Source organism: Dendronephthya gigantea, unplaced genomic scaffold, assembly GCF_004324835.1.
Source record: "Dendronephthya gigantea isolate DGI-Jeju-01 unplaced genomic scaffold, DenGig_1.0 000001F, whole genome shotgun sequence".
Lineage (NCBI taxonomy): Eukaryota > Metazoa > Cnidaria > Anthozoa > Malacalcyonacea > Nephtheidae > Dendronephthya > Dendronephthya gigantea.
Genome location: NW_021163011.1, coordinates 3,050,802 through 3,171,356, shown reverse-complemented (window position 1 = coordinate 3,171,356; position 120,555 = coordinate 3,050,802). Strand labels below are relative to the sequence as shown.

Genomic DNA, 120,555 nt, shown 5'->3' with positions numbered 1-120,555 from the left:
CTATTGTCCCATTGACGTAAGAAATTAATAGTGTAAAGATTGAAAGCAGGTTGACTTCACCAAAGGAACATAACGAACATTCTAGAAACGCTTCGAGGAATTTCGTCCGATAATGCACACGCATGATGCAGTTATTGTATGCAATTTGATTATCACTATCATGAGTGATACGGCCGGTAAAAATTGTCTGTTTTTTATAAGGAGTTAGAAAATTTGTTTTCATTACTCTTGTAACGTTATTAATTAAAAATGTTAATCGTTACAAATTTGTAACAATCAGATAAGACGAAGCGGTAACTTCACGAGAACATTCTATTTTATCACGTATGACTCGTATTCAGTGGTTAATACTGTAAATTATACATAATAAGATACATAGATAGTGTAGTATTGCTGGGTTTCAAATTCATACGTCGATTACGTCTTAACAAGGCAAGGAGCTTTCAGTGACGTAATTATCGGAAGGGAAACTGATTCTGATATATCTGTTTTATAATCTGTTTAATTAATCGCCGGAACTTTTTTAAAAATCCAGCCTAGGTGATTTGACAAAAAGACCGTCATTTGACCACGATTAGATTAATTTAATATTCTCCTATAAATAGTTTCAACGCATTAAAGCTGTGGCTTAGTAGTCTGCCGGCTTCAACGCAAACTTGCGTCCTCTGAAAACAGTCCAGATTTACAAGGAGAGAGGTGTTAGTACAATCTGAATAAACCACTTATTCTAACGGTACGTTTATGTGCTTGAATCTTAAGGACACGGACGTAGGTGAACATCAAGTAACGCTCTGGGATTGACATTCGGTATGAATTGATGAAAGCTGCAGCATTGCTGAGATTTTTCTTGTGTGTTTGTACTCCGAAACGTCTGTTTGAAGTTGTAAAACAAATATCTAACGACGAAATACGTTGCTTATATAGTTTGCTTGAACATGCAGGTGATATTGAAACACAACACTGTTAAAATTGAACTCTATTTGGTTTGCGGTCTTTGAACATGGGTATTATACGTTTCATAGCTGGAGGCATTCTAGGCTGACGTCAATTTTGCGGCAGCGTCAGAGTTATCTGCCGGAGAATAGGTATCATTAAGAATAGTTTCAATCGTAAATGCCTTTCTTTTGATTAGAATGGAGAACTAAGCTAATTTATCTCTCAATGGGTAAGCAATTTATGCACCTCAGGTCGCAGCAACTCTGCAGAAACGATTAACATTTTAAACCCCACACTTAAGCCGCCTAGACACGTTGACGTCACTCAATGACGTCAATGAAGCTTGTTTTAATATAACTTCAACGATCGAGCAAAATGTTTAAATATTTATTGCGCATATTTATTGCATATTGTTAGTGAGGTTTGTACAGGCTGTTTGATGCCGTGACCACTTGCGTTTAGTTTCAATTTGTGGCAAGTAGGCGGCCTGTTACGGAACACGATCTAGTAAATGACAGTGTTACGCCGTCGGTCTTGTACGTCAAAACGAAAAAACTTCACCGTGTTTGAATCAAAAGCGAAAATATCGGGAATAAGGAATCAGTCCTCGAGATATTGACAACCGTACATCTTCTGAAGTGCTCTAAGCAGCCACATGCGAATTTGTCAGGTAACAGACAAATATGTCAAGATGTCAAATGCATGAGGTTCCTTAAACGAACTGCCTGATTGAGCCTGATGCGTGCATACCACGCTGCATGCGGAGTAATGACGACGGACTGGAGACAGAAAATTGCATGACATTACTGTTGTCATAGGGAAACTCATGCCTGTTTTCAATAGCATTATTGTGGAGGGCCATTGCGAAAGGAATGTTTACTTATAAGTGCAAATGGCGGATGTAGAATCTTCCCTTTCTTCCTAAACGTAGCTCAGTTAGGAACACTTCTGTTATGTTATATTTTCAATCTGTGGTACACACGTCAATATAAAAACACTCGACGTTCGCTACTGCATAAAACATGATTGATATGTAGCGTCTTGACGTCAAGCTTATGCAACCGCGTAATAACGAGGGATTGGGAATAAGGTTGATCCGTACCACTGTTTCGAAGGCCATTCGATTTTGTATTTTAATTCAAAACGTCTTTTGTGTTTGCTCTTATTTTGTTTGTTTCAGATTGTTATAAGGAAGAGAGTACTACGGACAATTTGCTTTGATTCATTTTCGTCCAATCAGCTATTAAAGGATTTAATGGTGATTACTTATTCATCAGCTTTATGATCAGGTCTTGTTATTTTGTGCCATTTCGAACGATAATGACAAGCCTTGAATATTTGAGACCGTTTGTTGCTCACATTAATTATTAGGTGATGATGCCTGGAAATCACATTTAACTTTAAACTGGGTAACGGCAAAGCTTGGTTGGCCATGTCGAGTACAAAGAATGACAGTGAGAATGAATATTCTGCAGAGGAAGTAGAGAAATGGCTGGATGATCATCCTGAATTTGTGCATTCGTACTTCTCACGTAAAGCTAGTAGAAGTTTGTTTTCTCGTACGAGACCTAGGACACAATCTAGGGATGCTAGTACTCCGCCAACATCAGGAACATCTACTCCAGTACGGAAGATTTCTGCCTCTGATTTAGATACGAGCATGAGAGGCGTGCTAAAACCAATTCTTAATGTTGTGGATGGCCAAACTAGCTTCCTTAGTCCAGATCGTGAATATTATACGAAGTTAAAGAGGGCATCGTATAGAAAATCTAGAGAGGAACTAAGTCGTTTAGATGAGACCGAATTGATGATGGAATTAGTAAAAGACATTGCAGAGGATTTAGAATTACGAAGTCTGTGTCATAAAATATTACAGAATGTTAGCATTTTAGTGAATGGCGATCGTTGTTCAATGTTCCTAGTCCAAGGCTCGGTGGATGGTCCTAGATGCCTTGTGTCGACGGTATTTGATGTAAATGCCGAGTCTAAAGTTGAAGACTTAGATGATTTAGAAGAAATACGAGTGCCAATAGGCACAGGTGTTGTAGGGTACGTGGCTGAGAAAGGAGAAACAGTAAACATTGCTAATGCATATGAGGTATGTTTATAAATTAAAATAGTTTATCTACTCTGTTCTTGTTGACATTTTTCATCGCAATGTCCCACAGAGATACGTTATTACTTTAACCTTTCCAAAGCGACAACACATAATTCCTACTTTGGAATATATTGTTAGCTATATGCAATTTACGGGTTTTGTAACTGATGAATTGCAGAAATTCTATTTTCTTATCTAAGGACGTTGCTATTCTGAATTGTCTTCGGTTGCCGGCTGCCCCCGGCTTTTGTGAAGTTTGCCCTCTGCAATTACGCAAAATCATCCAGTGCAAACGCAGGCAAATCGTTCAAAAAAAATTTGTCAACATGACACATAAACACCCGCTTTTGGAACGACGTTACATTGTTTTATTTCCGGTAAATAAATCTTCCCATTTGGCAGCGGAAAACAGACATGGTATTTCTGAGAAATTTTTTGCCCACTAAAATGTTATAACATTCTACAAAAATCTGTTGAAAAGTTTGAATTTACAATCTTTTTTCTTTTCATGTGTTCATTTCCCCAGCTGCTTGTCATAATAATCAATACAAGCAATGAATTAATTTGCCTTTAATGAGGCCTTAGGCAAAGTAGAAAATGTTGAGATTTGGGAACATTGAGATTTGGGGTGTTTTGGACATATTTCATGCTTCCCAAGTGTGATTACTATTGCAGAAACAGTGTTCCCTTTTATTTTTTCGTATTGTACCCTGTTGTTTCCAGTTTTTGATTTTTAGTTCAAATAAGATAAGCACTTGCCTAAATGGTTCAAATAAGAAAAGGTTCCCAGACTGAAAGCATTCATGAATACAAAAATAGTTTAATGTGTCAATGTGTCTTATTGATGTTTACTTGTGTTTGTTTGTTTTGGAAAACATGACAAAACATTAGCAGGAAACAATGTTATATAGTTTTTCCAAAGCTTCAATCTCCCTGAGGGTTTAGTACTGTGATGACACTCTAGAATAACCCAAAAACTGCTATATGTACCACTGCACTTATAATAGTACTTACACAATGCAAGTATACTAGCGTCCTATTGTAATATTTTTCACTACCATGAATATTTCGCTACTATGGGTGTTGTGGCTTGTCTGCTTCAGTGATTGCATTGATACAAAGTATTGGGTAGGGTTTGTCCACTAGCTGATAATACAATTTTCCACTCTGGAAGGAAATTTCCAGATCAAAATATCCTTGCATGACCAAAGCTTTTGACTCAAGTTAACACTTGTATAAAGGATTTTTTACTATTTCAGTATAGAATTGATGTGCAAATAGATGCATAGTTTCAACTGTGTGGCATAGACATGATCGGCAACATAATATGTTTTAAAGCTGCATTATAGATACTTAATGATATGCATCATTTAGCAGCTAGCTTTTGGCAGAAATAACAAAATCTGCTTTTGCAAAATTAGAACCTCTATCTTAAACTATATTTAAAGTTAGGCTCTTGGCAATGTGTAAGAGAACAGTTGGTTGTTTAATGTGGCATAATCTGTCAGAACTGATTGATATGTACTTTATCAACTGCATAAATAAACAGGAAGGGTTCTTTACAAGAAAACTTTTTGAATGATTTTTTTTATGTAAAGAACGTCCAGGTAATGCATGATTGTTTGCTGTATTTTCTTTTCAGGATGAAAGATTCAATCAGGAAATTGATAAGAAAACTGGTTATAAAACAAGAAGCATCTTATGTATGCCAGTAAGGAATAGTTTTGGAGAGGTATGTGCAAAACGTATTCTGTTCTCGTTTTTCGTAATGACAAAATGTTGGTAGCGTTACTCCTCTAGCTTCGGTAGATTTTATGGAAGCTGATGGCAGACATTTCTTTACTTCTTCGATTTTTACCGCTCCCTAAACAATGAACTCTCCACATTAGCTACTATAACGGTAAGATGAATTTTTAGTTCTAAGATGAACAATCTTGCCTTCCACAGGTTATCGCAGTATCACAAGTTATAAATAAACATGGGATTGGAAAAATTAACCATACCTTCACTGCGGAAGACGAAAAGGTATTGGGATGAAATCTCGAAACAAAGCATACTTGCATACTTGTAAAATTTTCAACCTAACGTGTTGTTGGTATTCTTAAAGATTTTCAGCCGCTTTCTCACGTTTTGTGGTATTGCTATTCACAATGCAGAACTCTATGAAACCTCGCAAAAAGAAATAAAACGAAATCAGGTATTTTTTATCTCGATACTACGAGTATGTTACTTGATGTAATCGGTGGTCCCCAAAGGAATATCGGACAGAACAAACTGAACAAGCACAACGGGATCGTCTTTTCTTGTTCCGCATCAGGTTTTACTGGATCTTGCAAAAACGATCTTTGAAGAGCAATGTTCGCTAGAAAATATAGTTCACAAGATCATGATGATTACACAGTCGTTGCTGCAGTGTGAACGTTGCTCCGTTCTTTTAGTGGATCAGAATTCCAAGGTAAGGCGTCTAATTGAATTTTAGTATACGTCATGTTATTGATCATAATGACTTACACACGGGTATCTTTAAAATGTTGTAGAATTTATTTTCCCGAGCTTTTGACCTGGAAGCGAAGGACGTTATGTTTAATGAAGACAACAGTACGGCTGTAAGGACGAGAAAAAGGTGGAAAGCTACTTCTAGAACTTAATTTGCTTTTTTAAATCCTTAAAATAACTTGAGTTGCGTTCATTTACAGCAGTAGGGCTGAAGTACGGTTTCCAGTCAACATTGGTATCACTGGCCACGTGGCAACTACAGGACAGGTGATGATTTTACTTTAATGCTAGCTAGATTGAGGTCATTGACTTGAAACGGTGAACGGTGCCATGACTATTGGAAGAAAATAATGTGGACAAAATGAAGAACATAAAAGCCAGGAAATGTTCACCAAAATCCGTGCGTCATATGTAGTACGTTTTAGTACGAAACCATCTTTAACTTGCAACTTGCACATGAAATCTTAGGAGATTCTTCAGTAGAAGGAACAGCCCAATCTCTCCCCATGTTTTTAGGTGAAGAGCCTGGTAATAAGGACAGATACTGTGCGATCTATGTTAGACGTATCACAAATCGCTTGTGTTTAAAACATATGAGCTAATGTAGGGATGTCCTTTTTCGACTGTTTTGATAACAGCGAGTTTCTCCTTCATATATAGAGCCTATGAATTTCCTTATGAATTGAATTGGCTGGTGCCCGTTTTCAATTCTATCAGATCCTCGCTAACCACATTTTTCCAAATTGTCAAGTGGTTATTTTGAAAATTCATGGCAACTTATTAAAAACTGACATTGATTCTAACATGAATGATTCCATAACTAACATTACTCGAAATTCTAATCCAATTGTTTAAGTCTGAATTTGATTTATTAACTCATTTTTTAATCACGAGTTTTATTGCTTTGAACCTTTGAACAATGTTTGATTGGAATTCATCAATCACTATCATAAAACGCAACCGTTAGCTGTTCATAGAAATTTATCAAAATATACACTCCTTTTCGGCATAAACAAGGCAAATTCGGTGGGACCATCACATCAAAGATCCCGACACCGAGTGTGATTTCTGGTTCTAGTCTATTCTGTCAAAGCACGGTCAAAGTTTAGATTTAGATTGCCAAATAGTTGGACGCTAACAGATGTTGACGTTGTTTCTTGTTCATACCTACTTAGCGATCATTGTTGTCTCACACGAATTTAAGCCTACTTTGGGAAAGGTTTTGTGTTCTGTCATTGTTCCACCTTATAGTCAATAGAACTGCAGTATACACAGGAGTCCGTTTTAATTAGTTACGTCCAAATATGGCACAACACAAAACGTTGCCCTAAGTAGGCATACCTTCATGTGGGACAACATATCCCGCTAAATGAATATGCGTATAAGACAAGTATTGAGACATCACAGGTGTAAAACTACTTTCTTTTGTCTCTTCCATGCGGGAAAGACACAAGATGTGTGCTAATATTATTTATCTTCACTCCCAAGAACATAATGAGACTATATAAATCATTAATTGCGACATAATTGTATTATCACTTTCCTTAACAAATTGTCCATTTTTAGACCTTGAACATTCCGGATGCGTATGCAGACCCACGCTTTGATCCAATCGTAAGTGTATGTTGTTAGTGTTGGTAATTTTGTAAACAACGAAAATTGGCTGTTTTGCATTTTGTAACCCGCCTTTTTATCGTCATATGGAGTCCCAATTTTCAATCACTAAATGGGCACGTTGATTAACGTCGTGTCGTGATGTCAATGACATTAATATTGAATGTCGGCATGCCGCTTGTATATGTATAATTGTGGTTAACAACAGCGAGATACGAAAATATATACAATAAACAATGAGTCTTAAGAAGGTCTCAAATTTAAGATTTTCAACGTGAAATATTAGTAACGATGGCGGTTACATTCCACACAAATGTCTGTTTTTACATATTTACTCTAATTCATTTCTAAGCACTAGAATGTAAAAAATATTTTTCAACAAGTTTTTTTATTTAAACGTTATGAATTTATAATGGCACTCTATCTCTCTAGACTTGCCTGTTCCACAGTAATAATCGTAATTTCTGTTTTGTTTTCAAATATTTTCGCAAACAGAGAAGAGTTGTTTAACTGTAATGGAATGATTGTTTTTATCCTAATGCGTTACATCTAGTCTGCGAGCAGGCTACGTTACATCCTATGCATTCAGAAACTGAATACCAATTGCCTGTTATCAATCATCGCATTAGCTCGATGGTCGAAATTAGCCGTGTGCGCGTCAATAAATGCTTCGTAAGATGTTTCGTCACATTAGTCAATATGACTCGAGTAGACATTGCACTGCTTGGCCAGTAAAGTTTATCCGTGTTTTATCGAAAAGCATAGTGCGAAATTTTATAAGAATTTTACTTTATTTTACCCAAAGCGCGAAGATTTCAGTTCCTTAGAAATTTTAAAGAGCTTCTAATTGACGTTTTTTGCATAAGAGCATGTTAAATTGCTAGTGTCGTAACATTCATACGGCAAATGCATTTTCAAATGCACTACCGAGTCTTTACATATGCACTACAGTGCTTGACATCCAGTTATGCTCGTTAAATATAATTAGTAAGTGTTTAAAAATTCCGGGAAACTAAATTATTCAGTGCTTTCAAAACAATGTGAGTTACTTAGGAAAATACGAAGTTGCGTTGTTTACACGCTGTTAATAAAGGGATATTCGTTCCTATAAGTTCTTGAGCATAATTTTTTTAGAATCATTAAGCCGAGCATAATTTATTTCAGAGTTCATTAAGCCAAGCATAATTTATTTCACAGTTCATTAACCCAATGGAAATCTTGCTTTTCTGTCCAGGTTGACGAAACCTCAGGATTTAAAACGAAGACCATACTTTGTATGCCTATTCATAACAGCAGTGGGGAGATATTGGGAGTTGTTCAGCTATTAAATAAAGTCGACAACACGCCGTTTAACGCCAATGATGAAAACCTGTTTGAGGTGAATACAAAATGGACCGTTGGTGCATGTTTATAGCTGGAATTCTTTTGAAAAATATTTGACGTATGATGATTGTCAGGAGCCTATATATTGTATTGCTTTCTTAAGGTCTGTTCACACGAACCAATTTGGTCGGATCTAATTCACTCCTGATAGGTGTTTAATAGTCTGTTGACTTGCAATGGATATGGGCAGCAAATACACTGAAGCCAATTCAGTATTGCTTTATCGATAATACACTATATACGTCAGAAGTGAATTGGATCCAACAAAATTGGATCGTGTGAACAGACCTGTAAGTCGAAAGGGCCGTTTGACATAGTTTGGACTGTAATTCGTGTTTCACATGACGTCATGATCTTTTTAATACAGCGCCCATCTTGGTCGATTTCAACCTCGCAGGCCAGGCTCTTCTACCTCCTGGCCTGCGAGGTTGGTCGATTTTAGAAACTTTGCTTTCATGCGTTTTGAAGGTTTTTTACTGTTTACTTTACCTGTAATTATTTGTAAACATTTTTCATAAGGCGTTTGCTATATTTTGTGGAATGGCGATACATAACACTTCTATTTATGAAGACGTCCAGAAGGCAATGGCGAAGCAAAGAGTTGCCTTTGAGGTAAGGGTTACAATTTATTCAATTTTAAACATCTTAATCCTAAATTGTTTCCAGTACTATTTATTTCCATGTTACGTGAAACTGCATGGTTTGACATGCTTGTTATTTGAACCCAGATTTTTTGTTCAGCGCAAGCTCGGCATATATCCTTATTAATCCACAATTTATATTTTCTTTGAGTTCTATGGAGTTGGTATTGTATTTTTAGATATTGTCTTACCATGCAACAGCGTCGCCAGAAGAAGTGACGAAACTAAAGGTGAATGATATAGAACAGTAACTTGTTTACTGCATGAAAGCACCTATTATATATACCCAATAAAAAGAATATCGATCGGCGTTGGGCAGAGTGAATGGCCTATTTTCAGTGCATTGTCGACGTTTCTGCATTTTATGTCGTATGATTTACCTCGAGAGAACTCCGTCGTCTTTGCCACTTGGCAAGATGGCGTCTTGGCAAGATTGGTATACCGAGTTCAAATGAAGGATAACAGAAGGGGTTACATTATAAATATATATATATCACTTTTTCCTTGTAGAAAATGGAAGATTCTCCAGCAATCTCAAGAAGTTTGTTAGATTTTGGTTTTGACGACGATACCCTCGATGAAATGAACACGTGTTACGCAACCCTAAATATGTTTTATGAACTCGGCCTACATTTACGTTTTGGTATCGAAAAAGATGTGAGTTCTTTCAATGAAATGAAAACCTACAATTATAAGCAGACGTTTTTCAAATAAATGGCTTTGAGTTTCGGTACTCGAGTGTTATATGACACTCTCAGGCAGGATTCTCATTAGCTAATTTGGTCTGACGCCAACGGTGGTGAAAAGTTAATGCAACTGGCTTCTTATGTAGAGTGAAATTTGTTTTGCGGTGAAAGCTGTAACGATTTTCTATTCACTGTTCATAGGTACTTTGTCGTTGGATAATGTCCGTAAAGAAAAACTATCGTCACGTTACATACCATAACTGGCGTCATGCTTTTAATGTAGGACAAACGATGTTTGCTATCATAAAGGTAAGCAAGTCAGAATTCGCATATTTTATTCAAGATAATTCTAGGGGTTTAAAGGTTCTTAATTTCGAGTGGAATTATGCACACTTCAAATTCAAGCCAGGAACATACAGTTGATGGAAAAATGAGTCAACAACTATGGGTCCTCCGGCAGGAATCGAACCTACGCTTTTGCGATGCAATGCTCTTGTCACTGAGCTACAGAGGTAGCTGACAAGAGCAAGCGTGGTTAATGTGTATATGATGGTAATGCCAGAAATACGTGAGGGTAAATCAATTGTGATTTTTGGCACTTCACTCGATGCATGTAAATTCTAGGGGCTTAAAGAGTGCATAATTTATTCAAGATAGTTAAAAATATGGCCTGGCTATAGTGCTGCAATTGAAAAATTTGTATTAGAATCAAAACAAATTAATTGGTACCAACTCGTAGAAAAAGAAAATGACTGCCATGTTGCCATCTTGATGTGGTCCTTTTTTTCCTTACAGAGCAGCACTGTTTGTAATTATCTTTCCGAAATTGAAAGATTGGCGCTGTTAGTCGCTTGTCTTTGCCACGATTTGGACCATCGTGGAACTAATAATTCATTTCAAGTCAAGTAAGTGTGCATATAAAGTTCAGTATATAATATAGAGATAAATCAATCCCATGACCTTACAAGTAGAACTCGAAGGCCTGTGCTATCTTCTAAATTTGGGCGTTGATGAGCAAATTTAGAGGTCAAATAACAATAACGACACAGGTTATTTCGCTTTGCGGTACAACAGCGCTCAATATTCAGTCCTTAGAAACACGCTGTTTTAACTAATGTGATCTATGCGCTACTTGTGTCCCACCCATCCCCACACGGGAGAAGCGTAACAAAAGAATCACGTGACCAGCCTTGACCAGGGTCTTTGCCGCAGCGTGGGCCGTGGAGCGTAGGTAAAAGAGCCTGGCTTGCGAGGTTGAGTGTGCCATTGAGTGTGCCATAAGTCCGACAGTCATTCTGGGTTTGATGATAAAGTTATTAGTGCCTGGTATTTTTTTTGTTATTATCATATTAATTTTAGATTTTTCGAATCGTTTTAATTTTCTCCTGACCTCTCTTGTTGTTAGAATTGATTCACCTTTAGCCCGTCTCTACAGTACATCAACAATGGAACATCATCATTTTGATCATTGCATCATGATATTGCATAGCCAGGTATCGGGTCGTTATAATTGTTTGTTGTAGTTTCTCCATGCTACATGCATTAATATTGCAGAGGAAATAGAAATGAGTTCTAAATGTAAATTAACTTTCTTGATTTGTTGTGATTCATAACAGGGCAATGAGATTTTTGGCGGATTAACTACGGATGAATACGAAGCCGCGTTTAGGATGCTAGAACTTTGTATATTAGCCACAGACTTAGCTTTATATTTTAAGTAAGTTTCTTGAAATGTTATATAAATGCATGGTATATATCTAGTCTATGCAAAATAATAGTTCAGCTGTCAACATGGGGTTTAGACTGCCAGCAAATTGATTTAGCATTTGTATATCTTTTACAGAAATAGGAATAAATTTTTTGAATTGACACAAAACAGTACGACGGATTGGCATGACATGGATAATAAACAGTTACTAAGGTAACAGGTTGTGCATATACTTTGTTTCAACCCGAGGGAATTGCCTACAGGACTGTTGTTTTAAGATGTTTTCCATCAAATGCAGCATCAGAAGCCAATGAAAGTAAAACTGGATTGAATGGTATTTCATTTTCTATTTAGTGCGATGATGATGACCGCCTGTGATGTGTCAGCCATCACTAAGCCATGGGCAGTCCAAAGAAGGGTAAGACATCAATTATAGAATATTCGTGTTTGAAACACCGTATTGGCCCGCGATATGAAAAAAATGATGTTGCACAAGTAAAATGTATCATCCCCTTCGGCAGAATGCAACATCACAACAGCGACTGTATGGCTGTGAATTATTCTGGATTCTGTTTGATCTAATTCCTTGCATGGGTGGTACCCGTGCCCAATTTTTTTAGTGCTCAGGCTACCAAAACAAAGGCCAGGCACGAATGAAATAGGCCCGTGTACCCATTTTAGCCGTGCCGTGCCAAAAAAACGAGTGTAGTGTAAACGTGACTTACGTTAACTTTACAACTTGTTCAGGTTGCGAAATTAGTCTCCGAGGAATTTTTCTTACAAGGGGACTTAGAAATGGAAGAGCTTAAAGAACAACCAGCGGTAGGAGAGTTTGACGAGATGATCATGAACTTAGTCATGCTTCTTTTGCTTATATAAATCTTCTGTTTCTCTAAAGAATACATATCTGTAGATTGCTATACAGCCCAATGCAGCCATGCAGTGATTTATGTTTGCAAGTAAAGTCGAAATATCACGACTGTCTTGTGAAAATGTCGGGTTTGCAAGATGGTGTGTTATTATTTTATTTAGGCTATGATGGATAGAGGGAAAAAAGATAAATTACCAGAAATGCAAATTGGATTCATAGATGGAATTTGTTTGCCAGTTTATAAGGTTTGAGTAACCACCTATATATTATAGGTATTATTTGGACACAACCTCAATGAGGTATACTAAAATTTGTGTGCACTCTTTAATGCATGCTAATTGCTTCAGCTAAAAACAACAGCAATGGTTCATCTTATAGTCTTTAACATGGAGGAATTTATCATATATACAGTAGAGTGTATTGGCGTTTTTAGGGAGCAAACGTATTTATAACGAATGATATATTTATTTATATAATACCCCATTAAATTTAGAGCGTTTAATTGGTTGATGACGATCACGTGATATTGAATAGAAAGTCCCATTTCCCAAGAGTGCAATGGAAAGCGTTCCATTGCACTCTCCATAGTGCAGTTGTACTATACATTTTGTTCCATTGCACTCTTCAGTGCTTTCAGTAAATACCATCCATCAAAATGCTTCTCGCACATATGGTTGTTGATCCATACAGTATGTTTTTTAATAAATTATATTTTTGAAACGAGACAGTCTATTTTGGTATTATATAAAACAAATAATGAATGTTTTCATTCGTGCAATGGTAAAAATATTTTCACTTGGTGAAAGATGGAATGTTCCATTCAACTCGGCTATCGCCTCGTTGAATGGAACATTCCATCTTTCACCTCGTGAAAATATTTTTACCATTGCACTCATAAACATTCATTATTTGTATAATGGCAGCTGGCAAACTGGAAACAAATAAATTTCAATTTTGCGTTAACATTTTGAATTTCATCATAATATGCATGATATTACTTGAAATTTTAGGCATTCGCATTGTTGTGTCCAAGCTTGCAACCAATGCTTGACGGAGTTCTTGATAATAGAAGACATTGGCAAGAGTTAGCCGACACTCAAAAGAGGAAAATGCAAGGTATTCATCAGACTGTTTTTTTTTTGTAGATTATATTGTTGCTATGTATGTTGTTGAAATTGTTTACGATATGTTAGCATTCAGTCGTGAAGAATAATCAAGTTGAGAATCATTTTGAGCCTCTCTATAATGTTGTCTATCTATTTGCACCTTTTTGTTATGTTCTGTTTGGCACCTTGCTTCATGGGGATTTTATAGCCCCTCCCGACCTCCCTGCCAATGGTTTTCATTCTCATTTTTTTGTAGAAAATCATCGACCGTAATAGTGTCAGATATAATTCACGGAAGTTCGCTGCGGATAACAAGAAATCTTGCTTTCTTTGCAACTGTATAAAGCTTGTAAGAATAATTATGTTTGGACATGTCCAACCATGTCCACAGTGCAATCTTCCCCAGACCGATTGGTGCAAACTGGTATTGTTTTTAACAACAGAAATCCGTAAATTATTGCTGATAAGTGACTCGTAAAGCTCTGGCAGATCATCCAGGTGAATTTCTGGAGCGTACTATGCACGCATGGTCTGGAGTCGAGCGGAAAGTTTTACACGTTGTGAAACAAGTGACGGTATAAAGAAGTAAGAAAGGTTTTATGCATGCCTAATGGTATATTGCTCTGCCACTACAGGCAGTTAACCATCTTCGGTTTGAAGGAAGTCATCTTATGTAATCGTTGCCCATATATTGAGAAACTCAAGACCAGGAGGAGTTAATACGTAGTGTTGTAAATTTTGTAAATACAAATTTGAGGATGCATAGAACAATGCTCTTGGTTAGCCATGTATAGTATAATGTAGTTATATAAAAAGAAATATATATACATATATATTGTGCTTTCTGAAAGTTAGAATAGGTGCACCTGTCTTCAAAAATAATATAATCACTTCTTTTTACGATAATTTTGCGATTTTTTCAAGAAAAGGACGCGTACAGATAGCTATAATATAGTCATATGGAATGACATAAAATACTGTAATATGCAACATATAAGCTTGCTCTTTGTCTGGCTCAAATTATAATTTGTTGGGATGGTCATTCAATAAACAGAATCTAAATTTAACATGAGAAATTTTCCAGGACAGAATTTAGCTTGAAATCGGCGTGCAGGCGATGAGGGAACGGGCGAGCGAGCAGCTAGGGCATGTCAAGGCATGAATGTAAACCAAATTTCGTCACCGCAGCTCCATGCAGTGGCATGCAGCAAGACAATATTGGCCAGGACCGCCTCGTGCAGTAATTATATCTCAAAGCCTTTAAATATAGTTAACACTGCATGAGAGCTATTGTAACTGGTGTAACAAAGCGTTGAATCAACATGTTTACAACCAAGAACGTTTTCTTGTTTAATTTATCGGAAACGCGTGCATCATTTGTGCCCGGGAAAGGTCATGCAAATTGCGAATAGCAAATACATAGCTATCCGGTCTAGCACTCTATTATAGCTAATGTCTACACAACAGCGGCTATATCATGTCCAACTATCTTCTCCATTCTTGTCCACACTCTTTTTAATTGAGTATATGCAATCCGCCGCCATGCATAAGAGATGTTTATGGAGGATAATCTAGTGGTTTCATTTCACGTTCTAACAGCTTTCTCGAATCCTCAGGTCTGAGTTTTTGGCTCTGGTAATACCAGAGTGCATCACCTCCACGCTGATCTGAGAACAAATAAGTTATATATTATAGGAATATAGTGGCAATTATATACTCAGTTAAGAAAACACAAGCGTAAATGATAGCGATTATACGTATTTATTTGAAGCGATATTCTAAAGCTTCATTAATACACTATACGCACAATTTTTGGTAAGGTACCGAAAAAAGGCACGGATGAAATTTTAAATTGCTAAATAGTTGGTCAATTTTACCCGTACAAATTTTATCCGTTCACACTATGTTCAATTTTAGTTTTGGTACGAATAAAAGTGGTAATGGTGAAATTTGGACCGCCTAAATAATGGTACAAATTTCATTCGTACCAAACCTAAAATTGCGTGTAGTGTAAACCTGTAAATAAGGCTTAATATTCGTGCAAACAAACTAATTCCCTGTTTAACAGGACAACGGCCTAATTTGCGCAGATCTCCGATCACTTGTAAAATGTAACTATCAAAAGTCATTAATTCCACGTGTTCCAATCATTGTGAGTCATGAGGCTTTTAGTTGGCAAAAGATGTCTAGAAAGATTTAATGGTAAATTTTCACTTTACCGCGTATTGTTTGTGTCAAAGCTTCGTAGTTGAATATCATGTTTTTTTTCTTGATAATAAAACCAACTGTTAATTCCAGATTAAACTGAAGACTTTATTTTCAAAAGAAACCGAATACAATAGCTTTAATACGAAGGCTTAAGAACAGACGCTAATTTAGAATTTTAGATTATAGTTGGCCATCATAATAACGGCGTCCTTTGCAGCGTTTTTTCTTGAAATGGTAATCAAGGATTTCAATACCGCCGATAATTAAAGTTGAATGCTTGTTATGCAACTGTGAAATAAAGCAATAAAATTTGGGTTATACAAATCAAGTCTGTCGGTATAAATTAAACTCGTGTATACGATTGTTGTAAGATCCTTATCTTCTGTATAGATAGCTACATTTCACTACCATAATATACGCTAAAACTGTTTAAATTTTACACATTCATTTGCACAGGTCATTCAAGCGCCAAAATTCTTGGTAATTAATTTTGATAAATCAACGTAAATCACCCATTATTTTTGCCTTGCAAATTGCTTCAAGTGTTCTACTAATCGATACTATTTCAAAGTATGGTGGATCCACAGTAGCTATCTTAAGTTTTTTTTTCTGCCCTATATACTTACAGTTTGAACCTCGGATTTCCCAGACATGATCTTTGTATCTCTCCAATGCGGCTGCCTTGATTGAAGAGCAATGTAGATAAACACTCTTCAAAGGTTCTGCCTTCAGAGCAATTCTATCGTCATAGTTCTTAATTTGCAATAGGAACGATCCACGTACACCGAACGTTTCTTTGATAATGGTGCTTATTTCATCTGCTGAGGCCTCGTAAGGAATGTTGATGTCGGCATCGTGATCTCCACAAAATATTGTCATTGTAAAACAATCATCTTCACTATCACTTTTCTCGCTTGTGGTCGCCATGCATGAATTTTCACACTATGCTGAAGTGTGAAACGCGTGGAACAGCAAAACAAATAATGTAGGCGTCATGATGTTGCCAAGGTAACCTCGGTGAAATAGCCAGAGGATGGGTAACACGCAGTGGTTACTGGGGACGTATCGGTTGTACGGGCGACAACAAATAAAACATTGCACGGCAATTACTCCCGTGTTGGTCGTGATGACAAGTACCAATGTTGATGGGTACCAATGTTGATACCTACCAGATTATAAATTTTTGAAAGCTTCGAAGAATTACCAACAAATGAACCCTGATGTTACAAATAATGTGTCCTCGGGGATCGATCTTGGATCAGATGATCAAACTGAGGTTATGTTCCTCAGACCTTTTAGTTGAAGACGAACATTCAGAGCAAGTTGAGGGTAGAACGACTAGCGCCCGTTGATTAAGGTGTTATCCATTCATGCAGGGTACAAACCTTCCGTTAAGTACAAACCAATCCCGCCCCAGATAAGATACAAAAAACATTGATTTTGGCTGTTTTAAAAGTGTAATATATATGCCTCAATAATACAACGATTTTGTTGTGCAATGTGTACATTACAATGTCTAATATTTTATTCATTGCTTTCCTAACATTTTTAAACATCTTGTGTATCAACTGGCGATTGAATGTTTCTTAAATTTTTTGTGCACTTTGCAATTAGTGTCCTACACAAGTCGTGCGTTTGATTAGGACCAGAAATATTCATTCACAGGTCCCATGTACAGACAACTGTCGCGAAGTACGCGTGCCTGATGACGTAAATCATCACGGTTGACGCCGTGTTGACGCTCTGGAATCATATCAATATACCGTTGTGGATGACCATTTTGATTCAATGTTCCCATCCGACCCATATTCTTAATGTAATATTCGCGTGCTTGAGAGTTAGCTTCATCTTGTTCGAGCGTTCTTCTTCGTTGTTGGCGCAATGTCTCTTCATTCAATCTCTCAATTTCAGTCTAAAAAATTTGCCGGACTCAGTAACGTCTAACTCAGGGAAGCTAGGTAGTTACCCTAAGATGAAAAGGGACCAATCCCTACTTACTGTGTTCGAGCAAAAAATGAAATTGAGAAGACAAGACCGTGACAAAACAGTAATGAAGACTATTAAAGTCGACTATGTCATACGACAGTCGTGCAGTTAAACGCTTATCTAAAATGATACCACCGGGCAATATCGTTTGGAAGTATTCAAACACCAAGTCTGGGAATAATTGAAAGAAAATGAACATCGATGAAAATTTAACTGAACAAAATAACGCCGTCACCGGTCAAGATATTATTCTAACTTCAGATTCGCATTTATAAATTTGTATAACATGAAGTTACGCATCGATATGTGCCCAACTCTTTGGAAACTTTGAGACTTCACTCGAGATATTTTCCAACGAAATATTGCCACAGGCAGAGAGAAATAATAGCCTAATGCCTTTCAGGAACCCAAAGAAGCTAACTATCAATTTGTCAGGTGTGCAAAGTGGTTGAAAATTTGAAAGGCAAAGGTAGAGATGGCAGTGATTTCAAGCATTGCTTTACGATGACACGATCGCAATTCAAAATAAAAAAATTTGTCTGAAAATTGTAGGTCCATGAACTAAGTTAAAAGGGCACGATGACACAACTTGTCTTCTGGCCTTTGATGGTCTGTGAGGGTTGGTGTCAGACGACTAAAGTCCCACAAACTATTCAGTTATCATGACATAACATATTCGTGTAAAGATTGACCAAGATTATCAACTTATGGGTGTTCGTGCAAGTGAAGAATAAAACCGTGTAACTTTAATGTAAGTTTATGAGCGATATCATTATCGCAGCAAAAGCTTCCGGTTCAGGCCTTTAGCTTTTAACCATATAAGTGATATAACTGTACCCACATTAAGATTGATCCATTATTATCTTTAAGGAGTGCAAACACCCTCCCTCTATTATTATAAAATCGGCAATATTTTCCAAAATTGTTTTTTTAATGCTGTTTAGTTGTATAATTGTATTTATTGTTCTCAAATGCACCTATGTGATAAAAGTTAGTTTTGCCTATTAATTTATAATTTCTAAATGCATTTATGTGTTCCGTAAACACGACAAAGTTTTATGCCATTCATGAACAAATGGTTATCTTTGAATAACAATAGCGTCACGGTCAAAACGTTGCCGGAACTGTAAACATTGAATGGGTCATGAAGGTTTTAGAACTGTTTCATGGAATTGTTATTGAAGTCGCTAAATCGAATGATGATACTTCTATTTTACCTGTCGAAGTGAAATTCTGTCCAGAGCGTCATTTTTTCTGTCAAGTAGACGCTGTTTCCTCAGCGCCTCCATGTGAAATGCGAACGCCATGTTTGTTTAAAGGTCTCGGAGCGTCATGTTGCTAGGCAACAACTATGTAGTGCTATAACCCCAACTATTTATTATGCACTGACTTCAAGCCGCAGGTATTACACCAGAATTATCAAATCAATTTATCGCCCTTTATGCAAAAGTATTTATCACTTTATTATCTTATAAATCAGCACAACTTCGTGTTGATTTTCGATGCAGAAATCGACATAATTAGAGTTGTGATGAATCGCTCTAACTCTGTTAATTCTTCTTGGTAATGCAATTATGCAAAATCAGATCTCTTCGACTTTAAATTTCTTATAAGTAAATCTGCTAGTAACAGTTTATTGCCGGGGAGCGTGCCAGGGTATGTGGTTGGCTCACGATAAACATTACAAAACGCGTGGAAGTGCATATTATGATCAGTGTATTACAAATTGCAACATTGCTATTAGAAAGAGTACAATAATTCTCAACCAAACAGTTCTTTAGTTTATCATAGAACCCAATTCCACCATGCAGTTCCACTTTTATTTTCATCCACATTCATTTTTGCCTCAAAAATTTGAGATTGAATTGGCAATTTTGATAAGCATGCTTTGTTGAAGTTCCATAACACTGGTTGCCTTGGTAATGGTTGTACAAAGAAGTATAAACTCAGGCTTTATAATATGAATGGCTTAACATTGATATCATTTATATCGTATCAGTTATCGAGCAACTGATATTTCAGAGTTCGGAGATATTTGTCATGGTTAGTAACGATAAAACCAATTACCGACATAGAAAAAGACACCAACAGTCTACAGACTGCGCTATTTAGCGGATGTCTAGGGTGGGACAGTCCGACAACGTCGAGTGGTCGAAATTGTAAAACAAAGAGTAGTTTTTACTGACCTTTTCTCTTGCCATCCGTTCTAAGGCTGCGTGTTTCTTATCCAGTACGTTCTGTCTTCTCTGGGCCTCCATATGATATGCAATATGACCAGAGCTCATGTTTGAACCTTGTTTCAAATTTTCCTTGCTTTTGTCTCTTCGTCGCTGCACGTCGTGGCACTGACTCGTTTTGTTCTGTTCTCTGACGCTGTACGTGCGGTTTACCACTCAGGGTCTATGCCGAATTTGTCTTGTCTGTGTCCCCGTTTAGACTTCTTTCTTTCAAGAGTTTGCGCGAAACTAACAACAAGGAGTTAGGCAATTATCACCGGCTGCTTGTTGTCCTAACAAATGCTTGTCATTAAACAAGATAATATTGTAATTAATATACGCAATCATTCGATATTCAATGTCACAACGACTCAATCCCTATACTGTGACAATGATGACAAACCAAGCGTGCTGCGCTATATCGCCACTTGAATAAACACCTGCAGGCACTCCTCTTCAGAGGGCGATATGAAACCCGATTATGAGTCACTCAATTTTACATCACTGTTTTTTTTTGTAATCGGAAGAATGAAAAGGGCAAGTCAATGAAATTATGCCTAGTAGACTATTATAAGATGAAAGTCGAACTTAGTAGTAAGAATTAAAACATAGTTCCTTATTCGACTCAAATGCATGCCCTTGATAGTGAATTTTATTTATTCATTTGTATGCTACATTATACACATGGCAAACGAATGTATTATCCAGTAATTATCGTATACTTTAGCAGTTCAGTTTTCCCAGTCCCTATGGTAATAAGGTGATTGACAACGAAGAGGTCAACTCTATCGCAAGGTTCGTTGTTGCTGACGTTATCCCTGACCCTTGTCATGTAGTCTTAAGTTCTAACCGCTTACGGAAAAAATAACGGGAAAATGATAAAATTTGCATGAAGCGTGGACGAAACGTGATGACAATACGTGATCAAAAGTCTACCTGACCGTGAATATAACTTCAGATTCATGGGCGACTCGTGATCTGTATTAGGAATTTTTGGGTCCACACAGGGTAATCTACATGTATAGAAACTATTCAAATTCAAGAAATTAAAAAACACTGAGTTTGGTTAAGCAGACCAATCAAGGTAAATTAGGTAATGCGTAGTGGTGAACTCTCGTAAGTCATTGTCGCATGAATCTTGAAAAATGGGAAAATAGTGAGTCAATTGATCAACCGATATATCTATAATTCATCGGCGAATATCTTTTGTACTTTTATGTGATTCATAATTGTTACGAGCTTAGTGTGAACGTCAAAGGTTTTCATGATTTTACGTGACACGTGAATGACTGAATGGGCCGTTAAAGGGGGTGTTAGAGGGTGCATTCACTCATTAGTCTTGACGTCAGTGATGCTGCAAATCTGTCCGTGCACGTGCACCAGTACATACATCCTTTGCTTTGGGGGAAAGGGCCCAAAGGGGTTACAGCAAAGTGCATGAAATATTAAAAAAAACATCGAGTATGAGGTGCATCTACAAAGTTTGCCACAAAAACATTCGAAGACTAGTGACTTTATTGGTGTAACTAGTGTACTATTTAAAATAGAGGCAAGAGAAATTTCAAAATTGGGTCGAAGGTCAACTTGATACACCGCACGCGTGTCACCTGAGGACTCTGTTGGATCGATTAACGTTTTTGGAATACCTGAATTTTGCGCATTCCAAAGCATTTTTTCGTTCTTATTCCTTTATAGTTTGTCGATTTCCAGCTATTGCAAATGAAAAATATCTTACTATTGGCAATGACGTAATTTAGTAAATTTACGAATTTGAGTCGACAAGCGGGTCTATCAAAAAACAGATCGACTAAATAGAGTGATAGAGACTATGTCAAAAATTACGGAAACCACTGAGCATTTTACTAGAATATAGAAAAATGGAAACTCCGTAAAAGAATTTTGAAAAATCCCCATGTTTGGACTAAACTACAGCAATCATCAGGAGAAGTATAATGCTGGTGATGACTATGGTTTAATTTTTTTTAAAATGTTTACTTTTAAGTTGTTTCTATTGTTTTACATATAGAAACACTACCAGACTGAGTAGAGAAAGAATATGGCTTGATGATCATCATTATTGTGTAGTTTTTAATAGGGAGAAACGCGTCTTGAAGTTATGTGAATCGAATGCGAATCGTTTGAAAAAGTCAAAAAGATTGCAAACAAAGAATTTCCCCAAAGGTTAATACCAACTGAAAATAACGATCCTCGACCTCGTCCATCATTTGCAAGGTAAGTGTGAATTCCTACTATAATCCACATGACTGCATCTTAAGTTACATGAAAAAAAATGCCCTTAATAATCTTATGAACTGCTACGCATTTAGGGCATAATGTTCCTCAATAGACAGACACTTCCCAAATTTGCTTGAATGCACACAAAACAATAGCTTGGAAACGAGGCAGACAATGTAATTTATTGTTAGTGGGATGGTTTTCATTGCCCCAATAACAAATTTGGGAAGTGTTTATTATTTTTTAAATGTACAATGTTTATTATTTTTTAAATGTACAATGTTTATTATTTTTTAAATGTACAAGAGTCTTCAACGAGCATTCACTGTCACAAAGTGTTTGCATGCACAATAGGACCCAGTACCACTGGAAGTGTCATGATTGAAAGTTGAAATTTTCTGTGAATGTCCTTCAAAGTTGTGTTGATTGCCATAAAGCAAATATTAACGATCTGAAACATAAATTACACATGTTATAATTAATGTTGGCAATGACACCCTCACAATCTATTTCTACAGCTAGCATAAAACATGTTCATAAGCACAAGGTACACAACATGGTAGCAATTGACTTACATCCTCTTCCCCCTCCTCTTCCTCGACCTCTTCCCCCACCTCCTCTACCACGAAAACCACCTCTACCCCCTCCTCCACGAGCTCCACGGCCACCTAGTAAAAAAAAAATGATTTCATACGCACATTACAAAACTTGTCAGTAAATTTTGCCTAAATTTACCACATTGTTTACCTCTTCCTCCACGTCCCCTGCCACCTCTTCCTCCTCTCACTCCCCCACGGGGACCTGACATGGAGAATATTTTTAAATATTAAAATCAGCAAAGGAAGAAATAATTAACCACAGTGCTTGTTAATCATTATGTTGGATGTTGTGTTTCTTGTCTTTTTTAAACTATATTTTTATCATTTTGGATTGCATGATGTTATTCTTAGTATTATGTTATGTTCTTTTTGGTAGGAGGTATGCTAGTCAGAACTCATATGAAAAGGCCATCAATTGCCAGTGCATTTTTTAGGTAGAAGCTTTAGAATCAAAAATACCTTTTTGTCCTGCCGGCTTGGGCAGGAATCTTGCTAGAGGTAGAAGCTTTTCAGGATCAATGAAAAACTAAAAAATATTTTAATTTTTCGTAAAATAGTTTTAATACATGTATACTGGTGCCATCATATCTAAAATTTTGCTACTTGGTTACCACTGTACCAGTACTGCTTTACCTTTTGTTTATTATTAAAACTGGTTGAATTCATTCCAGGTCCAAGTTTGACAGAAAAGAACTTCAAATCTTATTAAGGTATAAATCAATGCAAGAAATGAAAAAATATGTAAAACAAAGGGTACATTAAGAATTTAACATTAAAGTGAAAGGATACAAAGTCATTAATTGGCCCAAAAATATCATCAACTTTTCCAATCTGTGACTTGTCTTCAAGGTAAACGGGAGCATTGAAATATGGAATTTTTTCATTTAAACATTTGCAGACCAGATCTTCCTCGCATGGATGTAAATATTCTCCAAGTTCTAAAAGTAAATAACCCAGTAAACCTATGTTTATGTAATACAAAATGTTTGGGACTTGTAGAGATTGTCATTTTCCTGAGATCATTCCACAAGTGTTCAATATAAAATTCTCTACAGGTCACTACTGTATATATGCATCATATGTATCATATATGTTATATATGCATCATATATATGTTGGAATCCATTGACATCATTATGAAAAACGTCTATTGGTCATTGGTGACCTATGCATATACACATGTTGAAGATTGTTGACCAACATTCTGATCAACTATTAAAAAATTATATACATATATATGTTTAGCTTCTAGCCATAAAACCCCAGTGTCTGACTGGCATCATTGATCGTATTCTGGCCGGTTCAGAATCCCTAAAAATGGAGGTTTTCTGATTCTATAAACACATTTCCTACAAATATTTATAAACAAATCATTATAATTTATGCACTCACCAACAACGTGGTCAGGAGGACCATAATCCTGAAAACGATTACCCCCGCCTCTGCCACCCCTGCCACCACGACCTCCGCGAAAACCACCACGACCCCCACCTCGACTACCACCACGACTACCACCCCGACCACGGAAAGACATACTTCGAGGAATAAACCTGAAAGTTTATTGATAAGAACACAAAGTTTGTCTTCGATGGCCCTAGTTTCAAAAGACACATGCCAAGCTTCGTCCCCAGGCTTCACAATATGTTGCGCGACTCGTGGAAACTCGTGGACCAAGATAATTTCCTTCGCCCACGCACTTTTTTCACGCAACGGTGTAGCAGCATTTCCTGAAGAAAGACGAACTTGTCCGGAAGGAGTTGAAATTAGTTACCACGGCTACGTCAACATAGGATAGGACATATTCAGTACCGTGCTGGAATAGTACCGTCTTCCGTCTTTCACGTGTCAGTAATAGGCCCGAACCTAAATCCGTTCTTAGTTGCATTTAACCACCGTGGATATGACGGGATGAGACGGCGCTAGGATTTGTCCGTTCCCCTGTTGTTTCCTTAAATTGCCTTGGCACAGATGAGCTATATATCTCATCTGTGGACTTGGTTTTCCACTCTTCCCTACCTGACCTTGCTCAACTATCATGAGTTCGAAAGCGGCTGTTGACGTGATCAAATTGGCAGTTACGTGACGTATCTGCTTCTACGTGATCGTTGATTAAATGCAGCGAGTGTTCTTTATTTTGGTTTATTTTAAAAATTGAAATTTCACATAAGGGTAGAAGAAAGTAAAAGTATAAATAGTGAGTGATACAACTTTTTTTTCTTTTTTATCTACAGTTGATTTCTCAGTATTTTAATCGTACTTTATCACAACAAATAATGCTTCCAAGCGATCAGACAATGCACACCACATCGACTTCCAGGAGATGAAATTGCACATAATAGCTTTGTTTACGGGTTTGGCAGTTACCTGAATGTTCAGTTTGTACAATTTAAAGAAGAGGGGTAGCCTGTAGGTTGCTGTACACAATGGTGTCTTGCTCACTTATACGCATGTCTCAATTCTGTCTTAGATCCTAGTATGGACAGAAATGCTACCGCACCTCTCGCACCAGATGTGAAGAGTTGTGAAATATGGATGCAAAGAATGAACCAACTTCGTCAACAATTTGATGAGATTCCATGGCGACCCGCAGTCCAGAGCTTCTCGGTAAAAGACAGTTACAGATTGACTGGGGTTTATGAGATCAGAAACGAAAGCGAAGTAATCTACATAGGTGGAAATCCATTTTGCAGTAATGTTCGAGACTGTTTAAATGCACATTTTAGTGGTAACGATGGTCTTGCAATAGGAGCTTATCTTACCGGCTGCGCCTCTAAAAACTGGGGTAAAATATTTGTCCGATGGATGTCTGCAAGAAATCCTCCTGAAGTCGTATATTATCTCTTGCAAGAACATAGGATGCGTTATGGCTGTTACCCAAGATTTAATCAAGTACCACCTAGACAAACATGATGTATTATGTGTAAATTGTGCAAATAATTATTTATAATAAATTTTTTATAATAAAAGGCCAATGGGCGTACAAAAATATGTGCATGCTAGATGGATAATTCAAGGCCATTAAATTCCAATAAATTCGTTCATCATTTTTGTATCAAAGTGAAACTTTTGCTCATTTAAAATGAAGTTATCTCGAGTTTGCGATGGCAAAAACTAGCATCTGAGAACAGTACAAAAATGGTCTCAGCAATATAGTGTGGACAGAGGTTTGTGGCACTGTGCATAGATTAGTAGATGAAATCTGCGAACACAATTGAATTGTCATTGAAATATGTATCCAAGTTAACCCAACCACATTGATTATTGCAAATGCCAGATATAAAATGATTTCCTGCGTCCCAGGTTACTATCGAGTTGCTATCCTGTCACTATTACAACTTACATCACATTTACATCAAGTACGTAGCAGTGATAAGACCTGGTTACAAAGCAGCCATAATGGCAGTCTTCCATTTCCAGTCTTGTAGAAGACAAATAATCAAAAATGGATAAGGATAACATGGTTTTCCCTTAAGGATATCATTATTTTTTCTTCACTATGCACTCGAACACGTTAAATAGTTCCAGTACATTTAAAAAAACAACCGTTATCCTAGATCGAAAACCGCTATTCTTGTCCTATTCCAAAGTATCAATTGACCTCGAGGGTGGTCAGAAGACGAAAGGCAATTCAAGATCGAGTGCAAATGGCTTGTTGATTTATAAAACAGTATGGACATGTATGGTCGAAGCGTCTGTTGAGTACTGTAGAGTTGTCTATGACCTTTTTCCTGCCCAGAATTTGGTAAGATATTATTTCATTTCAAAAGTATAGTGGTAATGTATAACATGTCATTCTCTTCAGCCTAAACCATGAAGGGAGAGTCAATAATAATTCTAAAAATTATGCATACTGCTGTGTAAAAAACCTTGCATTGAATGCATGTGTCCCCACAAGTTTTATTGTAAAAATCTTGCATTAAATGCATGTGTCCCCACAAGTTTTAAAGAAAAAGTCTCCCATTTTTGTTCTCAAACACAGGTGCATGTAAATATTCAAATTCTCATGCTTTCATGTACGTATGCAGATCTGACCAGTTACTTATTTTTTCAAGTGACATCAGTGTTCTAGAACACAATAATATCTCAAATATAATTCTCTAATTTCCAGGTCAGGTTGATTGTTTCAGATACAACAAGTCATTCCATTAATTCTTGGGCAGAAAAAGATCAATGTGTATCCCAGGTAAGCTGCTTGAGTTGACTGAATCTCAGAGACAATTTACATAACAAGGATTACTTGATGATTAGGTATGATGACTGTATGTAATACTTGCATATTTGATTTTACTTTATGTACAGGTTTTGAAGCCTCTTGCAGCTCTAAGATCTAACAACTTTCCAGATTTGGAAGATGAATTGTCAGTAACCCATGGGTTGATTGAGGCCCTTCGATCTTTTGTGGATAATACTGGGCAGAAGAAACGAGTTATCAATGATACTGATAATAAAGGAAGAATTATATGTCTAACTTCCTTTGCGAGGTATGATAAAATGCCAGGCATGATAAAATACAGGTATCTAGAAACTTTTTATGATTGAAAAGTGGAGAGATGTCCCATTCCCATGTGGAAGACATAAATGTAATATTACAAAGGCAATATTAAGGCAATATATTAATTTATAGTGATAAGGAGTTGAACGAAGTTGTTGGTGTTTTGTGCAAGACATTCAAATCTCTCTCAGAATCTGCGAAGTCAAGCAGGTATCTGTACAGTACAATGCTTACCTCCACCTCTATTGTATGAGGAATTTTGTAATAAGGCTAATTAGGTAACTATGCAGAAATGGTGCATTGCAATACAGGTTGAACAAATTATGGTACAGTTATAAAAACCATGCCTTCAAGCTGTCAAAGGAAGTTTGTCTCTAAACCTTCTTTACCTTTTTCAGTTCACCGCCATTACACTATGTTGATGTTGTGTTTATTCATATTCCTCAAAGTGGTGAAGGTGGGAAACTCAGTGAAAAGACATTCAAGGTGATACAGTTAAGGCACTTTTACACCATCATATTTTCTTTCACAAACTTCTTCACTTATTGCATACAAACAGAAACATGAGTTTCAAATGCGCTTGATACAGTAAGTCAGTAACTGCATAAGCAACTTTAATGTGCTAGCTATTGTTGAATATTCTCAATCCCATTGCAGCATATTTATTCCTGGAAATCTTACCAAACCTAGTTTTTATTATTTTCATTATTTTCATAGCCAATGTCAAATATAACAGTATCAGTCCAGATTATGAAATCTTCACAACTCGTCTCAAAAATGACTTCATTAGTACAGAGGCATTTTAATTTGAAATCAACTATTGTGACTGGTATTCCAATGAAGGTAATTCTGATATACAATTTATGGAAATGCTGTGTCATTGTTGCTCCTGTAAAATTCTAGTGATATTTTGACAAATTTCAATTAAAGTTGTGCATTACAAGATGATTTTATTTGTTTTGCTTTAAAGCAACCCTTATCCCTATGAAAACGTATGTTCATATAAATTGAAAAGCACTTGTGGAAATTTGTCTACCTTGCCTCTCATGCAACCTCATCTAGTGTCTATATGCTCTTCACCCTTGGGACCAGGTTGCCATTTGACTTGACAACAAACCAAAATTATGTTAACTAAAATGTTTTTTTACAATTTTTGCTGTGTTTTACTTGCATTAATACAGCTGCAGTGGAATGGTGTTCCTTTTTCTTTTTTTTTAAATCAACTATTTACCAGGAGGAGCAACATGCTGGAGGTCCAATAAATTATGATGTAGAGTTATATCACAGTGCTGATGTTCATTATGAATTGGACATGTTTAGTAAGTAAAATAACTTCATTTTAGAAGTTCTTGGTTTTTACAATATTGTTCAAAAGATCTGAATTTTTTTGCTTGATACACTTTTACTGCAATGTGCATTTTAATTCTAAAAACAGAATGGGTATACAATTTTATTATAACAAGCGATTATCCAGACTCACTGTATTCACTATTCAATCTTATTTAAGATGAAGTGCAACCTATTACTCTTTGGAGGCCAGTTTTAGGGGTGCCAAAAAAGCGATTGTCTTTTAGCAGTTACCTCAAAATGACAAGTTTCACCCATATATATGTAGTATCGTCCCCTTGAATCTCTTTCTCTAGACACAATTCTGTGATCTTACAAAGTGCCATTGTGTTCATTTCCTACATGTAGATATTTACTGTACGGATATATCAGGACCATGTGAACTTTCTCAACGACATGAAATCTTAAAAGACACTGTCACATTAAAATGGTGCACAACTCCAAAAACAAGTAATAATATGGGTAAGCTATTGTACAGTAACTAGAGTTTAGCAGTTGTTGTGTTTAGCAGCAATGTTGTGAAGCATTCATGCTGAATCATGTATGTGTAAACAAGACTCTATAAAAGTACGAAACTTTTATTATAAGCATGTACTGTATGTATTGGTTTGTTTCTACATAATATAGATTACAAACCAACTGAAAATATTGTTTTTCAGATTTACAACATTGTATTGGAGCTTATAGATTTACAGTTGCTGAGGTATGGAATCACAGAATATTTTATTTGTAGCATAAATTGTACAGTAGCTATATTTCAAAGCGATAAGTTAAAAGCAATAGCTAATTTGGTAATTCCAGCTATTGTATTTTTTCTCTGATTACACTCATTATTGTCTCAATTTTTCTCCCTGATTTATCAATTGTGATAGATTTTGTTCAGTGAATAATCGCATTCCGTTTGTGGCTTCAGCGAAAAGCATGCCAACTTTATTTCTCCCTGAAATTGAATAAAAAAAATAAATGTTGTATTATAATTACGATGGTGATACGTTTTCTGTGTATTTTAGGTTAATAGCCGTCCTGCAGCCTGCCTTGTTACTTTTCTCCTACAAGGTTTGTCGCACGTCTTTATAATTACCAAACTTTGGGTTCCCACCATAGATATGAATAAACCTGTATCGTATATCGAGTGGGAGTCACAATGACAACTGTATTCATTTTCTTTTACCTATAATTTCACCGGACTATTTATCGATCAATGACATATACCTAGCAAATGAGAGCACTGTCTAAATCATCTGAGCAACTGAAGGGGTAAAGGCCCATTTACACTATGCCATTTGTCGTATACGATTCGTATCCTGGCGTATGTGAACGTATGATCGCACGCTCAAACGTGGCACTTTAAATTTCAACCTGAACAAAATTGAATGAAGATTGCGCATAGGCCCTCTTCTGCATTCGTCAGAATGATAATTGCCTACAACTTATCGTGTAGGCTAAGTAGGCCTTGAAGTAGCCTGTGTCACAGTCTACTCCCCGTAGTGACTACGGGGAGTGGACTGTGACGCAGGCTAGCCTTGGTGCTCCATTTAGTAATACCGAGTTTAATACAGATCAGTGGTTTAATATGCAAATCTAGTGTTTTAATTTGACTGTACCGGTGAACAGGACAATTATCGCTATGATCAAACTATCAGTTTGCTATTAGCCTTAATTAAGTTTTAGTACCGGTAATGTTAAGTGTATTCATTTATTTCAGGAAGGAATGTATTTCTAGAACAGCCTAAGAAGTCTGGGAATAAAGTTATTTCACATGTATTGACCAGTCATGCTGGTACGTATAGCCTGGTCGAGTTTACTATACAAACTATTCTATTATCATTCTTGTTGTATTATATACGTCACACCTTCCTTGAGTACATACCTGCATGCTGTAGAAGGGAATGTCGACAGTTCATTAATAAACTTATCCTTAGCAAGAACGTCTCGATTATGTTAGAGTTTGTTGAGAGTACAATTGTCGTCGTACAGTTTTATTTATCATGCCGTGTTTAAAGCCGGCTATAGCAATTTACACTGTCTATAATATTGTCTTTATTGTTTTTCAGGTGACCTTTACATTCATTGTCTTGGTAATAACAGATGTCCTTTAGAAGAACCCCCTTCCATTAGTGAGGGATGTGGAGGACGAGTTACAGATTATAGGATAAATGTAAGATTGATATTTTAACAGCAGTTTTCATCTGATATGTACATCTAACTTTTGGCGCCCTTTTTTGTGTTTTTTAAATGTTTTACAACCTTTTAATGCCTTCGTCCTTTAGTGATATTGTAATTGACGAACTCTTGTTTCGATAGGACTTTGGAGAGTTCATGAAAAATAACAGACTCGCACCTCTAACTGGGACAAAACCAAAAGGAATAATACCATTGGAAAAAGGTAGCGGAATTCGACAACATCTTCAATATCTTCAAAATATTTTCTGAAATTTCACAAATTGCTGATGGTAATATTTTTTATAATTCGACATGGTGAAATTAAAGAAAATAATGTTACGGCAGGCTCTACATACTGCTGTAGTATATACAGTATTGCGTAACTATATTAGCAGGTGTGTTGCAAGTGAGGTGACTTTATCCAGTTCGCCGTTGCAAACAGATTATGCATGAAGGACGTCTTTAACGCACGCTCTTGGGATTTTAATTATGTGGTTTTTACAGTACCTGCCTACAATGAATGGCATTATTAATCAGCCATCCACGTTTCCTCCTAAATCTGAGGTTCTCTAATATGACGTTGTGATTTTTTTTGTAGCCACATCTCGACTGGAACGTTGTACCAGAATGTGGCCAATGGTCATCAGCGATACTCTCCTTTTCAATTTAACAACGGTAATTTATTTTTGCAATATACTCGTGTGCATGCACTGGTCTATGATATTCGTAACACCATGTATATACATAAAAAGAAGAAAAGCTCGTTAATTGTAAGGTGCATGACTGGAGGACCAGGTATATATATCGTTTGAAGTTTGGTTACTTTAATTATTGCGACTTCAAAAGACACAGAAAGAATGGTCAAACTAAATCTTGCTGTCTTTTAGTATACCGACAAAATACATCATTTGTAAAGTCACCGGATTAAAAATAAGAGTAGAACCCATCGTTTTTTTATGATGAAATTAATGATTGTTGGGTTTTTATTTCTATCTAGCATTTAGAACCACTAATAACGATCATATTCAAAGAACATTTAACGGAAGAAGATGTCAATGATTGCACGAGGGTAGATATTGCATTATAATCGCTCTTCATTTACAACATATACAACGTCAGTCCTATTTGTATTTTCACAGTATGTCATTGAGCAAATGCGTTTATTTTATAATGATACAGTGCTACTATTATACTAAATTTTCTTGAAGGTGATTAATCGACTACAAGCTATGGAGAGTCGAAATGAGCCACTTCCTGTTAGCTCTGTGGGATTCACTCGAGGCAAAGGGCCGAAACGGTTAAAATTTTTTCATAAATAATAATAGATCAAAAAACAAAGACCGTTATAATATTGCCAGCATTTCGTTATGAAATATTAAGAGTGGAACTTTGGTTACCATCACTAAAGCGAATATCGAGGCATTTTTGTGGCCAATGCATTTCATGTTTAATCTCGACCTAACATGCAACGTATGCAACCCTTCATAGAACAACTCTTATCGGGAAGGCCACGTCCTACATCCTTATAAGATGGAAAGAAGCGTTTTTGGGAACTTATTTATTTATGTTCTCTAGTGCTGAACAATATCAACAATTGTGGGCGGAAATGGACACGTTTCTTAAGATTACAAGCACAACATCTAAAATGCATGCGAGAGTTTATAATTATATTCTTGGTGGTGATCCGGAGAATGACGAAGAAAATTCCAATGATTCAATGTCGATTCAGAACGAAAGTGAGTGTTGTATAATGTATGTATAATATATTTGTATAACTGGGATACATTGAAGATCCGATTCCCAAAACATGTATGAGATGGACCGGTGGCAGTTTTCTTTTTTGTCAAACACGATATTGTTTTTGTTTGAATATTTATTGAAATGGTACTGATGCAGCAAACTGTAAGATTCCAATTTTTTTAGACGATGAAGTGTCCAGAATTAGTCAGGCATGGAAGGAATTGGACAGGTGATGCTTATACAGTATATTATAGGTTCCGTTTTCACTGTCTGGTACTGGATTTGCTAGTCATGAGATCAGAAGTTTCTATTTGAAAATATTTGTAAAATATACATTCAATTTGTTATTTAGTTATCGTAACATGTCGGAACGAGAGAGATCCGACTTTTTGAGTGGAGATAAAAACAACGATCATTTTTACAAACGAGCCCAGACAACACCACCTGTAGATAGTACACCTGCAAAGAAATCAACTGGATCTCTTCCTCAGTTGTCATATAAAACAGGTAAGATAAATGTCTAAGATAGGCTAGGATATATTGTTCTACTCTTTATCCTTCAAAATTGTAGTTTTAGATCTGAAACTACCTCGTAACAAAGACATGCATGTTGGATGGTTCTGCTGGTCTTATGGTTTTGACTTTTATTCACATCAATTGACACGTTTGCTCCAACTTTAGGAGGATCTAAGGCGTCCTTACTAAGTATGTGGTGCAGTAGAATGGACGCCATTGCCGCCTCGAGACACGAAGAATTTGAAGGACGTTCAGCGGCATCAGGAAATCAAGCGGAACTTTACACTGAACTTGCAACAACAGAGACAAACAGGTGAGGAGAACACTCAGGTATATCAAACAATAGTCTTAAACATGAGAATGGTTGGACAAAATTGCCAACCCAAACCAAGCATTTTACAAGGGCTTCTTCTGCTATTACATATTTTTACAATGTGGACGAAGGATGCGCGATTAAAAGGGTATTTGTGAAATTTTTCAGTGCTCGAAGTACGCCTGTTGGCGCCGAATGGAACATGTCGTGATTTTTCACACGAACGTTGCCAAGCACAGAATCTTGACTAACTACTTCTAATACCTATATGCAATGGGATTGCACATATTTAAATTTGGATTAATATGAATTTCATATTGTAAAATACTTTTTAAAACCTAAATGGCAGTATAGGAACTAAATTTCCACAGTTCTATACATAACACTCCTGATGAAACATTACATGAAATTCAATCTGCCAATACGCGCACGATGGAAAAATGAAAGAAATAAAACAGGGCACAAAACATTCCATTTTAATAAACACAACAAAACAACTATTTTTTGAAAAACGTAAAAACTGTAAATCGCGAACTCGTGGTTTAGTATGACAATCGATATCAGCTGTAAAAGTTTTTTTCTCATTCTACTTTCACTCTTCTATTAAACTTTAAACTTATTTTTTGTTCTTAATTTTTATTATGAACATAATTTAATATATATAAACAGAAATGTTTTCTGTGTACTACAGTCAATATATTCATATTTCTAATCAATACCCAGCAGTATATTTTTGTTGAACATCAACTAAACGGGACACGACTTGAAAAGTACCATGTACTAAAGTGTATTAATGGTAGCTGTGACATCATTCTAGTATACTTTTATTACCACGATCCTGCAATGTGCCACTAATATATGTACTTCGCCGATATATGTTAATTTTTCATCTTCAATTTTCTTTCAAATGACTCCGGCGTTTTATTGCTGTTGGCATTCGTTTTTTGCCGCGTCTTTCCTTACATGAATGACACGACGAGGTTTCACTGTTCTTACATTCTATAAAAGAATATCCATGAAATTTCAGTGTTTTGTAGTGAGTTCATAGATGCATGGATACGCAAGGAAAAACAGAAGAGAATACTATACGGAGATGTACCTTTCTGCCCAAAACATTGCAAAAATGAGCTTACTTGATTATTTTGTCTTGACGTTGATTCGTTCTCTGTCTCTGAGTTTTCACGGGGTCCTGGAGTACCTTGAATTTCTCTGTTAACATCATTAGCTGGTGTCGACACTGCGTCAGCTGTAGGTGTTTGTTGTGTTTTGTCTTGCTTACGACCCGGAACCCTGGGTGAGACCATGCCAACTGGCTTTGATTTCTTTGTCGATAGAATTTGCTGGGATTTACATGCAATGATTTGTGGTGATTTCATTTGGGTTGGGTTCTTCGCAAGTGTTGGAGGTTTTGTAACGGCGGTTGTATTCGACGGTCGTAATGTTTTATCGTTAGCATTCGTATTTGTCTTTACATTTTCTGCTTTCGCAAATAAACTCGCATCTTTCCAAAGCGAGGGTTTGGAATTTTCATTTTTCTTCGATCCCTCCACCTGTGAATCTACTATATTTCCAGCTGGGGAATGAAAAAAACCAGAAGCTAAAAACGGTCGGCTATGACGTGTCTAGTTTGATAACTGCGGACACTAGAGTGCTGACTGTGAACTAAGCCAAGTGGCGTTAATGTAATGAAACTTTTTGTCGGAAGAAATAATTCATGTTCTATATATATATTGAGTTCACCCATGCAATATTTAATTTCTTTTCAAATATATTATTCCTCCAAAAATAGAATGACAGTACTGACAGTGAGAATTAATGATTAGCTCAATTGGATTGAATTGGTATGTGACTTTTCACTCCTAAAGGTCATTTGGCCTGGTAATCTGGCTATAGGCTTCTTCCATACTTACCTTGTTGAAATTTCAATTTCAGTTCGTCCATTTTGATCTGCAATCGCACACGTTCCAATTTGAGTTTTTCTTTGTCAACCTCAGAAGCATGAAGCTGTGATTCCACTTGCCGTCTTTTGTCTGTTTCGCCGGTCAGTTTCATCATCGCAACTGCATTCTTGGATTTCAAATTCTCAATCGCCACGCTGCAAAATACAATGAAGAGAAAACGCTAAACATTGTGCGTGCAATTCCAAATGTAGTAACTGCGTGAAAAGCGCTCGCTAAGAGGACCGCTACAAAGTGCTTTCTTTAAGGTGCCTAAGGTGCATAACTCACTTCCAGCCACCCAGCCAGCAGAGTGATTATAGTAAAAGTTTAAAGTAAGCAAACATACTTAAGGTTTTTAATTTCGTCCTGAAGGTACACAACGTAGTCTTTCTTATCTTTGAAGTCGGTAAACACATCATGGAATCTTTCCAGTCTTGAGTTCATTCCTTGTCCATCCTGAATAATATATATGAAAATGTGAATCTTGATCTGACATAGCTAAAACAAAGCCACTTTCATCCTCTCTTAGGACCAGACAGTAAAAAATACCAAAAAAGTTGCGGTCGAATTTGCGTGCATGGCAATGAACAAATTGAACTTCACTCCACTGCAAGAAAGTTATGTTCTACTCTACATGCAACTTCTGTTTTTCCTTGCACCTAGCTATGATCACCATACCTTTTCCTTTTCCAACTCCTCAATCTTAACATACAAATTTTGAATTTCACTTTTACTCTGAATAAGAGCAGCTTCAAGTCTTCTCATCTTCAAACTGTCAGCCTGATTGCCTGCCATCGTGAGCATGGGCAAAATTCGAGTCTTTGGCAGAAAAATTTAGTTGACAACATACATAAATACTAATATTTCTATGTAACAAAACAACACAAATTACAGTTCACTTTACCTTTAGTTCAATAAGTTGCTTCTTCATAATATGATGTGTGGTTGACAGAGATTCATATTTCGCACTAAGTGCTGTGTGCTGTTGTTCAAGTTCCAATCTTCTATCTTCCACCTTTAGAAACAGTTATATGTAAACCAATATTACATATGTTTGAGGTCTTCTCAGTGTGAAAGTAAGAGTAATATAGTTAAAGTGCCCCCATCTACCTATGTATAACTTGGTGTAAGCTAAAAATGCACAATGAAAAATATCCCAGTTCATTACACCACTACAAAACTAAAATATCAAGTTGCATAGTTAATCACTGTGTAACTCAGTGCTGTTTGTTAAGCTGACTTACCTCACCAAATAAAGAATTGCCTTTGTCTTTATGTGATCTATTTAAAGCTTCAGCTTTTAAAGCTGAATTCTCTAGTTGAAGTTCGGACAGTTCTTGACGAGAGTTCTGTGAAACGAAAAACAAGAAACAATACTGCTCAACTAAAAATTGTTGATGATACCACAATTGAAAAAAAATACATGCTGATGATCTGCTGTTTGAAAAGGGAATCTGGCCTGCAAATAATTTCTTTACCTGCAAGGCATCAAACCATGTCTTGCCTTGACCTGACGTTTCCTCCAGATTTTCCTTTAATATCTCATTTTTCTGCATTAAATTTTGCCTATCAAACAGCAGTTGTTCTTTCTCTGCATTCACATCATCTAAAATAATCTTCATTTCTTCTTTCTTCAATCTCATCAATGCACACTCCTCCTTCATATCTTCCAGTTGTGTTTCCAAAGCACCCATTCCTTGCAGCTGTTTTGAATACCTGTGTGCCTCAGCCAACATTTCCTCTTGTTTAGAAACCTTTGTATGTAATTGTTCATTGATGAGAGAAATTTTCTCAAGTTCCAAATGAATAGACTCAATCTCAGCCTGAAGTTCATTAATTTTCTTTTCATGGATGTTTTCTTGACGAGCAAGCTCTTGTTGTGTATTTCTCTCTAGTTTTTCTTTCACTAATTCCATCTCATTTGAAAAATTTTTTTGTGCTAGTTTTTCTTGGTCAATCTTCATACGAAGGCAATAGTTCTCTTGACGCAACTCCTACCATATAGAGGGAAAACAGATATCTACAAGTGCCCTGGTTGCATGTGTAAAATTAGATTCCTAGATTCCAAAACCTAGATTCAAATTATTTGTGTACATGGGCTGTCTTGACGACTTGACCTAGTAGCTCAGTTGGAAAAAGATAAGACTAGTACACAAAAGGTCAGTGGTTCAATTCCTAGTGTGGTCAACATTATATTAATTGAAGTCGATTAGAAATTCTTTAATTAAAATTATCCATCCAGCACAAGTTACTATACCTCCATCTGTTGCAGGTGCGATTCTTGTATCTCTTCAAGATGACGATTTAGCTCGTTATTACTTTGCAAAAGCTCATTCCCTAGCTTCCCTGATAGTGCCATTTGACTTTCTTTATCTTCAAGCTCCAGCTTCAGATCATGAATTTGGGCTTTTAATTGCCTGTTTTCCATATCTAACTCAACAGGAGAAGCCATTAGAGGAAGTGGTCGATTTTAAAAGCGATTAATGTAATAATAACCAGACTCGATTGTTCAGAAAAGAACGACGAATATTTGAACTGTTTTTGTCTATTTTGATTTTTGAAAATCAAAATATGGCGGCGTTTACAAAAGATTGGAGAATTGACCAATGACATACCAGTGCTAGTCTCTTTCATGGTTTCTCCGCGCTGATTTTCATGATTTTAATGACAAAATGGCGTCTGAAAAACGTGAAAATTAAACATTTATTTCCCTATAATTCTGCTCTTGTCACAACAAAGACCTTGGAAACATGGGTTAAGTGAAGGATATAGTCTTAACGTATGTAAAAATCAAAGATGAGAAGTCCTATTCGTCGGCTTGGCAGGCTAATGACCCCGGCGTTCAGCGAAGGAGTGCGGTCATTAAAGTACTTTGGGGTCTGTGGTATTTGCGCATCTTGGTCATTTGAAACAGGGTATATTGCAGTTCTCTGTTTGTAGTTTTACAGACTTTGTATTATTGTACAGACGTTTACAAACTTTGTATTATTATATGTTTTTCATTAAATTGTTTCTAATTCAAGGAGGAAAGTTGGCTTTTGTCCCAGTTTTCCTGGATTAAATTTTAGTATAAATAAATCAAGTTTGACATCTTCTGATGATGGAGAGGTACTGTACGCTTTTGGTACTGTGAGGCTGGAATGACCTGTTCCATCAGGCATCAGCTTTGATTAATTAAAATATTTGATAAGATATCTTCAACTGTATATATTGTTGTGATAAGTTATCATCAGAATTTATGATACAATTAATAGTTCTTTTGCTTTAATTGTATTTCCAGGACATTTCAATGGCTAATTACCCTAATGAAATGATAAGAAATTTTTGCATCATAGCACATATTGACCATGGCAAAAGCACTTTAGCGGATAGGCTTTTGGAGTTTACAGGTGTTATATTGTTATTAATTATTTGCAAATAACTCCATGTAATGGTAATGAACGCTTCCTATGGCAAACAGTTTACGCTATTAAATATTCCTCTATAACTAGAGACCAGATGCATACATAGCAAAGCCAATGTACTTTCAGGACTGAGCTCAAATGTCAAATCCTTTAACAAATTAGGTGTAAGAAGGTGTGATTTAGCTGTGGTTCCCAAAATCTCATTGAATTTTTTTTATGATTTGGGGGAGAGGGGTCTGGCACACCCCAAACCCCACAATGGCAATGCCCCAACGCATCAGTATTGTTCATCACTATTTAGGAACAATTTCAAAGAATGTTAAAAATAAGCAAGTTTTGGATAAGCTTCAAGTTGAAAGAGAGCGAGGAATAACAGTGAAGGCTCAGGTCTGTTACTTTAATTAAATGGTTTAGAAAATATTTTTTAGTGGTGCAAGATACACACTTACAGTATATGAATAGCCAAGAGACCTAGCTTCATGTTATTAATTAAGTGTTTCTGCAAAAACATTTTAGACTGCATCACTATTTTATGAATTCAAGAACCAAAAGTATCTCCTAAATCTTGTCGATACACCTGTAGGTGGTATCTTTTCTATTCTATTTAAATGAAATGTAATATCATTGGAAGTAAAAATGTTGAAAAACTATTTTCAAATAGGGTCATGTAGACTTCAGTTATGAAGTGTCAAGATCATTGGCTGCATGTCAAGGTGTTGTACTCTTAGTTGATGCTGTACAGGTAATAGTATAAAAACTGCTATAATGCTGGTAAATTGGTATTCTTTTATTTTATTAGCAAGGCTCAGATTTTTATAACTTCCACCACTGTAGCTTCTTGCATATATATATTACGTTCGTAATTGGTTAAACATCTAATAGAATTATCGCATTTGTTTAATTTATATTCCTGGTCACTAGTGGAAGTCAAAACTGAACCTTTTTATTAGCTCTATAACAACATGGTATTCCTCTTTTCCATTTTATTTAGGGTGTTCAAGCCCAGACAGTTGCAAATTTTTTCCAAGCCTTTGACGCAAATCTGATGATAATTCCTGTTATCAACAAGGTATATACCGTATACAATGATTATGAATGATAGGCTGTTTAGCAGAATGAATACAGCACTCCTTATGTTGAAATAAGCCATGATTGATTCCTAAGATGTAATTTTTCACGTTTTTATATCTCTTCCAGATCGACGTTTCTTCAGCAAAACCTGATCAAGTTTCGCAGCAAATGGAAAGTGTTTTTGACGTAAAAAACGATGAAATTATTCAGGTACGAAAGTTGAGACTACTGAACGCTGCATAATTTAAACATCGTTGATTTAGTTGCTTCCATAATCACTAAATATTGACATTCATATCCTCCGAACTCATTTATTAGTTTTTTATTAAGAAAATGTGAAGGGGGAAGGATTCCCCAGTATTTACTGCATGTAATAATTTATTTTACGGAATTTTAAATATTTATATAGAACATGAAGGAAAGAGTTTTTTACCTCTCCAAATACTTCTATTTTACAATAATCTTGCATGAGATTAGGAGCGGGCGTCCACCTTTCGCCCCACCCGCCCCTTTTTCCACTTTAGGTGCGAAAAAGCTAAACATCGTAGCTTGGAAATTTTAGGTTTCAGCAAAAGAAGGATGGGGAGTTGAAGAGCTGCTGGAGGCAGTTATCAAACGAATTCCTTGGTATGTTCATGGCACTTGATGATCAACCGGTTCGACATAACATTAACCATAGTATTAAAGCATTCTTGCCGAATTGTATTTTTATTTTAGTCCAACGAAAAATTCAAAATCTCCATTGAAGTGTTTAGTTTTTGATTCCTGGTACGACCGCTATAGGGGCATAATTTGCCTCGTTGCCGTTATACAGGGAAAGATCAAGAAAGGTTGGTACTTGTCTTATAATTTTTCGCCAACACATATTTCAACACAAGCTGGATAAAATCAGCTGAAATCAGATGAAAAAACTTTCAGGAGATAAAATCATGACTTGCAATACAAACCAAAAGTACGACGTTCTCGACCTTGGAATTCTTCATCCGGATGAAACTTCTACAGGAGAATTGTATGTATATATTATTTTATTTTAGTATATATTATTTTATTTTAGCATCACAATCGGCTACAAATTGCTCAGTAAAAAAACTAAGTTGAGTTGAAAGGGCCTTAGTGGAAAGGTACACTGTACTTTGTAATTTTAACTGCATGAACATGATCGGCAACGGCAAGCCTGGAATACGTCAAGCTGATTGTTTTAGTGCTTGTCATATAGCGCTTGTTTCGCATAATGATCTTTCTTCCCGTATGCATTTGTCGATGCTCGAGTTTTTTGCATATCCTCTAAATTCTGAAATGTTCCCGATCCACCGTCTCTTACTCTCTCGAACTGACAATTTTTTGAGTTGGTGGGAAAATAATAATCTTGACAACCGCGTCCTATGTCGGGTTATGCGCTACTGCAACATTTGGTACATTGATTTAGGTATGTCGGACAAATAGGATATATCGTGACTGGAATGAAAAACTCAGACGATGCTCAAATTGGTGAAACCTTTTGTCATGTTGATCATCCTGCATCACCTTTGAAAGGATTCAAAGCAGCGAAGCCCATGGTATAATTATAAAGCATGTGCATGATTATTTGATTTATTTCGTGATATTTCACTGTCTACATGATAGCTGAAACCTTTTATTTAACATGCGTGAATTGGAAATATCCACCCCGCTATTAACCTAAACGCGAAACATATTGTTGCGACCTTAAAAAACTTTAGCAACTAGCAAAATTGAATTGCAATCATGCATATATTTTAAAACTATATTATGTCAATGATAAGTTCAGTCAGGAACTATCACACGCATTTTCTAGGTCAAATAACAACAATATCTGTCAAATAATGTCTAAGAACTGACAAACCTTGAGTCATGATAAACTTGTAAATAAATCGGTTAGTTATCGTAAGACTTTGAGGTAGTTTTCGGGCTGAATAGCGGTACCGTGATTGCACCTAACTGGACTTAAAATGTTATGGAGAATTTGATGTTTTTTAGTTCTTAGTCTAGTAAGTTACTACGGAGGGCTTGTTTGAAATGTCTTAGTTCTCTCCTACAATCAAGTTCATTTTATCACACTACGATATATTAAATCGCAAATGAGAACGGTTGGTAAATGATGACAGATGCGCGCGCATCCTCTGCGTCCCACATTCATTACACTTGGTTTCGTCCAATATATGCAAGACAGATTTTCTTAAACGTCACACCGGTTACTCCGGTTTCCTCCTGTAGTAACACTAAAATCAATTTTTGTTGGTCCCCAAAGCTATCCGGGGACTTTGATGATAGATAATAAAAATTTATAAAAAAAACCCCATGAAAAAGTCAAGCATAAAACGAAAAGCGGCACTGTTGTTTCAAGATGATTCCGGATTCCCTTTGCAATATTTGTTTTGTATCCGATGATCGCTTCAGTAATTTTATTGTCCTAAACAAAAGCAGTCACCTTGATAGAAGTATTCAAAACTAAGTCATTTTTAACCTTCCATGAGATTCAAATTTGCGGGATCCGCTCCTTTTGATTTAGACACATGTAAACCCAGGCATTAGGAAATAACTAAGATAAGTTTAAGGGCAAACAATGTGTCGAGGTTGACAGTGTTGTTCCTCTACCACGTTTTGTTAACGTTTTAGTACATTTTCTTCGAATTTCTTGTCACAAATGTTACTCAATATAGAAGATTAGGGGCTTGAAGTATGTTAATAAGTTTTTTTTATTAGGTTTTCGCTGGATTTTATCCCGTAAACCAATCTGACTTTCTCAATTTACGTAATGCTGTCGAGAAGCTGACATTGAATGATGCAAGCGTTAGTGTCCATCGTGACAGTAGGTGAGTAACACAAATATGTTTAAAACTTATTGGGGGGTTTTAACACAAATCTGTTTAAAATTAAAGCTTTGTTCACCAATTTGTCGTACTTTTTGTGAACAAGTCAATTTCACCGATGTGAAATAGTCCAAACGGTACTCAAATCGGTCGTTTTTAACCGCACACACGTGGTGTATCAGGGCGAAATGAGGCCAGAACGACCAAAAGGTGAGACGTTTTACCCCACATTACCCTAGAATGCCCACGTTTTTTTTTTCAGTGCTGCGCTGGGCCAGGGAATGAGGCTTGGATTTCTTGGAATTTTGCACATGGAAGTGTTTCGGGAGAGATTGGAACAGGTCAGGTCAAATTGTTTTCACCGTGAATTAAAATTTTCTATATTCCCGGTCGTTAATTAAAAGTAGGATATACTTGGCATGGGGTAGTGGAATATATTGGTTGTTTTTGGTCACGTGGCAATAAATAAAAATTTCCACTTTACTGACCGTGCAAATAATTTTTCAAATGCTCGGTTGCTTTCACTAGATTCAATCATTCACAATATTAATCGTACCGTGATAGGATTATCAATGATAAACACAAATGAGACAATATGTTTACTTAACAAAAGAATAATTCGTTAGGTTTGTCTATTTTTGGGTTACATAAAACAAAAATTATGCAACGGAGAGACTATTTTTATTCTTACCATTGCACTCATAAACATTTATTTCTGGTATACTATTGGGTTTTTTAGGAGTACCAAGCATCAGTTGTGGTAACGAGCCCAAGTGTTCCTTTCAAAGGTGAAAAAATATTGATTTTGATTCAAACACTAACTTTCGTATTTGCACGACCTTCCTGAAGAATTGTTGTGGGACGATTTTGGCCTGTGCCAAAATGGTATCCTTCTTTCGTCGTTTTGCCCTCCCACCTTAGCCCTGGGACTGGGACATATTGTCCCTTTTACCCTTCTTACAGACCTCTGTGTAAACAATGCGTAATCGTGACCGCATACAACGTCACAAAAGATAAAAAACGATGATAGGACAACTCCTCCATGTCGTCGATCGAAAAAAAAATTGAATTATTCAAGCATTTAATTTCTGATTTCTTCACTTTCAGCTACCTTACGGAATCAGAATAAACGCGAAATTTTAATAATGAATGCATCAGAGGTATGAATATAGTTTAATGACTCGTTCTACAATCTTCATTGCAGCTAGACCATTTCAAAATGGTGTTTGTTATGGGCCAACCCTTATGAATCAGGTCTGTCTCAATGCATTGTAAGCAATGTTTACGTGTCACGCTGCTTCTAGAATAGAGGAATGGGGCTTACCTAAATATTTGGTCGAGTCGCTCGTCATACAGTTCTGCATTTTCCCTGTAAATTACGTCAATATGAAAGCGAATAGAAATATAACTATTAGTGTAATGTTATGTCCAATAGTGTATGCTTGTCTGCATGTACTCAGACTGTTGATGCTAATAAGGTTGGTTAAAGTTTCCAGAGTCGTCAAAAGTAGAAGAATATCTGGAACCGTTTGTTCTTGGAACTATTATCATGCCTCAGGATTATCTTGGAAAAGTTATGACACTTTGTCAGGTATGATAAATGTTGGCTGTATGACTGCCGTCATTATGTTCGTTGCAATTTTGCGCTGTGTATAATTTTGAACTGTTTTGTTTATTAGAAAACCCGTGGGGAACAACATGAAATCGTTTATATTGATGATACTAGACTGATGATGAAGTATTTCTTTCCTTTGAGTGAAATAATTTTGGACTTTTATGACCAATTGAAGAGCGTTACATCTGGATATGCTAGGTGAATCCATCTTTTTTTGGGCGAATTAATTCATCAACACTCCTGTTATCAATTTGGAACTCATATAGAGGGAATATTTCCTTTTCTTTAGTTTTGATTACGAAGACGCAGGTTACCGACAGGCAAATTTAGTCAAGGTAAGTTAAAATACGTATAGCAGTACGCAGATTTCCTTATAATAAAAATGAGCTTAGCTTGTAAAGCCCACAGAATAGAAAATATCATTCCTGCTCCTGCAGTTGGCAGGTTACGTGTAGGCTACGTGTACATTTCACATTAGGATGCTGAACCCTGTAGTAGGTATATTGTTGAGGATTTAGGTAAAAAAATTCTAATGCTAAAGTTCCATGCGTGTTGCTATTCAGTTAGATTTTTATTTAAATGGTAATCTGGTGGATGCACTGAGTACTGTAGTGAATGCAGACAAGTCACAAGAGATGGGGAAGTCCTTGTGTTTGAAGTTGCAAAAGTTGATGTCAAGGTAGCTAGAAGGCTAAATTAAAAAAAAAATGAAAAAATTGAAGACTTTGTTTGATACGTAGACTTTCAGGGAAACATGGTTTTCATGCATGGTTTTCTTGTTTATATATAGACAATTATTTGAGGTGGCCATTCAAGCAAAAGTTGGTGGGAAAATTATAGCTAGACAAAGGTTGGTTTTAGGTTTTAACATTCAACTTGTCAGCTATAATGGTTATCGTTCTGTGTGTTTGCATAAAAATAATATAGATAAAAAATGAATTACTTAATTTCTGATAGTTTAAAAGCTCTGCGAAAAGACGTGACGGCCAAACTGGTTAGTATAATGCAGCTTCTCCTTTTAGCTTTTCCCCAGAAAAACTCGACGCATCTTCATTAATTGGTCAACCACATGCTTTTCACAACTTCGAAAAATATATATTTGACTGGATGGAATTTAATGAATATATCCAGTTGTTTATTATAGTTTTCTTTGAATAGTACGGTGGAGATATGACGAGACGAAGAAAACTATTGGATCAACAGAAGGAAGGGAAAAAGAAAATGCGACGGATCGGGAATATCGATGTACCTCATGAAGTATTCCTCTCTTTGTTGAAGAAATAATTGGAAATTTCATGGGATGAGTGAAATGGAGGCAGATGAAACGATATACGAAGCGATAATAGATCCTGTAGTGAAACCTTAATTTCATCTAAAAAATTATTTGTCAACAGCCATATAATTTCCTATTTCTGCACAATAGAAATAAATAAAGTATTTTAAAAATAATAACAATTAATAGGTGGCTGTCATTGTATGATTGTTGGGCTGCTGTTTGTTTGTTATTGCGTTTAGCAGAAATCGCTCAGTTGAAATCGATATTACAAAGTATTGCAATAAGAAAGAAGCCACGAACGTCCGTCCCAGAGCAAAGTTCACTGCCGAAAATATATCTGTATATTTTTGTAGCCAAACCCTAACCCCAGCCAAAAAAATTGATATTGTTATATCGTTAAATTAATATTGTTGTATTGTTAAATTAATTTTATCTTATAAAAGGTGTGTTCGCTCCCTTTGTGGTCATTAGTTGCTTGGCACGCAAGGTGTAACAAGCCTAACAAAAAGTTTAAATAGCCACCGTCCCACCCTGTTCCAGAAAGCCGGTAACCAGCCTTATTTACCACCAATTACATTGGTGTGATGGGTGCAAGCTATCCGAGTGTGGTTTGATGATCAAGATACCATTGGCATGGATCTTTCCTTATTCCAAGTTCTACTTCTGAAGCCATCTGCGACCTTGCCTCGTTCCCGGGCCCCGTCGGACTACAGCTTGCACATAACCTTGCTAATTGGTGAGTAAGCGGCGTGGTCTGGGGTTAACCTAGATATTAATATTTAAAAATGTAATAATATATTATGTTGCTAAAATGAGTATGGGCAATAGATGATTCACAGACTACCCTTACCATTTTGAAAAAAAACGCCTTTTTCAATGTTCCAAAAACCAACCACATATGCTCAAAAACCAAAGAGATTAGTCTTAAGAAACATATGAAGCAATTTTTAGCATGTTAACACATTTTTAGAAAATTTTCAAAAGATATCAACATACGATCCGGTGGCACAGTGATTAAGGCTACCGCCCTACCAGGTTGTAAGCGTAGGTATAGCGTACGTCAGACAACGTCAGCACCAATGATGGTGTGACGTGAGGAGTAACGGACGTGTAAATTTCTGCTCCTTGTATTGCTATGGATTCTTCAACTATTAAAAGTGTTTTATTCGATTATTTTAACATTAAGAAAGACAAAATGATATGGACTGGCTAACTGGAGAACTTGAAGGCGTTGATTCTAACAGAAATTGATGAAGAAACAGCTCAAACACTACCTGGCGGCTGGCGCTCGCCGAGTGGGGGCAAATGGTCCTTCGAAAGCAAGCTATTATCGATTACATGGAATTCGAAGAGTGAATATATATATATATATATATTGGCGGAGAAAGAAGCAGTGATTTATCAGAAAGAATACAGTGCTTTATCAGAAAGAATACAGTGCTTTTCAGAACATCGTAAGAATGCCTCTGACAACGACATTAACGGCGAAAATGAGTTATCAAATTCGCTGGAAACATTACTAACAGTGGATGCAGATGATACTGAGAATATTCTTCACGAAACGCCTATTAGAACTGTTAACAAACCTGAGATTGCAAAAATATCGATGAAAGAGCTTGAAAACGAAGGAGACGCCCTGAATAAAGAAAGTCCAAAGGTTATAGCCAAAGAATTGACTATTGAGTCAACATGTACAAGTACAGATAATTTGCATAAAGAATCTCTAAATTTGAATACCCAAAAAATCCTCAATACAAAAAGTACAAAGAAACACAATCCCCCTGAAAACTCAAGACCTAATTATGAAATTGATCTATTAAAATTAAAACTGGGTAGATTCACTGAACACGTGACAAGTAAACTGAATGACCTTGCCCACGAGGTAGACTACATTAAAGAAAATAAACCTTATTCGACCGTGGTTTTAGAAGATACAATAAACGAGTGGAAGAAAGAAAAGTTAGAGCTACGCAGATGAAACGATGAATATCAGAAACAAATTGTAAATATGTCCTGTACCATCCGGACTTGCAATCAACAAATAAAACTTTATTTATAAAAAGTTTATTAACAGTTATAAGACTAATACAAAGTTGTACAAAGCGATCATCGTCAAGCGAGTACTAGGACAAATGAAACGGAGAGCGCTGCCACAGCTACCTGGAATGTCTCAAAGCCAATACAAACACTGAGCAAAATAACTGTGAACTAACTCAGCAACACAAGGTTACAGAGTCAAAGCAACAAGATGTAGTTCCCAACACGCAAATTTATGACACCCGACCACAGACATGCACCAGTGCAATCTCACTCGGAGCCGATCGTGCACCAAGACAAGAAAACTCACCTAATTATAGCCAGCCTTCAACGTCCAGAGCTAGAATTACTAGAACTGGTGATCGTATGCAACAAACTCCTAACACAACAGTCTTAATTGGGGACTCTATTCTCAAAAATATCCAGAGACCGAAACTTGGCAAAGAAGTGGGAGCTCGGGTAGTTGTAAAATCCTTTCCTGGAGCTACAACAAACGACATGAAAGATTACCTAAAGCCTACCATAGGCAAATCACCCAGCCATGTCATTCTCCATTGCGGGACCAACGATCTTAACTGAAGAAGATCAATCCAGATAAAGTTGCGGAAAATATTGCAAACCTTGCTAAAGAAATAGAAAGAAGCTCCGAGTCGAAAGTCATTATTTCACAGCTTTTATTCTGGTGGGGGATATGAACGAACAAGTTAAAACAGTCAATCAATATCTTCAAGAACATTGCCAAATTAATGCATGGCTCAGTGGACACTTATCAAACATGACAATATTACCCTCGCGGACCTGAATCGAGGAGGACTTCATTTGAATCATGAAGGTAATGCAAAACTTTTTCAAAACTTTGTAGACTTAATAGCAACTAGTCCGCATGCTTGAAACTAAATTTCCGTGAATGCCAAGCCTAGTGAAAATTTCTCAAATAACTCATTTCGTTCGAATTCGCAACAATCTGAAAACTGTAACATTTCACTTGCAGACAACGATTTTTCCTGCTAAAGGTGCTTTTAAACTAGCTTCATTGAATATAGCTAGTCTGACGAAACAAATAAATGCATGAACTTAGAATTCTGCTTACCGATTGTCCAGTAGACATTCTCTCAATTAATGAAACTAAACTCGACAACTCAATTTAAGATTGTGAGGTTTACATACCTGGTTATGAAATAGTTCGCAGAGATAGAAACAGAAATGGCGGAGGTGTCTGTTTTTATATCAGAGATTCAATTAACTTTATAACACGCAGTGACCTCAAGATGGAAAATTTTGAAAACTTGTGCATTGAAATTCGCAAACCTCAATCAAAACCATTTGTTGTTGTTAACTGGTATAGGCCACCAAATTCTCCTGTAGAATTATTTACTTCTAACGAAAATCTCTCGGGCAAATTGATACCGAAAATGTCGAATATTACGTAATGGGCGAGTTCAATTGTGATTTGGTCGATAGTCGGCCTGATACTCAGTATGGCAATAACAATGTTCGAATTCTCTCCAATATTACCGATACGTATGAGACAGTCCTCGGCCTTTGCGAAAGACTGTAAATTGAAAAAAAATTGAAATAAAAAAACTGAAAAAAAACTTATCGAGTTAAAAAGTACCTGATCATGAAAATTGAAAAAAAAGCACAAGTAAAAAAAGTTTTAAAAACATGTGTCTTCTAAAAAGACTGAAAATTAAGAAAGTCTGTCTAACTTTCTTAATTTTCAGTCTTTTTAGAAGACACATGTTTTTAAAACTTTTTTTGCTTTGCTTTACTTGCTTTTTTTTCAATTTTCAGGTACTTTTGAACGCGAGAATTTTTTTCAGTTATTTTTTTTCAATTTTTTTTTCTCAATTTTCAGTCTTTCGCAAAGGTTGAGCAGTCTTTTAACTGTTTTAAAGCTCCCAAATCACACCAAAATTTTTCAGGCTAATTTTGTTGCATTGCCAGGAGTTGAAACGTTTGTTTTCGGATTGAGAGACGAACGTCTTATAACCACTAGACCACCGCATTATTTTGTCGAAAGCTATTGTTCTTTATTTGACCTAATCCTTTTCGCAGAATTTTAAATTAAACAGCAATTTTGATGGGAAAAATCGAACCTTTCCCATGCAGGATTCGAACCTACGCTTACAACCTGGTAGGCCGTAGTCTTAATCACTAGTTAAGCAAGCTCTACGAGTGCTGCATGTAATTAATATTAACCTAATTCAGGGCCTGTTTACGAGTTATCCCGGCTAGACGAGGTGACAACTGCATATTATAGAAAGACTAATCAGTTAATTAAGCCTTTGATGTGATGCGCTTCCAACCTCGCCTAGCCGGGATAACTCGCTCAATGTAAACAGGCCCTCAGTTTCAAACAAATTCCCAACCTCGGGTCGGGGATAACGTACACTAGGCAAATGCATAACCCTGGGGACGGGCGTAGTCGCCAAATGCCCAACACATGCCCCACGGGGGTGGTAACGCTTGGAATTGATCGAAACATAAAGCATTCGACCAAAATGCGACGTATAACTTGGGCCTAACCGCTAGGCCTTAGAACTAGTATGGCTACAACCAGGGCATTATAAACCTTGCGAACCAGAGTTAAAAATAAAGAATTTAATTATGCAAGGCCAGGTGAACATTTAATTTGTGATAAATCAATAAAAAATAAATTTGCTAAAGTTTAGCTGGAAAGTCGTGATAGCCAATTCCATTTCGAGCTGAGATTGTCATCGCTTCTCCAACTTTTTCTTCATCGTTCAGAAGTTTGATAAACCCTTCAGCGACGGTCTCACTACTGTAAAAAATATTAAATCCATCGAATTAAATGTATTTAGTAGGTTGTAAAATGGTAACTAAGGTGTCTGGGAGTTGAAAGAATATTTTTAATACGAGTTCTGATGAAACATTTCTATATTGAATATTTGGTATATAGGAATATATTGTGCATGATAGTTGTTTCAATTCATACTGATTTGGGGTTTCAAATTGTTGATCTTCGGATTATAATTGACCGACATGAAATTGTTAGACTATTTTAATAGTAAGAATGTTAGAAATCGTTACTTATTGGAGAAACAAACCTGACGTAACCCAATTTCTCTACAGCCGTTTTCATTGCGGGATCATTGGTCATACCAAACCTCATCATGTCGGTATCAACAAAAGAGGGGCAAATGCAATTCAAACGAACGCCAGACATGATAGCATTCTATGCATGAATAAGTTTAAATACCCAATATTAATGAATGATGATTTATCGAACATATTTGTCAAATCTGGGATATACGCGATGATACACTTTACATTAAATATTTGTTTATCTCCGAGAAGACGAATTGAATAAAGAGAAAAAAAACACATACTTTTGCAAAAGCCCTTGTATAGCCAACTACGCCATGTTTGGATGCTCCATAGGCGCCAGTTGGACCTGGCCAGTAATATATTCCTTCAAAATAAAATATACAATTAAGTCATTAAACAATACAGTCATGGACGAACTACAAATTATGGTATGATAGAGATCTTTGGTATATCACGCAATTAAACATTTTGTTAGGGCTTGAATACACTGATAAACATTCTGGGAAGTTTATTTACAGATTCCAACAATTTAATTTATCCTAAATTAGATTTTTTGCATTTTGTAGCAATAATCTAACCACCAGTGATCTTTCTATCAGAACAACTTTTGCAAAAACTCAAAATCCGCATGGGAGAGGGGAATGAAAAATACTTTCATGCATTTATACTCTATATACAGTATTCGAAGTCTGAAAAACCTCGCCTCTAAAACGTAAAAACTGACTCTGAATTTTCAATATTTTCTTGGGCATGAGTATGCCTCCAACCCTTGTGCTTCACCGCAGAAAAGAAGACCCTGGTTGTTCCCTCTCCCCTCTTCGTAAGATCAATAATTTTCTCAGAGACTCAGATGAATGTCAAATACCTGCTTCGGATGCCATGTTCACAATACATCCACCTTTACCACCATTATTTTTATCCATATACTTAACTCCAAGCAGAGTACCATGAATGACAGATGTCTAATAAAGGAATGTGAACCATCAAACTGGTAAACAGGACCTTAACTCGGGTGGTCTAAGTTATGCCGCCTCTGTCTAAACCTGAATTCAATGTTTAAATTACCTTGACTTATAACTATTTGAACACTTTAACTATGGTGTTGTAGATTTTAAACAAACAATACTCCTGTGTAGTTTTGACTTATTCAGCTGTGTAGCCACATACCAGGTTTATACGGATCACTTTATCTATATTCATCTCATCTGCAGTACCAGCGTTATTACAAAGTATGTCTAGCTGACCATTTTCTTTTACAATATTTGACAAAATTCCTTTTAAGACAAAATTGGTATTTTTTTAATATCAAAATGTGAAGATTTAAACGAAGTCATGAAGTGATAAAGCATATCTTAAGATTCGTAAATCTAAAAAGGATTATATACTGAATTGGTGATATATTTTTAGGGTTTGATTTGGGCCAGTGGGACAAACCATATATACGGTGAAATTTATTCAAGGAACAATCGATACGGCCAGTGAAATTTATTTGAGTCAACAGGTGGGACGGCTAACTTGGCTAGATTGATCTTACGGAATTCAATTCAATAGGTGCCCCCGATAATTCATAACGTAAAAATTGTCATCAGGTATCAGATATCAGCATAAATTAAGTGAATGCATATTAACTATGTCAGATATCACCTTCAATCTTATTTGTGTCCGTGACGTCACATTCTAGAAATGTCGCTTTTCCTTTTCCAAATTCATCTTCAAAGTTTTTCTGAACAATTTTTCCTTCAGTTACATCGAGGTCGAGGAAATACACCTGCAGAGATATCATAAAAAAAGATTACCAAATCATCAATATGTGGATGGAAAGATACAGTGCAGGGGTAGTATAGTATCGATACAGGAGCGATGTACATTAGGCTGGATCAAGAGCAAAGTGGAGTTCGAAAAATTGAAGAATGATAATGATAACAATGCGCTGATCAGTAATACATCAATCATGCACGAGATGAGGCCATACAGTATACTGAATAGAACCGGCCAGGCATCGTTGGTGGTGGTACCAAAGCTTCGAAATGTAAGTACTTGACAATACAATTTCTTTACATATTGGTTTTTAAATTTGAAATTAAATCAGAATTTGGAAGGCAAGATATTTTCTTGTCGTCTAAATTATGGGAACGGGGAACTTGATTTCACAGCCACAGGCAGAGGAGATTGATGAGGTTCCACAATTACTCGATAGCTTCTGGAGCACTAGGGGAAATGGTAAAGGAAACCCGTAGTCTTGTTACAAGGTTGTTGTAATGAACCGACGATGCAATTTTTCTTGCAACTTGCAGTACCAATTCAGTACCTCTGAGATATGTTTAAGACAATGTCTGCAATGGTCCAATGTGGTATGCACCATTTTGACACAAATACACTTTTTCGGCTGAGAGCCTTGGTTTTATAAAGGAACAAAGGAAATCGGCCTAGTCAAGGGTGGCGAATCACCCCCCCCCCATTCTGCGGCGTCCCCGGTGACCAGCCGGGTCATCTTTAATTAATATCCTGACGCCAACTACATTGTCAGAAACTGGACGCAACTAGACCTGGAGTGATGGTACAAATGCAACAATAAACTAAAATGCTGTTTAGTTTTTGTTAAAACACATACATGCAACTAGTACTCATTACAACATGAACGTTACATACTACAATGACTATGATTAATTATAAATGATCATGATTTGTCGTAATTTCTTGCCAGACAGCCAGAGTACATGATTTAGAACCTCGTTTACACTAAATCGTTCTAAGTTGTTTTACGGTGTCCGCCACAACTTTATCATTCTGCAGATCATGTTAAAGCAGTTATGCTAACGTACTTTTGGGAGTAAAACTCGCTCTGACAGGCTAATTTTGATGGTCGTGGCCATGCAAATCCGGTATAGTGTGAACAGGGCCTCAAAACCCTGGGTACGAGGTTGATAGGGCCTTAGTGATCTTGGGTTTGCGATTTATATATAATACCCAGAAATAATATTAGATATTTCACAAAATAGATACATTTACGGATTTAATACTTCCGTTCAAATGTGGTCTATAGTGACTATAAGGGAAGTCGAACTTTATATTTATAGTGAGACCATAATACATTATAACATGATATAAATATAAAACCTAGACAACGACAGTCGAAGATGAATACATTCTATATACCTACTATGATATTCGCAGGCAATATATATGTAGTCTATACCTTGGCTCTGTTTTGTAACAAAGATTTTGTTATCGCTTTACCAATTCCTCGTGCCCCGCCAGTGATAACTGCTACAGAATTCGCTAACTTCATTTTACTGATCAGCAATGATGCAATATTACACCATAAACTCGTATCGTGTTTCAACTATCAGGACTTTGTTTATCTTTTTGAGATATGTAAATGTGTAATATCCTTTCTATTTTTAATGATATTCAGATTTGAATAAAGAATATCCTTTCAAACCATTACCGCAGCCTCATTCGCACGTGATTCACTCACGAGTGAACAACATGAAAAGTTCGTTTCATGATTTATATATTATCACACTTTTAATTAACTTCATGACCAACTGAACAACTCTTCTCAATATATTATGATTAAAGTTCCCAAGATTTACGAAATGATCTGCATGTACACTTCAGCGTAGCGCGGCTACGTGATTTTAACAAAATTGCGTTTTGTTGCGACCTATTTTTTCAATTTATCTCCAAAGATTGAAATCATGTATTAGCTGGCAATTTTCATAAATTTCAGACGAGTTTCATACATAATTTTCTTGTATGATTGCATGGCGACTTTAGTAATTATAATAACTTGTAGGTACACCACGTAAGTATTAAATACTGCAATATTTAATACTTACGTGGTGTACCTACAAGTTATTATAATGAGTTTCATACAGTTTACATTCGCTATTGAAACATCGTGAATTTTAAAAACAGTAAACATCGTTACAGACAACTTAGCTCATAAATTAATTATATATTATGGTAATAATTTGACGTCATCTAAATTTGGTTTTGTTCTAAAGATGCTCTTCTAACGACCAGGCTGGATGACAACATATTAATGTTTTAATATCATCTTAACATAATAGTTAAGCAACCTTGCTACGAGTGCTGCATGTAATTAAAATCAACCTAATTCAGTTTCAAACAAATTCCGTACGATAACGTACACTAGGCAAATGCTTAACTCTGGAGATGGGCGTGGTCGCCAAATGCCCAACATATGGCCGAGGGGGGTGGTAACGCTTGGAATTGATCGAGACATAAAGCGTAGTAACTACGTGTTTTTCGAACAACCAAACTGGGTGACAACGCATTCATTAGGCCTAGGTTATACGTTGCATTTTAGTCGCGTCGAATGCAATTCAACAATAGATAATGAGATGGTAATGAGGTTTATTATCTCATCTATTGCTTGAATTGCATTCAACCAAAATGCGACGATAACCTAGACCTTAAAACTAGTATGGCTACAACCAGGCATTATAAACCTTGCAAAACAGAAATGAAAATAAAAAATGTAATTATGCAAGGCCAGGTGAACATTTAACTTGTAATAAACCAATAAAAAATAATTTTGCTAAAGGTTAGCTGGGAAGTCGTGATAGCCAATTCCATGTTGAGCTGAGATTGTCATCGCTTCTCCAACTTTTTCTTCATCGTTCAGAAGTTGGATAAACCCTTCAGCGACGGTGTCACTACTGTAAAAAATATTAAATCCATCGAATTAAATATGTTTAGTAGGTTGTAACATGGTAAAAAAGGTGTCTGGCAGTTAAAAGGATATTTTTAATATGGGGTCTGATGAACCATTTCTATATTGAATATTTGGTAGGAATATATTGTACATGATAGTTAATTGTTTCAATTCATACTGATTTGGAGTTTTAAATTGTTGATCTTCGGATTATAATTGAACGACATGAAATTGTTAGACTATTTTCATAGTAAGAATGTTAGAAATCGTTACTTATTGGAGAAACAAACCTGACACAACCCAATTTCTCTACAGCTGCTTTCATTTCGGGACTTTTCGAAATACCATACTTCACCATGTCGGTATCGACAAAAGAGGGGCAAATGCAATTCAAACGAACGCCAGACATGATAGCATTCTATGCATGAATAAGTTTAAATACCCAATATTAATGAATGATGATTTATGGATCACATTTATCTGGAATATACGCGATGTTTGCACTTTACATTAAATATTTGTTTATCTCCGAGAAGACGAGTTCAAGAGTGAAAAAAACATACCTTTGCAAAAGCTCTTGTATAACCAACTACGCCATGTTTGGATGCTGTATAGGCGCCAGTTGGACCTGTAAGACTGGCGCGGTAAACTAGTCCTTCAAAATAAAATATACAATTGAGTCATCAAACAATACAATAATGCACGAGCTACAAATTATGGTATCATAGAGATTTCTTTGGTATATCAATTAAACATTTAGTTAGGGCTTGCATACACTAATATAAACATTCTGGGAATTTCAATTACAGATTCCAACATTTTAATTTATCCTAAATTAGATTTTTTCATTTTGTAGCAATAATCTAACTCGTATCAAAGTAATCTTTTTGTTAGAACAATTTTTGAAAAAAACTCGGGAGAGGGAAATGAGGAATACTTCCATGCATTTATACTCTCTATACAGTATTCAGAAGTCTGAAAAATCTCGCCTCCAAAACGCAATTTCACGATTTTATTGGGCACGAGTATGCCTCCAACCCTTGGCACATCCTCGTCCCCAGGGCCTAGCTCTGTTGCCCCCGGAAATGAAGACCATGGCTACTCCCCCTGTTCGTAAGTTCAATAATTTTCTCAGAGACTCAGGTGAATGTTAAATACCTGCTTCAGATGCCATGTTCACGATGCATCCACCTTTACCACCATTATTTTTATCCATATACTTAACTCCAAGCAGAGTACCATGAATGACAGATGTCTAATAAAGGAATGTGAACCATCAAACTGGTAAACAGGACCTTAACTCGGGTGGTCTAAGTTATGCTTAAGAAGATTTTAAACAAACAATATAGTCTTGTGTAGTTTTGGCTTATTCAGCTGTGTAGCCACCTACCAGGTTTATACTGATCATTTTATCTATATTCGTCCCATCTGCAGTACCAGCGTTATTACAAAGTATGTCTAGATGACCATTTTCTTTTACAATATTCGACAAAATTCCTTTTAAGACATTAAGAATTGGTAATTTATTAAAATCAAAATGTGAAGATTTAAACGAACTCACGAAGCGATAAAGTATATCTTAAGATTTGTAAATCTAAAAAGGAATATATACTGAATTAGTGATATATTTTTAGGGTTTGATTGGGGCCAGTTTAATGCAGACATTAAACCATACGGTAAAAATTATTCAAGGAACAACCGATACGGTGAAATTTTTTTGAGTCAACAGGTGAGACGGCAAACTTAGCTAGATCCATCTTACGGAATTCAATTGTCACCAGATATCAGCATAAATTAAGTAAATGCATATTAACTATGTCAGATATCACCTTCAATCTTATTTGTGTCTGTGACGTCACATTCTAGAAATGTCGCTTTTTCTTTTCCAAATTCATCTTCAAAGTTTTTCTGAACAATTTTTCCTTCAGTTACATCGAGGTCAAGGAAATATACCTGCAGAGATATCATAGGAAAAGATTACCAAATCATCAGTATGTGCATGGAAAGATACAGTGCGGGGGTAGTATAGTATCGATACAGGAACGATGTACATTAGGCTGGATCAAGAGCAAAGTGGAGTTCGAAAGATTGAAGAGTGATAATGATAACAATGCGCTGATCAGTAATACATCAATCATGCACGAGATGAGGCCATACAGTATACTGAATAAAACCCAGGGAACATCGTTGGTGGTGGTACCAAAGCTTCGAAATGTAAGTACTTGAAAATGCAATTTCTTTACATAATGGTTTTCTAAATCAGAAGTTAAAGCAGCATCTGGAAGGCAAGATATTTTCCTGTCCTCTAAATGTGATTCTCGTGAGCAGGCGTAGGGTCGATCCGTAGATGGATGAGAGAAACGGGAACTCGATTTCACAGCCACAGGCAGAGGAGATTGATGAGGTTCCACAATGACTCGATAACTTTTTAGGGTTAAAGAACTGTGGTTAATGTTAAAGGCGACACATAGTCTTGGTCGATTCCCGCAGAACTTGCGTTTTCAGGCTTGTTACAAGTTTGTTGTAATGAACCGACGACGCAATTTTTCTTGCAACTTGCAGTACAATTCAATACCTCTGAGATGTTTCAGACAATGTCTGCAATGGTCCAATGCAGTATACACCATTTTGATAATCGTGACACAAATAAACTTTTTCGGCTGAGAGCCTTGGTTTTATAACTAAGGAAATCGACCATAGTCCATGAGAGCGAGATTTTCACACAAAAAGACGTAATTATCGAAAAGGTAAATTTATTTAAGAGCAGAAAAGCCGCTATCGTAAATACTATTTTCGTGTGTGGTTATAAATTTTACTCGAGTTGCAAACAATAACCATAGTGATTTACGTCAGCGGATCAGCAGGGTGGAAATACGACCAGGTGAAAATCAAGGGTGTTGAATTCCCCGAGTTCGTCTGTGGCGTTCCTGGTGACCAGCCGATCTTTAATACCTGACGCCAACTGCTATTAGGTAGTTTACGATCTACGACGCGGTTAGCTCGACATCGCTAGTCAATTATTTTGCTAGAAAAAAGCTACGGGAAATGAATTATTCTACCAGGACTTTGAAATAATCATACAAACGTTTCAATTGTGCTAAAAACCTCCAATGCATGTCTAGCTGATATTACAGTTTCATACATATAAACTATCAAACAGCTATCACGTTGCAGATGCTTTACCGGTATTTCTCTCCACTCTCCAGTCTCCACTGACTCCACAACTTTATCATTCTGCAGATCATGTTAAAGCAATTATACTATCGTACTTTTGGGAGTAAAACTCGCTCTGACAAGGCTAATTTTGATGGTCGTGGCCATGCGAATTCGGTAGTGTGTAAACAGGGCCTCAAAACCCTGGGTTTGCGATTGATATATATAACACCGTGAAATATTAGATATTTCACAAAATAAATACATTTACTGATTTAATACTTCCGTTCAAATGTGGTCTAGTGACTATAAGAGAAGTCGAACTTTATTTATAGTGAGACCATAATACAACATAATATAAAACCTAGACAAGGACGGTCGAAGATGAATACATTGTAGTTATTCTGCATTCTATATACCCACTATATATGATATTTGCAGGCAATATATATGTAGTCTACCTTAGCTCTGTTTTGTAACAAGGATTTTGTTATCGCTTTACCAATTCCTCGTGCCCCGCCAGTGATAACTGCTACAGAATTCGCTAACTTCATTTTACTGATCACTGAGTGGTCACTAAACCATCGAGTTCGGCAATTACGCAATATTACGCCGTAAACTCGTATCGTGTTTCAACTATCAAGACTTTGTTTAACTTTTTGAGGTATGTGAATGTGTAATATCCTATCTATTTTCAATGACATTCAGATTTGAATAAACGAATAAAATTTCACTTATGAGTGAACTTTTTTGCATTTGGGCCAGTTGTTCAAAGTTAGGTTAGCGCTAACCCTGGTTGCGTCGAACAACCAAGCTAGGTGACAACGTATTGGCCAAACTTATACGTAGTTGAATTGCATTCGACCAAAATGTGACGATAACCTAGGCCTTAAAACTAGTATGGCTACAACCAGAGCATTATAAACCTTGCGAACCAGAGTTAAAAATAAAAAATGTAATTATGCAAGGCCAGGTGAACATTTAATTTGTAATAAATCAATAAAAATAACTTTGCTAAAGGTTAGCTGGAAAGTCGTGATAGCCAATTCCATGTTGAGCTGAGATTGTCATCGCTTCTCCAACTTTTTCTTCATCGTTCAGAAGTTGGATAAACCCTTCAGCGACCATATCACTACTGTAAAAAATGTCAAAATCCATCGAATTAAATGTGTTTAGTAGGTTGTAACATGGTAACTTAGGTGTCTGGGAGATGAAAGAATATTTTTAATATGGGGTCTGATGAAACATTTCTATATTGAGTATTTGGTAGGAATATATTGTGCATGATAGTTGTTTCAATTCATGCTGATTTGGGGTTTCAACTTGTTGACCGACATGAAATTGTTAGACTATTTTAATAGTAAGAATGTTAGAAATCGTTACTTATAGGAGAAACAAACCTGACACAACCCAATTTCTCTACAGCTGCTTTCATTTCGGGACTTTTCGAAATACCAAACTTCACCATGTCGGTATCAACAAACGAGGGGCAAATGCAATTCAAACGAACGCCAGACATGATAGCATTCTATGCATTTAAATACCCAATATTAATACGCGATGTTTACACTTTACATTAAATATTTGTTTATCTCCGAGAAGACAAGTTCAAGAGTGGAAAAAACATACTTTTGCAAAAGCCCTTGTATAACCAACTACGCCATGTTTGGATGCTGTATAGGCGCCATTTGAAACTGTAAGATTGGTCCGGTAAACTAGTCCTTCAAAATAAAATATTAATTGAATCATCAAACAATACAGTCATGCACGAACTACAAATTATGGTATCATAGAGACAGTCTTTGGTATATCAATTAAACATTTTGTTAGGGCTTGCATACACTAATATAAACATTTTGGGAATTTCAATTACAGACTCCCACAATTGAATTTATCCTAAATTAGATTTTTTGCATTTTTTAGCAATAATCTAACTCGTATCAAAGTAATCTTTTTGTCAGAACAATTTTTGAAAAAAACTCGGGAGAGGGAAATGAGAAATACTTCCATGCATTTATACTCTCTATACAGTATTCAGAAGTCTGAAAAACCTCGCCTCCAAAACGCAATTTCACGATTTTCTTGGGCACGAGTATGCCTCCAACCCTTGGCACATCCTCGTCCCCAGGGCCTAGCTCCGTTGCCCCCGGAAATGAAGACCCTGGCTACTCCCCCTGTTCGTAAGATCAATAATTTTCTTAGAGACTCAGATGAATGTCAAATACCTGCTTCGGATGCCATGTTCACAATACATCCACCTTTACCACCATTATTTTTATCCATATACTTAACTCCAAGCAGAGTACAATGAATGACAGATGTCTAATAAAGGAATGTGAACCATCAAACTGGTAAACAGGACCTTAACTCGGGTGGTCTAAGTTATGCCGCCTCTGCCTAAACCTGAATTCAATGTCCTAGCTTGATTTATAACTATTTGAACACTTTAACTGTGTATTGTGTTGAAGATTTGAAACAAACAATATAGTCTTGTGTAGTTTTAACTTATTCAGCTGTGTAGCCACCTACCAGGTTTATACTGATCAGTTTATCTATATTCGTCCCGTCTGCAATACCAGCGTTATTACAAAGTATGTCTAGATGACCATTTTCTTTTACAATATTTGACAAAATTCCTTTTAAGACAAAATTGGTAATTTTCTAAAATCAAAATGTGAAGATTTAAACGAACTCATGAAGTGATAAAGTATATCTTAAGATTCGTAGATCTAAAAAGGAATATATACTGAATTGGTGATATATTTTTAGGGTTTGATTGGGGCCAGTTTAATGGGGACAAACCATACGGTAAAATTTATTCAAGGAACAACCGATACGGTGAAAGTTTATTTGACTGAACAGGTGAGACGGCTAACTTGGCTAGATTGATCTTACGGAATTCAATTCAGTAGGTGTCCCGATAATTCATAACGTGAAAATTGTCATCAGATATCACCATAAATTAAGTAGATGCATATTAACTATGTCAGATATCACCTTCAATCTTATTTGTGTCTGTGACATCACATTCTAGAAATGTCGCTTTTCCTTTGCCAAATTCATCTTCAAAGTTTTTCTGAACAATTTTTCCTTCAGTTACATCGAGGTCAAGGAAATACACCTGCAGAGATATCATAGGAAAAGATTACCAAATCATCAGTATGATTATGCATGGAAAGATACAGTGCGGGGGTAGTATAGTATCGATACAGGAACGATGTATTTAAGGCTGGAACAAGAGCAAAGTGGAGTTCGAAAAATTGAAGAGTGATTATCAATAATGATAACAATGCGCTGATCAGTTATACATCAATCATGCACGAGATGAGGCCATTCAGTATACTGAATAAAACCGGCCAGGCATCGTTGGTGGTGGTACCAAAGCTTCGAAATGTAAGTACTTGAAAATGCAATTTATTTACATAATGGTTTTTTAAATTAGAAGTTTAATCAGCATGTGGAAGGCAAGATATTTTCTTGTCCTCTAAATGTGATTCTAGTGAAGCAGGCGTAGGGTGGTTCCGTAGATGGATTAGGGGAACGGGGAAGTTTACGATCTATATGACGCGGTTAGCTCGACTACGCTTGTCAATTATTTTGCTAGAAATAAGCTACGGGAAATGAATTATTCTACCAGGACTTTGAAATAATCATACAAACGTTTCAATTGTGCTAAAAACCTCCGATATCTAGCTGATATTATAGTTTCATATAAGCTATCAAACAGCTATCACGTTGCAGATGCATGCTTTCATATCATCGAGAGGCCGTAAAAATGCCTGATTTGAAGGCGTATTTAGAATGACAAAGCTGTCATGGGACCACAAGCTATGCATCTCCATTGCCTCGCGTCTCTACTGTCAGAAACAGGACTCAGCTAGACATATAACTAAAATATTGTTCAGGCCATCACTTGTTGTTAAAACACATACATAATACATGCGACTCGTATTCATTACGGCAAGACCGCTCTATAGTACAGTGACTATGATAAATCATAAATGATCATTTGTCATAATTTCCTGCGACAGGGTGAGATTTAAGACCTCGTTTAAGGCTAGTTTCCACTCAGGAAAATTCTCCTTTGGATCGGACAGGACAGGAAAGTTTCCTTTGTATAAACGCCGCCTGAGAACTCATCGACAAAGGAAATTTTCCTGTCCGTTCCGATCCAAAGATTTTTCCTGAGAGGAAACTAGCCTTTACACTATACCGGATTCGCATGGTCACGAAAGAGTTTTAAGTTGTTTTACCGGTATTTATTACATTTACCACATTTTTATCATTCTGCAGATCATGTTAAAGCAATCATGCTATTATACCTGGGGCCGGTTGTATCAAGCCCGTTTAGCTTAAACGGTGGTTAAGTTCAAAATAGAAATCAAGTCTATCGTTTTATTCAACAAGCAAACTAAATGTTTTTAACTTTAATACAAAGATATTGTTTTCAACTACATATTCAGTACATAAAATTCAAGTTGACTCATTCAAGAGAGTTGTAAGAGTGCTAAATGGCCTTGATACAACCGGCCCCTGGCGTCTGGGAGTTAACGCTCGCTCTGACATGATCTGACAAATCCGGTATAGTGTAAACCATTGAAAATAGGGATTGATATATAACACCGTGAAATATTAGATATTTCACAAAATAAATACATTTACTGATTTAATACTCCCGTTCAAATGTGGTCTAGTAACTATAAGAGAAGTCGAGCTTTATTTATAGTGAGACCATAATGTGATAAAACCTAGACGACGGTCGAAGATGAATACATTGTAGTTATTCTGATTATGATATTCGCTGGGAATATAAATGTAGTCTACCTTAGCTCTGTTTTGTAACAAGGATTTTGTTATCGCTTTACCAATTCCTCGTGCCCCGCCAGTGATAACTGCTACAGAATTCGCTAACTTCATTTTACCGTAGTGATGTTACTGATCAGTCAAGTGCCACAAACCATCGAGTTCGGCAATTAACGCAATATTACGCCGTGAACTCGTATCGTGTTTCAACTATCAAGACTTTGTTTCTCTTTTTGAGATATGTGAATGTGTAATATCCTTTCTATTTTTAATGACATTCAGATTTGAATAAACGAATAAAATTTCACTTATGAGTGAATTTATTTGCATTTGGGCCAGTTGTTCAAAGCTAGGTTAGCGCTAACCCGGGTTGCGTTGATGCGTTCCGTCTTTTGATCAAGAATATATTCTTCACAAAGTTTACAATCTAGAGAGGTTGCTTTCCACTTAAGGTTGCTTTTCTTAATATGCAGGTGATTCACTCATGAACAACATAAAAAAGTTTAATCGTTTAATTAATGATTAATATATTATCACACTTTTAACTTCATGACCAACTGAACAACTCTTCTCAATACATCACGAATAAAGTTCCCAAGGATTAATTTAGGAAATAATCAGCATGTACACTTCGGCGTAGCTGCAACGTGATTTTTAACAAAATTCTGTTTGTTGCGACCTATTTTTTCAATTTATCTTCAAAGATTGAAATCAATTAGCTGGTATAATTTTCATAAATTTCAGACGAGGTTCATACAGTTTACACTCGCTATTGAAACATCGTGAATTAAACAGTAAACATCGTTACAAACAAATTAGCTCATAAATAAATTAATTATATATTATGGTAATAATTTGACGTCATCTAAATTTGGCGTTGTTCTGAAAGATGCTTTTCTAACGACCAGGCTGGATGACAACATATTCATTGCTGAAATCTAGAAGGAGCATCGTCGTAGTTCTCACCTCAATCATTGTCTGAAAATAATAATGTTTAATATCATCTTAACTAGATAAATCTGAGAAAATGTTCAAAATTTACAGCTCGTCTAATTTCTATAAACAAAAGTCTTCTATCACCAAGTTTACATATAAAAAAATTCAGAAAAAAGACCTTCACAGTAAGCAGAATCTGCCATGACCAGATAAAGTATTTTTGGATAGAGATGTTCGTATTCTGCACCTAGCAGATCAGAGATCTCCGGTGCTGGACCAACATCAACATCTACATCATCTTCATTCTCTTGAATACTCTGAACAAACAAAAAAATGAAATATTAAAAAAGTGAGTGAACACTTGCAAAACTATAACGAGGAGGCATTCTGAAAATACAAATCTTTTCTCAGACTTAGTCTTCATGTTTTGTTGTGTACCATGTAGATAGCCAGAGAGCTGGAAACATCCTCTTCCGTAACAAACGCGCGATTGAATGATAGATATACAAAAAGTCTGCATGCTTCGCATACATAATTACTAGTATCCAATATGAAGAACAAAGTTCCTGTTATCGAGGGATGGGAAACTAGTTATTTTGTAATAATACTAAATATCTGATCCTGGTAGAGTGTGGATGCGTGGTACCTCCGAATCAATAGCCCACGCTACCTGGATATATTTATAAACTTTCATAAAGCGACTAAAACCAAGTTCATCCTCTAAAACTTTTCTTGACTCTTCTAAACGTGCAAACACGCTTTCTTCGTCTTCCTTTTGTTTGCTTTTATCGTGCGATTCTTCGTCTTCGCTGTCACCTTTAAATCAAAGCATTTTAAAAATGAACAAATGCTAAATTTATGAATTAAGAGCAGAACTGATGAACTTTCACGCAAGAACACAATATATATTATAGCGAAACCTTTAGGGTATTCATATTAGGATAGTTATGGTTTGATCATGGGAAGCCTAACAAGTCGGTGACCTAATGGGATAGTTGTGGTATGATCGATCTTTAACTCGACACACGCAAAATAGGTCGTTTTTAAAAGATCCATGCAAAAGTAATGAATTAACAGGATAGAAAACCATGTAATTGATGTTTTTAGGAAAGACTGTTCATACGACGGTATAAAGTACATACCTGAATCCCAGCCCTCATTTAAAGGTAACGGAGTTGATGACTGGCTGTCGATATCGTCATTTGTGTCAGAGTCATCTGAAAAAACAAAACAAAATAATCGTTAATTACGTGATACATATATTCCCAATTCTCACCAAAACATTGATAGCCAATATTAACCATCACTATCACTGTTACAGGTAGCTTCAAGATTCCGGACGGTTTTGATTGGTGACGGTGAACGAGCTGAAAGAAAAAAAATTATAATTACGTTTAAAGGGAATTCACGATGTATCTACATTACCTAGCTTCTTAAGGAGGAGGCTCCGTGCAGTTAGATTGGTAGTATTTTCCGGATCTCTTAAACAAAAAGCTATCGTTCCGATCTAAGTTTTTTCCAGCAAAGAATGATTCAGCGATCTCTAACACCACGAAACAAGAATACAAACTTACCATCACTAACTAATACGTCTTCCATGGAAGCTAACATGCTTATATAATCTTCACTTTCCTCGTCACTAAAAAACAACAGTTTTCCATTAAAACGAGGTCTCATCAAACGAGGTCTATATTGTGACCTGATATACCTTATCAAAGCAGATGTCATTCTTGGCTTCCACCTGAATGATAATTGATAAATATCTTCACACTTGCCTTTCATCACATGCAATGTCTATATCAACTTCTTGTTCAGGATCATCATCGTCCTCGCAATTCACCTCTTCCTTGTCTTCATCGGTTGATGGTTTCACATTTTCACAATCGACCAAACATTCATCGCCTTCTTCATTGAAACCCTTGTCTTCCTCGACTGTCTCGAATAACAAACGAAGATCGGGCAGAGAACACGTCCGTAAGCGCTGGATGAAAACAAGAAAATAATTCAGATGACGAAGTATACTCTTAAAGTTAGCTATAACGCGGCATTTCAAGGCGTGCAAGACAACACGGTGAAAGCTTCTCAATACCGTTGTACAATACACAACCAATAAACGCTTTGATGTACCTTAACATCTGTGTCGTATCTGCCAGTATTTAGAGCTATTGGTGAAACATCTGTTAATTCAGCTGTCTGATAAAAGGATCTAAAATATTACCAGAATTGTAAAAAAAGATCTAAGAATTTATTTTATGGTGTCCATAAGCAAACCAATAAAGTTGGCGTTCAAAATCTTCCATAAAATGAAAATACAATTCCCCGATAGTAAAACACTTGGCTCGACTTTATGCATAATGACATTTTTTTACTCTCTCGCGATTAAACAAAAGATGGACCATCCACAGTCTAACCCTTTCCAAGTTGAGACCAATTATCAATGATAGTGACTATCCAACTGTCAATCAAGAAACACCACGTGACGTTTGTTGCGTCATACTTACTTCTCCTCATCACTGGAAATATCTTGAATTTTCAAATCATCTTTCTTCGTTGCTGCTTCTTTTTTAACGTCGATCTTTTCAAACAGTGGTTCTTGTTCTTTTTCGTCAGGAGATTTCGAGTTGCTTCGTCGTGAATTTAGAAATTCTTGATAGGATTTCCTTGCCTCAGGAAATTCCCTCTTACTTGAGGTGCCTAACACGAAAGATTGAAAAAATTGCAACCTGGTTGTATTCAAGACTAACAGCCGTGAATCCTGCGTAAGTTTATGTTAACAATTTGGAATTGCAATCAACACGTAAAGAACTCGGGGCATGTCAACTACAGCGAAATACAGGCGCGACAAAAAGAGCGGTTGCTAGATAGACAAACCTTGAAGATGAAAAAAAAACGAGATGCATACCTGATTGTGGGGTTTCTTCCCAAGCCTTAACAGGAGCAGATGGTTTGTTCTGGTCAGGCGACGTTTGTTTTTGTTTATCAATGTTTTCAACCTTAACACTTTTCTCCTGTTTCTCTTTGGCTTCAGCGAGAGTGGGTAATGGCCGTGTTGATCCAGGTTTCGTTACTGGTGGGGGTGGAAGAGGTCGACCGACGTTGCTTGGCGGTACATCAACCACACTTGATGAGAAAAATTTCAAGTAAATAAATTTCCAACACATAGGGAAGAAATTCATAATACAGGATCTGGTTTGTGAGGTACACCGTATGCACATTGGAGCAAAAGGGCAGAGGCTATATGAAGGCACTCTGACAATCACGGCAGTTGGGATTCATAAGCCAATCCATTGCTAGTCATATCAGGCCTCACCTTTTCTTGGTTAGATCAACAGATGATTTCACCACAGTCACACCAAGGTTTGTGGAAGTGCCTGAGGAAGTTGGCGGCTCCTTGGAAACAGAAACAGTGACACCCATGTTTTGTTTATTCGATCCTCCAGCTACCCAAGCCACCTAGAAATAGCCAAAGCAAATAATGGGATTACAGTAACGTTCCATTTGGTCGCAGCTAGCTGTTGCAAGTATATTCGACAAGTTGCTAAATTTCTTTGGACGTTTAGAATAACAAATGTTCACTCGTCTCTCTCCTCTGCATTGGCTCCAAAAACTCCTAATTGAAACTTACAGATAATAATTTTACCAACATCCACCAGATTTTTGAACAAACGTCAGCATGCAAGACTGCATGCAGAAACAAATTATTTACCGGTTCTCGTTTCTCCTTAGCAACAACATCTTTGTTCACAGCACTTTCATCAACTTTACTTTCACCAGCAGGCATTCCAAGAGTTCCTGGCTGAATATCAACTTTTTGTAACGCTGACACGAGCTGTGTCTTTCCGCCATGGTCCCACTTCGACCTGGCGTTGTTTGCAGCTAGTTTTGGAGCCGGTTTAATGACAATGTCATCTGCGGACGTGGCTAAAATACATGGTTTTGTATTACATATTTCCATGTTTACACCAAAAAAACCAAGAGGAAAATCTCATTATCCATCCAGGTTTAAGGTCTTACCTTCCATTGCTGACGCTGTGGCTTCAAGTGGAAACATCAAAGGTCTGAAAGGTTTCGCTGCCCATTGCTTGCGTTGTATTTCATCTTCTTCAGAGTTTTCATCGCAACTTTCCTTAATGGCGTTCGATAAATCACCCTATAAAGTACGACATCAAGACTATTTGTTGCATATTTTTTCACAGTGTCTGAAAAAATAGTTGACTGAGCATCTGTCTTAGATGAACATATCTGATTGGTCCATAGGTTTCTATATTTCATTATTTTCGTATTGGATAACTGATGTATGATCGTTATAAATGCTCTATAACAGAAATCCAGGCTGCATGCTCACCTCAGAGTGTGATCTGAATAATCGCGTGGCTCCAACTTGTTTCAAAGCTGTTTCCAGACCAACTGCGGGTACTGCTGGTCGTTCTGTCAAAAATATCCAGAATAGCATGACACGAGGTTCGCCATTACATATAATATGCTTGGAATAGTTGACTCACGATGGTCAAAAGCCATTGAAAAATTGTTGAGCCGAAAGTCTTGGCAAAAATGTGTTGACAGAGTAGAAAAATAAATTACGTACCTTCAGGCTTCTTCTCAACGGCAGATATTGGCCTGTGGGCGAAGGAGAATAATTGCATGTTATTTTTGTCGTTTTTAACCAAGTTTCATAAAAAATATTGAATATAGCATATTTCAATCAAGAACAAAAGACCATCAACAACAATTTTGATAAAAGTAAGTCATTGCATGCATTCATCCATTCCTGGTTCGATTGTATAGTGCTGAAAATGGTATACCAAATCTTTTTACGATCCTCACCTTTGGTAGACATGTTTTACTTCTTTTTCCTGAACAGAATTAAATAAAATTGTACAAACATTTTTAGAAATAAACAGAAAAGACATTAACTGTATGCGTGCTCTTCAGTTATCGAGATCGACACTTGGATCGATTTGGTTCGTGTAGGTCCCGCTTTGTGGTATTTTTGTGTGAAAATAGTGGGGCAAAAGGTTGGATGAAACAATATCAAACCTCGTTTTGCTTGGCTTCTGCCTTAGCCTCACGTTGTACTCTGTCAAATACAGCTTCCCTTCGCACCTCCAGCTGCTTTTTCAACATGGCTGCTCTTTCATCTGCTTGAGCCTGTTGTTTAAATGCAGATAAACTGCTGTACTTGTCGATGCATGGAATACATTAATATAAAGACAATTCATGCAGATGCAATTCAGCAAATATTCAGCAGAAACTCCCAATTATTATTCAAGTGTATATACCACGATTTCTGGCAATGCACTCATACCTTCAAAGCGGCAATCTTCTTCCTTCTGGCCTCAGGATCAACTCTTGGATCGCCATTTTCACCTCCTGACGAGGGCTGAAACATAACAAACACGAAATAACAATTGAAATTTTGAGTTTGACCGGTTAACAAGGAAGCTTTCAATTCAATTTTGAAAACCTCCTCTGACCCATTAACTAGGAAAACTCGGTATCAATTTTTAACATTCATAACATATTATTTTTCACTACCAATAACTAAGTAAATTTTGTTGAAATACACTTACCTTGGCAACAGGGCCACGAACTTTAGCCATTCGTTGCTGTATCGCTATTCGTTCTTTGTAATTTTGTTTTCTTATTGCTTCCAACCTCGCGAGATAGTTCTGAATTGCACAAAAAACCACGTGTGCTTACGAATGAATTGATTGCGCTGTTAGGATTGTAACGAGAATCAATTGGGTTGGAAGTTCGCTAGATCACGTGGAAAATGGCCGTGTATCTTGTTATAAAATTTCAATAAAGAACAAGCGCTACAAGGGGGGGGAGGTTTGTTAGGGTTGTAAAACAAACCTGCTCTCCTGGATTCCTAGATTTCACTTCGCCAACGTGAAAAGCTACAAATGAAGGACAAAGTGTCACTCGTTGGAGTTACTAGTACAATTTTCATGAATCTTCATTCATAATTCCAGAAGAGTAATGGACTGTACCTGCTATTTGCGGAGCTGGTGCTGGGACTGGAGCCAGATTATTTGCCTTCTGAAAACGATTGAACAGAACAAAGCTAACCAATCATTGCAATACAATACACCACATTGTTGCTGACTCGTGTACTTACAGTAAATATTTAGCGTCAACAAAGTCCCTAGTTTTGCTAAAATAAGCTTTTAGGCCCATTCTAAGCTGACGACATACGTGTATCGTGTAAGGTCCTGCAATAAATTATTGGCTTACAACTGAAGGGCCTCCAACTGGTTTTCCACCTCTATTCTTATTCGCAAGTGCTTCACGCTTTCGCTGCCAAAATTCCTCGAGAACTCTCGCTCTGTCACCAGCCTCAGCAGCACGAACTCTGGAATAACATTAGTTCATATCACATCCTGTACGCTTACCACTATACCTTCGATTGACCTATTGCGCTTGAGATAATCTGATAGACGTGATTGTTCCATGCTTCCTCAAAGGTAGTATAGAATTTAAATCGTAAATCCAAAATTGTATTGGTTATTACAATATTTATTTTGGTTATATTCATTGGATATTGCATATATAGCCTTTTCACATTCCATGGTGTTTTGTGGGGGCGTCCCTCTTGTCCCTTCTCAAAACTTGATAAGATGAAACTTAATAATATTCTTGTAAGTTTGCATGGTGACATCAGCAAGTAAATTAGCTTGTAGGTGCATCACGTAAGTATTTAATACTGCAAAGCTTTCGGTTCGTTAACCCTGGCCTTCATCTGTGTAATGTACTGATGAAGGCCCGGGTTAACGGACCGAAAGCTTTGCAGTATTAAATACTTACGTGGTGTGCCTACAAGCTAATGTATACTTAAGATGAAACTTGCCGATTTTCTTGTCCTTGTTTCACGGCCTGCCAAGCGGGGGCAGGTGCTGGACGATGTCCTGCATCGTACGCAGAATGTGGCCTGTTTTCTTTTCCTGCGTTCTGGTATTTTCTCATTGGCGCAGCTTGCTTCTGAAAACATACGAAAGCACATATGCCTCCCTCCAGTCGCTTTTTGTAATGTTCGGAAAGTTACCATTCTCATTAAGATGAGAACTGTACTGCATATCGTAAAATGTACTGTATATCAATGCTTCATTATTAACAAATATAGTAGAAACTGCACACCTATTATCCTTTAAGATAGGAGACAGCGCAGTTAGATTAACATGCAGTTGCAGTGGAAAGAAAAGATGCAGGGGTGTGCGCACCCCTCCCTAGCCTAGCCTAGGCTAGAAAAGGTAAAAATTTGGATATCAGCACAAATATGGGGGATTTCAAATATTTAGGGTATTCATTAAAATCTTGGGAGTCTTATTTAGAATCGCATATAAGCAGCCCGGTTTTGATAAATGCATATCGTATACGGTAGAGCGGTATTGCACTTACTGCAATGCCATGTTTATCATCATCACTAGACTTCTTTACCTCTTTCTATAAAATATATACATCAGTACCTGATCTTTATAGGTACTGCATGCTATTGGAGTAGCAGTAGAAGTTTTCTTATGTTATCATCACAAATATCTTATTTAATTTTCATACCTCAGGACTTAAAATATTTCCAGAGTTTCGCCAGTTTTGTTCTTTCGCCCTATTAATCTTTTCCATCTAAAAATGATTTTCGCCAAAAGCTACTGTCTAGTAATTGTCTTTCGATTTTTCCAAAATGCGACGTATAACCTAGGCTCAAGTTATGGCATCAGAAAAATACAACACTAGATCATGAGGTATAGAATTACTTGGTGCGCATCCCAGTCTAGGCTAGAGGGGTGCAGGGGGAGGTGCAAGTTTATATATAACGGTTTCAGTTTTGAGGAAATTGTGTAAAGAACTGTCCAATTACAAACATTTTAACGTATTTGCGATTATACAGTCTTATATAGACCATGATTGCTGGTCGTACAGCCACATGACCAGCAACTAGCCTGCAACCATCTCCCACTCCACACAATCACTCTTGAATTCATCTCTGAGGCCGCGTCTATGTCTACCCTAGTGGTCTAACCTTCTATGTCTAACCCAGTGATCTAACCTGTTGTTTCTGCCATCTTTGTTTTTGGATATTGTCCATCATCTTGTTATATGCTTCCTCCTATACCACAAAACAGATCATTCGTCTTAGCTAGTATAAACACACGACGAACAACTATGTAGACGAGTATGCGTTTAGAAAGTGCATGGGAATTGGGAAATTATTTATGTGGTAAAAAGAGTTCACAAGGGCCGTTTTATGATTTTATTTATGTGGTAAAAAGAGTTCACAAGGGCCGTTTTATGATTTTTTTTTTGTAGTTCGTACCCACTCACCCACCTTTCGCCTACCCATGTTCGTTCAGACGGATGATCCGTCTCTAGTATAAATCAGACCATTTGTAAAATTGCCACATGCCGCGGCGTATAATCTAGAGCTGACCTGTTCTTTTTGTAACTGTTGCCTTCTCTTTTCCCGCGCATCGATTTCCCTGGCTCTTTCCTACGAAAAAGAGATATCGTATATCAACATATTCTTTTGCATTCTACATGTCTCACTGAACTATATATATACCGAGCAGTGATCTAGCCAACCCAGTTCACTGAACCAACCAAAGCAGTGATATAAGGGCATGCAGATATCAGTTTAATCTATGATTCAGCCAGCATTGACGCTAAAAATAGTGTATTTAATTACTACAAAATAACAAAATACTTACAGCTTCACGTTCACCTGCAGCTTTGTATGGTTTTCGTGCATTATACGGGTCATTAGGAGGTTTTCTGTGAAACAAGGACGGAAAAGCGTAATTATAGTGTAGCGATTTGTATAGCAATTTATTGACAGGTTATCTGAGAATTTGATAAACTATCTGAGAATTTGACAAGTTGTTTATCGACATTCTTGGCAAAGGTAGTCAGTAGAAGCTTAACCAAGAATACACAGTTCACTTAAGCATCTTACTTAATAATCTTTTTGGCAACTGAAACTCCATATTTGGCGGCTGGTTTACTGATCTTCTTCGGTGCTCCAAATTTTTCTACGATAGTTGAAGAATTAAGCCCCGTTTACACAACATTCAATTATCAGCACGGCACGGCAAAAAAAAATTCATTTTAGCCCTCTTTCGCAAAAAGGATGTGGGTCCGACATCGAGGCTGAACATTCGGTAATCTATTCATCCTATTATAAAGATATTATATATACCTGCCGCTGCTTTACCAACTCTTCCTGGGACAGGCTTTTGCGCAGGCACACCAAACGCCTGACGTTGCAGTACAGCATGGCTAACTTCATCAGCTACAACCTGAGAATTTAACTAACTTTACAGTAAGAACGCCATGACGCGATGACGCATTTTCCCCTGTTGTGGGCGGTGCATGGATGCCTTAACTACACCTTCATGTAAATGGGTGGGTTTCATTAATCAGTGTTTCAGAGATCTGATGAGTATCCATTAAAGTATACAGTCCATGCATGGTATATTTATTCAAAGAATAAAACTGAACCCCTTACCTCATCAATTGAAAATTTCCTATATCTATTAAGAATAATTGGCTGTCTCAAAACTGTTTTGATCGAAGGTCTTTCTCTTAAAGAAAAAAAACCCACCAGTGAGCATGGCTTTTTACAACTAGAAACATCAACCAAGAACCAAACTAATTCTTCTGAATGTCACCGGTTAGAAATATCTGTTATCCGGTGAACTATGCCTTTTATCCAGCATGCATGCAGTATATTATACCATATCGAGATTCAGTATGAATATGTAAATAACTTACTCCGGGCGCCGTTTTAATAATCGAGAAACTAGAACTCTAACATCGGCGCTGTATCTCGGAGGGACAGGAGGATATGAACCTCTAGAAATGATATTAGGAGTGTTAAAAAAGTAGCAATCCTGTTTACAATAGTCGATGTAGCTGCCATTTATGCATTGATGTAGAAGCATTCCAACACATCAATGTTCAGGGATTGTTAAGTATGATGAACTAAGCCACTTTCAATGGAAATGTTGCTACCATGCAGGTCGTTTTTTGATGACGATTTTCATTCCTGGTGAATGCCATTGAGTGAATTCAACGGAGTACATTACTGCACTTCACTCAATAACATACGCTAGGAAGAGAAAATTGCCGACTATAAAGCTTACTTGACTATCTTTAAAACAAGATTTTTCATATTGCCACCTTCGAACTAGAAAAATATGTATTTAGGTATGATGATATCGATTATCTTACATGTGCATGTAAATAAATTTAACATGAAATTATCAAAAACAAATACCGCATGTTTTAAAGTGAGCATTTCATACAGAACACAGCCCAAAGACCAGACATCACTAACAAAGAAAAACACGTCATAAAATCTGTTAAATCTTCATGAACGATGCAGAAAGGAAAAAATCACAGGAGGGGAAAAGGAATTTTTCTATCGAATAAAAGCACTAAAAGGGGAGAGAGTTTTTTACCGATACGGCACGGGCGAAGAATATAGAAAAGAATATAGGAGAAAATAAGTGGATGTTTTCTTCATATAAGTGTTGGTTTGATTACCTTTTATTATTATATGGTCTGCCTTCACAAATTTCTGGGGATAAATAATACGGAGTTCCTATACACGTCCGAGCAAGTTCCATCGTGCTAAAAAAGATGCGATGAATGAAAAACACAAAAAACAGGAGACGAAATCTCGTGCATCGTCTCTATATCCGACCGGCCATATCAAATCACCAGGTAAGCACACAATTCTGATTGGACTTGCACTAATATAACATATTTTAAACAATAATTCAATTTTAATACCAATGAGCTCAGCAAAACATAATGCATGTATGACTTACTTCTTTAACACACGGGCAATACCGAAATCACCTAATTTAATGGTGCCACTTCGTGTAAGAAAAATATTCTAAATTGAATGTATAAATTTGGTTAGTCACATAGTGTATGGTCTTCTTTATAAAAAGTTATTCATTTTATTTCTTTTTCAAAAATTATACTTGAATATCGTTATGTGCATAACATAATCAACCTGCGTTTTAATATCCCTGTGCAAAATCTTGCGATCATGTACATGTTTGAGAGCTGAGGCGATCTGTACGAACCAATCAAGAACCTACATGGAACAGTACAATGAAATGATGATTCCAGTTAATGTATATAAATCAAGCAAGAAAATTAAAACTCCATATTTTTAACTGTAAGAACGTCTTAGAATGTGTACAAGTGGAAGTTCAGTCCAATTGTAAAAATGGCGTTGCAAGTTAGTTAGTTCATATTTGCATCATTGAAAAGCAGCTGCGTTTCGACTCCCTAGCCTATATAGCGACCTCTCTAAGATTTAGTTTCCGCAGTCCGATACCTGATCCTCTGTAAAATATTCTCCACGTCGATTATTAATTTTCTTATACAGATCACCTAAAAATATCAATGTTTTAATAAATAATTATGCAGTATCTGCAATCCTACGTTTAAAGTAGTCGTTCTTTTTAATGTAGTTTTCCACGAGGTGGAATTTTTCGCTCGATTGACTACTTATCAATTGTGAGGGGTCGCGCAAGTCTGATATCACAATTGACGAAAAAGCTGGAGAAAAATTTCGTTTGATCGTGAAATTCTCGTGGAACTACTGAACCGACTTTTACTATATAAAAACAAAAGTATGTACAAACCTCCATCGCAATAGTCCATGACGATGTAGAGGTTACCCCTTTCTAGTGTGGAAGAGTATAGAAGACATGTGAACATTCTTATGAAATAAATTACAAGTGTTTAGACACCAATTCCGTGTTTACTCGAGGCCCCGAGTTTCTACCTAAAAAATTCGTCGGGAATCATGAAAAAAAATTGTTGATCCGGTAAAGAGATTTCCGCAATGACGAATCTGCCGAAAACAATTTCGTGCGGACAAGAACAAAAATATTTCTTTAATGACCCCCTTTAAGCCTAATGCCTGGCAGTGTACGAGTTTGGTAGTTCGCGGCTTCAGTCATATCGTAGCGAAGCGTACAGTATATAACTTTATTGATAATAAGGTCCTAAAAACAAGCCCCTATAATGGCCTAAAATTTTTATTTGCGCCTGCCGATTGTCGTTTGACGTACAACGGGAAGCTTACATTCTCTATTTCTTCCTGTGCACCAATGGCAATGACTTTAAAACAAAGCAATACGGAACGTTTGCTACGGTACCTACGTACGATACGGTTGAAGACTTGAAGTGGAAAACAGGACTGAGTTCAGGATTTTCCATGCGACCCGTGCAGCAATATTGAATGGTGTAAATTGTTTCTCAATATTTTTTTATGTACCTTGAAATGATTCTAAAAACGAGACAATATTCGGGTGTTCCATAGTCGATAGAAGTTTCACCTGTAAAGCAAAGAAGTGATACTTTAACATCCAATTCCTGGCTGGAGATAAATTTGCTGCGTTTGACTGAAACGAACTTTCGAAGTTTCACTAGTCTATCCTGGTACTTTTCAAGGTTGTGTCTCAATTATTAAACAAAACAGGAGAACCTGGTCCTTATGTTCTACGTTAAAATAGACCGTGAATAGACTTTTAACAATTTCTTGCTTCACACATGTAATCTATTATTTTTTAAATTGTATTTCGATGATAGATTAAAGAATGAAGAATAATAAAGGGAGAATTTTGATTTGAAAAACAAACTAGAAACATCATTAACAAATAATGCAACTCTCAAGTGAGTATTCTAGAAGAAGCACTATAACTTACTTTGGTGTAAAGAGAATTATACTGCATAATAGTAGCTGAGATTTGATGGGAAAACAATAGCATAAAGGTAACTTGCTATTATAAGTGCTATTGTAAGTGGCACCTCACCTAGCACTAAGCTATGAACACTAGCTCTCTTAGGGCCTGTTTTCATAGAGTGAGTTATCCCGGTTACAGGAGGTTAAAACTGCATACAATAGAAAACTAATCAGGTTAAGCCTTTGATGTGATGCAAGAGCAGCAGAAAAGAATATTAAAATATTTTAGATCACCAATATTGCAAAAATGCAACTTAGGTCCTCCAGCAGTAGATGTATTATATGAATTCGCATGTTTTCAATATAGTTATTACCTGTCTAGCAGGAACCTTATACTAGCTGGATAGCACATAGGTGGATTATCTGATGAATTATGAATATCACCATTGATATGTACTTCTCCGGCAGAGGGATAGTGGATTGCATGTATTGAATATCACTTCGCAATACACCCCTCAGACAGAGGGATGAGTGTATTATTTGTGCTCAATACAATTATTCGGTTATTCCTTTCTAGCAGGACTGCCAGCCAAGTGCCAGGCCAGTACCGATACAAAAGATAGACCTTGCTGTTAAATATTCTAGAGGTTTAAAGGGTCTTAATTTCGAGTGGTATTGTACACACTTCAAATTCAAGCCAGGAACAGTTGATGGAAAAATGAGCCAACTATAGGTCCTCTGGCAGGGATCGAACCTATGCTTTTGCGATGCTGGTGCTCTTGCCACTGAGCTACAAAGGTAGCTGACAAGAGCAAGCGTGGTTAATGTGTATATGATGGTAATGCTGGGAATAGGTGAGGGTAAATCAATTATGATTTTTGGACGCGATGCCGCTGCAATTGCAAAAGCGTAGGTTCGATTCCTGCCGGAGGACCTATAGTTCACTCATTTTTTGGACCTATAGTTGACACATTTTCCTGCCTTGAATTCGAAGTGTGTATAATACCACTAGAAATTAAGATCGACCCTTTAAACCTCTAGAATATTCCTGCATCGAGTGAAGTACCAAAAATCATAATTGATTTACCCTCACCTATTCCCGACATAACCGTCATATACACATTAACCACGCTTGCTCTTGTCAGCTACCTCTGTAGCTCAGTGGCAAGAGCATTGCACCGGCATCGCAATAGCGTAGGTTCGATTCCTGCCGGAGGACCTATAGTTGGCTCATTTTCCCATCAACTGTTCCTGGCTTGAATTTGAAGTGTGTATAATACCGCTCGAAATTAAGACCCTTTAAACCCCCAGAACATTCCTGCATCGAGTGAAGTGCCAAAAATCATAATTGATTTACCCTTGCTGTTAAATATCATTTTTTAAAATACCTCTTGTAGTGATTCTTTCCTTTCTTTTGCTGCCATCTGCAACAAAAATTTGGTCTTAAAATACTTGTCCCGAAGCTGTGCATAAATAGATTAGTAAGTATTGTACAACCTTTGAAATATTGATTTCCTTGATAACATAATGTTTGCCATCTTTCTTCGACCTGACAAGCAAGGCCTTCCCAAACGCTCCTTCTCCTATTTTCCTTACGCGATCAAAATCGTCCAACATTGGAGAACTAAAACTAAATAATAGTTTCAAACCTTCGCAGATATGCTTTCTCTTCTGAATATAACAAATTCAAACTCGGGATGACCTGCCAACGAACGTTTGAAACCAAAACCAAAACAATGAAGAGGCGCTAAAAATTCAATTGTGCGCCAGCATTCCGTTCTGTTTAGAATCAGCGGTATGACGATCGTGAACATGCCAATACTTGATGGCACAACAAGACGTTGTAATTTCAAAAGTCAAGATGGCGGTTGATGTAGCGCGTGTTTTAGAAGAAGTTATTAGTGTTTTCCGCGGATTTTCTCTCTCTGATAATTGAGGTGTATTATTTGAGTGCATAAAGGAATGTTTCATCAGACGTCGTAAGTAGTTGGCTGGATAATAGGGAAGTTGTAGTATCTGTAGTCGATGAGGACTGACGTCTGAATATAAATTATATAAAGAGTACAACTGTACAAGTACTCACTCATTGGGATTTGGGGAGAAAACGCGTGTAATAAATAAGGCCTCCATTTAACATTTTAAACTATTCATAATTATGAATAGAAGCTAGGGAAAATGCAGGTGCATTTACCTCCTTAAGTAGGCTATCAGTCCCCACAATAGATAAGCCTCAACCTCTGGCTTCTGATTATGTTTAAGTAACTCGAATATTCCGTAAGATCAAATTAATTTTCTTCAGAGGCAATCCCTTTGAAGAGGAATCACTCCCAAAAGCCCATTACTTCCCATCATTGGAAAGGGACATTTCTGCCAACCAAAGAAAGGTAAGACTAAGAAGTATAAGAGCTGTTTTTTCTGTATCATAGCAAAACATAGCTTTTTCTTTGCTTTGAAGTTGTTAGTTCTAGCCAAGCCCAGAAAACAATTATATACACAATGCTATGATACATTTGAAGTGGAAACAATAACTTTAAGATTTATTTTCCAGTAAATTATGCTTAAAGTGGGTTATTCGATTGTTTCCTCCTCAACTTAATCAAATGAAAATGGCTATGTATGTTAAACAGAATGAGACTGACAATGCATGTTTGGCAGAAATACCAGTTATTATTTTTTTATTAGCACCTGATTAACTCTCATTATTACAAACAATTTCTTATACAAGTATATTTAATTTATCATTTCTGTTTCAAGTGCATTGCCCCAATGTTTTGGCAACTGACAGACAAATTGGCATGAATTCTGAGTCCATTTTGAATTCATAAAAAATTTGTTCACTTATCGATGAGTGTCATATAGTCTTTTCAATGTCTCTTTGATGCCTCTTTGCTATTATATCAGACTTGCTTGAGCCCAAAGAAGGAAAATGCTGACTCAAAGAAAACATCCAAAGCTGATGCAAAGTTCTTACGTGAATCAAACAAGCTTGAGGTCCCGACTCGAGAGGATGGTACTGTCAAACATGAAGTATCATCCGGCTCTCAGTTTGACGAGTCCTGGCCAAGCACTGATAGAAATGTATCGAGTTTATCCCAACCATCATCATCCAGTACACCTGCTGAAAAAGAAAATTCAGATAAAGATCTTTCTCACGATAAGCTGTCATGTCCCTCTACGTTATCCAAGTATGTACTGACTAGCATCTTGTTTAAAAGATCGTGTAGCAAGCGAATATTTCCATGAAAAAGGTGAAATACCGTTATATTAGGTTTCTGGGAGCATTAAAACTTAGACTACAAATATTTACTGAAAGGGACAGGTGCGCTTATGTCGTCAAACACCAAGGAGGTATTTTCATTTATCAGATTTGCCTCGTAATCTTCACAGCGGTGCTGAGAAATTTTGGCCACGCCATATAGGCCCATATTAACTAGTCTTGAAGTTAGGCAGGCATTTAAAAACTGTAATGTGTAATAGACTTTTTATAATTTGTATTGTAAATTTATCGTTGTTATTCAACGTTTTCCTGCATGTGGACTGTCCTAAGAGGGTATTAAAACTGTGCATTTGCACACGCTGGGAAAGAAACATCTACAATCAGCAAAAATCTACAGTCGGCTGGGAACATCTACAGTCAGCGCCAATAGACTTTTTTTGTCAAGGTAGATACAGTAGACCATTAAATTTTCCAATTTTATTTATTCCCCCACGCTAGGTACATTCAAAGATTCCGCCACAGCGCTCCAACCAGTCGCGAGGATCGCACGCCCTCTGGTCAAGATTTTTGGTGGTTGTCACCACCGAGTAATACTTCAACTCCAAAAGAATCCTCGGATACCTCAAAGTTTTCCAACGAAGGTTCTTCCAAGATGACACGAAATACAACTTCGGTATCGCCTCCACGTCAGGTATAGAATGTATTCAACTTCTTTTTCTGATCTGATCATTACAACTCCGAATGATACAAACAAGGTGTCATTCAACAGCAACAGTACAAACCTAAGTGATCGATTATCTTTTTTGAGATATCGCGCAATTTTTTTGCATGTTTCAATATATTTCTAAACTATTCTTTGTAGAAATACGAATTCAAACGTCATCCGTTTTCTCGCCCTGTGAGAGAGACTGTGACCGCTATGGACTCTACGTCTACGGACCTTCTAGCACGGACCAATCTTCTTTTAGAAAAAAGGTAAACATGAACGGGTTTCAGAAGTGAGTACTCAATACATGCCTTCAGATTAACTATGAATTTGCAAAAGTACAAAATATTTCCTTCCCTTGCTCCAAAATCTAACATCTCTGTATTTTCAGTGATAATACATTGAGTGAAGTTTCTTCTGAGTCCATTCCGAAACCCCCGTCATCATGGATGATAGAAAAACAAAAAAGACTGGACGACGCTATGGAATCTAAGAAAACCGTCGTTAGGCCACGTCTAGCTCCGGAAGATGACATTCTTTATCAATGGAGGCTGGCAAGACGATTGGAGAATGCTCAAAAAGAGGCTAAAGATGGTGAAGGAAAACGTTTTTCAAATATTGCGACTCATCGTTATGCTGCTATAACTCGTGGTCGATATGGTGCTGCTTTGCCTCTTGGCCGACATGATGCGTATTTACCAGAGCAAGATCATTCAAGACACCTCACGGATACCAGAGACAGATTGTCTCCTAAACATGTGTCAAGAAAGCTTGAAGAAAGGAAGGAAGACAAAGGGATGGATCATGCAACAGATGATATAGCGTGCAGGGACAAACGTGGCGTTTCCGCTTCGAATGAGAGAGAACTTTCTGAGCAAGGTTCTAAAGAAGCATCTGCTTTGGAGAGAAATGTACCAGCTGTTTGTTTTATTGACGAGGAGAAAATACCATCACATGTTCACATGATGTGTGATATTGTGCCTTGCTCCAAACAAACGGGGCAACAAAGTCGTGATGTAAATGTTAGCAATCACGATCCTCGTGATTCTGACTGTAGAATACACAGGAATGAACGAAGCCCAAAAGCACGCCCAGGTTCGCCTGATATACTGGATAAAGATTCAGGATCAAATATCCGTGTTGAAGGTGAGACTGATGGATTAGCAAATGCTGTTTCAGGAAGGACGAAAAAAGATAATGAAAACAAAGAATCAGACCCTCGAATGATCACATCGAAAAATTCTTCAGAAACAGCTGAAGCAAGAAGTGAGAGGGAAATAATAGACGACTCAGAAAAGCCCCAAAATGACCGTAACGAGTTAGAGATTGAAGAAAAGACAGATTTTAGTCATTTGACTATGCCTAGAGAGGATTTTTCTACAGATAAGCATTCTATGAAGTCAGACGAAAATGAAACTAAATTGGAAATAAGTATGAAAGGCAATGATACTCCTGCTCCGGTTCCTCGTCCTTTACCTCGAACAGAAGATGTTCAGAATCCTGGAATTCAGTTAACAGATGTGAAAAATAATGATGTCATTGGCTCGGTAATCGGGCAGGTATGTGTCTCTCAACCTCCCTCCCCGTCCCTGTACTCGACAGTCGCTCCATCCAGTGTAACGATTTATCTAATAATCTGATATAATAGAATCAATTCAACCTATCGACGGTATTGCTCACATGTGATTATTACTTTAATATGTTACACTTAGAAAATATCCTAGAAGCAGTTCTTTGTAAATCTGAATTTCGATCAAATGTTCTTGTGTGCATATCATTGTATTTATATTACTGCTTGCATCATCACTACTAAAAGATTATCGCATCCGTCAAAACTGCGTAATATATAATATATATTAAACGTCGTATGATTTCAGGTAATATCCGAACGTCTTTTTTCTCCCACATCATCTCGGCGTAGTAGTCTAAGTAGCAGTTGCAGTGAATATGGGGATGTTGAAGGTAAAAAAGAAACTAATGTGGCGTCAACCTCCTACGAATATGAAAACCAAGCTGAACAGGAATCAAAATCAGGTGAGTCGAAGCCTTTCGTTGATTCGACGTAAAGGATCGTGAGCACGCGTATATGGCTAATTCGAAGCAGGGTGTTATTATTAGAGGTACTTGGTTGGGGGAACTGAGTAGATGTCATGTTTGGGGAAGAGATTTATAATATCAATGTTTGTATTTGGCCATTTTCAAAAACCCTCAAACTGTAATTCTGTAATTGTCCTGATTCTAACCGATCTGCTTCCAGATCGAGCCATAGTTGTCCAGCTTAGTTGAAGTTCAATTATAATGATTATTGCTTTATTTCCTAACTACAGTTACACCTGAGATCCTTTTTCCTGATGATGATATATTACACAGACTAAGGGAACAAGCTAATTTTTACAAAGAACATTTGAGGTATAGTTTTCCAAACTTTACTGCATGTATAAAAAATTCATATACAGGAGTGAATTTTCCAAAATGAAAAGGGAATGAATATTTCAAAATTAGTTTCAAAATGGTAAATGTACTTCCTTTCATAGAAGCAGTACATTTAAAGTGATAGAATCATGTTTTGGAACTTTGAAATTTTCGAACAACGTTAAAGGAGGACCAAAAAGAAATTTTTTAATTATTTTTTAGCGAACCACGAAATATGGCTCGAAGCCTCGAATAAGTACATTACTTTACTTACCCTTTTAAAAATAATACAGTTCATATCAGTTCAAGTAATAAAATTACTATGATAAAACTACAATTGGTAATAAGATTAAAATGTTTTAAAGTTCTTCAAACTTCATGATTTTATCTAAATTTTGTAAAACATTCTTATCTTATGAATCGTTTAGTTCTTATTGTATCTTAAACATTTTCTAATATTCTTTTTGATTTTCAGAAATATCGACAGGATTCTTCAACATTTGACAGAATAGTTATGAATGAGCGTAGTATATGGTGGTGATATTGCAGTACATTGCTATTAATATAGGTATAGCTTTAAAATTGTATAGTATATTTATTGATGTAAATAATTCGGTTGACAGATGTTCATATAAGTTATGATTATTAACGTATAATTTACAGTACAATTAAAAAAAACCTGAAAAAATGTACGGCTGAAAATATACGTGCAGTATCAAGAATTTAAATGGTGGTTGGAGGAACAGAGTTATGGTATGGTATTACAGTAAATCAGTAATTACACCACTATTCACTACTAGTGCCGACTGTGCCGTAGTGGTGAAAAGTCGAAGGAAAGTCCCAGAGCAGGCTGAGCCAATGCAAGTGTACTGGAAACTAATAAAAGAACTGAAAACAAGATGGCGTCCAAAAGTGGGAACAACGGCACGAAAATTGTGAATAAAGGAAGCAAGGGAAGCTTAACACAAGAACAGATAATTTTTAATTTTAATCAACTAAGACAGGAACAAAGAAACCTTATCTCTAAAATGAACGAGCTAGAAATGGATCAGTCGGAACATAGGTAAATGAAGTTTCATTATCTTGTAGGTATGGTAATAAAGTATGGTTCTTGACTTCTTGTTAGGTTGTATTCGAATTTGATTCACTTTCTAGGATTAAATCTATCTTTCACACGATACTTTTTCAACAATCTACTTACATTAGCACTCAACAAATTCGTATATAAAGTGTATCAGAATAAATACAATAAATAGTTAGTCTACCACTGTAAATCTATAATTAACATCTTATCCCAGCTATTCTTGAAATGAGGCTTTATGTAATACTGTAGATACAAACTATTTTAGGTTTCACTTATGTTTTATGCATGGAAAGAAAATTCTCAATATATAAGAAAATAATAAGATAAAATGAAAAACCCTTACACAGCAAGCTTTGACAAGAGGCACAATAATGTCAATCTGTCCACCCCATAATGCAAACAAGCTGCAAAGTTTATCAACACACTGGAATTAAACTAAATTGTAAGCACATATTTCATTACATAAGACTTCATTAAGATGGCCTTTTAATTCCACACAGTTTATTGCATAGATTGCATAGTCAGTAGTTTAATTGTAGTTTAATTGGTTTCATGGAATATTTCTACTAGTATGGTGATAGAGAACTTAAAGGATATTGCTCCGGAACGAAAATGTTTTCGCATGATTGGAGGAGTTTTGGTTGAAAGGACTGTAAAAGATGTGCTACCAGCATTAACCAGTAACAGAGATCAGGTAAGAAATAAACAGGGCTGCCAAGAGAAGGGGAGCAGGGGAGGCATTTTGCCCCAGGCCCCACAATTTAAGAAAGAACCTAAAATTAAAGCACCTTAAAAAAATGCCCCAGGCCCCACAATTTCTCTTGGCAGCTCTTTATTTTGTGTCCATACAATAGAGTGATAAGCCTCTAATCTTTTCTGCATTATTTTGTAGATCAAAGGTCTTATAGAGAAATTAAAAAGTCAGCTACAAGCTAAATCTGAAGAGCTTAATAATTTTAAGGAAACACATAACATCAGATCTCAGGGAGAAAAGCAACAAACTGAACAGCAAAAAGAAGAGAAAACTAGTGGGGTACTTGTGCCAGAAACAGACAAATAGTGGTTTGATTGTTAGTCCCTAGGACATTTAAAATGTGTAAAAATGCCTACCAGTTATCTTTGAATAGATATAGTTAACTATATAAAATAAGTTTGTTCAGCAATTTCGCGCGAGCAATTTCGGTAATCGCACAAGACAACTATCATCGTATATAGATGCGAAAATCTCTCCATGCCAAGTGAAGGGTGCATTACAGCGCAATTTAATATGTAATTGCACTCCTCTTATCCAATCAGCACAATAGCGATGCTGATGACAATCATGGCCAGATAAATTAGCGGCATCTGAATGTTCATATGGCGCCAAGTCTACTCAATCGTTTGCACGTGGATGAGACACGGAAAAGGTGACTCCTTTGGCTGTAAATTCTACAGCCATTGGCCCCTGCTTATCAATATTCCGTCAGGGTTTATTTCCAATCAGGAAATCAGCCGTATTATTGGATAAACGGGGTAGGTTTTTTTTGTTTTTGAGCCAATTGGTTTTGGTGTAAGACACTTACCAAAAACTCCTACCGGCGTTTTCCCAGTGGAAACCAGCATTTACTGGTTTATGCTCGTTTTACTCGGAGAAATGCTACTCAGGCGTATTTATCCGCAATTATTCTGGAGAATCGGTTCAGAAAATTCCATCGATGCAATTATAGCTATTTCAACGAAGGAACAAAATTCAAGATGATGAATTGTGGCATTCCGCAAAATGCATAGATCTGATTCTCTTTGCTCCCATATGCTGCCAGCGTCTCCCGAAAATACATTACGTAATAGAAACAACAGAACGTATGGAAACATATTTGATAGATCGACTTATACGACTTTTTTGTGTTTACAAGTTTGCATTTCATTTACCGTATATGTTTTTAGTACAAGCTACTGTATAGCTTTGTAACTTGCGCAGGCCTGATATTATTGGATTATTGTATAAACTGCAGGGAATATCGGTTATTATGATTGATATACAAGTTCAATAGATACACTGATACAGTACACGTACGTATAAAATTAGGTATACACAAGTTTATTATTAATAACGGAAAATGCTCGCCAAGATAAAACAATGGAGACCATATGCATCGTACAAAACATTTGCAACCCTACTGAATAGCTCGTGATAAATGGAATGAACTTTTCATTGCTTACTGGTTCCCACCTGTCTAAATTTGGCGAGATCCTCGTTGGTACTGCCTATGGTCTATTTGTAGTGTATAAATGTTTTATATGGAATGAATGATACAACGGATTCCTGGTTTGTATGGAATGAATGATACAACGGATTCCTGACTCTTGGAACGTATAGTCATATGGTGAATTGAGCTTAATAATAAACTGACAATGGATTATTCTGGTGTTAGTTACAGGCCTTATACTTACAATCATATAAACTAGGATGTATTAACAAAACGTAACTGGGTATTGATATAAATTGACAACATGGAAGTATTTTGTATCCAATTTCATAACGCTGGCCGTGACGCATGCATACAGTATATAATTATTGTAGTAAACTTTAAATTGAATTTAAGCTTGCAAAAGATTGTAATTTGAAATTGGACACATATACTTCCAGGCTACCTAGGATTACATTAAGATAAGAAATCATAACCGAAACATTGCCATGAGATCTGCAAGGTGTTTCACAAATTTACATGTTGATCAGGATATATTCTTCACCCAATTAGTGCAATCTGTGCAGACATCATTAACACTGCATTACTTCTACTGTAGTAATCATTTCAATCAGAGCAATGGGATCACTCTATACGAATGTTGTGTTGGTAGACCTCAATGTGCTTGGGGCGTGGCTGTTGACATGGGTTCAAGACCATGTTGTTGTAATTGAGTTCGTAAAATAGTATTCTCTTTTGTTGCTTCATCATATTGCTGTCTTAATAATTCAAGATCAATTATTAAACGTTCATTTTCTTTCATTACATCTGCCATTCTTGCACTTGCTGCCCTCAAATCATGAATATAATCAACAGTTTTGCCAAGGACACCACCTTTACTCTGGATAGATTGGAACAATGCAAATTGGTTAAATAAGAATACTTAGTTGACTTTTTGAATTTAGGAAATTACAACAGGCTATAACTAAATATCCTACCTGCCCCTGCTTTGTGTGATCCTGTTCACCGTCTGGTAACATTTTGGCCAATTTATCTATCCAATTATTTATTTTGTCACGTCTTCGTCTTTCAACTTCATTATGAGTTGCCCTCCTCTTTTCATCACGTGGTGTTCTCTGGCCTTCAATTTTCCTATGACAGTTCACACAGTCAGTCCGAGCAAGCAAGAAAATTTAATCTGCAGAAATGTATGATATTACTAGTCCACATAGTAAAATAATAAGAATTTTTTTCTAAATCAAATCTTTTGCGCTATTTAATTGTTACAAGCATTTTTTTGTACACTGTCTAAATAATTGGGTCTTACAGACTAGGCTATAGGTTATAGTATTGAAAAAATATTAATATTCTAGTGATGCTACTGTTAAGAGGTGCCTTAAAATCTAATGCCATTCTCAATTTTTTTCTATCCTGAATTAATGAACAAGATAACTTAATGCCAGTGTGACATGTAAAAACTAAACACATCAAAATTTCCTTTGCAATCTTTTTTACAATCATAAACAGAAATATTGATATGTTTACTAGAAAACTAAATGTTCACTAGTTACATCCCACAAGCAAGTTCTTTTCTCATCATGCTATTCTCATTCCATCTATACAAATTACTCAAGGACCACTTACAGAATGCACTACTCATACAGAAAGGACAAATTATAGCCATAGTAATGAAGCTATCTATTTTTGGCTGGTTGCTGTCCTGCCATTTATACTTACTGGCTAGTGGGATGTGATCTTGGAGCTATGTTACGTTGATTTCCACTTTGCAGAACATCTTGTGGCATCATAACATAAAATTGCCCTGCAAATGTATGTATACAGTAGCATGAGAATGTGTAAAAATAACAAGACAATTCTTAAAAGCCCACTCACATGTAGAGTTGTCTGTGGTTCTTCACAGCAAACATGTGTTGACGATATATAGACCTAATTCCTGCTTACATATTCCTACTGTAAATAGTATTAATACTGCAATGTACAATGCTGATAAAACAGTGATATGTAGTACCAAATGGATAATTTTGCATTCAGCATTGGTAAGAACCTACAATACCAAGCACTTAGTTTGGGACTATTTGAGAGAATTGATCTAGTTTAAGGAAGTAAAATTTTAGATTTACAAAGCAATTTAAATTCCTATTGTGGCTTTTGCCATACCATCAATAGCTTATTGACTGAGCTTTTTCAGACTGTTCAGTACTTAAAAATTGCTAGTCTTATCCTTATTCCTTTTGTTTAAACTGGTTTCCATTTTCTTGTAATCATCATGAACAAGTCATTTTCACCATTGAGAAATACAATGAAGTAGGATGTAAATTTGTCTTTATTTCCTGTATTCAAATCTGTTATATCAGCATTTTTACAAAATGGTAACCAGGCTTTAAGGACTAAGCTATAGGCATAAGAACATGCCTGTAACCTCTTGTGCAGGCCTCTAGCTCTGTCAATAGCATATGTTTCATTTAATATGTCAGAACCATTTAATGCTACAGTAATGGTGCATGCTGAACCAAGCTATGATACCCCCTCCCCCAACCTTTTTGTTTTGAGGACTTAATAACAAACACCCAGTCAACCCTATCATGTTGGCTTGTCAGAAAATATCTGATGTCTGGACATACTACAAAATACATTTGTGCATACCTTGAGCTCCCTGGGTCACTGGGATTACATTTCCTGCAGGTATAGGGGATGAAGGCTGACTGAGACCACTGACTGGTACTGTTCGTACAATATAAGCTGTGTTAGAATCAATGTTTTCTCCTTGGGCAGCATTTCCTTGTTCACTACCTCCAGATGAATAATACGTAAAACGTGCTGATTCATTGTCTACTTGAGTTGGTGGAGACTCGGGGAATGGACTTTGTATGACGGTCTGTTGAGCAACATGAGACGACGAAACAAAGTTGTTTGCCGATCCGGCTACATCAACTCGATCAACCGTAGGGTCGCTTTCATCGCCATGAACTTGTACAACACGTATATGGGGGCCACCGTCATAAGTTGGGGAAGTATGAACATGGTTGTTGTCTAGGTTGTTGTCAGTTCGATACTGAAACTGGATAGCGTTTGGATCAGCGAAACTTTGTGTGTGGTTCGATTGTGAACCAAGACAACTTGATCCAGCGACTGAAGGGTCATCTCGAACTGTCGAAACAGTCACAGTGACGCTCTCTGGCTCAGGGCTTGCATGAGTTGAACTGCTTGCTTTCCGTTCTCGCAAATCACTTGTTTTATCAGACTCCAGAGCTCCTTCGAGCATATCAAGCGCTGGAGAACTTGAACTGGTCATGGGATCAAACAAACTGGTCATGTGAGCAATCTGAGGAACGAAGAAGAACGAAATAAACCACGGGAACAACACTTTCAAATCACATGATGCGATACGAAGACCAGCTCTTTTTAAGACAGCCTCGCTTTCGACCAAACACGTGGCTGGATGCTCGGCGTTCATTCGCTGGAACCCGGGTCACGTGATGCTAGGAGAAAAATTATACCACCTGTAAAATTTAGTAATTTACCGGTCTAATATTGTGCTGTGTTTAATAAAACTTTAATAGAGATTTAGCGTCTTCAAGTGACAGTAGCAATTATTGATGCATTCATATGATCCAATTAATCGAACGTTGTTATCTTTGTTTCATTAGTAATAAAATCTTTTCGGTAATTACGTCACCATATTTTAACATCACAACGTTGTAAATTTAGAACCACCTTACGTAATAACCGTTACATCCTCATAACGAATCAATATCATTGGTCAAACCATAGGCAGCCCAATGGCGACTTGCGTGTTCAGGCAATGTAGGCATTATATAGTATATATATATCCTAAGGTAGGCAACTTCAATCCCGATATCGACATGGACACATGCAAACAATCCGAAAATACTTCAATTTATCCCTAAAACTAAGCTAAAATAACAGCAGAAATGAAATCTACGATGATTTTTACCACATACTGGCTATATTTTAATATTGAAAAGAAGTTATAGAAGCAAGAAAAATGCGAAAAGCTTTTGATATTTTACTCATTTTTTGAATGGGCCGATGCTGGACCCGCGCTGTTGACTTTTGAGAACGTTGAAAATGACGAGTTTGTAATCTGATTGGCTGTCACAACAGCGAGAACAAAAAGCAGCCAATCAGATTACAAACTCGTCATTTTCAACGTTCTCAAAAGTCAACAGCGCGGGTCCAGCATCGGCCCATTCAAAAAATGAGTAAAATATCAAAAGCTTTTCGCATTTTTCTTGCTTCTATAACTTCTTTTCAATATTAAAATATAGCCAGTATGTGGTAAAAATTATCGTAGATTTCATTTCTGCTGTTATTTTAGCTTAGTTTTAGGGATAAATTGAAGTATTTTCGGATTGTTTGCATGTGTCCATGTCGATATCGGGATTGAAGTTGCCTACCTTAGGATATATATATACTATATAATGCCTACATTGCCTGAACACGCGAGTCGCCATTGGGCTGCCTATGGTCAAACGTGTCTAGTTACTCCCGAAACGTTGCGTTTAAACAAACGCGAAATATTTTGCACCCCCCACCCCGCGCTTCAAGCTTGAACGCAAATGGGAGTAATGAGGCCTAATGAAAAAGAATCAAATAGAATTCAAATTTTTTTTGTATTACGAATTTCAGCGCCTGACCTCTTACATGTTCCTTACGATGAATCATAAATGGTCTTCCTCCAACTTCCTTTCTCGATCTTCTATAATCAATTTGCGCACAGTTGAACATAGCACATATTCCCGGTAAGAACCGTGTTGAACAACACTGTTAGCAGTTTTCATTCTACGATACAGAAATGGACACACGTTTCTTATATCTGTAAATATTGTAATATAGCTTAAAAAACTCTCGATGAAACTCAACCCGTTCTTGGGTGAGGCTGCACTGATACAGAGGTCGTTGAATATAAGCTGCAATTTCAGCATAGTTCATAGAGGCTAGAAACTATGACTATGTTTTTGTCCTCAAATTTTTGTACATTCACAGTATTGTACACGTATATAATGTACACTGGCAGTCAGCAAAAAGAACTGCTCAAAACAAGTTAACATGCTCTCAAATAAACGTAACTGTCCCTCTAACATTATATACGAGCAAATATAGACTAGATTACATGCTAAGCTATATGAAATATTAATATTTTCTTTACCCTCCTTTGGCCTTATAATTGATGACGGATTTACACCGGCGTGGCATACTTTCTGTTAAGGTGGTAATCTTCACGGTCAAAAGAAATTCATCCTATGGACAGTCTTTACAGCAACGCATAGATCATCATGGACGCTTTATGAATGAATTCCTTTCTTGCACTATCCTCTTGAGATTGTCCCACAGATTTTCAATAGGGTTAAGGTCTTTTGACTTTGCAGGCCAATCCATTTCTGTCACTCCCTCTTCCTGAAACCATTGTTTGACAATATCTTGGAAGTGTGGTAGGTTGCATTACATTATTGAAATATTGTTTGGAATAAGAGAATTATACAAAATGCCTATGAAGCTCTCTCCAATATTTCCTTCTTTTTTATGAATTTGTATCTAAACAGTTCTTTTTGACCGCAGTGTACAATAAAAGATAGATTGTTACGATTCCTGTTACATGCGATAATAGCAACATTTAAGCAGTTCTTTTTGACCGCCAGTGTATATAATGAATCATTCATCTAATAGAGAGTGATACTATGTCCTCGGTCGTTTCACCATGCCGTCTTCTTTGAATTTAGACTATATGCACACAGTAACGTTTTCCGAGCTTTTTCATTTTCCTTTTCATGCAAAAACGGTTTCAAACACTGTTAATTTACAATAAAAGTTGAAGCTAATTTAACATATTGAGCAGATTCTTCCTTGGATCGTATTGACAAGACGACAAAGCGATAAACTAGAGAAAAAAATTTTGAAAACGCTTGAAAACGATGCATATAGCCTTAGTCGTAGACAGGGCCCGCACTGCCGCCGCAGGGGACGTAGTTAAGAGTCGATCAAGAGGTGCCATCATGACTAGCGCCAAGATGAAAATCTTTTTGAAGTTTAGAGATTACCGTAGGCAGCCTTATGCCCCTGGAGGTAACTACACTGGCTATCCCTCTTCTCCTAGCCAATACTCTAAATTTTCCATATAGGCTACTTCTCCCTCCTATTTTTCTCGACCTGCGTTAAACCTCCACCCAACTTGTCGTCCTTGTTTTTTTTCTGGGGGCATCCGCGCTTCTTGGTGCATCAACCCGCCTATGATTGATCGGTAAAAGCTACAAAGTTGAACACTGATCTACTTGACTTGAACACTAAGGTTCTATGGTGGAAATTCGGTAACCGATTTTATCATCAACTTACGTCGTTACTTGTTTTATCTGCTAACGTTGATAAACACAACTTAGTTAGTACAAAAAACAACACATTGTGATTAAAACATTTTTTTCGTTGCCTTAGATTTCAGTCTTGATACATACTATATTGTTTAGACATCTTCTTAATTCTAAAAATATCAAAACTATGCAATTAATTTGCACTGTTTTTCCACTTCTGTCAGAGAGTGCTAGTTAAGTTGACATATTCATGTTACAAACGTTCAGTCATGATGAGTCATCAGTTTACTTAGCCCGGCACATTTTCATTATTTCTAGCGTTACACGTATGGATCAGTCAACGATGTTGTGCAGAGCCTCTCAAGAGCGATTGTTAGCAACCAGCTTTGGTAAAGCGACCAGCCCCGACTGAGATGAGTTTTGCTCGGGCCCCTAAAATTCCTAGGAGCCTCGTCATGTGCCGAAATAAATTTTCAGTTTACAAGTTATAGCAATTTTGTACAGCTTAACCTTTAAGGTTCGGTTCACGTTGGCTCCTAAGAATCGGGGATCCATGTTGTGTAATATTCTTAGAACCTGGGATTCCCTTTGTCTGAGGTCACTATAGTGCGCAAAAGTTTTGTCTATCGAAAAATAGTACAATTGATCCCTGATTCTAGGGGCTAGTGTGAACAAGGCCTAAGGCACATGCATGAACTATACAAGCCAAACCGAAGCAAAACAAAACAAAAACAAACAAAACGTTTTCAAGTATCTCAAATATCAACCGACCACAAATGTTCTCATATATCAACCGACCGCGAATGAAAACAAACACATTAGTTTGAATGAAAGAGAGAAAAAGTAATGTTAGTCTACGATAAGTGATTCTTCTTCAACATCAGCACATGAATCTGATTTTGGCGGTCGACCCTTCGTCCGAATTGGTTGGAATCCAGGATCTTTTTTTCGCATCTCTTTTTTCCATCTCCCGCGCCTGTTTTGAAACCAAGTTTTAACCGTAACGGGATTAAGCCCAAGCCTCTGCGCTATCTCAAACCTCTCTGCCGTCTCCAAGTATTTCTTCTTTTTAAAGTTGGCTTCGAGCTCATTCACTTGTTCTTGGGTAAAAATTGTTCGACTTCTCGCGCAGTGATGATACCTCTCATAGAAGCGTTCCTTCTGCGTAGGCAGAACAAAAAACGAGAGCATTTTTGGCGGTATGGTTCGCAGCCCTTTTTCGGACGATTTAGACTCGTCGATATTGCCTGGAAAATAAGAGTGTGACATTTCAAACCTGTTGAACTGATAGAGGTGATATGCCCGTGAGGTGACGCGGTAGGTTTTTTTCTTGACTGAGGTCTGGTCTGCAGCTCTGCGCATACTCAAGGCCGTAGCCTGCCTGTCAATTCAACCGCGGTATGCAAACTTTTTTTTCAATCATTCGCTGAAAGGGAGTGAAATTTACTGCCTTAGAAATTCATTGATTTCACAGTCAATGAACACCAAAAGATTAGCATAGTGTGCGCTACTGCGCATACGTGATGACAGCTCTGAGATTCTCGGAATTTTAAAACAAAGGTTTACAGAAATAGCATGAAAGATTCTTCAAGTAGATTTTATGTTGCAAATCAAACTATTATAGGACATTGTCTCGTAACTCACTGCTTTTTGCGTGACTCTGTGGCAGGCTATGATTGGTGCTTACGGGCAACACAATTTCAAATCGCTCACTGATGTAATATGGTGTAATCACCGGAAACTAGAAATTATGAGCAATGTCTGGCTACTTCAAACAGCTAAATCCCGAACTTGACTTTATTATCTTGTCAAAACAATATTTAGCTGATTATGTCTTCGTTCTCCTTGACTCGTATTGTGTAACAGCTAGGCTAACAACACATTTGAGTAAAAAAATGCAACTTAATGAAAACAGTCTTTACATTCACGGCATTGGAAAATCTTGGATATTTCAAACACGTATAAAGTTACAGGGCGGTATTACAATACGTTACAATACCGTACTATCGTGACGGGAAAAATATCGTCGGTAGAAGCAGGTGAATTTTTTTATATTTCTTGAAATATCGCATCGCGGATACCTCTGACAAGTGTGGGAAAGGTAGTAGCGCCCCTGATCCCAACACCTGCATAGGCAAACTATGGCGTGGAGATGCACGCAACAGTGTGGCCTTCCCCTCCCCAAACTATCGATGCCTCCTACGCCGTTGAAGAGTGATTTAATTGAGACAAATGCAATATATACATATTCCTTATTCGGAATGATTTTATTGTGACAAGCATGCATTGAGTATTTGCAAAGCGGAGATAAAATTTATTTAATCGTAATCAGTACAGTCCCATGTGAAAATCTTAAATTCCCGATTATATTATGAATTAATATATACGATCTATATAAATTGTGTGAAAGGATCGCTCATTGCACTCTTATGTTACAATATACCCCCAGAGTACAGACCTTAAACCAACGAAAACCTGTCAATTGTGAAAGGCCAAGCCTTGATTTTTTTAGATTTTTGACGGATAGTATAGATTTCAGCGTCGGCGGTTTTTCCGACCGCCGGTTTATTGTGCCGTTAACTGCACTTCAAGGAAGTGATTTATTAACTAATTGCAGTAAACCTTTTCGGTGAAAAAAGTCTTCTGTCACCCTTGCACCTGCAGGTAAAACGCAAAAGGGGTTGCTGCACCTATATACTTCCCCTTATACAGCTTAATATACACGGATATATTTTCTAAATGGTTCTGATTCAATTAGGGGCGGAACCTTGGCCCTTTTACCAACCCTTGACAACTTTCTAAACGTCTGTTTATAGAAACTGGGAATTTTCAGGATGTATACCGTAATCATTAGACGACATAAATATGTTTCTTAAAATGCAGTGGCGTAACCTGTGGAGGAGAAACAATGGGTCACTCCCACAATTTCTCTCAATACAGCTGTTGTACAGTCTATATAAAAATCCGCATAAAATTTCCGGCTGGTAGTGCATGACCCATGGAGTGTAATTTCGTCCACTATATGTAAATCAAAATGACGCAATTTTCTACTCCAAAGATGCAAGATATCCGCAATTGCATGTGTATTATTTGGATAGCCTTGATATTATTTGGCATACGACGAACAATTCTGAACCATTTATCATATATGCAGTATATAGAAATTCAACGCTTGTTGTTACCAAGGGACCTAAATCAAATATTTACTGGTTTTGCCTCTCAGGGTTTTCAAGTAGAGTAAATTTGATTTTGCATGAAAATAATGCGAATGGATGGAAGGAGTATATATATTATCATTACGTCTCGTCTTCCTAATCTAAAGCCGGGAAATTAAATTATACGAAATAGCTGAATAACAACTGTTTAAAATTTTTATTTTGAACCGAAAGCGTATAGTTATATATCCCATTTTTTTCAGTATGAATTCTTTTCATCAAAGTTCATTTGTCATGCATATGTTTTGCCGCAAGGAAGAACGTAAGAACTTCTAGCCTTCCTGGAGTAAACTGGAGAGGTGCCTTGTTTTCAACAAGATCTCGGAAGCGGAAAAGAAAAAATATGGGTGCTCAATCAGTCCCATGTGTTCATTAATGTTCAACAAACTATCAAGGGCACAAAAGCCTGTAGCTATATAGGCATACAGAGAACAACGAAAATCTCAGATCTATAACGTTGACCTACCAAAAAAGCATCACAAATGATAGTATTGTCATCATATCTCATCAACATGGGCAATGGCGTAGCCAGAACGATAATTGGGGGGGGGCATATTCATATATTCGTGATACACAGGTTTAATTTCTTTTCAAATCAATTGTCTTACAGTCTGTTAACATGAATATATGAATATGGCCTCCCCCCCCCCAATTATCGATGCTGGCTACTCCCATGTTACATGGGAAACTTGGGATTTCTCTTTTGCATCAAAATCCCTGTTTCTTTTGTTTATTAAAAAGTATGTGTTTACCAAAAACTGATCATAACTCAGTTACTAAATCATGCATAAACGTGCGCTTTACTTCCCAATCATCCTCCGTCTCGAAATTAACGTATACGTTACGGAAAAAAAATTTATCCAATAAATAGCATGAGAGGTATACGCTTTCAAAATAGCCCTGTTTTTGCTGGCATTTAAATAAGAATCAATGCATGTACGCGTGAATGTGCGCGTTGATATTCTAATGCTAATGTCAGACACTATGCATTTGAAGACGTGTGGAAACAATAACATTGGAATGGATCCAAATTTTGGAATTTTGTTTCCTGAATTTGGAAAACAAGACCGGGGCTGAAATAATCATGACGCACGCGAGGTTTAAAGTTTATAGTAAACTTTCCACACAGCCTAATTGTAATGTGTTGTCTACACGCAAGTTACAAAGTGATAACTATCAAAAATGCCCCTTTTTATAGTCTACTTACTTTCTTTGCCTTAAAAGTAAAGTATAAGTTTTGTACTAACAAGAGGTATCAGGGGATATACATGTGATTTGTATGCATCAAATAACTAATAAAAAGGACGATTACTGTGTAGTTACGATGTGACTTGTTTTACGCGCAACTATATATAAATACTATATAAATACTCGAAAGAGTGAAAATAGTATTACTGCTATACCTGTTGCTTGCGGCATAGTCGGCGAGGTTGAATCTTTGGTGGCCAGAATGTCTTTAACGAAGAATGATTTCATTTTCGTCTGATTTAACGAAGAAGAGGCACATGGAAGTGATTGATTCTCAAAAATTGGTGGCACTCGTTGAGGAAATAACAAAGGTTGACATGGAAACGGATTGGCGCAATAACTTGACAAAAACCAAGGGAAGGTTGGTAAACAATTGCTCATTGACGGTGCAAGTGGCTCTGGTTGTGTAGAGCTTGATGCCATTGGAAACACGTAGTTTGTTTCATCACATGTATTCATGCCTAACTTGTGGCTGTAAATATCCATCACAACTCAGGTGTGAAAGCTTTTAATGTTCCTACGGAATAAGTGTCGCATAACGCACAAATTACGTTTATGTAAACAATTTTTGATCGTAATACTTTGACAGAATGAGTCATTGCTCCACTTCTTTATCTACGCACCTGAAATGGCTTTCCACAGGCAAGTGATAAAATCTAAATCTAGCGCCTTGGTGGTCTGAAACTAGATCTATAAACAACAAATATGTTCATCAAACGTCCGATTGAGTTATCATCGCGCTTCAACGATTTTGCTTCAGTTGCATGTTTTATATTATAACGTAAACAGTTAACAGTCGTTTATCAGCGTAAAATATATTTCGCCCTGCAACCAAGACTTTCTAATGTAAACTTGCCTTTCGTAAAAGAAATACCAGACAGCTCCTGCGATAAGTATTTTAACTACAAATTTATACTCTGTATGTTCCTTTCAGAATCGAGACATGCATACAGTTTATTAGAGAGCTTGTTTGAACTTTGAAGAGAGGGTTGGGGGGGATCTGTTAGACACGCCCCAATCAGCCTGCCTGCGATAACAGAGCCTGCGTGCCACTAAACTGCCGTCGTGGACGGAAAATTATTTTATAGGGAAAAAAACCAGTAAGCCACTCAGTCATGGTGAAATTTAGCCTGGCTGCAAAATAAGGAAAGAAACAGAACGATCAGTTAAGCGAAGTAGTACAATTTTTTTTAAAAATTTTTTTTAAAAATTTACAAATATTCAGATATGTTTAGCTGCATATTATAAAAATCATGTCGCTATGACCCATCCAGGCTTTTCGATCGAACTACTTGTAATTGGGAAAGGTGAAACGTACCTTAATCCAGGCGCTTACGGAGGAACGAATTATGATTGCACTCTATAATGTAGGCACTAGGCAGTAAGCTCTATATTACCTATAGCCGAGGAAAACGCCTTACTGGATTGAAATTCTCCTTGCCGTTAGGCAACATGAATATGGTTATATGGACCTGTCCCTTAGCGGTATCCGTATGAACTAAATAATTTAATAGGTAAATTGAAGACAAAAATTGGTGTGTTCAAATTTGACGTTTTCTGTGTTTTCTCATGCATTTGTCCCAGTCATGTATTTTGGCAAGCTCGCACCCAGAATTGGCATTTTGACAAAATGAGGCGTTATCGTTGATTCACCTTGTTAGGCACACAGCTGTTGTAACACTGCAAAGTACTAAAATGAAACCCAATTAAGTACCAACACGTGATGAAATTGGGCAGAAATGGTATCGTCGGGAAATTCCGCTAAAATTATAATAAAGCCGGATTTCCAGTTCCTTGCAAAAACCCACTCGCTACGAGTGCTCAACTTAAAGCTAGCATTTTCATTGGAAGAACACCCTCGCAGCGAACTTGCGAGTTCGCCATTGGGAGGACAGGAAATCCGCCTTTAAGATAAGACTTGAATATTCTCGGATCGTATTCTTCGTATAATCGTATGATTCACACAAAATAACTATCGTTTCTCCTCTGTTACACAATTTATAAAATAGTAAGATATGGTAATGCTATATGCGTAGTGTACAGTTATATTGTCGATATTACTATTTGTCATCCATCTCTCGTACCAGCTGTAAAAACACAATGATGTCGCCTATGTCCACATAATAAATTATCGGATTATCCCTGGTGACAGGATATTTTGCACAGTACTTCATAATAAGACAATCAAACGATTAACGAATACTTTAGGTTGTGCATTAGCATGGGCGTTTAACCAAACAACCGTTTAGCAGATAAAATATCTTATTGTTGTAACCTCATTGCATTTATTGTTTGCATGAAAATGATACAATAATGTCAACACCACAAACTGCAAGGTTTGGCTGCATTTCACGATGAACTCAGGCTTTGAGTATTGTGCACTTCTATTGCACTTCTTAAACTTTTAAATTACATTCAGTCTACTTATACCTTTGATTAATTATTATTCCTTTCGTTACCTTGCGTCATAGCAAATTTAAAACACTGTTTTCACTTGCAGCGGGGGTGAAGATTAAAGGGTCAGACGTGCATGAACACCACTTCTTGGGGCTCTCTTCCAATTTGAGTTTTTTTAGTTTTCTCCAACGAGCGTTTCTTCCAGCTAAAACAATGAATTTAGCTCCTAACACATGCATTTCACGTTCAACTGAAAACGACGACGAGAAACAAGAATGCAGCGTAGCTCCCTGCGATCTTGTTTTACAACACTGTTTCACACCTGATGACCTGAAAATGAAAGGCAAGCATTTTCATGCTTGATATTGGGGTATCTTACAAATAGTCGTAAGGAGATTAGCCTTTAACCCTTGATGGTGATATTATTTTATAATGTACAAGTTCACACGAGGACAGCTATGTCTAACCACAATAAGAGGCAAAGTAATCGGATAATCATGGATATAAAGCGCATTAATTACATACGATCAAATTTGAGAGGGATGAGGCATATGAACTCAAGGAGTTGATCATCTATAGAGTGTTTTTAGTGTCAAACGTGTTATATAAAATTCCCGCGCGACTCAGCCAACCACACTCGCAGGTTGTCAGCATACCAGCACAACCCCCGTTTATGTAAGGTCACGCAAATTTGATCGCAAGGGTCTGCACTAACAGCACTATCTACACTTAAAGCGTACGTTGACAATTAAAAAGTACTTCAACCTATTTCGTAGCGCAACAATGTTGAAATCCCAATAACAGATTTGCTTTATTGATTTATAGTTTCGTTGCTAAAAGATTTCGGTCATTTCAGTTCTTCATTTCGCTATCTTGGATATGCAACCTATCGTAGAATATGACATGCCATTTTTGCTGAGCTTTTCCCCGTCTTATACTGATAAATTCCAATTTCTAATTATAGTCAAAATATTTTAAGAACTAAGCAAGATTAAAAATGCCTTCATTGATATATAATTTTCGAAGTGATTTTTTATTGCCAATTTACTTTCTCGCGACTGCCCCAAATTTTAGACCCGTAACTCCATCTAAAAATTGCGGAGACGAACTTATCTGAAAATGAATAATGTTATATCAGCTAGATCAATGTATTATGTTCAGTCATAAAAGAGCGAATGTGACTACCTTTGTGGCCTTTGTTCCCTCGGGGCTATATACGAATATATTTATGAATATTATAAGTGTGCCTTTTTTATACATCCTGTTGGGCACAGGGGGATTGTCAAATCAAGCTAATTTGAATAGAAAAGTGTCCGTTTTACACTTATCATGTAAACAGGGTGGTTCTTACCCAGATATTTATACAGATCACCTATTCATATGCAGATTTACTATCGTAATTTATGCGCATAAACCTATTTCTGTAGACGGTACTTTTTATTTCGAAGGGCATTTTAGAATGGTAGCTAATAAAATTTTACTGTCTGTCGACAGGTTTTGATCGACCCTAAACGCGAACTAAGTTGTGAACAATACATCACACCAAAATACCTAACGAACGTCGTTAGAACATGTGGGAAGGATATCCATACTTAAAAGAAGATCGATCCACAAACAAAACGATTGTAAGTAAGCCAATTTTGTTATAAGATTTCGCATGGTCGGTCCTAGTACGCACTATTCATGATCGTTTGCCAATTTCGATTACAACAGTTAGTTTTACAGACATCGCAATTTTGAACCAACGGGCTCCTGGAGCCTCAAGGCCTTGCCTGACGGATAGCATAGGCTGCGGCCTGCAGTATCTAGCTTTATTGGATATACCTTGAAAATCTTGAAGATCATATCATGAAAATTAAAGCTGGTTTTCATATAACATAGTTCATCAATCGTCATAGTTCGTTCAAATGACGTAATTTGTCGTAATTCGGAAGACATTTGTCGGATTTCGCATAACAGCGCGTTACCACGAATTATGTTATATGAAAACCAGCCTTCACATCGTCAGCTTGGGTCATATATCCAAGCTAACTCTGTCGAGTTGAAACCGAATTCACATGCACCAAGAACGACATCGGTCATGAAAAGCGTGCATTTGCGAACAAAGCTTTAGGTTTAATTCGGTACAGAAATTTGCATTTTCGAATATAACTCTTTTCTTTTACGTTGTAAATTTTCACTGCAATAATGCTATACCACGATCCAATTCTGTCGAATTCAATTCATTCCGGGTGGATGTTTTATAGTTCTTTGCGCGTGTAATGTATATTGCCGGGCTTTATCAATAATCAACAGCCTACAACTGAACTGGATCCGACAAAATCGGATGGGGTAAACAGACCTTGACAATGGCGTATTGTGGCAAAATGCCGGATACATGCTGGATGTTCAAAAAACCAGTCAAAAACTGAAAAAATAACTCCATCAATACTCTGCTAAAGCCTCGCTCACTGAGTGCACTGGAAATACCCCTCCACAAGATCATGCAAGGGGCTAGAATGCTCTTTCAGCAGAAAACTCTTTTCCCATTGACGTACGGTATATCCAATTTACTGGTGTTCTGGCTGGGAAGCTATAGGGTTTGGCCCGGCCACCCGAATTAGAATATTCCTTGTATCTATCTCAACTATTGAATAAGTCCTCCATTAAATATTAACCTGCTTTGAATCATTCAAAGCCGAAATTTACCCGGAAAGTACCAGTCTACTCGCAGTTTTTTTTAACTCATTAAACTAGAACAACGCATAATTCAAGGGAGGTAGGTGGATACATACCATAAAGGCGATTCGACGCTTTGCGTGGCAACATGAATATGGTTATATGGACCTGTCTCCTATTTCGAACCCAGTGTCAGTGTGCGCGTATTCACTGGCTACTGGCAAAGAAAGCCGCAAAGGCTATGAATTTCCTCGTGTCATTGACCACCATTAACCACTGGTTTAATCACAATGGTGTTGATTTATTTCTAGCAGTATTTTCTTACTACTACTATCTTAATTTTACTGTTTATTTACTGTTTATTTACAAAATAAGTTAAACTTGTATAGTATTTACATAGACAGTAATGCAGCATTACGTGCTCTTTATGGATATACAAGTCTGTCCAGACTTCCATTTGGTGGGCTTGCTAAGGTAAAATGAAAGTGTGTTTTGAAAAAATTCTCACACCCAGCATGAGATTAAGTATTTCGATATTATGCAAGGAAAATTAACATTTACTGATGTATTTGTTTACCATCTAATCACAAGTAGACGTCCGCCGGATGTCATCTCAAAAGGTACCAACTATATTTACTTTGGAGAGAGGGTTGGAAGAGATTGCGAGGGGGCACCAAAAACCATTGAAATTATTTTGAGTGCCACTAATATATATAAAAGTATTAAAGGACGCCGATCACAAGAACCAGTATCAAGGCATGAACCAGTACCAAAGCATTATAGTACAAATCATTTGGTAAATTTTAAAATTCCAATAACCAGGACTGTGAAAGTGCAACATTACGTTTCTAAATATGTAATTTGATTGGTGCACACTCTTACTGGAGCTCAGGTCTCCTTCTGAATGATGGCATCAATGTTGGGGAAGTGAGGACTTACATAAGGAGGAGCATGAATAATTTGATAGGAGATTAAAAAAAAGGTTATTAGAAACGGAAAGGGTTTAAAAGGTGTCTCTTCCAACCACCTCCCCGGCTTTCATAATTGATGACAGGTCCCTGAGATTACGAATTAGGTTTACTAATACATGAGTAAAACTGAATATATTTATAATTATGCAACATGCGTTTGTCGTTCTCTGTCTTCGAACTCGGTTTTAATCTTCAAATTGCTCAGTTCGTACTCCTTTGCTTTAGTACGTAATGTTACAATGCTTGTTCTGCGTTGTTCCTCTCCGGGGAATTCATCTCGATTTCCAGCTGGGTGTCTCTTGGTATCGTAGGGTATCGGGGACAATTGTGGTGTTAAAGTGATTTGCGGTGAAATAACGTGTTGTCTATGGACTCCATTACACGAGCAATGATGCATTGACGTACCCAAAGGTCCCAAACTGCTGTTGGTTGAACATTCATATCGTGCTAAATACCCCCGAATGTCCATAGTGCTATGTAGATCTGGGTATAAAGAAGGATTGACACAGGGATCCTGTTGGTGATAATATGCTACAGCACTTGAGGGGTAGGGGTATGCAGCTGGGGATGGAAATGGATATCGATCAAATCCTGTACAGAATATATGAGGAGCAAATCCAAATGTCCTCATCTTTTCACGTTTTCGCCATTTAGCTCGTCTGTTCTGAAACCAAACCTGAAATAAAAATTCTCTTTTTAATAAATTATCCAAATCGCTACCACTCCCTGTTATCACACCCCTCACTACTAATACCAGAGATGTTAAATACAATACATTTGAATATTTTTGTTGTGAAGTAAACATCACTGCTGCCTTCCTAACAAAAAATATTCTGTATGAGTGTGTGCCCGTACAATTCATAAAACCATAACTTTCATGTTGGTGATTTGTGATGTCGCCTGACAGTTCAAATGGCTAACCATCTATTCTACACACAGTAATAATTATAGACTATAAGCAGTATAAACTGGTGTCTGAAAAGTGTACAGTTCCAGTACAAGCCATGCACAGTGATAGCATTGTTTTCCGGCGGAACTTTTTCATTTTGGCCAGAGTGTTCCTCTTCAATATAGTGGGCGGTTCGTCTCAGTATTACGGCAGGTTAAGCACCAAGACATCAAGATCTCTTAACCGACTATAATTGTAAATAAATTTGCCGATATAATCCAATTTAATCAAAAGACTCGCAGTCTGCCTCTCCGGCACAACAATCAAGTCGGGGTAGCAAGAAAATAAAGAGTGGAGATGACGTATCTATGAGTAATTTCACCCAAACTCTTGGTTTCTTTCAATGGTTAGCAAAATTATCACATTCATTCTATGCATAGGTCTTATATTCCGTCGTTTGTTTTTCAAATTGCAACTCCTAATAAATTCATGCTTACGTATTCATAAGAACGATCGAGGTATTTGAAATGAATTCTAATTGATCAGATTATAGGCTTTATATTGTCGATATTTTATTACTTATTAGCGTGAGGTGAACAATTTAATTAAATAATTTAAATTTTATGTTTTTAGAGATATTGTCTCGTCATTTTGTCTCCAAGGTAAACGTGTTCGATGAATTAACTAAATGCATGCCCTGCTGTCAGCATTTGCCACATACTACGTTGTCAGTTATTACAATATAGTCATCTCTGTTTTTCTACGAAAAACGACCCGTACGCAATGTAAAAGCTCTGAAATTTCTCATTTAACCCTATATATAATGCCTATTAATATGGCATACCGGTTATCTCCTCAATATGATGTTGCCCTTCTGGTGGAGTCATCACTTTTCCCATTATAGCGATAAGCGAATGTTTTTTAAAACTGATAAATCAAACGTGCATAGCAGGAAATCAGAAATTACACGCGAAGGGCCTATAGACTTATAGCACTGGGTACGTGTATTCCGGCAAAAAGCAGAAGTAAATTTATTATGCAATAAGAGTAAATCGTTTTCACTCTTGTCCAGACTATACAGCCGGACAAAAACGGTGCAATTGAAAATGCATCTTAAGTCTTGAATGATTCATCAATATTTTTAATGATTTTGATGCTTTCGTTAATAGCGTCAGGATTTTCGTTAATAAGCATGCTCTTGTGTATTTAACTTCCTCGTGCTGCATGTGAGTGAAAAAATTATTTCGCCCTCTCTCGTTTGGACAAGATAAAGCCATTAGCCATATATGGCTAGATTCACTCTGGCGAGATGTAGTATTTAATAAACTAAAGGTATTTATAGGTATAATGACTGGCAGTGTGATTGTGCTTTTATTTGTCTGGTTATACCTGTACTCTGGCCTCCGTCAGGCCAATTTTCGCAGCCAAGTCTTCGCGGGCAAAGACATCAGGATATGGTGCTTTGTCGAATGCCTTTTCAAGCTCTTCCAATTGATACGAACTAAATGTTGTCCTGTATCGCGTTTTCTTTTTCTTTGAACCATTTACTCCGTTAAGACTTGCTGACGCGTCATTTGTCGATTCATTGTCCTCCGTATCATTCTCGCTGGAAACTTCAGCATCCCCGTTCATGATTTCCTCCTCATCAACAGTTGCACTCTCATTACCGTCTGTAAATTGCATAGAGTATTTCAGTAATCAGTTTGTGCATGAATGCGGAACCAGAAGAGTATAGTAAACATGATTTAATATCACCAGGAATGATTTATTACGCAATGAAAATTTTTAATATCGTTTTCCGTTTCGCAAAACGTCGCCGTCAATCCGTCATTATTATCTTAAAAGAAGTGATAAATTAAAAATTAAATGCAAAATTGAGAAATTAATTTATTATTTCTGGTCAGAGTAAAAGAGCCCCGCTTCTCATGTCTCTACACTCCCCCTGGGGACTATACCTCCCCACATTATCAAAAAATCGTTCCATATGTATGCATGCATATATATCAGCTAGTGGAGTAGAATACACAAGCGGAAGATGAGGCAGCTATGATGCAATTTATTTAACTTAGATCTCAACATTTGCTCAGAAAGTCACTTTCATCCGACATGTAAATATAATTTATAACAGACAGATATAATTTTGAATGACAATAATGTTGCCTTTTTGTGATGTATGATTGAGATAAAATCTTCGCCTCCTACGGCATCTGAATGTAAAGCTGTTCGCATTACTTAGGACTGTGCACGTGTCTTTTTTAATCCGGTTTGTAGGAGACAAAAGGCGCTCAATTACTTAGCCAAAAATGCATCCAATTTGTTTTTGGAGGAATTACAACCTTTTATCCTTTATCAAAGAAAACAAGAGTTCTTGAAAATGGGTGACTAGTGGTTACTTCCAGGCATGACCGTGACAGATCAACTTGAGAATTGCAAAAGCAATAATTATATTCGCTACATTAAAAACTACGAGTACATTTCCACATCATATGCAAATACACACGTGCTTCGTTGTGATTTGTTGTTATTTTAGCCCAATCTGACGTATGAAATTCGAAAAATTAGAAAATGAGAAAGCCTGAGAGGTAAGATGCAGTGTCTTACGAATTTTTAAGCACATGAAATGTATTTATTAAACTTCTGAAGATATTCATATTAAAGCAATCTGGAATAATATACAACTGGTTGACGAGTCGTAATTACGTGATTAAATGCTAATTTAGTATAATTAGATATGATCCGTAGTGAACATCTGCATTGATATGCTCATTTTTAACAATATGGCATGGCCATGCACGCAAACATTAAAAAGCTACATTAGACGAAGTGAGGTCCCATATAACGCAAAAGATTCAAACTATATTTTGATGTCATTATCTTGTATAATATTGAGTGTTACTCATGCAGTTACTGTGTTAGATATACATCTGTTTTTGCATGCACGTCATAGTCAGTCTATGGTGCAATAAGCCAATAATGTATAGTGGTTCTTAGACTAGACCTACTTCACTGATCATGTATACGTTGTCAGTAAAGTCTTCTTAAGTAATCTTCGCCGGATTTTTAAACACTCGACTGGCTAAAAGATGGCGGTCAAGCCAGTGCATGTGCAGTTTTATCTTTCATGCTGCATGTTCTCCATGTTGTTCTTTAACATTTATAATTAAAAAAGTGGGGGTTAACACCAATCTTATTACGCCCTGATTCACATACCATCTTTTTTTTAAAAAATTGATATTATTTTATCTTTATATATACGCAGCCATATAATTCCAATCAATAGAAACGTCGTGATCACCAGATGGCGCTAATTAGTATAACAAACCAGCGAGTGGTCAGATAATTTTCATTTAGAATGATGGAAGGTTAGAATCATTTTCTATCCCTTTGTCCCCAAATATATTTTTCACTTTATTTATTTTTCACTTTATGATAGTATTTTTTCGGTAATATAGTGTAACTCAAAGTAAATCTTGACAAATTCCTAACGCTGCACCTAATAATTCTTGCCATTTGGATCAAATGCATATCTATAATCTAACAGCTTTTCAAGCATTTCCAAATTCATCTGACAAGGAAAAGCAGCTTTGTTTTCGATAAAACTGCGCTTATGTGCACTATATCAGCACGACATCTTTGTTTGGCGTATTAAGAAGCTGTAGTTAGTATATATAGTAAATACTTTTTGCTTTAATAGACGGATTTGGTATATTCATAAAAATCTCTTACTTCTAAAACTTCACACCCCTTAATAAATACAGCCAAAATTTGACCCACTCCGTTAACAATTCATGCATGTTGAACATGTCCATGCATGCTGCCAAACGTTTAAGTTACTCAGTGAGAAGTAGTACGCCTTACAGCCTTACAGGGTATGAAGTCTCTTAAACAAGAAATCTTCAAGTCGCAAATATCAGACTGTTAAAATGCATATTCAAGCTTATGTCCGAGGAGGATTATGATTGAAGAAATCAGGTTGAAATCATGACTATACGTTTGCTTTTCTACCATCTCAACGCTTCGCATTTCTACCATCTCAACGTTTCGACACTTCGAAAAGTTACTTCAACTTTTATTGAAATTGCCCTTAATACCGACAATACGCCCTCGATACCTTAGCCGCCCGGCATGCACAGCATATAGTTTTTTATGGGAAACAAGTCACGGGCTGCATGCTTACAGTTTTAAAAAAACACTCCCCGGCCTGCAAAAATAAAGCGAAAAGCTAATCGGACCCTGTTATACATGAACCACAGCTCACAGGTTGTCTTATTTGAGTTAACTGGAAAGTTCACTAGTCTATGTTCATAACTCGTGCCTAGGCCTCCCCCTAGCTGGTGGTCACTAAGCTAGCTCCTTCAAAGCAAACGCAACTATATAAATTACATTCTATAAACTTCCTTTAGCTTCGCTTGCCATTTTTTGTACCGAAACGTTTGTGTCGAAGTACGGCATGCAAGCATTCGTTTCAGCATTTCTAAAAATGAAAATCGCAGTTCATTTTACTATAATCAATAAAGAGCTATTTCGTATTCATGCACAAGCGTTCAGTTCGGTAATTGAATTCTCACATGAATTATAATGTCAATGATTATCAATAAAGTATTAACGCATACACCGGTTATGTCCGCTTTTCTTCATGAATTAATTAAAACGAACCACAACGCTATTAAACTCTATACCGTCAATATAATATGACATGAGTAATATATATGTAATGATAATCATATTGATGATTCGATGCATGCGTATATAACGCCAGTTCTGTATGCGAAAACCAAATTAGCTAAAGTTTGTTCCGCCACGTCAGCCGCATGTAGCTTAACTGGCCAGCCGCACTAATATATCTTTTTCAGTAAAACGGCTTCTAGATTTTAATTACATTAGCTCTCATTATAAGATTTCTAAATCTCTTAAACCAGGCGAGGGTGTATAATTAGACGTATACTTAGCTACGAGTGAAAGAAGCTTTGAACTGATAAAATAAGTTAAGCTTCTTATATAACAGACTTCTCTGAGTTTTGTTTCCTGAATGTCGTGTTATTTATCTCAATCTAGAAAATTTCATTTGAGCTGTCGCTTCACGCTTGTACATCAGCTGATTTTCAAAGATCAGAATCACCATGCACGGATTCTTTCTGAATTCTGATGTCAATATACAAAAGATTCCTACCACTTGCCTAAACTCTAAATTACCGTACAGTATAAAGTAAATGAGTCCTGATGTTGATGACAAGTGATTTACCACGGCTATATAAGCATGCATGCAGAATAATCTTTATCTTGTAGTATTCTCAAGCTTATATAAATCCAAAGCAGACTTACTTTAGCAGTTGTTAGCCTATATATCATGCATGACTGATGACTCTTTAATACTTCTGATATTTTGACTTAGCTATATATCAGTATTCAGAATTGCTGAAATCCAATGGATATAGGACATTTCATGCATGCATATGTTGATCACACTATCCGGCCTGAAGTGTTTGCACACAAAACGCTGATACGTGACAGAGCAAACGGTGGGAGTTACTATAGAATATATATGCTACAATTAGAACAACTTTACCATTTCCTATATCATAATTTCTGAGAAATGGAACTGGATGCTTTATACAATAAATTGAAAAAACCGCGCGTGCTTTATCGTTTTTTATGTGGACATGTAGCAGTACCGGTTAAATCCGGTGCTACTTTGCTGTTATAGCATGAACAATTACCGTTCACTTCTATACTGCTGTGAATTCAATGAATCTTTTATCTCGCTAGAATTAAGCTAGGAGTTTCTTCTCTACAGGGCGACTTTGATCTCTTTAATCCTGTAAGTCGCAGCAGGAAGCATGTCTTGTATATCTATAAGCAGCATATAGACTATATTCCTGCGGACGTTCTATATCATTTAAAATCATTACAAGACAAGATACTAGTTCTCTATATAATACTCAACTTGCACAACACTTGCACCCATGAAATTGTTTAACATAATACTATAATATATGGCTGGGAAATATTCCTAGATGTTGAATCTATTAGCCATGATGGCAAGATTTTCATAGCTCGTGCAACGACAAATGTCGAAAGATATATGTTCCATGCATTGCACTCCGCCAAAAATTACCACCTTTTATATTATATATATTTGTTTCATATATATTCGTTGTTTCAAGATATATTCTGTGTTTTATATGAGGTATTTTCTGACTTCAATTGGCTCCCTGTTAGATGATTTCTTCGCTTATCTACTGAATAGAGTTGGCAAAAACGTTTCGGAGGAGACTCTTTTTATTATTTAACCGTGTTTATTTCGACAAAATTATGTATTTCAGTGGTTGAAGTCTTCATGTCCTTCACATGCAGGCTTCGCTAGATTTGATCATAACATACATGCATACATGTTAATGTTAACTTGCTTTGCGCTCAAAAGAGGGGAGTATTAAGAATATTATTACTATAGGAGCAGTAAGGAGCTGGTCTTTATCCCTTACCATTATAGCCGCTAAAAATAAAAAAGCACTGTGCAAGGATCAGGTGCCGCCGGTTTAGGTGGCTCGTTGTTTTTATGCGAATAGAAATAGCTACAAAATCAAGTAAGGAAAGGTTAAAGAGGAAGAAGTTATTGCTCTGAACTGATATGTCGATTGGAAATTGGCCAAACCATTCACATTTGCTACGACCGAGGGTGAAATTGGATTTGTTCAATCACACTTAAAAATGTCAAAAAAGTCATAAAAGTAGCTATATTTCTAGAAAAGGTTAATCTTCAGTACGTTTCTAGTACCAATATAAATATATATAATTATGTAAAAATATATTTATTATAATATCAGATAATTCTTGTTTTATTCACTACCATGTATTAGCTTCCTCCCTATATATGCCTGATTTTCATCCACTATATACAGAAACTGGTCTCCAACGACAAAAACCATCTTAAAAGATACGCTGGGACTTAAAGGAACTCAGTCCGTCAGCCCTATAAGCAAAGCTTTCTCGGAGTGTTTTTTTGTTTTATATACCTCCACCAAAACCGAGTATTTTATTGTCAGGTATTAACTTGCCACCAAAGTTAAAAATACGGTACAACAATTTACGTATACAGTATGTATCAAGGCACCATATATATATCCAGTTATTTGTTGATAAATATGCTTTTTCAAGACTTTAAATATCGCTTCTGAAACTGTGTAAAAACACTAGTTGCAAACATGTAATTACGTGTATTCCATCATTTCCATGCATATACATAATAATAGAATAATTCTCATATCGCGAGACTTGTCTGTTGGATTTGATATACGTGGAACATATTCACTATATTCTATAATATACTTTTTTATTAAGGAATTATGTTATATAACTAGACTTCTCCAACACAGCTCCCTCACTATAAAGAACAAATACTGAGCTGTATATACCCTTACCTAATTGCTTCTGTGTAGTTTCTCGATCCTCTTCAGTCGCCACGGAGTGTTGATCCTGGTCTATGTCTTGGGTTGTGTCTAATTTGACTTCCTCTTTTTCTGCTACGCTTTCCAAACCAAGTATGCCACAGATACTGTGAGAAATAGGGGACTGACTGCCTTCCGCTGGTGCTCTTTTGCTGCCTTTTGCAGTGTCAGCCATTGTATACGTCGATGCTTCACGCGTTACACTGAAACTTTTGAAGATTGCGACAATATATATGTATATATAGTGAAAGACAATGATTTATCAGATGTTTAATCCAACGAGCTACAGACAAAATAGGAATACCATTAGCAGCTCAGTTATCAGCTTAAGAGTTATCTCTTCAGCGTGTATTGGAAACAAATGGACGACAACACCACAAACGTGAACCAATGAGAGTTGAAGAGGAATGATATGAGTTCTAACCTTAACTTGAAGACATTATCACAGGCGGAATGTAATTAGAACAAAGTGTAAACAGTGTAAAGCTAAACTTAGGCCCGAATAGTTTACATAACAATTCCTAAAGATACCCAATAAACACGTAATTATATTGGAATTAAAGTTTCTTGATAGGATTTGCAGTTGCACGAGGAACGAACAATCAAGGACCGAACGGGTTGCGGTTTTAGCTAAGCTCAAAATTTTATCTTCGCCCGGAGAAAGTTTTTGGTTGCTTTGGAAACTCTTTCTATAGTTCTTTTCCATCGCATCGGTTTGTCGTCCGCTGCGATGCCTTAACTATTAAAGCAAATATTGAATGAAACATGCCCAAAATATAATAATAAAATTTACACATTTACGTTGCTTTTTAATTGAATTTAATTACCGCCGTCTAAGAGGTGTCACATCATTGAAATTTAATTAGCGTAGCAATAGTTTAGCAGTGACAAAATGACGAATTATATATTTTAAAACACACACAGTAAAATGCAGTGGTTTGTACAGACGAAATTTGATTAGCCATATACAAAATGGTTTAATGTGATTCAGAAATAAATGAGATACTCATTTCAAAATGAGTTAAACTACTTATGAAACATAAATATAGGCATGTAGCGGAAATATTGATTAAATGAAATATTAAAGAAAGCTTTTGAATAATATTATAGACTTAAAAATCGATTTATTTCTCCGATAGTAGCAACGGAAAATGCAAGATAGGAAAATATTTGTTCATTAAAAGCCAAGCACTTTGTGTTTTGCGTTTGAAGTCTTTGTTAGGATGTCGTCCCGCGCCTTAGTGGAAACATTTAGGAAGAAATTAATTACGAGGTCAATTGGACGTGAAAGAGGCCGGTAATTAAATGTAAGCAGTCGGTGAATCATGGGAAAAGTCGAAGAATTAGGCTGGCAAAGGCCGAAGGAGGGGCTATTTTTTAATACAATTGTTTTAGGCCAGGAATTTCGGCTCCAGAAAACTCATTGGCCTACCGATTTACTGAATTCAGTCGCACAATATGGCTAGCATCTGTCATGGCGCCAAAATCGTTCTGAATCAAATAGATGAACAAATTCTTTGTCTTTGTTGAGAATGGTTTTAATACGTAGACTCTATTATGTTTGAACAAGCACATTGAGAAAAAAATGCCCGTTATCGTCAGATAGTAGAGCTTTTTCACAAAAAATTATGCACCTATAAAATTATGCACCTATATATATATATAAGAATAAATCAAAAAAGGCGACCGAAAATATATCACGACAATATGGCAAAATGCACAACTATACATAAATTATGAATGCATGCATGCCGCCAGGATCGCAAATCGGCCTTGTAGGACGCGTATAGACTGGCTACGCGTGGTTGAGTGAATAGTATAAGCTCTCTTTTGATGTATTTAGTTAATCTTATTAACTTTAAAGACCTTTTTCAGTCGCGGCGTGTCTGACAAATGTTTTGTTGGCGAGCAACCGTTTATTCGCGGCCGCCTTTAACTAATACGTTTATTTAATGTGAGATAATTCTTCAAAAGACACCGATGAATTGCCTTGTTGGTTCAGCATATATCGAGTCCCGAAAGGCTGAAATGAAAAATTGAAAATGAACGGCAACATTGTAAAATTTTTGGTACGAAATTCGCGTTACCCATTGGCTGTCGACTCTTCCATAACGGAACACAGTGCGCGGGGGTGCCAATTAACAGGGGTCGTATTCAATTGCCAGAACGGAGCGAAGGGCCTTTAAATATGATTCTGCGATAAAATGGCCAACGTTTGCCACATGCAACGAAGTAATAAAGCAATAATCGACATTTTGTTGTACGATAATTGCCAATGAAGGGTGAAATCTCGCTGTGTGATTTTCTAATGAAAACAGGAATCTATCGAATATCAGTGTCGTCAGCGGTCTCTTTTTAGTCTTGCCTTGAGTAAACAGTCAAACAATTGTAGATAATCCGAGTAATTATCAATAAACTTATCGGCGGTTATTCCAAAGGCTGTCGTCAAGACGCGGAAAACGAGTGTTTGAGAGGTCCTGCAACTAACTGATTGCCACATACATGAGCTATAATTTTCCCAACTTCCTAAATCCTTACCTAACATTACTTACCGAAAAGTTCTCCGTTCTAGCGCGTTGCCTTTAGTAGTTATTAAGCTATAATCATAGTTTGGTGAGAAGTGAAAAAAAGTATGAAAGTCCTATTAGTTATTTCCTCTTTTATTCTTGTACTTGGGAGTAACACTAAATTTATCCGTGTTCCAATCTAATGGATCAGAAAGTATTTATCACCATACACAGCTGGGCAACATGGATGTATATATAGTTTCCTCTGATATCAAATTGAAAATACGTCTTGATATCAAAAGGAACAAGTGATTATCGGGGTTATATTGGAGGCGTACATAGTGTTGATCATGCTGTTGATTCGATTATCATTGCTCAATCTTATTACACAATATGAAGGTGGATTGGCCTTGGGTAAATTTGGTCGGTGGGGTTATGGCCGGGTTATCATGTTTTCACTCGACGAGAATTTCAGAGTTTTGGCTGGAAATAGTTTGAATTTTCATTTAAAAAATTGTCTCATATAGTTGCCCGCAGACATGCATTCATTGTAAAAGATAAAGACTATGTGCATTTCAGTCTTCATATATATTTCTGGAGAATTCATCAAGAGATCAGCAGCCTACAGGTGTAATCGATTCTAGAAGAGTACTCGACTTATCCCTATTGAATGTGGCACGATGTAAACATCTTGTATTCAATATTCACAAATATCTTATTTTTCCGTGACTTCGTTGGGGATTATATTATCTAATATTTAAAGTTTCGGGCTTCAATATTTATCACAATCGCTAATCATTAAAAATCATGAAGAGAAATTAAAGGAACATTTTGCCGGAACATTCAAGTATACAGTGATAGGCTGGATACCGTTTATTAACCCATTGCGAATAACATGGAAACGCAAATAAAGCAACACTCGTGAAGATTTCAAAGAATTAATGAACTTTAAAGAAACACAATAGACTTTTAATTGTTCATCATGCTCAATCCATGCAGTCTAAAAAGCATAATTATTTCACAGTGTGCTATTTCAATCTTGGATTGGTTGTGTACCCATTTGCCACTAACCCGAATGGCAGGACTTTTTGCCCGCGCGTTTTCGATCTCTGCCCGATGTTCAGGTTATATAAGAAATGCAATCACAGAGCAAAATTACATGACGTATTATTCGCCTCACGAAGATTTTAAGGGTCTATCTTTGTGTTCGTTTGTTTTCATATGTTGTAATTAATAGTTGCGATGTCTTTTGTTGGTTGTTATTGTTAATACATAAAATGCGTTATTCCAAAAAATATCTACTTCATTGATCACCGCACGCCGACGTATTACGAAAGATTATAGAGCGTCGCCGATGAATTACGAAATATGAAAACCAGGCTTACGTTTTTATTACTTGATTTTACTGGGGGTTTAATCTTTGCCGGCGAAGCTTACAAGACCCGTTAATCGTTAGCAAATCTAGATGAAACAATGTGCAGCGAGATAATACCAGTGATTAGTCCCTTATTCAATATTTTCACTCTATCCCAAAATACCATGCATGTCCTTAAGTATCCTCGGTGTCCGCGTAAGAAATATATAGAAATTTGTGGGTCTCCACAGTGCCGCATTAACCACTGGCCCACTGGGCCCGGCCCCAGTATTTTGGGGGATCGAAATGTTGATTTTGACAAATGACAATAACAATTAGTAGGGTGAATAATTGTTTTAGTATAATTACAAAAGGGATTTATTGAGAAAGCGAATCTGTTGTTGGAAATACATGTTTTACAAACGTAATTCAAATGAACAGCGGCAAATAAAACAATGTTTTGTGAACAAGTGAAGACGATGAAATATTAGTTAATCACACTATGATCACATTGTATTTTTTATGCCTTGCTGACTTGTAAGTCAGGAACAATTAAAACAAATGCAGTACTTCAAGTTTTATTCAATAAATGTCAGTAATGCATGATTAATCTTGTTTTCTCGACCAGATAAACCATTTTTATCATTTTTATATTTCTAACAAGTTTGATGCGCTGCCTGCACACTACCCGGCGAAAAATCAAATTCCATGGCATGCGCACCTAACAGACCAGAGGGGGCACATAGTCACCGTGAAAAAGTTAATGCAGCACTGGGTCTCCATGCACTGACTAGGCAAAACCAACAATCTAAAAACTAATAGTAGGTAACTCATCTGACGATTTAACTTTTTAAATAGTCAAAATCTGGAGCCCTTTTTCAACCTTCCCCTAATTGCCTCGTTTGCAAACCAAGACCTACTTTTCTCGCTGACAAAGCCTTTCACTTATAGCTAAAATTAAGTAGCTAGATATTCTGCGGAGACCGTTTTGTATGAATCATACCGATTCATTTTGTGTTACCTCCAAATACACGATTCTAAGTAATTAGCAACTATGTCACTCGATCTTAACGGCTAAACTGAAAGGATTAGCAAGTTGTTACAGGCCAGTGCAATATTGTTGGCTCTTGCTCGTGAGGTTCAGCACAGTATTATTTCATCGTGTTTTCATCAAACGAGAGAACAGGTCTCCTGAAGCCAGTCGTATGTAGGCTGGATAGCCGATAGCGACGTATCCGTAGGGATAACAACCAGCCCTAGGAATATGATGAAAACACTGCGCAATCAGCTAGTCACTACGTGCAAAAACGAGTCGTGGTGCATATCAAGACAAATTAGACTTCCATTATAACAATAAATATCTTTAATATATAATTAAAAAAATATTGATATGTACAAATAAATAATAAATATTATCATTAAAGTTAAAAAATATTACGATTAATATTAATTTTCCAACAATAATTCAATGTGGAATTATAAACTTGGTAGCAATTACCTCTCTATACAATAGAGTATTTGATAGTACCTGCATGATCGCAGGTAACTTCATTCATAAGAGCTTTTTTTTGTCTAGCTGCAATTGATTTGAAACATGCATACCATGCGATGTCAATGCCTTGTACTTAACAATGGCTACTACAAAGTCACTTGGTACAAGGCAGTCATATTATATAGTATTTTTCGGTATTATTATAGTGTATTATGACAGCCCTTACTCATACATACGATAAGGTCAACTCCTACTCTGGAGACTGACATGCATATGCATGCTTTCGAGTTCGGTATAGACTGATCACAATCCCGTTCGCTGGGATCACTTCACGATCATCATTCGAGGTAACCGTCATTGACCTTTCGCGTCCCCGCTTATCTGATCTTATTAATCATGTTGAGATTCGTTTTTGATGTCTTCTTAACCAGTCCACCAGCCGCAGACTTCTTTTTCAGCTGACTTCGATCAAAACATTTCCATATTCTGAGCGTTTCGTCGGCTCCAGCCGAAGCAACATGCTCTCCGCTTGGCGACAAACTCGTACACAATACGCGAGCACTGTGGTCGACCAAATCAGCTACCTTCGTCATCGATGGATATTTCCAGATGCTCAGTTGATTCATAGAAAAACCGTGTCCAGTAACAAGTTCTTTGTACTCTTTCGACCACAATATGCTGGATATCTTAGAAGTCAGAGGGGAATATTTTCGCTAAAACGACATTATATACTTATGCTTTCAAGATGAAATTAGGCTGTTACCTGTGACTTCGTATCAATACTATTAATACATTCTCCAGTGGTTACATTCCACATCCTTATATGGCGATCTGCAGTGCCACCACCACTTGCTAACACATTGCTTTGCCATGGACACCAGGATACAGCCTGCATTCAATGAGAGAAGAGATTATATGCAGTCATAGTGGCATATAGCCATTAGATAGCAAGACTAGGGGATCATATTTACAGAGCTCAGGGGTTCACATTGACAGATCACAGATATTTCAATTGTACATACCTTGACTGCAGCTTGGTGATGAGTAAGAGAGTGCAAAGGAGCTTGACCAACAAGTGGTGACCATATATTCACAAGATTATCATTGCCACCACTAGCTAGCATGCGACCATCTGGTGACCATGCTAGACCACATACGTCCTGTGTATGTTCATGAAGTGTTGACACAACATGTTCTGCAATTCTTACATCATGATTAATTATCTTTCCATTTCGTCCACCACTGTAGCAAGATGAAAAAAAAATCACAGAATGTGCTCATTGAAGGAGCAATTATACTCATGAAGATGAAAATGCATCAATGCATCATCTGCTCATGCATGCAATCAAATTACTATATATGATATTAACCATCCATGATTGAAGATTACCTTGAAAGAATACAAGAGTTCCATGCTAAAGACCCCACTCTTCCAGCATGACCAGCAAGTGTTCGTAAACATTTTTCTTTCTCAACATCCCAAAGCTACAAAACACAGGTACACACAAGGTTTAGGCTCTCTATACGAGCTGCTGATAAACAAATTTATTCACTTGTTCGTGCATGATTGCAAAACATAAAATCTCTTACTGTTGTTGTTAACTACTGGGTGGTCATTCCTATATAGTCTGATGCTAATTCTTTAGCATGCATGTACACAGTTCCCAAATTATGTAAAAGTGGCAGCATATTTGCTCTGTGATTTGCACAAAACAGTGTTTACTAAATTATCAGCTTACTTGAATACAAGTGTCACTGCTACCAATTGCAAGAACATTGCCTTCCTTCACCCAAGATACACTTGATGCATAATCATTATTTGGTATTTCCAGTAAATGTTTTGTCATTTGTGTTTCATAGTTCCAAATGTATACACCAGCACCCAGACCAATTGCAATGCAATTATTTGAACCCCAGTCAATTAAATTCAAATCTATGAAGAAAATAATTTTGGTAAAATTAGGTTTATTTTTTTTTATTTGAAAACTGTATAGCAAATTCACATTAACTTACAAAAGTCATTCAAAAGACCAGGAGCATCTAAAATCTTTTCAGCAACTTTGCAGATATATCGACTGCTTTTTAGTTTGGATGATCCACGGTTTTGACAATAAACAACACGAAGATTGTTCTGGTAACCTGCATAATAAAATCAGAGACAGAACAACAAAATTATAGGTTCAATTGTATTTTTTTTCTCTGTGAAAGCAGGCTTTAACTAACCATCTCGGGCAGCAGGAGCTTTCTGTTTAAAATGGAGGATTCTTGAATCGGATTCATTTTCCAAGTTGTCTTTCACAGCTTTCTCATAGTGTACTTTTTCAAGAGCCTCGGGACTGAGTTCATTCTCCCTTATACCTTTGTCTACTTCACTGACAAGCTGGAAATAGTTTTTATCATTGTCCATAGAAATTCTGCTAGGTATGAATCGATCAACAAGCGGCGTTGTTCTACCAGGCGTTTTATGAGGCGTCTTTCTCGACGTCCTCGGTGTCTTCAATGGTGTCTTGCCCGTCTTTCGCTTTGGAGATTTACACGGTGTTTTCAGCATTCTGTTTCCATTGTACGGAGACAGTGGAATGGTGGCTGAACTATTGTTCTTTTTCCTCTTCCAGCGAGGAGTTGTAACTCTTGCTAGCGGTGCGCTAAGCTTTTCCAAACAGTCTTCGATACCGGATTCAAACTGGAAATGGCTCATGGCTGATCCGCTGTTGCAAAATACACGTAATCTAATAAATATTTGAAGGAAAAATTACAGCTTCAAAACGCACTACTCACATACCGTATGATATATAATTTTCAAGTTTTTTAATTCTTCTTTTTCGCTCAAATATCAATGAATTTTGCTGCATAGAGAAAGAATGAAGAAACGCAAACAAGTCGCCATATTTAAAGCTCCGGTTCCTGCCATCTGATTGGTCAATTTGAGAGAGAGGCGTGGTTATTACTAGTGCCAGGTCTTCCAAAAAAAAACCGGAAAAGGCGCGAAAACTGCTAGTGGTGAATTGTGCTGGTGCGCATGCGGGAAAGTAACAAAATAACATGGTAATGATGGTACATGGCATTGAATGACGAATGTGCAAGAAAATGAGGTGTCCAAGAACAAAAAAGAGTCGGAGAATATCAATTTTTATCAAATATTGAGTATAAAAGAAATAAATTATACTTCAATGAAGTATGAAGAGTGTGTAATAAGAACATGGGGCAAGTAAGGTCTAAATATAGGTGTTTATAATTTTAATATATAGGCTGTTAAGAGGGATCTTCAATTTAGGAGAACCGTTGTTAGAAGTTGAGAATTTCATCCCTTCATGTCTCAAATTTTTGTGTTACTTTGCTACTTATTTGCAGCTCACACAAATTGTAAATTATCCACTTAGCTTATTCCACTGTTGGTTAATTGGTATTGGAATTAGCTGATCCAGCTAATGTGTGTGTGGAGGTCGTGTATTATGCATTGATCAGTAAAATTCTATAATATCCATAAAGAAACGTTAGACTGCAAAATTTGCAAAAAAAACAATTTGAAATTGCAGGTGACTACCATCATTTAACAATATTGGATGAGATTGAGT

The 120,555-nt window shown here is 36.7% G+C and overlaps 15 protein-coding genes and 1 long non-coding RNA gene across 21 annotated transcripts; 6 read left to right on the top strand and 10 right to left on the bottom strand.

Moving 5' to 3' along the window:
• The first annotated feature begins 664 nt into the window (after window positions 1-664).
• On the top strand, window positions 665-14,479 carry LOC114524518 (dual 3',5'-cyclic-AMP and -GMP phosphodiesterase 11-like). 4 transcript variants are annotated; one of them, XM_028545630.1, is made up of 23 exons: window positions 668-1,606; window positions 2,117-3,034; window positions 4,677-4,766; window positions 4,982-5,059; window positions 5,142-5,231; window positions 5,352-5,489; window positions 5,572-5,657; window positions 5,731-5,797; window positions 7,097-7,144; window positions 8,379-8,522; window positions 9,047-9,139; window positions 9,348-9,398; window positions 9,679-9,825; window positions 10,056-10,163; window positions 10,650-10,759; window positions 11,260-11,347; window positions 11,471-11,571; window positions 11,698-11,775; window positions 11,917-11,980; window positions 12,310-12,384; window positions 12,595-12,678; window positions 13,444-13,549; window positions 13,796-14,479. In XM_028545630.1, the coding sequence occupies exons 2-23, from the start codon at window positions 2,369-2,371 to the stop codon at window positions 13,810-13,812; spliced, it is 2,529 nt and encodes an 842-aa protein (XP_028401431.1). In that variant the 5' UTR covers window positions 668-1,606; window positions 2,117-2,368; the 3' UTR covers window positions 13,813-14,479. The 4 variants fall into 4 exon arrangements, with proteins under 4 accessions (XP_028401446.1, XP_028401431.1, XP_028401440.1 ...); XM_028545639.1 differs by having other exon boundaries at window positions 668-2,194; window positions 2,308-3,034; XM_028545645.1 differs by having other exon boundaries at window positions 665-3,034; window positions 5,734-5,797.
• A 361-nt stretch (window positions 14,480-14,840) lies between these two features.
• Window positions 14,841-16,681, bottom strand: LOC114524543. Its single transcript, XM_028545657.1, has 2 exons — window positions 16,374-16,681; window positions 14,841-15,206 (listed from the first exon to the last, which is right to left on the bottom strand). The coding sequence occupies exons 1-2, from the start codon at window positions 16,672-16,674 to the stop codon at window positions 15,097-15,099; spliced, it is 411 nt and encodes a 136-aa protein (XP_028401458.1). The 5' UTR covers window positions 16,675-16,681; the 3' UTR covers window positions 14,841-15,096.
• A 513-nt stretch (window positions 16,682-17,194) lies between these two features.
• Window positions 17,195-19,911, bottom strand: LOC114529767. Its single transcript, XM_028551437.1, has 2 exons — window positions 18,951-19,911; window positions 17,195-17,659 (listed from the first exon to the last, which is right to left on the bottom strand). Exons 1-2 carry the CDS (start codon window positions 19,038-19,040, stop codon window positions 17,387-17,389), a joined length of 363 nt encoding a protein of 120 aa, XP_028407238.1. The 5' UTR covers window positions 19,041-19,911; the 3' UTR covers window positions 17,195-17,386.
• A 2,534-nt stretch (window positions 19,912-22,445) lies between these two features.
• On the bottom strand, window positions 22,446-24,561 carry LOC114526463 (H/ACA ribonucleoprotein complex subunit 1-like). Its single transcript, XM_028548075.1, has 7 exons — window positions 24,176-24,561; window positions 23,573-23,721; window positions 23,417-23,476; window positions 23,243-23,309; window positions 22,932-22,985; window positions 22,760-22,852; window positions 22,446-22,635 (listed from the first exon to the last, which is right to left on the bottom strand). The coding sequence occupies exons 1-7, from the start codon at window positions 24,315-24,317 to the stop codon at window positions 22,628-22,630; spliced, it is 573 nt and encodes a 190-aa protein (XP_028403876.1). The 5' UTR covers window positions 24,318-24,561; the 3' UTR covers window positions 22,446-22,627.
• A 1,592-nt stretch (window positions 24,562-26,153) lies between these two features.
• LOC114529900 (integrator complex subunit 13-like) lies at window positions 26,154-33,950 on the top strand. The gene is made up of 21 exons (XM_028551474.1): window positions 26,154-26,525; window positions 26,892-26,966; window positions 27,083-27,264; window positions 27,408-27,485; window positions 27,674-27,761; window positions 27,993-28,118; window positions 28,510-28,594; window positions 28,971-29,084; window positions 29,282-29,325; window positions 29,633-29,678; window positions 30,328-30,402; window positions 30,677-30,780; window positions 30,927-31,008; window positions 31,384-31,460; window positions 31,783-31,854; window positions 31,994-32,082; window positions 32,361-32,521; window positions 32,709-32,754; window positions 32,878-33,032; window positions 33,207-33,354; window positions 33,523-33,950. Exons 1-21 carry the CDS (start codon window positions 26,280-26,282, stop codon window positions 33,563-33,565), a joined length of 2,136 nt encoding a protein of 711 aa, XP_028407275.1. The 5' UTR covers window positions 26,154-26,279; the 3' UTR covers window positions 33,566-33,950.
• Window positions 33,951-34,048: 98 nt separating this feature from the next.
• Window positions 34,049-37,843, bottom strand: LOC114523606 (protein Spindly-like). Its single transcript, XM_028544587.1, has 9 exons — window positions 37,552-37,843; window positions 36,773-37,288; window positions 36,539-36,643; window positions 36,199-36,309; window positions 35,973-36,113; window positions 35,641-35,750; window positions 35,265-35,449; window positions 34,488-34,927; window positions 34,049-34,353 (listed from the first exon to the last, which is right to left on the bottom strand). Exons 1-9 carry the CDS (start codon window positions 37,744-37,746, stop codon window positions 34,276-34,278), a joined length of 1,881 nt encoding a protein of 626 aa, XP_028400388.1. The 5' UTR covers window positions 37,747-37,843; the 3' UTR covers window positions 34,049-34,275.
• Window positions 37,844-37,954: 111 nt separating this feature from the next.
• LOC114523596 (translation factor Guf1, mitochondrial-like) lies at window positions 37,955-46,023 on the top strand. Its single transcript, XM_028544575.1, has 23 exons — window positions 37,955-38,209; window positions 38,318-38,402; window positions 38,575-38,683; window positions 39,000-39,085; window positions 39,215-39,277; window positions 39,360-39,440; window positions 39,690-39,767; window positions 39,896-39,979; window positions 40,332-40,396; window positions 40,487-40,599; window positions 40,688-40,778; window positions 41,196-41,325; window positions 42,491-42,600; window positions 42,860-42,938; window positions 43,337-43,385; window positions 43,705-43,757; window positions 44,087-44,188; window positions 44,277-44,410; window positions 44,502-44,547; window positions 44,776-44,891; window positions 45,003-45,062; window positions 45,170-45,206; window positions 45,371-46,023. Exons 1-23 carry the CDS (start codon window positions 38,091-38,093, stop codon window positions 45,494-45,496), a joined length of 2,016 nt encoding a protein of 671 aa, XP_028400376.1. The 5' UTR covers window positions 37,955-38,090; the 3' UTR covers window positions 45,497-46,023.
• A 2,197-nt stretch (window positions 46,024-48,220) lies between these two features.
• On the top strand, window positions 48,221-61,799 carry LOC114523641. Its single transcript, XR_003687045.1, has 7 exons — window positions 48,221-48,357; window positions 52,005-52,098; window positions 52,341-52,626; window positions 56,916-57,010; window positions 57,210-57,495; window positions 61,204-61,296; window positions 61,531-61,799. It is a non-coding gene; the product is annotated as an uncharacterized LOC114523641 (long non-coding RNA).
• On the bottom strand, window positions 50,139-54,059 carry LOC114523629 (15-hydroxyprostaglandin dehydrogenase [NAD(+)]-like). Its single transcript, XM_028544617.1, has 7 exons — window positions 53,794-54,059; window positions 52,242-52,365; window positions 51,765-51,871; window positions 51,463-51,559; window positions 50,879-50,961; window positions 50,597-50,724; window positions 50,139-50,310 (listed from the first exon to the last, which is right to left on the bottom strand). The coding sequence occupies exons 1-7, from the start codon at window positions 53,884-53,886 to the stop codon at window positions 50,190-50,192; spliced, it is 753 nt and encodes a 250-aa protein (XP_028400418.1). The 5' UTR covers window positions 53,887-54,059; the 3' UTR covers window positions 50,139-50,189.
• LOC114523614 (15-hydroxyprostaglandin dehydrogenase [NAD(+)]-like) lies at window positions 55,124-63,647 on the bottom strand. Of its 2 annotated transcripts, XM_028544604.1 has the most exons (8): window positions 63,300-63,647; window positions 58,896-58,936; window positions 57,111-57,234; window positions 56,672-56,778; window positions 56,440-56,536; window positions 55,845-55,936; window positions 55,572-55,699; window positions 55,124-55,285 (listed from the first exon to the last, which is right to left on the bottom strand). In XM_028544604.1, the coding sequence occupies exons 1-8, from the start codon at window positions 63,349-63,351 to the stop codon at window positions 55,165-55,167; spliced, it is 762 nt and encodes a 253-aa protein (XP_028400405.1). In that variant the 5' UTR covers window positions 63,352-63,647; the 3' UTR covers window positions 55,124-55,164. The 2 variants fall into 2 exon arrangements, with proteins under 2 accessions (XP_028400405.1, XP_028400399.1); XM_028544598.1 differs by lacking the exons at window positions 55,124-55,285; window positions 55,572-55,699; window positions 55,845-55,936; ... (2 more) ...; window positions 57,111-57,234; window positions 58,896-58,936 and adding exons at window positions 58,990-59,569; window positions 59,835-59,962; window positions 60,064-60,155; ... (1 more) ...; window positions 60,964-61,070; window positions 61,432-61,555 and having other exon boundaries at window positions 63,259-63,518.
• A 128-nt stretch (window positions 63,648-63,775) lies between these two features.
• On the bottom strand, window positions 63,776-78,616 carry LOC114526838 (serine/threonine-protein kinase Nek1-like). 2 transcript variants are annotated; one of them, XM_028548368.1, is made up of 42 exons: window positions 78,374-78,616; window positions 78,265-78,300; window positions 76,469-76,529; window positions 75,831-75,872; window positions 75,521-75,576; window positions 75,191-75,274; window positions 75,000-75,067; window positions 74,713-74,799; window positions 74,444-74,498; window positions 74,310-74,353; window positions 73,939-74,019; window positions 73,673-73,748; window positions 73,364-73,463; window positions 73,121-73,196; window positions 72,876-72,939; window positions 72,599-72,658; window positions 72,218-72,277; window positions 71,728-71,793; window positions 71,572-71,616; window positions 71,024-71,154; window positions 70,411-70,528; window positions 70,167-70,215; window positions 70,030-70,073; window positions 69,744-69,842; window positions 69,479-69,553; window positions 69,211-69,321; window positions 68,998-69,026; window positions 68,759-68,790; window positions 68,519-68,601; window positions 68,188-68,323; window positions 67,880-68,094; window positions 67,484-67,626; window positions 67,076-67,293; window positions 66,675-66,867; window positions 66,301-66,379; window positions 65,949-66,154; window positions 65,748-65,812; window positions 65,475-65,540; window positions 65,316-65,390; window positions 64,844-64,989; window positions 64,352-64,490; window positions 63,776-64,215 (listed from the first exon to the last, which is right to left on the bottom strand). In XM_028548368.1, exons 1-42 carry the CDS (start codon window positions 78,491-78,493, stop codon window positions 64,205-64,207), a joined length of 3,744 nt encoding a protein of 1,247 aa, XP_028404169.1. In that variant the 5' UTR covers window positions 78,494-78,616; the 3' UTR covers window positions 63,776-64,204. The 2 variants fall into 2 exon arrangements, with proteins under 2 accessions (XP_028404169.1, XP_028404175.1); XM_028548374.1 differs by lacking the exon at window positions 71,572-71,616.
• Window positions 78,617-78,754: 138 nt separating this feature from the next.
• LOC114527072 lies at window positions 78,755-83,762 on the top strand. Its single transcript, XM_028548664.1, has 9 exons — window positions 78,755-78,855; window positions 79,176-79,260; window positions 79,778-80,061; window positions 80,592-80,784; window positions 80,956-81,068; window positions 81,191-82,358; window positions 82,677-82,833; window positions 83,127-83,208; window positions 83,687-83,762. Exons 1-9 carry the CDS (start codon window positions 78,839-78,841, stop codon window positions 83,721-83,723), a joined length of 2,136 nt encoding a protein of 711 aa, XP_028404465.1. The 5' UTR covers window positions 78,755-78,838; the 3' UTR covers window positions 83,724-83,762.
• A 337-nt stretch (window positions 83,763-84,099) lies between these two features.
• On the top strand, window positions 84,100-85,435 carry LOC114528960 (prefoldin subunit 2-like). Its single transcript, XM_028550673.1, has 3 exons — window positions 84,100-84,274; window positions 84,866-84,989; window positions 85,188-85,435. Exons 1-3 carry the CDS (start codon window positions 84,111-84,113, stop codon window positions 85,353-85,355), a joined length of 456 nt encoding a protein of 151 aa, XP_028406474.1. The 5' UTR covers window positions 84,100-84,110; the 3' UTR covers window positions 85,356-85,435.
• A 707-nt stretch (window positions 85,436-86,142) lies between these two features.
• Window positions 86,143-89,863, bottom strand: LOC114529559 (upstream stimulatory factor-like). Its single transcript, XM_028551375.1, has 4 exons — window positions 89,125-89,863; window positions 88,198-88,282; window positions 87,459-87,612; window positions 86,143-87,361 (listed from the first exon to the last, which is right to left on the bottom strand). The coding sequence occupies exons 1-4, from the start codon at window positions 89,792-89,794 to the stop codon at window positions 87,137-87,139; spliced, it is 1,134 nt and encodes a 377-aa protein (XP_028407176.1). The 5' UTR covers window positions 89,795-89,863; the 3' UTR covers window positions 86,143-87,136.
• Window positions 89,864-102,620: 12,757 nt separating this feature from the next.
• Window positions 102,621-112,057, bottom strand: LOC114529930 (aristaless-related homeobox protein-like). The gene is made up of 3 exons (XM_028551500.1): window positions 111,601-112,057; window positions 105,572-105,852; window positions 102,621-103,969 (listed from the first exon to the last, which is right to left on the bottom strand). Exons 1-3 carry the CDS (start codon window positions 111,800-111,802, stop codon window positions 103,436-103,438), a joined length of 1,017 nt encoding a protein of 338 aa, XP_028407301.1. The 5' UTR covers window positions 111,803-112,057; the 3' UTR covers window positions 102,621-103,435.
• A 4,879-nt stretch (window positions 112,058-116,936) lies between these two features.
• Window positions 116,937-119,916, bottom strand: LOC114529273 (cell division cycle protein 20 homolog). Its single transcript, XM_028551032.1, has 8 exons — window positions 119,763-119,916; window positions 119,204-119,688; window positions 118,994-119,119; window positions 118,720-118,913; window positions 118,371-118,465; window positions 118,003-118,222; window positions 117,744-117,869; window positions 116,937-117,666 (listed from the first exon to the last, which is right to left on the bottom strand). Exons 2-8 carry the CDS (start codon window positions 119,676-119,678, stop codon window positions 117,358-117,360), a joined length of 1,545 nt encoding a protein of 514 aa, XP_028406833.1. The 5' UTR covers window positions 119,679-119,688; window positions 119,763-119,916; the 3' UTR covers window positions 116,937-117,357.
• Between the last annotated feature and the right edge of the window lie 639 nt (window positions 119,917-120,555).

Coding starts and splice junctions, on each gene's coding strand:
- LOC114528960 (XM_028550673.1), top strand. CDS start 84,111: ATGGCGTCCAAAAGTGGGAACAACGGCACGAAAATTGTGAATAAAGGA. Junction 84,275..84,865: donor ATGGATCAGTCGGAACATAG/GTAAATGAAGTT, acceptor TATTTCTACTAG/TATGGTGATAGAGAACTTAA. Junction 84,990..85,187: donor TAACCAGTAACAGAGATCAG/GTAAGAAATAAA, acceptor ATTATTTTGTAG/ATCAAAGGTCTTATAGAGAA.
- LOC114524543 (XM_028545657.1), bottom strand. CDS start 16,674: ATGGCGACCACAAGCGAGAAAAGTGATAGTGAAGATGATTGTTTTACA. Junction 15,207..16,373: donor GGAAATCCGAGGTTCAAACT/GTAAGTATATAG, acceptor ATTTGTTCTCAG/ATCAGCGTGGAGGTGATGCA.
- LOC114529559 (XM_028551375.1), bottom strand. CDS start 89,794: ATGACCAGTTTGTTTGATCCCATGACCAGTTCAAGTTCTCCAGCGCTT. Junction 88,283..89,124: donor AGTGACCCAGGGAGCTCAAG/GTATGCACAAAT, acceptor ATACATTTGCAG/GGCAATTTTATGTTATGATG. Junction 87,613..88,197: donor AGATCACATCCCACTAGCCA/GTAAGTATAAAT, acceptor GAACTGTCATAG/GAAAATTGAAGGCCAGAGAA.
- LOC114524518 (XM_028545630.1), top strand. CDS start 2,369: ATGTCGAGTACAAAGAATGACAGTGAGAATGAATATTCTGCAGAGGAA. Junction 4,767..4,981: donor TAAGGAATAGTTTTGGAGAG/GTATGTGCAAAA, acceptor TGCCTTCCACAG/GTTATCGCAGTATCACAAGT. Junction 10,164..10,649: donor CGATGTTTGCTATCATAAAG/GTAAGCAAGTCA, acceptor TTTTCCTTACAG/AGCAGCACTGTTTGTAATTA.
- LOC114526463 (XM_028548075.1), bottom strand. CDS start 24,317: ATGTCTTTCCGTGGTCGGGGTGGTAGTCGTGGTGGTAGTCGAGGTGGG. Junction 23,477..23,572: donor TTGGGCCAATTAATGACTTT/GTATCCTTTCAC, acceptor TAAGATTTGAAG/TTCTTTTCTGTCAAACTTGG. Junction 22,986..23,242: donor CAAGCCGGCAGGACAAAAAG/GTATTTTTGATT, acceptor TCTCCATGTCAG/GTCCCCGTGGGGGAGTGAGA.
- LOC114527072 (XM_028548664.1), top strand. Junction 82,834..83,126: donor TGAACAGGAATCAAAATCAG/GTGAGTCGAAGC, acceptor TCCTAACTACAG/TTACACCTGAGATCCTTTTT. Junction 83,209..83,686: donor TTTTACAAAGAACATTTGAG/GTATAGTTTTCC, acceptor TTTGATTTTCAG/AAATATCGACAGGATTCTTC.
- LOC114523629 (XM_028544617.1), bottom strand. CDS start 53,886: ATGAAGTTAGCGAATTCTGTAGCAGTTATCACTGGCGGGGCACGAGGA. Junction 52,366..53,793: donor TGTTACAAAACAGAGCCAAG/GTATAGACTACA, acceptor ATATCTCTGCAG/GTGTATTTCCTCGACCTCGA. Junction 51,872..52,241: donor GGACACAAATAAGATTGAAG/GTGATATCTGAC, acceptor TTGTCTTAAAAG/GAATTTTGTCAAATATTGTA.
- LOC114529930 (XM_028551500.1), bottom strand. CDS start 111,802: ATGGCTGACACTGCAAAAGGCAGCAAAAGAGCACCAGCGGAAGGCAGT. Junction 105,853..111,600: donor AACTACACAGAAGCAATTAG/GTAAGGGTATAT, acceptor TGCAATTTACAG/ACGGTAATGAGAGTGCAACT. Junction 103,970..105,571: donor TGACGGAGGCCAGAGTACAG/GTATAACCAGAC, acceptor TTTTTATTTCAG/GTTTGGTTTCAGAACAGACG.
- LOC114526838 (XM_028548368.1), bottom strand. CDS start 78,493: ATGTTGGACGATTTTGATCGCGTAAGGAAAATAGGAGAAGGAGCGTTT. Junction 70,074..70,166: donor ACCAGCTCCGCAAATAGCAG/GTACAGTCCATT, acceptor CTTCATTTGTAG/CTTTTCACGTTGGCGAAGTG. Junction 68,602..68,758: donor CGTTGAGAAGAAGCCTGAAG/GTACGTAATTTA, acceptor TATTTTTGACAG/AACGACCAGCAGTACCCGCA.
- LOC114529900 (XM_028551474.1), top strand. CDS start 26,280: ATGCACTCGAACACGTTAAATAGTTCCAGTACATTTAAAAAAACAACC. Junction 26,526..26,891: donor TTTTTCCTGCCCAGAATTTG/GTAAGATATTAT, acceptor TCTAATTTCCAG/GTCAGGTTGATTGTTTCAGA. Junction 26,967..27,082: donor AAGATCAATGTGTATCCCAG/GTAAGCTGCTTG, acceptor CTTTATGTACAG/GTTTTGAAGCCTCTTGCAGC.
- LOC114523614 (XM_028544604.1), bottom strand. CDS start 63,351: ATGAAGTTAGCGAATTCTGTAGCAGTTATCACTGGCGGGGCACGAGGA. Junction 56,537..56,671: donor AAATGATCAGTATAAACCTG/GTAGGTGGCTAC, acceptor TTCCTTTATTAG/ACATCTGTCATTCATGGTAC. Junction 55,286..55,571: donor GAGAAATTGGGTTGTGTCAG/GTTTGTTTCTCC, acceptor TATTTTTTACAG/TAGTGACACCGTCGCTGAAG.
- LOC114529767 (XM_028551437.1), bottom strand. CDS start 19,040: ATGGCGTTCGCATTTCACATGGAGGCGCTGAGGAAACAGCGTCTACTT. Junction 17,660..18,950: donor ACAGAATTTCACTTCGACAG/GTAAAATAGAAG, acceptor CAAATTTTTTAG/ACTGAAATTGAGAGATTGAA.
- LOC114523596 (XM_028544575.1), top strand. CDS start 38,091: ATGAGAAGTCCTATTCGTCGGCTTGGCAGGCTAATGACCCCGGCGTTC. Junction 44,189..44,276: donor AAGTTATGACACTTTGTCAG/GTATGATAAATG, acceptor TTTGTTTATTAG/AAAACCCGTGGGGAACAACA. Junction 44,892..45,002: donor TTGCAAAAGTTGATGTCAAG/GTAGCTAGAAGG, acceptor GTTTATATATAG/ACAATTATTTGAGGTGGCCA.
- LOC114523606 (XM_028544587.1), bottom strand. CDS start 37,746: ATGGCTTCTCCTGTTGAGTTAGATATGGAAAACAGGCAATTAAAAGCC. Junction 36,644..36,772: donor CATGGTTTGATGCCTTGCAG/GTAAAGAAATTA, acceptor TTCGTTTCACAG/AACTCTCGTCAAGAACTGTC. Junction 34,354..34,487: donor CGTCAAGACAAAATAATCAA/GTAAGCTCATTT, acceptor ATTCTTTTATAG/AATGTAAGAACAGTGAAACC.
- LOC114529273 (XM_028551032.1), bottom strand. CDS start 119,678: ATGAGCCATTTCCAGTTTGAATCCGGTATCGAAGACTGTTTGGAAAAG. Junction 119,120..119,203: donor AGCTCCTGCTGCCCGAGATG/GTTAGTTAAAGC, acceptor TTTATTATGCAG/GTTACCAGAACAATCTTCGT. Junction 118,466..118,719: donor GCAGTGACACTTGTATTCAA/GTAAGCTGATAA, acceptor TGTGTTTTGTAG/CTTTGGGATGTTGAGAAAGA.